The sequence below is a fragment of the Spea bombifrons genome, chromosome 1 (genome assembly GCF_027358695.1).
Source record: "Spea bombifrons isolate aSpeBom1 chromosome 1, aSpeBom1.2.pri, whole genome shotgun sequence".
Lineage (NCBI taxonomy): Eukaryota > Metazoa > Chordata > Amphibia > Anura > Pelobatidae > Spea > Spea bombifrons.
This window is the reverse complement of record NC_071087.1, coordinates 4,553,207-4,691,180: the sequence shown is the minus strand read 5'-3', so window position 1 is coordinate 4,691,180 and position 137,974 is coordinate 4,553,207. Positions and strand designations below refer to the sequence as shown.

The following is a 137,974-nucleotide window of genomic DNA, read 5'->3' as shown; positions in this document are numbered from 1 at the left end:
GACGGTTTGTCAGAAATTTACCCAAACGGCTCATCGTGGACCCCGGGATCACGATAACATATCTATTACGCGTCGAGAGCTTCCCACACGCCTCAAATAGAGACTCATGTGAAGTGCGCCATCATTAGTGTGATTATCCTCCCTCTCGGAGCGGGATTAGGAGCAACGTTTACTTGTTTTCTACAAAATTGCCTCTATTTCCTAATGCTATTATTGTACATTTCAACGACTCATGAAAACCTTTTTATTTATTTATTTTATTTTTTTTTTAAACGTCATTTCCTAGGAACAATTCTGGGAAATGTGGAAGAATTAAGTGAAAGCATGCATTTTATATATATTTATTTACAAAAAAAAATGTAAAAAAAAATATATATTTAACAATAAAATTAAATTGGAAATTATTTTTTTTTAGATTAAAAGGAAATATAATCTGCTGGGTTTATTTTAATCAGAAATGAAGCAAAGTATTATATAAAAATATATTAAAAAATTTTAGTCTTCGGTCTCAATACTGCGGTTTAGAAATCACAATTAATAAAGATTTTTAAGGAAATTTACGCACTTTTATGACCATTTTTTTTATGGTGTTCTATCATTAAACTGTTTTTGTATGTGATAACAAAAAAAGTTAAATAAACTAAGAATTTACACGCACACAGCATAGAAATATTAAATGTTTCAGTAAGAATATAAAACCATTTATTAGCAGAATTTTTAAATGGAATATTCGGCATCTAATTTTTTTTCCCCATTTAATTTAGCTTTTTAACCCTCTGTGCTGTTGAAATAAAAAAATAAAATAAAATAAATGTATTAAAAAAATTATAAAATTAATAAATAAATTCAACATACAGCCCTGGCTAAAGGAATCCATACCTGCCTTAACTTTACTTAATAAAACCAAAAAAAAAAAATTCAACTTACCAAAAATTTGGGAAACAGAACTTGCCTTCTTTTTGCTGGTCACAAATCTGTCATTTTTTTCAATGCAGTTTGACTCAATGCAAAGAATCCTTCTGCATTTTATAGAATAAAACTTGGCATGGTGTACACCCACAGCGAGCTGCCTCTAATGAATATTCAGAAGCATTTAAAAGAGGTAATCAATTAAGGCTAATACCCCCTCCCCCACCCCTTAGGTCCAATGAGTGTGCACTTTGCAGAATGCATGGGACTCTGTTATCACTTTGACTTGTCTTGTATACAGAAGGTTCTTAAAAGAAGTCTCAAATTTGGGATCTCAAATGTCTCCTTCCCCCCCTACCTTTCTTCCATTACCCTTAATCTACCCCCCCCCCCCCTTTTCCCTGGCCCTTTTCTTGTAGGAAGACTTTTGAAAAGGATTAGGAAACCAGTGAATTTTTTTTTTTTTTTTTTTTGGCTTTAGAAGGTGGGGGTAAAAAGGAGTTTATCAAATTACATTCTGTTACAAAGAGCTTAAGTGCATTTTCTTCTTGGCTTTGACAATTGGGGAATCTATCAAGGAGAGAGGGAGCGCAGGAGGAGGGGGAGAAGGAGAAGAAAAAGGAGAAGCTCCTTTCTCCTGAATGTCATTTTTTGCTTTTCTATTTGGCCAGGGTTTTCATTTCCATTTCATTCAGTTCAAAATTGGCATTTTTTTAAAAATTGATCTCGAATTTCTAATATTTAAATTTCAATGAATATCTATTTGCTAATATTTTATTAATATCTAATTATTTATCTCAATATCTCATTAATTTATTAGAATATTTGCCTGCATTGTCAGATTCCTGTATTATGGCTGAATGATGCTATTTTGTGGCTAGTATTTTAAGCAGAGAATGCCCTGTTGGTGCAGGTTACCAGCCTCTCTCATATTGCCCTTTGGGATCAGCATCCTGCCACCTGCGTTAGGAAGAAGCGCTCTGAGCGCGATTATGCGCCGTATTTACTGACCCAAGCGCAGTGCTTTGATCACTTCCAGCTGTGAGGGGTAAAAGTCATCCCCTGGTTAGTAAGAGGGGGCAGACAGGGATAACACCCCAATATTTGGGGGTGATTCTCTATAAATCCTGTTTGCTAATCTTTTTGGGGGGCAGGACTGGGGGCTTTTGAGAGATTTCACACCAAATTGACACTACTGTATTTATACCCCCAGGCACCTATAATAGGGGGGTATATAGCAGGGTGATGACCCACTAATCCCCCCCAACAGCTCAGGAATTAACACCAGTGAAATGTGATAGGGGGATTAACTGCCCTGGCCCCCCCCTAGACAAGTGTAACTAATGTACTAACCGAATGTGGCTAATTTATACATATTATATGTATTCTATATCTATTTTATATCTATACACACATTATATATTATATATAGGGCAGATATAGATATAGATATATATGTACATTATCTATATAGTTTTAGAGGGAGACAATGTATTTATTTGTTGCACTGGATTCATGTAAAAAGTTATCTTTTTATTTTAAATATTACTTTTGGTTAATTTAGATATTTTATTCCATGTGCCAAATGCACACACCGGGATTCCGATTCTTTGTAATTATACAGAATAATTTCGGCTCATTTTCGGTGGTTTTGGGTGAAAAGTAAAGAAGAGGATGCAGGGCTGAGTTCGGTGAAAGCACCGAATTCGGGATTTCTCTGACACCGAAAACCCTGGAATTCATAGAAAATAACCAAAAAACAATTATTTGTGCCATTTTGGTGTAATTTGTGGAGTTTTAATCATTATCAAACAAAAGCCAAGCCAAATCTAGATGTTAAGTATTTCTGTATTTAACCCATGGGTGACAGGACAATTTATTGGCATTTACAATAATGATTTTAATAAAACACACACACACAAAATAATTCGTTAAAAGAAATACAGAAAATAGGAATTCAAGAAAATTATTTAAACAAGAAGAAATATTTGCTTCGAGTTCACGAGTTTATTTTGTTGTTAAAAAAACGTGGTTCAAGATTTCGGATTTTTAAATGAACAAAAACTTAAAATGGCTCTAAATATTTCGTTTAATTAGAATTAATTTGTTAATATAAATGATAAGAATTTTCCCCACCTTAATCTCATTTTAATCTTGAGTATTGCTGCTCTCTAATTTGGGAGAAGAATATTCAAATATATCAAAAACGGGATTCTTGTAATTTTTTTTAATATTTCTAGACTAATGGACTAAATGTCCTTATTTTATAAAAGAAATGATTATCAAAACTCGCTTTTTTTAAATAATGGGTTCAATTATTAAAATCCTCCATCAATTCAACAATTTTACCAAATTAGGATTTTTTAAAAGCAAATCTATCATCTACTTTAAGCAGGTGCGCAGTGCTGTCATCATCCTCTCTATTAATATAGTTTAATCTTGCGTTTTACATTAAATTTACTAATAAATTGCTGGAATATTTTAAAATATATATATATATAAATAATAATTAGGACCTTGGCAATAAATTATTTTTCACTTTCTATATTTATGTTGACGTTATATAATAATAATAATAATAATGATAATATCTTAATTATTATTCATTAGTATTAGTCTTATTAGTAGTAGTATTATTCACGTTCATATTATTATTATTATTATTATTATTATTATTTTGGAGTATTTGCTATTTAATTAATACTTTCATTTAATGGGATATAATTGTGAATTGTAAATATTTGCTCCTATTTTTGAAATGTAACTGTGAATCATGTGATTATTGCTCTCTGTCTCCTTGAAGTGAGGTTGCTGCTTGTAATGTGGTGTGCTGGGTAATAATGAGTGATATTTGTCTGGGATGTTTCTGGAACAGTTTGGATATTTCTGTAGGGGACTGACAGCATTGGGGGGGTTTGTATAGTTCATAGAGCCATCCATCACAGCAGCACAGACTGTAGAGAGGATCCTGAGACCCTTCAGTGGGAAGGGGACCACCTGTGCTCATGCAGCTGCTTACAGACACAAGGGGAGCTTCTCCATTAATTACTGATCATTCACCCTGAAATACTGCATTAACACCCAGAATGATCAGCACTTAATTCAAATCATTACACAAACTGAAATATAAAGTTTTTTTAAATTTAGTTTTTTATTTAGTGCTATCTAAAAAAATGTAAAAAATGATTTATATATATATATACACACATCTAAAAATATATATCACGGGTTAACATGTTAAGCGGTATAGCAGGCTAAAGCAGGTGTGACTGTCCCTTTAACTGTTGACTCCCTAATTTTAAATAAATTCCAAATAAATCGCCAACAATTCTAGTTCTGAATGTGATGCAGTTGCCATGGCAACCAGTGGAATAGCCTACTGATCCTTCCAGAATGCAACGTTTATTTTTTCAATGGATGTTGGAAAAATGTATCTTTCTGTAGCTACCCAACCAGACGCTGTTGGGTTACAGATGCGCTGATGATGTCACCATGTGCCTCAGCCAATCAGCTGAAAGCGTACTCCGGTCTCTTACCGCTACTGTGGTGAGGAGTTTGTGTTTTGGATCCCAGGATGATAGAGGAGATCTTGATAAGATCCTTTCTACCAGTCTTGGTGGAGGTGTGATGGAGCGATGGAGGAGCGATGGAGGAGCGATGGAGGAGCGATGAGTGACAGTCGGCGACCGGATCGAGAAGCTTGTAACTTTTAAACTGTCAGCTGTTTTTTGGAGAGACTTGGGGGGAAAAAGCTTTGGCTACTTAAAAAAAAGCTCGTTATTGTTAAAGTATAACGATCCTTCAAAAATGAAAACGTACGTTAAGATGAGTCTGTGCGCATGTGTTTATATATCAATGGGCTCTATTCACTAAAGGGAGAGTCAGCAGGAGAGTTGTAGTTTGAACTTTCTCCCTTCTTTATTCAGGTTCCTCCTGCGAGAAGGGCTTAGCTGGCCCTATATAATGTATAATTCAATGGGTAAGGAGCTCTAGCTGACTTATCTATACATTTTACGGGGCCAGCGGAGCTGCTCCTGCAGCAGAAGCTCTCCATGGTTGGACCTTCCTAATGTAAAGTGAAGTCAATCCGCTAAAACAGAACTCTCTTATCTACTCTGCGTTTAGTGAATATATTTTAGCGTGCGTGTGCGTGATGTCAGCGCGTGTCTATGTACATACGTTACCTTTTGTACAGCCCTGCTGAATATGATGGCGCTATATAAAGAAATAAATAATAGTGTGGGTATGAATGCGTACGATTGTGTATCAGTGTGTGTCAGCATTTGTATAAGTGTTACAGAGTGACACAAACAGTGCTTGTCTCTGATTGGCTAGGTCAGCGCCAGCCTATGCTCATTGGACGGGCCCGGCGATTGCCTCGCACCGCAATATACATCATTGAGCTGCACGTCCACGCCATCTGCAGAGCTGCCTGTTGGCTAGGTCTGTGCTAGCTGTTGGATGACTACAATTCCCATGATCCTCCCTTGGCGCCCGTCAGCTATAGATTCCACGCAAGCACCGCTCCCATCCGCCGGCGACCAGGCTGATCAACGTACCAGCGGAGGGATTTTTCTTCTAGAATCGTTCCAGTATTGCACAAAATGTACAAAAGATCATCTTATAACTCAAAGAATGTCAGGATCTATTACTCTCTGAACCTTCCTAATAAATAAAGATTTGAAAGTGACAGCACCGGAATGCCAATAAAAATTAGCAAATAACACGAATTTTCTTTTAATTTGGCACAATTCTTGCAATGCTATTTTTTTATTTTTATTTTCATTTAAAGAAAAAATCTTATTAATAAAAATGATAACAATAATCAATAGTAGTAAAAAATAAAACAACATATTATATAATGTTATATTATCAGAACCGGCTAAAACCTGTCTCAATTTGTTTTTAATTTTAAAAAAGTGGGAAAAGTAACTAGTTTAATCAGGGAATTAAAATGTATTTTATTTGTATATTTCTGCCAGGCCCCAAGGACGCGCTGGGTTGGAAATGTGTTGGTTTTTAGTAAATTTATCAGCCGCTGATGATGGCGCATTGATTAACGATCGCTGGTTTTACCAGGCGGTAAAGTCAACAAATTGTAATACAACAAATTATATTTTTTACACAGAAACATAGAACCCGCCGGCACACCGGCCCTCTTCGGCCCCCGTCTAGCCCACCTGTTTCTCCTGCTGTGAAGACGTCTACCACTTCTGCTGGGAGGCTGTTCCACTTAGCTACCACCCTCTCAGTAAAGTATAAACCTCCGTACACTACCTGCAATCGATAAAGTCAATAAAAATACGGAAATAAATGAAAATGCTAATGATCGCATTGTATTTAGTAGATGCTCCCCTTTGCGTTATATCTTACCTGTCCAGGTATCTGCGCGACACCAGAGAAAGAAGGTATTGTTTCTGACCGCGGCTCTGGATCCAGTAACGGAGTAATACGGAGTAACTCGGGCTCCGGATCTTCAAAGCCCAGCTTCTTCTACGTTAATCATTTTTTTTACGTTTTATTAGGGAATTTGCTTGATAAAACCCATTGAAGTTTATTGAGTTTTTTGGGGTTTTTTTGGATTTTTTTTTTCCTACGCTTGTATAAATGTGCAAATAAAACGTAAAAAAAAAAAAAAAAAGCCTGGAAAGTCTGTATTACATAGCGAAGCCATCTGCTGACAATATGCATGCGCGGCTTGGAGCTTCTCGTCTGATGCGTTAGGTGAAAGATCGTGGAAACGTCGTTCTTTAGAACGTTCCGGAGGTGTCTTCCAAAGATGGGCGATAAGAATCTGTGACAAACGTTACTTAATGTCCAATGAGACGAATGGGCAGAGAACGCATCGCTCTGAGACATTTGGAGAGAAGACCTTGATGAGGTGCTCGGAGCTATTCATTAGTTGAGAAGGAGTACAGAACATCTATCATTGTTATTATTGTTTATTATCTATTTATTATCTGTAAGGATTTTGGTCTTTTTTTGTAGTTTTTCCCTTTATTCGCTAAATTGGGAATTTGCAGGGGAGCATCATGAAGGGCCGGCCATGGTGAGCTTGTACCTGCAGGTCGGGGTGAGTTGGCCCCTCTAGAATTCATGGTTCAAAATATATGGGGCCAGTGATCGGTAAGCACTTTAATTTACCCATGGTCCATGGTTTTAGTTCGTTGCAATGGCATATTGTGGCGTTGCCCTATGCCGAGGGTGACAGGTCCAGGGGGTGGCCAGTTTCAAGGGTGATCCTTCCCCATGGCAGCGCATTTACAACATGGAGGACTGCGTCGAGCGAGCAGAGCCTCCGTAGCGATGGACCCAACATTGCGCGTCCTTAAGAGACAGAGAGCTGAGATAGGATGTGGAAAAGGCTTATGCCAGTCTTAGCCCCACCCATGCTGAACCTTGGCTCCACCCATGCGGAACCACAATCATATTTTTTTTTTAATGCACGTATAAGCACAGCCCTGCAAGTATTCAGGATTGGTTCTAAAACGTATTTCGGTGCTAGTCCCTTTAACACACAGGCACACGAGTTCTACAATCTGGATTACATCTCAGTGTTTTATATTTATTTCCATTAATCGTTTCCATTTATTGGAAGCTCTAATTTTTTTTTTTTTCCAGCATTAAATTAGAAAAGGAAAATATTTCTTATGTTCTCTTTATTCATCTCTCCACATTCTTTGTTCTATTTTTCTTTCCTACTTTATAAATCGTGTGATTAATTTACTTCTTCCATTCTGCGGTTTGTTTCCCCTTTATGGCTGTTGATTTGTTTCCCTTTATTTTTAATGAACAGAAGAAGAAGAAGAAGAAGAAAAAAAACAGAGGTTTCCTACTTACCAAAAATATCAAAGCAGATGTGCTCCGCATTTCAAAATTTGGCAAAATAAAACAACAAATACATTTTTACAGCGGCAAAGACCCAAAGCTTCATAGAATTCCGTGAATTCAGCGGTGCCTTTGGTGTTTAGACTATAGCAGAGTCAGGCGGGTCAATGATACATTGTCTCACTATACCTGTGTCCAATTAGCACCTGTTATTCATACAAACGTTGAAACTGATGACAGATACAAACCACTCGGGGCTCAGTCTCAGAAAATCTTTATTATATTGGATTCGTTCGAATGTAACTCCTAACTTGCAACAGTTGGCTTTTTTTTAATAAATAAAAATAAACATTTTTGAAAATAAAAATATATAATAGCTTTTAGCCAGTGTGTCATTAATGAGGATAGTTATTTATCCGTCACCGTATACATGTATCTTGTTTCCTTACATTTTAGGGAAATAAGAAATAATAAGAAATAATAAAACCATAATAATAATAATAATAATTATTATTATTAATAGCTGAAATAATTTATTAAATATTTCACCTGGACAAAAATAAATGATAGAATAAAATACAGTGATAAATACATTTGGTTACTATTGAAAAATGAATATGGAACGATCAGTATGACGTTACATTAAAGTAAAAACCAAAGTGACATTGAGGTTAATGATGTCCACCACATACTGCCGTATGACCCCAAATCTGGATGTTTTGTGGATTTTTTCATATATATTTATGTTACTGATTATTCTATAGACGCAATATGAAGATCCATTGAAGATTCGATTCTGAAACTCTATAGCCGGTGGTGTTTTTGGGAAAGTCCTCCTTGACCTCTAAGTTTAGGGACTTGTTGGTATCGTCCATCACCTACCCTCACCTCCAAGGTGGAGTTTTGACTTTCACCTGAAGCCTATCCTGAAAACCAAAAATGTCCACATCTATAGACTTCTTCTAACCATCTTCTCAGCACTTTAAGTTTAAAATCTAGAAATCTAGACCAGAGAAGAGGCCGGCTTTGCGCAGACTCTCCAAGTCCTAACATCGACGAGCAGCACTCAACTATAGTGGGCAACGCCATCCACATAATCTCAAATAATAACTTTTTTGGGGGGGTCGTTTCTCATAACACGTGAAACGGACTTCCGCCATAAGCTCTTCATACCGTCCTCTAATCCTACGCTGGTTTTTCCGCCCCAAGATTTGCTCGGAGTCTCAAGGATTACCTGCAGGTTTTTCTGCTCTGTGTGATGTTCGGAGAATAAAAGCCTGGGTGCCTTTATTATCAGGAAATTTGAACCCAATGTGAGATCCCTACTAATATCCTACATCTAACCCCCCCCAAACAAAAAGCCCTGGCCCCGCAGATGGAAAGCCCCCCCCATCACATGGACCTATTTTGGAAGGAGTTCTGCCAAAGTTATCTATGTATTGTCCTGCGCAGCCAGATGGGAGCCATAACCTTTCTTAATACCCCCATCTTGTATCCATCTGGGCTGGAAAACCCACCCCGCGTTGGGAAATAAAGTTGTATTTCTCTCGAAGTTCAGAGTAAGAGCATCCAGCTGGGTCGTTGACCTGGATCTCCAGATAAAGTTTGCCCGGCGCGATTGGGACGGAGATTACTCAGGCTCTGCATCCCGCGTTATTTCGGATGAATTGTAGCAAATGCCAGCTTTGTCTTAGCCTCTCATATGAACCTGATTTTCCTTTATGGTGTGTTTTAAATCCACCCCCCCGCCGCCGCCGCCGCCTCCCCATCACCACCACCGCGTCGTATGATGGGATTCCAGAAGGGTCCTTGATCATGTTGATCAGCTGTTAATTGCTTTTGCGTCCTTCGGAATTTCCGTTGCTGTTGGTAAACTTCTTCTGCGGCTTCGTAATGAAAAAAATCCCCCCCCCCCGATAATTTTATGGACGTGAGAACTGGGAACGGTCCAAAGGGAGACGGCCCCATCGCCCAACAAAAGAACACAAACAGCGTGGCGTGTCTTCCCGCAATGTCATACAACGTTACTTACCAGCGAAGAACAGAGAACCAAACCCAAAGTAACGACTCGCCTGGGAAAAGAGTCTGCCGTTTAGTTTGTAGGTTTATGCGTTTCATTCACGTTCTTTATTTATTATTATTATTTTTCCAATGAATATTTTAGAACCCATTGTGCGTTTTTAACCCACGGTTGATCAGGCGGTTGGTAGAATGCTGTGTTTAGAATACCCGTATTTAGCAGAACCATTAGAATAAGTTTTTCTAAACGGGGCATTTCGACGAGGGGAGTCCTCGGAACGTCTTCTCATCCTTGTAGATCCCTTTTTTTTGCGAGCATCACTGGAGTAGGAATACCAGCCTCTATTCTCAGCTAGGGAACCCAAGCAGCTGCTTATTCTGATAGCGCCCCCTATAGAAGGATTGATAGAGAACCTAAAAACAAAACTCACCAAGTTCTCAGAAATAGCGCTCCGTTTTATTTTTTTACCCCATAATATAATGTTCCTGATCTACTAAACACCCCGCCTCCTTATCATACTGCCTGTGGGAACAATAGAATGGCTCAGGCCCAATAACCCAGCTGGACTCTCTGACTAATGAAAGCCTATGGAGAAATAGACTTCATTACAGCGCTGGGGGTTATTACTGTATACAGCGCTGGGGGTTATATTACTGTATACAGCGCTGGGGGTTATATTACTGTATACAGCGCTGGGAGTTATATTACTGTATACAGCGCTGGGGGGTTATATTACTGTATACAGTGCTGGGGGGTTATATTACGGTATACAGCGCTGGGGGGTTATATTACTGTATACAGCACTGGGGGTTATATTACTGTATACAGCGCTGGGGGTTATATTACTGTATACAGCGCTGGGGGTTATATTACTGTATACAGTGCTGGGGGGTTATATTACTGTATACAGTGCGGGGGGTTATATTACTGTATACAGTGCTGGGGGTTATATTACTGTATACAGCGCTGGGGGTTATATTACTGTATACAGCGCTAGGGGTTATATTACTGTATACAGTGCTGGGGGTTATATTACTGTATACAGTGCTGGGGGTTATATTACTGTATACAGTGCTGGGGGTTATATTACTGTATACAGCGCTGGGGGGTTATATTACTGTATACAGCGCTGGGGGTTATATTACTGTATACAGCGCTGGGGGTTATATTACTGTATACAGCGCTGGGGTTATATTACTGTATACAGCGCTGGGGGGTTATATTACTGTATACAGTGCTGGGGGTTATATTACTGTATACAGCGCTGGGGGTTATATTACTGTATACAGCGCTGGGTGTTATATTACTGTATACAGCGCTGGGGGTTATATTACTGTATACAGCGCTGGGTGTTATATTACTGTATACAGCGCTGGGGGGTTATATTACTGTATACAGCGCTGGGGGTTATATTACTGTATACAGCACTGGGGGTTATATTACTGTATACAGTGCTGGGGGGGTTATATTACTATATACAGCGCACGGGGTTATGTATATAACACTGGTATATGCTGCTGTTCGGCCGTTGAATTAAACAGCTCCACGGTATAAATACTTTGTAACTGGAATTTATTCTCTGTTGGACTCGCGGGGGGTTTCAGCGGGCGAGGAGTCCACCGCACACCATATTTATTTCGGTCACTTCATATAAATCCGGGCTTATTGAGCAAATCCTGGGATTTCCCGTTTGATGTTCTCAGTCGTGACCTTTAGTGGTTTTTGAAGCTCTGCCTAATGCACACAGTCTGCGGGAATTAGAAACACATGTTCCGGGGCCCGGATTTCTGTCAGGATATGAAACACAAAAAGCTTCCCGGCCTGAGAAGAGCTCGGATTCCCGGCCTACCGAGTCCCTCGTGTCTGTACGCCCTCGGCCAATCCCAGCGGCTCTGAGGCCTGCGCATCGGATTAGACTGTAAGCTCTGGTGGGCAGAGGACACCTGCTCCTTGTGTATCTGTTTAGTCGAAGGCGAGACCAACCAAGGTTTGAGTCTTTACAGCAGGAGAATCAGGAGACCAGACAGGGGCCACATGGGGCCGGCAGATTCTGTTTTTCCCAATAAAACTGTTTTGTGAGCATTTTCGGATGTTTTTTGGAATTTTTCGCCTTTTGTGTCTTTGTTGCGGTTACCAGTAATCTGTTTTTCCCCTTTTTTTGTTGAATTATTACCCCCGCATGCCGTTGGCGATCGTGTGACGTCTTCTGCCCCCCCCGTGTTTACAGCCATCTAAAATATTCTGGCACTTCATAAAAAATAAATAAAAAAAAAACAACACTAACAGCTGTTATTAAAAAGTTTCCCAATCTCCCGGTAAAATTGCATAAGAAATAAAGAAAGCTTTTTTGCTGCCTTCCGTCGGCGTTCCAGGCCAGTCTGAGCGTTATACTTCACAGCACTCTCAGCCGACTTGCAGAGGACGCCGGTAGCCGCACGGCATCTGGTGAGCCAGGGGGCTGCCCGTCAGAAAAAAAAAAAGATTTTATGCTAATAAAAAAAACAACGGGGTTTCTCCGTCTACTCACAAGTAACGAGCGTCCTGTTCTCTGGGCCTCAATGGCCCATTAGCCTGACCGGGTCCGGACCGGCCCCCCGGGACACAGATCAATAAGCCAAGCGCTTCAACACTTTTTGGCAGCGGGATTCTGCGAGGTTTCTCCCAGGCCCATCATGCGTAAGCCTTCCACTATCCTTCCAAGTAGATCACACATGCTCCTATTGACACCTACCAAGTTTATGTTACTGACCGACAAAAAAAATGGGCTGACTGGGCGGGCCGAACGGCTCTTATCTGCTTTATGTCTCAATTTTTTTTTGGGAGAGGGGGGATTTTTCCCCCGTTTCGGAAAGTTAATGTCATTTTCTCACCAGTACGACCTTTAATAAAATATTTATTTTCTAGCCAAAAAAAAATATATATATAAATAAAATAATAGATGTGGAGAGGAGGGATCGTCGGTCCGGCGGCCGGAGAATCCGAGGCCCCCCGATCCCCGTACGGAGGGACAGCTTGGGCGCAGCTCACCTCAAACATGACAAAGGCCTGTATTCTGTCCCCCGTCTTAGGAACACGGCTCCCTCCCCTGCACAACACGCTAAGGCTTTGTGCGTCTCGCCGGCGGAACAAGAGGCGTTCTGTGTCGGAATAAAGCACAATGGCCTCCCTCGGAACAGAAAGGGCAGTGTCTGCTGGAAGCCGCTCCCCGCTCGGTCCGCCCGGGCAATTGTCGTAATGAAGGCGATTACGGGGATCTGATTGCAATCAGTATCGCCGCTAAATGCCGTGTTATGTAAACAGCGGGCTCTGCCAGCTCTCGCTGACCCTCTTCCTCCCGTTTCCCGCCCAGAGCCGTGTTCTTCAGGGCTTCTCCCTTTTGAGTCTACTCTTTCTGCCGTGACATTTCCCATCTTCCCCGAGAAAGCTCTCGGGTCTCGGTTTCAGACAGCTCCTTATCTGGGTTTGCCGCTTTGTTCTCCCGTCACTCGGGAAATCTCATCCTCTTAGGTGTCCTCCGCGGCCGAGATGTTACATTTGTATTTGTGTGGGATGGAAGCCATGGTCCTGCCTGCCGTCTGAGGGCCATTGTCTCGCCGGCCGGTCCGGGGTATACGGTTCTACGCGTTGGGGAGGAGATGCGTGTCTGTCTGGGTCTCTTATCTCCTCGCTGTCTGCCACAAAGGGGGGACACTGAGACATTCCGTGCAAAATGGGTCTTGGAAATAGAATTTAGAACCTGCCGGCAGATCGGCCCCCATCTGGCCCCCGTCTAGTCGCCCATTTCTCCTGCTGTAACGACTCAAACCTTAATCAGCCGTTGGTCTCGTCTTAGATTCAGGAGCCGTATGTCTATCCCGTGCATGTTTAATCCCCTCGCTGTATTACCCTCTACCACCTCTGCTGGGAGGTTAAAACATATCGTGGTTGAAGGAAGCTTATAATCAGGGTAGGGGGTTAAAGGAACCCTTCCTTTAACTCACGTGAGTAAAACTACTGTTTGTGAGCCTCATAAACATCTAAGGCGATTCCAGATGACCCTGAGGGTCGGTGTCTACTTGTAAGAGGCTTCTAGGTAGATGTCCTCCTGGCCAGAATGACGTCAGAAAGAGGGGGGCTAGATTTAACCCTTCGCTGAAAACCCCATTATCTGCTAAATTCTAATAATATATATAACATTTTATGCAGAAGGTCACGAGATGATTGGAAAGCTGCGGGAATTATATAAATAATAATTATTAAATACATTCTATGATTTGTCCCCCACCCCCCACTGGAGGGTGAAACGTACGTGACCCTTATGTCGAGATTGCAAAGTTTTTGGCGAGCCAGCCCGTCTCCAGCACGCGGATTCTTGGGTCTCGATGCCCGGCATTCTGCGCGAGAATAATTTAACTACCCCGGTAAGAACAGGTGTGAAGGGGAAAAAACCACGTCTTTTGGACAAGTGATACCCCAGGGTTTAGAAAAAAAACAACAACAACAGCAGGGGCAGTTTATTAGTCTTGGGGCAGCTTCGCCTTGGGGGGTATTTGCGGAATGTTTTGTGAATTTGTGCCAGCCTCAGATTAAAGACCCCGGAGGGAGGGAGAAAAAAAATGTCTTGTATGAAGTTTTTCCAGCGCCGGCGTTACGCCCTGACACAAAAATGTATACGTTCGGCATTCGTTCCGCTCTTTGATGTGATCGCTTTGACACGATGATCTCTAGAATAACAACGCCTCGGAGGAGTTACCCTGGGTGTGCGAGGACCTCACCCAATACCCCAGAACCCCCCCCCCCTCCGGGTGCCCTGAAGGCATTCCTATCTTGGAGGAAGTTTTTCGGTATATTTTCAGACACCTATGGACGGTTTCTATTTCTTGACATTTACAACAAAAAAAAACTTTGTCTCTCTGTCTTTTGGACTTTTTTCAGTAACTTTCTCCAAACACACGGCTCCACCCACCCTATTGCTAAACGCCTGCTGCAAGTGATAAATGCATAAAAGCCAAGATCGGGGCAGCCCGTGGCAGAGCCAGCTTCATATAATCAATTTCCCGTCCCCCCCCCCACCCTTCCACCGGCTGCCTGAACCAATCCACAACATCCAGCAACTTTCTCAATGGGGAGGAATAATGACGATACTATAGATCTATAAATATATATATATATTGTTTTTTTTATTTTGTTTAACATAGATGTACTGCCCATTGTACAACGCTGCAGAATATGATGGCGCCATATAAACCAATAAATAGTAATAATTGCTTACATACAAGTCCAGTACACGGCATATCGTAGATATATTATATGTGTGACATCATACATTTTTTAGTACTGAATAGGTAAAAGGTACTTCAATTACATTTTTTTTTATATAATTTAGCTTTAGATTAGGAAATCAGAGGCTCGGGGGGGGGGGCATCTGGTCATTATATATCAGACCGAGGGTTGGCCGGGCTCCGTCACGTTATCAAGAAACCAAACGTATCAACTAAGCTCCAAATTCTTAGAAAGTAGAGAACGATTCATTTTTTAAGGAGCAAGAATTAAAAAAATCCGGCAATAAATCGGGAGTTTTAAAGATAGTTTTTCGGGGGGGTTGGCATGAGTTACAGAGCAACTTGGCCCGCACGTTTTGGTTATATTTTCTATGGACTGTTGAAGATCTCCAATCTCCTAATTCTCCGTCCATAACTTCCGTAACATTGTGAGCTGGAATCGTTAAAACGTTTAGTGAAAAGGATGTTGGGACTACGAGCAGCCCTTTTGTGGAATACTCAGGGGGGTTAATAATTCCGCATCTCCCCAACAGTATGGAGACATCTTGGATGGAGACATCTGTGCATTATGGAGGAACGGCTCAGGAACAGGAGACGTTTGGTGTCGCGGGAGAGGAAGCAGCCGCGGTCCCGTTACCGTCCTTGGATGACGATGAAGTGTGGCAAGAGGTCTCCGATACCTGCATGCATTCCATCAGCCGGCGGAATGCGCGGGACCTGCTGGAATCATCACCAGGGACCTCGCTATCTACAATCTCAAGAGCTTGGGAAACCAAGCCCCGATCAGCATTGCCCCCAGACCTTGGACAATTATCTGCTTAAAGTCCAAAGAAGGTTACAAAAAGCGGAGAATTCCCGTTGCCGCTTAGATTCCTCAAGCAAATTCCATGATTATTAAGAAGATAACATTTCATAACAAATTCAGTACAAAAAAAGGCATTTTCTAAAAAGGTTGATTTTTTTTAACTTCATTTACTTCATTACCGTTATTTTAATGGTTAATTTTTGGTGGCACGGCCAGCTATGAATCCGGTATCCAGTAAAAAAAAGTCCTGAAATATGTGTTTATAATAATAAAAGGTATTAATAATAATATGCTTTTTTGTTATTTTGTTACGTATAGTTTTGGTGCGATTCAGCGTTATCCCTGGAGGACAGAAGAACTCCTAGATCCTCCATCGATGGACGTCCTGTGTTGGCGACCAAAATAAAGGCGAGGGTTGAAGAGGAACGACAGGTATCAAGAAGGATAGGGAGACGAGGCGATGACAGCTGAGTGAGGGGCGAGCGAGAGGAATAAATACAGAACAGGATGGAGGAGGAACAGATAAGGAGATCATGGACTTGCACCGAGGGTCTCTTTTAAGTGATGGTTATCTGACCTGCATGAATGAGCCGAGGAGAGGAAGCCATGACAGCCCGAGGATGCAGGAATAGAAAAAAAAGAGAAAGAAGGAAGCGTTTGGAGGACGCGGCCGGGGGGCAGAGCCGAGTCACCCGTGACCACGCGGACACCTAACAATCACCCATGCATTGTGATAAAGGAGCCCGCGCCGTTGGCCGTTCACCTGCGATGTGAGACTCGGCGTCGGTGAATCGGAAAGAAATACTTTTTATTGGTTTTTAAAAATATATATACTTTTTTAAGTAGTATATTTTTAACCAAATAGTTGAAATTTTAATAAAGATTTTTTTTTTTGACACACCAAAACAAAAGAGCAAGCGCTCGTTCCTAAGAAAGATAAATATCAGATATTTAACTGCATTTAGAACATGATATCGTTAGTTTCTATCATTATTGGGTTTTTTGTTTGTTTGTTTTTTTTTTAGAGAATATACAAAAAAGTGAAGCTTTTATTAAAAAAAAATACATTCAGTGGATTTCGGCCCCAGCAATAATTTATTCTTCTAAGAATATTTGACACTGTCTGTCCCCGGATACCGTTTATCCACAGAAATCGCCCCTTATTGCTTTTACCCAACTTCTGTAAAAGCTCGGCCTAACTTAAGACTCCTGGGTGACTTCATTAACGCCCCCCCCCAGAACTTATGTTACCCATGTTCCTCCGGGTCTGGGTTCTCCTGTCCCTCGCCTACAGATAGGGAGACCACAATCAGCCCCTTTTTGCTCCAGGACACATATACGTTCTACAGGTTACTGCCCTGCACGTGTAAAGTGCTGCCCCCTGCAGTATGGGGGAGGTATAACAGAGTCTGAATTTATACCCCCCGCATACTAAAGGGGGCAGCACTTTACACGTGCCGCAGGGGGAAAATGCCTGATATGGGTGGCTCTTGGGAAAAGCGGAGAAAATTAGGCTTTTCCCCAAACCTAATGGAATATGGGATGAAATACGTTGTCTGAAAGAATGAAATTTACCTTCTGGAGTGAAGGCGCCGGGAGATCTCTCTCCATCTGCTCAGGGGTAATAACGGGCTCCGGCCGGCTCATCAACCACATTCCCAGAGACAGAGATATATAACGCAACCCCGTCGGATTAATGGCTGCCCGAGTCCCGCATTAATTACCTGCGCCATCGATGTAATTAGAAATATTAACGGATTTATTGACAGAAGAATCTTAACGATGGACGGATTTTAAGTTAAAAACTAAAAAATACAATTCTTTCATAATTGACATCTTTTATTCAAAATGGTCGCACTCGCTCGGAGAGGATCCCAGCACGCGACTGACCTCGCTAACACGTTAGAGCAACAACTAGCAGAGAACAATAGTCAGCAGCAGGCGGCTTAGTCGTGTGCCCAAAATGCCCACGGATTATTAGATGAGAGCTCGAGAGAGAGACTAAAGATTAATGGGAGTGAGGTCATTACTGCATTATGGTGACATCATAAAGAACTTATTATTTATTCTAATATTTTACATGAAATCTGGTGAATTCAGTGTCTCCATTTAATTAAAAAGAACTCTATCTGCCTTTATTTTTGACCCAATCCCAAATGACATCATAGGTGACTCTGGCTTGCATCATACGGTCTCCTCTGTATTGTTGTTGCACCCAGGAGGTATGGACGCTCTACTTCCACCCCAGTCTCTGTTTGTGTTTGGACCTGCGTTGTGCAAAGTTTCTCCTTTTGGCCAATCTGCTCCAGAACACAAAAGGATTTTTTTTAATTTTTTTTTTAGAATTTAGAACTCTGGCTCAGACTAGGTATAAAAAAACCCCATTTTTAGAACGTTTGCAGAGCGAGTAGCACATTTTCCTCATTTTTTTCTTCGATGTATGAAACCCGTTGAGATGGCTTCATCCAAACCACAGGAGAACAGAGAAAAATAATAGACCGAGAGAAACATGAGTCAGAAACCCAACAATTATTTGTCCGTCGGGCCCAATGACCTTGGAGGCGGCAGGAAGTAGAATTATGTCTCCGTTAGATCCACTTGAACATCTCATTAGTGAGGCTTTTTCCTTGAGGTGACCCCGTGATTGACCAGAAATCATCATTTGGGATGAGATTAAATGGAGAATTATGAAAAAGTTACGAAGCAGAAAGTTCACCGCGGAAAGAGACGAAGCGGGGTTTGGGGTGGAGAACGCGGGCTGAAGACTCTCGAGCTGAATCTGTAGAGTGCGGAGGAGTCACGAACACTCTCAGAAAACACGAGAGGAGGTCGGCTGGCCTATCGATCCGGTAAAGACATAAATAACCCGCGTCGTGACGACAATTAGTATTTATAGGGCAAGAATAACAAACTTTGAACCAATTATGGTTTTATGAAATATTTTGCTCTATTTGGGAGCGCTGAGTAAATAGACCCTTAGCAGATTCGTCTTTTTATTATTTCCTGTAAAAGTTTAATCGCATATAAACATAGAACATTTTCTGAGGTTCTGTGGCAGCCACCTATCAGTGCCTGCGTTTGTGTCACGTGGCAATGTAGCATTCCCTGAAAAAATAGCGATTGGGTATACAATTAATGGTTTCCATAAAGATCAGGAGAACAAGGACGCGGGGGAACGAGGACCCGGAACAAGGACCCTAGGAGAACACAAGGACCCAAAGAGAACGAGGGACAAACGAGGACTTGGGAGAACTAACGAGGACCCAGGGAGAACCAGGAGCCAGGGAGAACCAGGACCCGGGAGAACGAGGGACGAAGGACGTTTGCAGAATGTTTGCTGGGTATGAGGGTATTGCAGGGTTCTACAGCCCTAAAAGCCCCGATAATGTGTATAGAAACAGCAGGGAACGCAGGGCCGGCCATACAATGGAGCCGAGTGGGGCAATTGCCCCAGGCAGCACTTTTGAAGGGGCGGCACTTTGCCACCCCAAGCGTTTTTTTGTTTGTTTTGAAGCGGAGGAGAGAGAGGGGCACTGAGTGGTTTTCACTTACCCGCTCGGCGCCCCTCTCTCTCCTCTGCGAGCCCTCTAGCTCGGTCTCGGTGCCGGCTTGTAATGCTGAGCGCCGGAAGTGACGTCAATTTCCGGGGGGGGGGGTAAGATAATGGCGTCGGCAAAGTTTAAAATGCTGCCCCCCCCCCGCCAGGGGGGGGCGTCATTTTAAACTTCGCCCCAGGCAGCATTAAGTTTGGGGCCGACCCTGAGGGAACGGCTTTATAAATGAAATCCATTATTCCCTTTTTATGAAAACCTAAATGTTTTTCACACTGGCAGTGAAAGAATTCTTCACGATGCGGAAGAAGCTGATAACGAGCGAACGCAGTAAAGTCCACACAGGAGATCCGCCTGGTGATTAGTAAATGCATCAGAAGTCTTGGAAGAATAAGCGTCGTGATGACGAGCTTCGCAGCACTTATACCGCAGCTGGGGGCGTAATATGCCTGAGAAACTCGATAAGAGGAATAACGCGGCGCAGCACCCCCCCCCGCGCGCTAATCCGAGACAGGACAGGAACTCGAAACGAGCAGGCGGAATATCATCATCGCGTAAGGCTCATTATGTGAGGTTTTACTCCAATTATATCTCACGGAATGCTACAAAAAATTGGCTTTTTAAAGAAAAAATATAACATCCATGTCCGCATTTTTTTTATTATTTTGTTTTAATAATTAACTCATATTTTTCTTGCTATAAATTTTATTCATTGAGGGAAAGGTAAAGAAACGAGGTTTGCGGATGCCGTAACGCGCATGCCAATAGTTTTTGTTACGGGCATGAAATCCTCTATTTTAAAAGTATGTGGACGCCCCTCCTAATTATTGAGTTTGGGGGTTTCAGTCGCACTCAGCACTAACAGGTGTATAAAATCAGCCCATAGGCAGCCATCTCCGTAGACCGACATCGGCAGTAGAACGTACTGAAGAGCTCAGTGATTATAAACATGGCGGGCCCCCAAATGCTGCAGCGAATGGCGTGTAACAATCTCCTGTCCTCAGGTGTAACATCTCCCGCTACAGAGATCCAAACTGCCTCCGGAAGCAACATCAGCACAAGCCCTGTGTGCCGGGAGCTTCGTGAAACGCGTTTCCAAGCCGAAGATCACTATGTGCACAATGCCAGGCGTGGGCTGGAGTGGTGTAAAGCCACCTCCTCTGGGCTTCACTATCTGGACGTTTGATGGATGAATCTGGGTTTGGCGGATGCCAGGAGAACGTTAGCTACCGGAACGCATAGCACCGGCTGGAGGAGGGATAACAGGATCTGGGGCTGTTCTCCAGGGTTTGGGCCGCTTAGTTGTAGTGAAGGGTAATTCTAATGCTTCAGCACCAAGACATTTGGAGAAAGTCCTTTCCCGTCCCAGCCCGACTGCAACCCCACGAACACAGCGAGCTCCATAAACACATGGGTTGGATGACTCTGGGGTGGAAGAACTCGACCGGCCGCGCAGAGCCCCGACCTCCACCCCATCCAACACCTTTGGGATGAACTGGAAGACATTTATATATCTTATACTTTACTATGCATCGCATTATAGCGGCACGATGGAATAATCAGGAGTGCAATTCGAAGATTGTCCTCACCATCGCACCCTTCCTCTCTGGGCTATTGGTGGCCACCGGGGTTTGGATCTACCAGATGTAAAGCAGGGCATGAAGGGCAACCATAACATTATAAACACCCCATTAGCTGATTGATTTGTCCATCAGAGGTGGCGATCAGGGGGACGGCGTCATCTCCGGGTGTATTGGACTCACTGTGCAAGAGGAAGGTGGCTGGGGGAGCTGGGCTGAGCCTGGGGTCAGTGACCCCCCATAAATACACCACTAAATACTTGGATTCCGTTACTCAACCTTATCACGGAGTATTCCGTTTGGAGTTCATGAACTTAACTGTTTACTTGTTTTTATCTCTCTGAACCATATTATGGTGGATTGCATATTATTAACGTACTCCGATATATCATCTCACTGCTTTATCGCAGCCGGAATCCCTGCTTGAACAGAGGTGACTGCACTAAGAATATCGATAGCCCCTGACAAGTCATGGTTTCCGTTATTAAAGGATATTATATAGCGCCATCATATTCCGCAGCAGAGTACAATAACCCAGTATTCACAAAGGACAAGCACCTGACACAAAGTAACGCGGGAAGACAATGGCGCTGTCATTCTTTATTTTGTAATATTGTACAGCGGGGTGCGGACTACATTTTCGGTAGATTTCAAGTCAAGATAAAATTTCTGTACACGCCTGACAGTGTAACCTCGAGCTGCCGTTCTCGGGCTGTCGCTTTCCCACCCCCGGTCCTGGGCCGCCGTACAGTCACGTAGCGGAAAAGCTCCAAACGTTTGTCATCATAGCTTTATCCTGAAAAAAAACCCAGCGGGGGTTAACATCTTCCGTGCCGATGACCTCCGACCGGCAGCTGAGGAGTTAAAAGTGCAATCTCCGCAGGTTGTCTCCCCGAATTATTTCCCTTAACGTTCCCTTTTTTTAGTCTCCTGGTTGTCGACTTCTTGCGGTAAGCAGCGTTAGTTCTGTAAGATAAGCCTTGCTTCATACATGCGCGGCCCCGCCGTAAATCAATGAGTCTGCGATAGGAAAAGCAGCGCGTTGCGTGTAAACAGTATCCCCGGTGGTGAAGGGTTTGGAGTGTAGGCCTACAATGGCGTATGATGAAGCGCAGCGTTAAAGGACCTTCAATGACCTCCGAGGATTTAGTTTGAGTTAAAATAAAATCATTACTGATGGCGGCCAACGGCCTGGAATACACGACGGCTCCCGTCTTACCCCAGCGCACACGGGTAGATGATACAGACCGTGACGGGGTTAATACGTTACACGCTAAGCCTTTCACCCCTAAATCTCGAGCCCCGCGGGAGCTCGGCTGCAGCCGTTCCACAAAGAGACGAGCTTCTGATTATTGCTACGTAGACACCGGCGGGAACATCCTCCAACAGACCAAAAACACACGCGTGCCGTCATGTTATGGACACGGCGGCGAGAAACGCACGGCACGGTTTATCGGATGTCCCCGATTCGGAGGGATACACGGAGACGGCTCCACGAGATAATAAGACGTCACGGGTATGGCGGGAGGTCACGGCTTCTCCTGGGGTTGGGGGGCTCTAAGGGACAGATATTTGTGCGATTCAGTCCATGTGAGGAGGATAACATCTGACGCGAGGGCCACGAAGCCGTCCTCTGGCGCTCCAACACATGGCACACGGAGTCGGGACGTGGAATAGATGAGGACAGGCAATACCTCCAGGTCAGGAGAGATGACTTGGCACATACATGTGTTTATATGTTTGGTGAGGGCGACTGCGTGTTAATTGGCACTGAAATTAAACATGCTAAGAGGGGTAAAGGGACTGAATAAACTCAAACCGTCTGCCTGGACGCGTGGCAAGGCTGGATACGGGGGTATTTGCCAGTTATATGCGGGCACAAGCGACCTGGTGATACAGCTGAGAGGCAATTGGCTCCATTTGCATATCGAGAGGCGAGCAGGATGGTGCAGAAACGCGGTGAAGCCACGGCAGTCTCTTCTCATGAGAATAATCGTTAGGAAGGAGTTATTTAGAAGACTTCCATTTGGTGGCCGTCCATGAAACCAGCAAACATTGGGTTTTTGGACCGCGGACGCCCTTTGATGAAGCCGGTAACCGGCTGGCCTCCCGGTGGCGCGGAGGAAGTCAAACCCAAGCCGGGACTGATTATATAACGGCCCCCCCGATGCCGCTTCAGCCGCGCATACTCCGCAGAAACAAACCAGGATCAGAATACAATAACGCGGCGTCTCAACTCATTTTCTTTTTAGTTCTGAGGCTGCTAAAAACTTTCCCTTTGGGAATCAAAAAAACAAAAAAACCACGGAATTATTTCCCGCAAAAAGTTCAGTGTTATTTCTTTTTTAAATCAGTGTAAAAAAAAACCAAAAAAAAACGATCTCGATTCTCTACAATCTACCCGTGGAATCCGACACCGGAGCCGGTTCTGGATTCCTAGTATGTGAGTAATTGTAATAAAAATAAAAAAACAAAACAAAAAAAAACACCTTTTCCGAAGCTTCCTAATATTGTAAATTTTGCCAAAAGAAATGGCTGCATCAGCGCAATCCAACCCAAAACCTGGCGAGGAAAAGCCGGAGAGAAAAAGTCTCCCCCCCTTAGAAAGAAGAAATCCCCCCGGGCTACTGAAACCCCTTAGAAACGGTAACGCCTGCTACGCTGCGGAAGGTAAAGGTAATCCGCCGCCCAGGAGAGGAATAATATGGCGCCAGGGGGCGAGCGCCGATCCATTCAGCGTATGACGGCCTCCGAGTCGCCGCTCATGAATGGTGAGTGTTGATGAGGCTTCGGAGCTGCTTGGCCACGGTCTCGATCAGCTTCTGCTTGTCCCTCTCGTTCTTCCGGAACTGGGCAAAAACATTGTTCTTGCGGCTGGGGTCTTTCATCCTGAAGGTAAAAGACAGCGGAAAAGGGTGTTAAAAAACCTTAAAAACGGTCAAATTCCACAGAAGAACTTTCAACGAGGCAACGATAAAAAAAAACGGGACAATCGAGCTGTTACCTAGAACACCGGGGGGGACATTACGCGGGGTTAATATCGATTCAACATCCATGCACTGACCCCTGACAGATCATGCCAAATTCCTATATGTTTAGGAGGCTCTCCTGCCCCTCTCCGGGGTAGAACCAAACCCAGAACAATCGCATCTCGCTGGCAAAGAATCCAGAGATTAGTAAGAACATTCCAAAAAAAACCACAGATGGTCCATGAAGACCTCCAGCTACGTGACCGGCACACGCAGGAACACGAGAGCATCCGGAAGACGCGGCCACCAAACTCCAACGTGTTACGGTAACTACACGGAAGAAAAGGGGGCGCGCATGATTAAAGCATGAGGCTGGGGGCCACGCGTCTGATGCACAAGCCTCGCGCCGTCTGACTGCAACTCTCATCATCCAGCAAACAAGTGGAGCTTAAAGTATTTCCAACGTCACAGAGCGACACAGAGCGACGCGGGGTTTAGTAGGAACTCGAGATGGGGCGACATTAGCGTCGTTAATTCACACCATAGAGAACGCAACTGTACTTACATTCGATGTATCCTGAAAATAAAGGTAAATGAAATGAGTGGGGGGTAAAAAGTGCGACGAAGACGGAAGTTATGGACGGAGAGCCCGGATTTATTAGAAATAAAGTCATCCCCACGGAACGCCATAACATACAGTTTATTTGCCAAGAGCCCCCCCCCCCACTACCGGTAACACCCCTGTGGTCACATATAATGGTAGAAGGAAACATGGGTCGCGGGACATGTGACTTTGAAGCCCTTCACAGTTCAGGTAAATCTCACTTGGGTAACAAGGATGATGAAGTCGGGCATTTGAACGTTTGTCAAAACAACTCCATCACGCAATGTTTTATCGATGACACTATTATAAGCCAGCTGGTTTACGGTCAGATGATCGGCGGCCATGAATCTGGGGACACCCAATCTTATCCAAAGGAAGGAGGACGCGAGAACTGGAAACCAACAGAGCCCCGGCGGTGTCCACTCAGAACATAGAGATACAGTACAGCCGCCGGGTACAGAGAAGACACCCCGGCCTATTACACATCATCTATAAATATCAGGACGGATATTTTGGGCTTGCGAGTAGCCCATGGGAAGACCCTCGGTCGGTAGACGGCGTGGAAATGCGGGTATGGCGGGTGAACATTAAACGCGGCACGACGTCCGACTTACTTCTCGAGTAAGGTGAGCGCGGTGGTGGGGTTAACTCTCAGGTACTTGCACGTGGGCTGCCCGTAGTCGGCCAGGTAAGTGGACCAATCCCATTTAATGAAGAGATCTAAAAGCTGGAGAAAGAAAAAAAACATAAAAGGAATCGTTAGAAAGACCAACAACACAACAACACAACAATACATCACACACGTTCTATGGTTCCTCTACGGACAGAGCCCGGTGTAACTCAATGCCGAGGCGGACCAATGGGAACGTACGCCTTGTTCTAGAGAGATTTCGCTCCAGGTTCCAGAGCAGACTCTGTATTAGACACAGCTCGGAACCGGGCAATAATGGTGGCTCCGGCACCTCAGAGCATCCCAAGTTCATAACACCAAAACAGATTTATTTTCCATTAATTAGGGAGGCTTCCTCTTTAAATGACGAGGATTTCGTTATCCCGAATCCGTGACGCGGACGGCTGGTATTCTACGACACCGCGGGCGGCTCCCATCGAAAGAATCCACATCACTTCATATTTATGTTTTCAGACAACAAACCACACTTGGATTTACGAGCGCGCACGTTCGAGAGGATGATTTGTGGGCAGGGGACGTGAGTAACGCTTCGCACGGAACGCAGTCATCATCATCATCACACCCAGGTTAATTGGCGCTCGTTACATCGTCTCGGGTTCCCGACACCTCTACGAGTTCAACTTCGTTGGCCTTCGCTTAGCTTTGGGCGATTTTCAGAGCTAAATAGCAACGCTGAGACTCGCGCCTGCAGCCAGGGGCCAAAAACTACGGCTAACCCAGTGCGTGATCACCCAACAACAAGAGGACAAAGAAGCTTACACTCTAATACAAGTCAGCAATGGGATAAAGGAACACAAAGATACAGAAACTCACAACACGGAGAGTCAATGTTTAATGGTGATCTCCAAGGGGGAGGTTTAATAAGGGGGGGGTAATTATCAAGAGATGCCCCCCTTAACCTACCCCCCCAGCTCACTATTTACTGCCTGAAAGAGAGTTTTACATAAACGAGAAGGGATTTATATGGCATCGACCCGCAGAGAGCATCAGACCCGGAACCCGACCCGCAGAGAGCATCAGACCCGGAACCCGACCCACAGAGAGCGCCAGACCCGGAACCCGACCCGCAGAGAGCGTCAGACCCGGAACCCGACCCGCAGAGAGCGTCAGACCCGGAAACCGACCCGCAGAGAGCGTCAGACCCGGAACCCGACCCGCAGAAAGCGCCAGACCCGGAACCCGACCCGCAGAGAGCGCCAGACCCGGAACCCGACCCGCAGAGAGCGCCAGACCCGGAACCCGACCCGCAGAGAGCGTCAGACCCGGAACCCGACCCGCAGAGAGCGCCAGACCCGGAACCCGACCCGCAGAGAGCGCCAGACCCGGAACCCGACCCGCAGAGAGCGCCAGACCCGGAACCCAACCCGCAGAGAGCGTCAGACCCGGAACCCGACCCGCAGAGAGCGTCAGACCCGGAACCCGACCCGCAGAGAGCGTCAGACCTGGAACCCGACCCGCAGAGAGCGCCAGGCCCGGAACCCGACCCGCAGAACACGATCCACATGGAACCTTCATTAAAAGTTTATTATCTAGCTGTGAAGCCCCCACGAAAGGCAAGACCACCTCTCGTCCGAGGATTACTCTTAAACTCTTCACCTTCTCCCAGCTTCAGAATAAGTGAAGAAATGTAAAAGAAGAAGAAGAATGAGCTTCGAGTGCAGGAAGGCATCGGGGAGCCGCGGATTTCGGAGAGTTCAGTCTGCGCCTCCTGGGGGAGATTCCACGGGAAGGAAATATGCAAATACCATTAATTCTCTGCGACAGACGCCCCCCCCCATTCATCAAACGTGACGGGGACACAGCGGCAGCAAAATGTTATTTACCAAAACCCAAGATTAACACAGCAGGGCTGCAGCTTCCCCTGGGTGCGTTGGACGTCAGGTCGACCTCACCTGGAAATGTCAAAAGGCTGAATATATACACACATACACATATATATACACACACATATATACATACACACACACACACACACACATATATAGACACACACATACATATATACACACACACACATACACACACATACATATATACATACATACACACACATATATACATACATACACACACACACACACACACACACACACACAGCCCGTACAACAGAGTAACTTTACTGTCCCCTCAAAATAACCCAACACACAGCCATTAACCCCTCAAATATAACCCAACACACAGCCATTAACCCCTCAAATATAACCCAACACACAGCCATTAACCCCTCAAAATAACCCAACACACAGCCATTAACCCCTCAAAATAACCCAACACACAGCCATTAACCCCTCAAATATAACCCAACACACAGCCATTAACCCCTCAAATATAACCCAACACACAGCCATTAACCCCTCAAATATAACCCAACACACAGCCATTAACCCAACACACAGCCATTAACCTGTCAAATATAACCCAACACACAGCCATTAATGTCTAACACCTTAGTGACAAAAGTGAGTGTACCCCTAAGTGGAAATCTTCAAATTCGGCCCAAATAGCCATTTCCCCTCCCCGGTGTCATGTGACTCGTTAGCGTTACAAGGCCTCAGGTGTGGAAAGTCTCAGGTTGTGAAAGTTCAGCATGGCTCCTCATGGCAAAGAACTCTCTGAGGATCTGAAAAAACGAATTGTTGCTCTACATAAAGATGGCCGAGCAGGGGCGGGCTGGCCCGGGGGGCAATTGCCCCCCAGGCCGCCCGAAATCTAATCTAAACGGCCATGGGTGCTGATGCCGCCGGCCGGCGCTACTTTAATACTTTTTTTTTTTAAATTTAATATGGCAAGCCGGATCGGCTGTTAAATGGAAAAAAAATAGTATTAAAGCAGCGCCGGCCGGCAGCATCAGCACCCAGCGGCCGGATGCGATGGCCGCCAAGTGATGGGAGCAGCGTGAGGGGTGAAAGCTCCGTCCCCTCGCACTCACCTCGGTGGCATCAGCACCCAGCGGCCGTTTAGATCAGTTTTCCAGCAGTCTGATGGCCGCATAGTGATGGGAGCAGCGTGAGGGGTGAAAGGTGAGTGCGAGGGGGCGGAGCCACTTCACTTGACTTGTCCCCCAGGCCTTAGGCTGCCAGCCCTCCCCTGTGACCGAGGCAGTAAGAAGATCGCCAAGACCCCGAAACTGAGCTGCAGCACGGTGGGCAGAACCATCCAGCGGCTTCACAGGAGCGGTCGCACTCAGAGCAGGCCGTGTCGAGTTCTGTGCAGAATTCATCTCCTTGAGACAGGAACAGGAAATTTCACCTCATCCTCAGAGCCAAATGCAACAAAAGGCAGATTTTGCCAAACCTGAAAAAAATTCTAAATGATTTTGATTTCTGATGCAGTCAGAGTCTATCTGCCTGTCTGTAACAATTGTCTCAACAATAACAAAAGTAATTAACGAACGTTTTAACGATCCCCGTATAACAAAGTAACTCTGGGATTAGCGCGCCGGAGCCACCGTGTCATTGAAAGGGATACCTGGGCCGGGGAGCTCACACCTTCGGCCCCCGCCTGTCCGTGACCTCAATGTAGTCTCTAATCACCGAGCTGTCACTCAAACAGGAGTCACGGCATCGGATTAGAGAATAAAATACTTTAAGTGTAACAACTGGAAGCTAAACCTGTTTCTAGAAGTGTTTGAAACACGCCAGCAATGTCCCTGCTCCTTATCACATGCTGCCTCTTCCAGCCTCCTTCATCAGATTAAAAGGTCAGAAAGTCACTTAAAAAAAATATGTATTCTAATTATGTTCACTGTACAGCGCGGCGGAGTATGGCGGCCCTATATAAATCGATAAGTAATAAGGTATTCGAAGCATGCCCGCCACAAGACACCTGACTGGGGTGACCACCCTGTCCCCTGATTGAGATCTCTGCCCCCAGATTCCGTTTTCTCCGTAATCATTCCCCCGAAAGCCGCGGCATTCCTTATAACAACCTCCGACGACACACTACGTTATTAAATTCTACCACGAAAAATACCATTCATTATTATTATTTATTGTTTTATATAGCGCCATCATATTCCGTAGCGCTGTACAATGGGTAGACCGCACGTAACAGAAACAGCGGGTGAGAAGGACTCTGCTCAAATAACATCAAATGTCATTATTGATTTATTGATTATTTACATACAATATATTACTGATAGTATTTTATTTCTTTGTATTGAAATATTAACATAGTTATTATTAGATTTCTATCGGATTATAATTAATATTAATAAGATTTGCGTGTATTAAACTGAAATGATAAACTGCACAGCTGAAACAATAGCTCATGCTAGAGGCTCCTAAAACGATGTATGTTCCAAGAGCAAGTAAAGATAAATCCTAATAAAACTGATTAAAACAATAAAATAATAATAATAATATCGGGTCTGACAGCCCCCCCTTTAAATGATTTATTAAACTTATAACATTGGTGTGTCATCTATTTCATAACATGCTACAGATAATTCAGACCTATGGACTCAACACTGTAAATGGAAAACTGGATCATGGACATTGGACTTCCCTAAAAACAAAAGTACAGAAAACTGTAAAAAAATAAAATTAAAAAAATAAAATTAAAAAAAAATAAGAAATTTAAAATAAAATAAAAAAAGACTAAAAAGAATAAAATGAAATAAAAAATAATAATAATAAAAAAATAAAAAAAATAATATATATATACACACACACACACACTGTTTCTTTCTGAAACAGCAACGTCAGCTGGAGGAATATTTTGGATTCCGATGCTCTCGATTGGGCGCGCACCTGTTACAGATCGCAGGGTGGAGGAAACGTGTAAATGTGGCGCATGTTTTTGACAGTAAATTTACCTATGACTCAGACACGAGAGAGAAAAGCTAGAGCGTGTCTGCATAATCTGGTTCTGCCTTCACCTCTCCGTGAACTTTCAAATTCTGTTTGACAGGATTCACCCGGCGCTGAACCTGCGCGTCTGCCCCGGTGGAACATCCACACGGAGCGCAGATTAAACTTCACAGCGCTCCAAATTGTTAGGGGACTTCCGAAAAAAAAACAAAAATATAATTTACATAGGAGGAAGTCAGAGTGTTTAGAGAGAAGAAACTCCGTTTCCAAGGTAAGATGGAGCCATAGGGAAAAATGTAAAAAAAAAATAAAAAATAAAAAAAAATGTAAAAAAGAAATAAAAATTACAAAAAAATGTATATAAATATATTAAAAGAAAGGAAATTATTTAATAGTGATTTTACAGTTAGCTGCTTGATTTCAGGAGAAATTACTCCAAAACCCAGCCTATTTTCTGTTATAATGAAAAAAAGAAATATAAAAAAATATATGATATTGGTTAAAACAGATGGAAAATGTCTTTAATATTAGTAAAAAAAAAAAAAAAAGGAATATTAAAAAATAATCCCTGAAAAAAAAAATCTTCAAACGCTAGAATGTTGCAGTGGAGCAGGGTTATGTATAAAATATATCTAAAATATATATTCTGTAATTCAAGTTGTTGGGAGATGTGGGGTTTCTTTGGAATCACCCCGAAGCTTAAAAAGGGTGTAAAAAAATATTTAAAAGAAAATATTCCTAAATATAAACTGCAAAATGTATAATTCTGTCCTTTTGTAAATATTAAAAAAAAAAAAAAAAAAAGGACGTTAGCGCACAGTTAATAATTTGGCATTTAACCCTCGCTTGACCTTTGTGACTTAAAGTAGCAGAGAGGTCCAGCCAGACAGGACGATCGCCCGGAGACCTTGAGATTGAAGGCAGCCTCGGACCCCGAAAACAGGGGAGAAACCGCCTTTTTACCGTTAAAGCTTCAAAACAGAAGTGTCAAAAGTGTCATCTGAAACAATGCTCGGGGCAGCTACGCGATCCGTACCCCGGCAGGAATGTGGCCGGGCGCACACCTTGCGAAAAGGCTTACGAGTGATTGATCGGGGGGGGGGCACTAAATAGTCTTCACCTTTCACTTTTTTCTTTTGCGACAAAGTATCAGAGATGTCGGTCAGAGTAATCGCTCCGGGGCAGAAATAAACTGGCTACGTCTCAAAAGTATCAAGAACAAGAAGGACAATGGACGGGAAATTGTAAAAAAAAAATTAATAAAAAAAAATATCTATATATATATATAAAAAACAATACATTTAAAATATAATAAATTACATATATATATATATATATATATATATATATATAATTACGCTCTATACGGTGGTCTCTATCACATTTGGTGGTCTGAAATCCTCTAATTAGTGACAATGGGGAGAAGGGACCCCCCAATGGAGGAGAGATCGGACCCCCGTGCAAGACATAAGGAAATACACATTAAATGACACGTCGGAGCAGTTCTGGCTTCGCTCCCTCTCCGCAGCTATATTGAAGTATACGTTGGGGTTATTATATTATATCCCCCAGACGCTGTGTCGGCGAGCGGGGGCAGTTTCCCAGCACGTGCGCGGAGGGGTCGCTCCGGAGTAGTAAGGAGCTGGAAGGCGTCCCCGCGCCGTCAGGTTAAACTCTGGACGGCCTTTTTGGCAGAATAATAAATCCAAGAAAACGCCGAACGCTCTCATTCGCAAGTCTCGGCCCGAAGTCTGTGGAGCAGAGGCCAGCCGCGCTCCGGGATAAGACACCAAAGGGTTAAAAACAGGGAGATCTCCGACAGATGGAATCTGACAGCCATTTTTCTTTTCAGAGGAGATACGATGTGACCATGACAAGTAAAAAACATAAAAACGAGCCAAAAAAGAGAAAAATCCACAAATTCCACAACAGGATGCAGCCCGGCACCAGCAGGGTTAATAACTTTGCTTCCTGCCACGTAACATGGTTACTATATACTGTATGCTTTCTCAGGGATTTTGGAAGCGTTATCACTACTTCAGGCAAATTCCACGAGGCGGAAGTAGGAAACTAATTAGCCATTCCTCTGTTTTACTGGGAGTGTGGTAGATAAGTGGAACAGCCTCCCAGCAGAAGTGGTAGAGGGTAAAACAGTGAGGGTATTAAAAATGCATGGGATAGACATACGGCTCCTGAATCTAAAACGAGACCAACGACTGATTAAGGTTTGAGTCTTTACAGCAGGAGAAACGGGCGACTAGACGGGGGCCGGATGGGGGCCAGCAGGTTCTGTAATCCATCTCTGCCGCCGGTTAGTCTAAACAGTGCGGAAAACGTCCAATTTTTTTATAACACGCGGACGGGCCGTGGCGCAGAGCTGGGCATGCCGTGAAGCGGACTCGTCCCTCCAGTAAGACGGGGAGAAGCCCCTCGCACGACGGAGCTTTGTGCACCCGGGGGAAAAGGTGGTAGCGGGGAGCAGAGGTAACTTTCTTCCAGGGGTTATGAACTCGTAGAGGAAACAATGATGTCATCGGGACGAGAGATGGGGGAAAAGTGCGAGTGACGACTAATAGATTGGGCGTTAAGAAGCTCGAGTGCTGCGGTTTGTGGAGTGAGGGTCATTAACGAGCTCATTAATCATAATTACAACTAGGAATAGCCCTGTACGCTGCGTAGGTCAAACACAAGGGACTTCTCTTACTTTCCTTCTAGCCGGGGGGGCACCGTTATTATATTTTATATATACAATACGCGCACGCACCCTAACGGCCCCTTATTGGCAGTTAGGCGGATGGATTGACTGCGATACCCAACCGAATGGCTCAGTCTTAATTACAAAGCTTAACACGTTCCTTAACGAGAGTCTATGGAGGAGCGGACTTCATTAGCATCGCCATAAAGCGTCAGCTCAGTGTGGTGTTTGAGCCGGGAAAGTCACCCAAAATATCACATGATTGACAGCAACGGCGGCTCCAGATCTGCAGATAAAGGGAGTTTATTGGGAGAAAATGAGATAAAACCCGGGTTTTGTCACCGACATTATATGACTGACTGTTATATTACTCTATACAGCGCTGGGGTTGGGGTCGCTCAATGAGGGGTTCCCCAACTGGTAACTGCTCTCCTGGGGTCAGTTTAACCTTTAAAACAATGTCGTTGCAGGGGTAATAACCTCACGTCGTATCTCGATATATAATATAATATAATGTGTTCCACGTGAGCTTTAAGTCAATGACTTCATAACCCGTTCCCCGAGCCCCGCGGCCTGTAAATAATGTGGCTCATGCCGCGGCCACGCGTGGGATATTCGTATTCATTCCCTGTAGGAATCTTCTAGGTGGTTTCCGTTGGTGGCTTCCCTCGGGCTTAACAGTAAGAGAAATCAGGACTAGTTATTTGAAACGGGACACTTTCCAGGTAACGCGCACGATCCGGGGCCACCGGAGCCTGAAGACAAGCATCACAAAAACATAAGAGACGCGACAGCGGCCATCATACCGCCCCGAAGCGCCTGCGGAACGTCTCGCCGGAAGCTGCTGCCCTCGGTTATGGGCGCTCTGTACCTGCTGCCCCTCCCCCCATTACAGCCCCTCTTAACGCCCCGTGTAATCTCAGGCAGGGTAACTTCACACCCTTTGTAAAGTGACAGCAGCGACGGCCGGACCAGGACAAGGCGAGCGTGGGTTGGGTGCAGACAGAACCTGAGCGAGGAGCCATAAAACGCTCTGAAACTACAAAGACCTGAGCCGGAGGTTTCATTTCCAGCTGGAATCCGAACGCCGCGGCCCAGCTGTGACCCAGACCCGGGGGTTAGAGGAGGGGATCGGACCGCGGCGGAGCCCATCCCAACATCAACGGGGGAGGGGCGACAACAGGTAACATTAGAAATAGAAACAATAGAAAGCCTGCAAATGGATCTCCGCCACGAGCAAACGTCTTACCTGCGGATGTCCTGGACCTTGCGACATGTGTCACAGTTCATGCGACACGTGTAACAGTTCGTGCGACACGTGTAACAGTTCGTGCGACACGTGTAATATGTCAGTTTGCTTATTGCCTCGATGGGAAATATTCAAGCTTTTCAAAACATGTGATCAAAAAAAAAAAAAAAAAGTACATACCGTATCGAGAAAAACAATGCTATTGTTCTGAACAAAAACTTGCACACCGATTCTAATACACGCGTGATCACGATGCTCCAAAACCCCCCAAACTTCCATACTGAGGAGTCACGGCCCCAGGCGTCTGGAGCAGGTTTCATGGTGAATACGTCGCAATGACAGAGAGCGGAAAGTTTTAATTCTTGGGTTGAGTCTTCGGGCATCTTAGCGCAGGGACTTTAAAGCATGCAACGGGGAAGGGAGTAGGGATATAGTGCCCGGCCAGTATATATGGATCTACACATATAACTCGTATAACATAAATGGGGAAGAGGTTTGGGTATGTAGTAGGGTGTCTGGGTGGCCACCATATATTCTAATCAGGACTCGGGCTCTGGGCTATGACATCATAATCCACTGCCCCCCCCCAGTCCCAACCGACTCGTAAACCAGTGTGCAGGTAGAGAATGTAAAAAACTACACCAACAACAAAAGGATCCCAAGGGCCCAATACCAACTGGACCCAGGGCTGGTGTCCCAAAGAAACACGAGAGAGGCCACTGGGGACAGCGCCCAGCTCAATCAATGACACAGTGAGGCGCTGAATTAAATGAATGATGTCAGAAGAGACAGGTTTCCATTTTACTTGTATGTAAAGAGTAATGTGACCTCGTGGTGGTATGTTTTGTGACACGCCATTGGGCCTCGAGGGGCTCTGTAGCGAGATATCATAACAGGTCGTTCGTCTTCTAGAAGCTGATCGGAGACGCCGTAAAGTTTGTGACTCCTCCATGGAAACCAGACTGCCGTCTTAGGAAAAAGAACCTTGGAGTTTTTCCAACAATGACTATGTACCGGCGATGACATTTCGTGGGCAACGGACGAGTAAACGGCACCAGGCTTCAACTCGGCTTCAGCGCAAAGCCAGATAACTCAACTCTAAGGTCCATCGGGCCATCAAAAAGAGGTCCATCAGGCCATTTGTGGTCCTTGAAGACATTCAAAGGTAGTCTCCAGAATAATGTGAACGCGGAGGCGAGAAGGGTCTGTGTTTTTTTGGTGGGGCCAACACATTTATGAAGATGGCCCTCAGTGTAGGTCAACTCAACTTATGGCGTTCCATGCCTACACCGTGCCTCCACTTTAGACCTGATCTCGAGTTCCATCGGGTAATTCTGGCTTCCCGTCGTGTTATATTATGGACATGCTCTCTGAAGAACACTGCCCGTCGGGTTCTTATCGGACTGAACGTTGTATCTTGTTATTTTTAATCAGACGTAACATTTAATTTCCGAGCAACCCAGCGTCCGCTCGCGTCCTTTCGCCTGCACTCGGTGGAGTGATCATTGTATATAGAAGTCCATTAAGTCCTGGGATTCCACCTTAAGAAACAAAGTGTCGACCACAGAAAGGCAGCGACAGGAGCTTTCTGTCGGCACGCAAGTAACGGAACGATTACATAACAGGACCGAGCTGTTTATTTAATCTTCTGCGTTTTATTCGCAGAGAGGGCGATCCATCTGTGAGCTTAAAACGCCGCGTTACAACGAAACTAAACACAAAAGCAAACACGGGGGCCGCTCGGTCTCCTGGCCTCGGCGGCGCGTTGTGTCTCGCTGTCAGCGCTTCGGGAACTCTAAAAGAATCTTCCTGTGTTTATTATTTTTGGAGCCGTCTCTATATCGTCGAGTAATCGGGTGATTCACTCCCCCGGCTGCGGCTTATTTATTAAAGCCGCCGCGGGCCGGCCGGTAAGCGAGTCTTGCCCCCCCCCCGTGTCGGCTCAGTGATTGGCGGGAAACCCGCCGACGAATCGCTGGCAGCATCGCGTCAGACTCCCACCAATCATTCCATTTATTTATTCACCCTACCTTTCCGCGCTTAAAATTTAAAGCTGCTGTTCCATCTACTCTGCTGGATTTAAACCATCACTCCCAATACCGAAACATGTAAAAAGGGAGATGTACTATTTATCACGTCTCAGGCGGTCCGCTGTGTAATTTAGGCTAAGGCACCCCAAAGCAGGTGCTATAACCTGCCGGTTACTGCCCAAACCCGGCACGCGGGAATCTCTGCCATCAACAGAATCCTAAAACCATTGTCTATCCCGCCCTGGAACCTGCCCTGATTAATACCCTGTGACGATACCATAGTCTAACCATACATTATATATCACCGCATTCCTCTACATATACCATAGTCTAACCATACATTATATATCACCCCATTCCTCTACATATACCATAGTCTAACCATACATTATATATCACTGCATTCCTCTACATATACCATAGTCTAACCATACATTATATATCACTGCATTCCTCTACATATACCATAGTCTAACCATACATTATATATCACCGCATTCCTCTACATATACCATAGTCTAACCATACATTATATATCACCGCATTACTCTACATATACCATAGTCTAACCATACATTATATATCACCGCATTCCTCTACATATACCATAGTCTAACCATACATTATATATCACCGCATTCCTCTACATATACCATAGTCTAACCATACATTATATATCACCGCATTCCTCTACATATACCATAGTCTAACCATACATTATATATCACCCCATTCCTCTACATATACCATAGTCTAACCATACATTATATATCACCGCATTCCTCTACATATACCATAGTCTAACCATACATTATATATCACCCCATTCCTCTACATATACCATAGTCTAACCATACATTATATATATCACCGCATTCCTCTACATATACCATAGTCTAACCATACATTATATATCACCGCATTCCTCTACATATACCATAGTCTAACCATACATTATATATCACCGCATTCCTCTACATATACCATAGTCTAACCATACATTATATATCACCGCATTCCTCTACATATACCATAGTCTAACCATACATTATATATCACCGCATTCCTCTACATATACCATAGTCTAATACATTATATATCACTGCATTCCTCTACATATACCATAGTCTAACGATACATTATATATCACCGCATTCCTCTACATATACCATAGTCTAATACATTATATATCACCGCATTCCTCTACATATACCATAGTCTAACCATACATTATATATCACCCCATTCCTCTACATATACCATAGTCTAACCATACATTATATATCACCGCATTCCTCTACATATACCATAGTCTAACCATACATTATATATCACCGCATTCCTCTACATATACCATAGTCTAATACATTATATATCACTGCATTCCTCTACATATACCATAGTCTAACGATACATTATATATCACCGCATTCCTCTACATATACCATAGTCTAATACATTATATATCACCGCATTCCTCTACATATACCATAGTCTAACCATACATTATATATCACCGCATTCCTCTACATATACCATAGTCTAACCATACATTATATATCACCGCATTCCTCTACATATACCATAGTCTAACGATAGATTATATATCACCGCATTCCTCTACATATACCATAGTCTAATACATTATATATCACTGCATTCCTCTACATATACCATAGTCTAATACATTATATATCACTGCATTCCTCTACATATACCATAGTCTAACCATACATTATATATCACCGCATTCCTCTACATATACCATAGTCTAACCATACATTATATATCACCGCATTCCTCTACATATACCATAGTCTAATACATTATATATCACTGCATTCCTCTACATATACCATAGTCTAACCATACATTATATATCACCGCATTCCTCTACATATACCATAGTCTAACGATACATTATATATCACCGCATTCCTCTACATATACCATAGTCTAACCATACATTATATATCACTGCATTCCTCTACATATACCATAGTCTAACGATAGATTATATATCACCGCATTCCTCTACATATACCATAGTCTAATACATTATATATCACTGCATTCCTCTACATATACCATAGTCTGACGATACATTATATATCACCGCATTCCTCTACATATACCATAGTCTAACCATACATTATATATCACCGCATTCCTCTACATATACCATAGTCTAATACATTATATATCACTGCATTCCTCTACATATACCATAGTCTAACCATACATTATATATCACCGCATTCCTCTACATATACCATAGTCTAATACATTATATATCACTGCATTCCTCTACATATACCATAGTCTAACCATACATTATATATCACCGCATTCCTCTACATATACCATAGTCTAACGATACATTATATATCACCGCATTCCTCTACATATACCATAGTCTAACGATAGATTATATATCACCGCATTCCTCTACATATACCATAGTCTAACGATACATTATATATTACCGCATTCCTCTACATATACCATAGTCTAATACATTATATATCACCGCATTCCTCTACATATACCATAGTCTAACGATACATTATATATCACCGCATTCCTCTACATATACCATAGTCTAACCATACATTATATATCACCCCATTCCTCTACATATACCACAGTCTAACCATACATTATATATCACTGCATTCCTCTACATATACCATAGTCTAACCATACATTATATATATCACCGCATTCCTCTACATATACCATAGTCTAACCATACATTATATATCACCGCATTCCTCTACATATACCATAGTCTAACCATACATTATATATCACCCCATTCCTCTACATATACCATAGTCTAACCATACATTATATATCACCCCATTCCTCTACATATACCATAGTCTAACCATACATTATATATCACCGCATTCCTCTACATATACCATAGTCTAACGATACATTATATATCACCGCATTCCTCTACATATACCATAGTCTAACCATACATTATATATCACCCCATTCCTCTACATATACCATAGTCTAACCATACATTATATATCACCGCATTCCTCTACATATACCATAGTCTAACGATACATTATATATCACCGCATTCCTCTACATATACCATAGTCTAACCATACATTATATATCACCACATTCCTCTACATATACCATAGTCTAACCATACATTATATATTACCGCATTCCTCTACATATACCATAGTCTAACGATACATTATATATCACCGCATTCCTCTACATATACCATAGTCTAACCATACATTATATATCACCCCATTCCTCTACATATACCATAGTCTAACCATACATTATATATTACCGCATTCCTCTACATATACCATAGTCTAACGATACATTATATATCACCGCATTCCTCTACATATACTATAGTCTAACCATACATTATATATCACTGCATTCCTCTACATATACCATAGTCTAACCATACATTATATATCACCCCATTCCTCTACATATACCATAGTCTAACCATACATTATATATCACCACATTCCTCTACATATACCATAGTCTAACCATACATTATATATTACCGCATTCCTCTACATATACCATAGTCTAACCATACATTATATATCACCGCATTCCTCTACATATACCATAGTCTAACGATACATTATATATCACCCCATTCCTCTACATATACCATAGTCTAATACATTATATATCACCGCATTCGTCTACATATACCATAGTCTAACCATACATTATATATCACCGCATTCCTCTACATATACCATAGTCTAACCATACATTATATATCACCGCATTCCTCTACATATACCATAGTCTAACCATACATTATATATCACCCCATTCCTCTACATATACCATAGTCTAACGATACATTATATATCACCGCATTCCTCTACATATACCATAGTCTAACCATACATTATATATCACTGCATTCCTCTACATATACCATAGTCTAACCATACATTATATATCACCGCATTACTCTACATATACCATAGTCTAACCATACATTATATATCACCGCATTCCTCTACATATACCATAGTCTAACCATACATTATATATCACCGCATTCCTCTACATATACCATAGTCTAACCATACATTATATATCACCGCATTCGTCTACATATACCATAGTCTAACCATACATTATATATCACCGCATTCCTCTACATATACCATAGTCTAATACATTATATATTATCTGTAAAGCCGGATGGGGGGGGCTGTAGATATGATTAAACGCAGCGTACGGGGTGCTGTTTGAAACGTGCCGTATACACTACGTCTCATCATCCTCTCTGTTTGCCGTGACCCCGGCCGAGTTGTAAGCCCGGCTAATTTTAGGCTCTCGCCGAGCTCCTGTTTAGTCTGGCACCGGGGAGCCGGCTGACAGGTGGATTCCAGCGAGCAGTAAATCTCTCTCCGACAAGTCCCAGCGCCAACAATATGACATTTTTATGGACTTGTAAAACAAGTGTAATTAACCAGGGGTTGAACTCCGGGTGAGCGGAGGAAGCTGCACGCATAAAGCTCTGCAGGACGAGGACCTACAAGGGTAAGAACCTTCCAAGGCTCTTCGTGACGCCATCCCCGGCACCTGTATAAGAAAATCATTACCCGGGGCCGGGTGACTTTGGCGCCGGTGCCAATTTCCTGGACAGATAATGGCAGACGATCCCTGACGCACAGTTTAATAGTAACTTGTTACGATCGGGCGCTCCGAAGCGCATGAAGGATAAGAGCTCCTACTATTCTACATCAGGTTCCGTAACAAGGAGCACCAAACGGTATCACTCGCTCGCTCCACGTCCCACCGATCGCACTCCACGTCCCACCGATCGCACTCCACGTCCCACCGATCGCACTCCACGGACGGACATGGCTTGACCCCCCCTATAAACACGCGGGGGGATCCCGAAAACCTCCTCGCTCGATCTATAGCCTGAGAATGATTTTGAACGCAGGTTACGGGAGACAAGGGGTCTGCCAAGGAAGTCAGGGACGAGACCGCAGTATGACGCTTGTTATCTGGTGACCGCCGTGACCTTTGTATGATGATCGGCTCACAAACAGGACTTTGGACTGCGTATCGCATACAAGAACTGCATGAACCGCACGCCTAGCGTCTCCTACAGACCCTGCGAAGGCAGCATCGAGGGTCTCCGACCGCTATCACCCAGGAATTTACCCATTCACTGTACTCTAACGTTAAAAAACTCACCTGGGCAGGGAAGCTTACAATCTATCTTCCTAATATCCTCTAACCAACATTCTGAATATACCGTCCGTGCGCACTACCTTCCAGATCTCTGACCACCGACTTCTCCACATCAACCCCCTCCTGCACCTCTTAATAGATTGTAAGCTCACAAGAACACAGCCCCCCTTCACCGAGAGAGAGAGATATCCTGCACGTTGCCGACAGTGCCTGCGTTCCGGGCTATCTTCCCGGTATTGCGGTCTCTGCCCGGAACGCTCTCACATATCGTCTGGATGTCATTTGTTTTCTGTTCTCCACCAGGAAGATTTACGGCCCCTGAGCTCCCAGCGAGTCTCCGGCCCCCCATACATCACGCGCTGTTCGGTGACGCGGGATTAGCGCTGGAACAGAAACGATCGCCTGACATGATGGACGGCCGTCCGCGATATACAGCCGCGCACTTCATAAAGTAACATCAGGGTCCGCCGTGCCCCACAATGCACCGGGAAACCGTTATTATTATTTAAAGCAGAGCCGTCATGTCATTTATCGTTATGACACAAGAGAACCGCCTGTGGACTGCGTTCACGTTTATTCGTCCCAGAAGAGCGCGCGTTATAACGAGATTCTGATGGATAAACCGCTGAGAGTGCTGGGATCATCCGAGACAGGTGCAGCTGGCGCTGCTAAATATATAAATATATATTTTGGGGGGGAAAATTGCCTTTTTCTCCAACCTTAATCATTTGGCCTCGTCTTAGATTCAGGAGCCGTATGTCTATCCCATGCACTGTATTACCCTCTACCACTTCTGCTGGGAGGCAGTTTTGTTTACTAGTAGATATTCACCTCCTACCTGGTACCTGCTGCCAAAACACGGTTTAATGTTTAAAAATGAACTCGCAGATCACAGATTCTGCGAACGGGACCGCGGCCGGGGCTTGGACCGCTCCATGACCCCCGGGGCGTCTGAAGGTGTCCGGTGGGGAGACTCACCAAGGGCTGCAGAGAGACCTCAGCAATACACTCTTCGGGGAGGTCCCAAAACACAAGGTCAGGAACAAACAGGGGGTCCCGTTGGATCCCCGCTGCATGATGACAAACATTTCTCCTGCGAAGGAAAAAGTTGGGGGGGGGGATTCTGCAAGAGGGACCTCTCAGCCATTATATGCATTAACGTGCGTTAAGCACCAGAGCGGAACGTGACACAATGCGGGGAAGCACGAAGGCCGCGAAGACTTTCCTGAACTCCGGGTGCAATAAACGTACACGGATAAAAAAATAAAAAATAAAAATAAAGCCCGACAAGGAAGAGCGCAGAACCGAAACGGGCGCACAATCCGCCTGCCGCGCACAGGAGAAACCTTGTACCGACAAACAAAAACATCCCGTATCATCTGACGGGCATCTCAAAACACCTGCTTTTCAAAGCGCCTTTAAAAGCACAGTCGGGGAAAGTTAGCGGCAGGTCAAACTCTCCGCTTTTGGCCGGAGTCCAAGGTTACGGGGAGGTCAGAACAATTTGCTTCCTTTTTGTTTTTTGTTTTTCCACCCCGACTTGTGTACACACACTGATAGGGTTTATAACCTGACCGCAGCAGCAGCGCTGGTGTTATCAGCACTCGGTTCGCGGGGTCAGATGCAGGGCAGGACGCGGCCGGGGCCCCAGCGCGCTCTTATCGCGGGGCTGGAGAAAGTGATCCCACCTGGGCTGTCCCTGGCCGTTAAGTTGGGGAAGGTCGGCCAGGCTGCCAAGAGGCCACCGAGAGTTCGCCTTATCGCGTCCTCCTTATCTGCAGGATTAAGTTCAACAACTTTCTCCAAGTTTCCTGTTCTGTTTCTCTGCCTGCGCGGCTGACTTGGAAGGACAAGCCTTATTCCTCCCCGACGGGCGGCTCTTTTTGTTGTTTTTTTTAATTGAAGTTTATAACCTTCTGGATCGTGGCCCGTCCTAAACGACTGCGAGAGCGTCACGTAACCCACACGCAATAAGCCTCGCCGCGAATAGATATCATTCTGCGGACCCCCAGGCCATAACTTCTACTCTATTCTATGTCAGAGATTACAAAAAAATGAAGTGGTAGACGAGTGGAACAGCCTCCCGGCAGAGAACTTTTTTTGGAGTTCCTGCACCGGCCACAAAAATGAATAGAATTCATTTTCCTTTTGTGAGAAGTATTTGCCCGGGCTAAACATTACACGCGCTTGTGTGGAAAGAATAAAGCAGAGTTTATTGCTCTCCGCGCCAGCGTTAAACAGCGCTCTAATCCGCGGCAAGACACTCACTTCTTCAGGACACGTGCAGAAGAGGCGCCCCACCACGCTCAGGGGAGGAAAAAAACAAAACATGTTTTGGGTCTAAAAATTATTTTTTGGACATTATTAACACTTTATATAACTGGGGGCTTGATGGTTAAGAGAGACACTGTGACGTGTTAGGAATGCAGCCACCAGCGGCATATATATATATACACCCGTATATACCCATATATCATACACGCCCCGTATATATCATACACACCCCGTATACATCATACACACCCCGTATACATCATACACGCCCCGTATACATCATACACACCCCGTATATATCATATATATATAAAGTAATTCCGATCCGTTCACTAGGACTCAATGTATGACATCATTAAATAGGGGTATAATAACGTTGGCGGGTGAGGGGCGACGGCACAGACCGGGGGACCCCCTGTTAGGCGGTCCGTGCCCTAAACCCCAGATGACTCTGGCTGTTCAAAGGCGGCATATATAAAGCGCAGCGTGTGCAGTAAAGCCCGCGGGACGTAGCGCTCTATCCCGTTACACTTTACAGCTCACCTTATCAATGCCAAGAAGGCGTCAGTCTCTCGGCGGACATCTGCAGAGCAGACCCTGGGGGGACGCGGGTGATAAACACAAACGCTGAGAAAATAAGGCTTTTGTGCCGCGTCCGCGCTCTATCTGCCCGAGGAAACGTCTGCTGAAGTGATATCAGTATCCCCCCCCGCTTAGCAGTCCCGCCGCCCCACCTCGCGCACGGCCTCCCAGCAGAGAGGGTCCACGGCGACTCCATCGCTGATGCGGCCGTCCAGATTAAATTCTGTGCAAAATCTCACATTTTACGTGCAGGAGGTCATTTAGGGCAAAAACGGAGACCTCCATTTATTTTAACGGCTCCCCGGGGGCGGTCGCGGGAGATCAGAGGATCCCCCACATGCATAAGGATAGTGCCCTGAAATCAGAAGAACTTGGGGACGTGTTTAAAACACCACCTTTCAGCTCAGATGCGACGTAAGGAAGTTCTGCTATACCGAGAGGGATGTAGATACGGGGAACAGCCTCCTGGCAGAAGCGGTAGAGGAGATTTACACATGCATAGATGTTTCTACGGCCTCAGAGCGCTATCTAGGAGAGACGTTCTTCAGAGGAAGCCGAGAGGTTAAGCGCTTGTCACGCGACGCTCCTCCCCGCTGCACCTGTTGGGTCTGTGTCAGCGCAGGTTCACGCCGGGTGCCACGGGGACATTCAGAGTTCAGGGTAACACCTCGCCGCGGGTTAATTATAACTCCGTACGTAAACATGAAGCCTGCGCGCTTCGCTCAACTCCCGGTGACCCGGCCAGGCGCAGTCACATTTCAGCCTCGCGGGGAGGGAGGCTCCAACCAGCGGGGGCCACGCAGAGTTCAAAGAGATAGGAAACCTGGGACCCGGCCTCATCAAAGCCGCGCGGGGAGGGTCACGGTAACCCCCACGGGGCGCCATAAAAAAAAAATGCACCGCGGGCCGATTTCAAAATCATGACTCGTTTTACCTCCAGTTCCAGCTTTCCGAGATGCGGGCAGATCACGAGAGTTCAATTATTTAACGGATCAAACGGAGCCACGAGGTCTATTTTTAGAAGAAAAAAAAATAAAGCCCCGTTTGTGGAGCGGGACGAGGTCCCCAATTATAAAGCGGCCGGATGATGTTTCTCCAGCCTCTGTAGGGAGGGCTCCTTTTCAGCCGGGAACTCAGAAACGCCCCAAATATTAGTATTATAGTATTATTACCTACAAAGTGGAATTTCACCCCGAGAACCATGCGCAGGTGGGGCCAAAACTACAGGTAGGTCCCAGAAACAGCAACTGGATAACCAAACAGGTATGTGGAGTAATTGTAGCAGCTGGTGTAAGGGCAGGGAAGACCATGGAAAGTGAGGGGCAAACCAGACGCGAAGGAGAAGAAATGTTAGAGGCCAGAATCGGAATGAAAGGCTCTCTTGGTATTTACAGTAAAAGCAACTGGGAGCCGGGAAGCTTCACACCTCCTCCCGCTTCGTCTCACTTTCTCCTGTTGATTTAGCGACTGTTTTTATTTTTTTAAGGCGTATCTCTGGATTTTTGTCACCAGAAACCAAACAAACGCTACAGGACGGCTCTCTCCTCTCGTGACAGATGGGCTTTAACATGCTAAGTACACGCATAGGCGCAGGTATGTGTATGGGCAGAAGAGTTCAGCAGTTAACTTGTAGGATAACAGAGGTTGTGTCCTGTTGAGGTGCTAGGTTTTTTTTTTTGGGGGGGGGGCAGGATAGAACACCGTGGGCTCAGCAAAGCCAATCCCTTCATTTTTGGGGGATGTGGGGGGAGGGGGTAGTAATTTTCAAGCTGTGCCGATGACGGGACTGAACAGTCAATGATTTTAAGGGTACCTGCGAGGTCCAAACTTGTTCAGGGATCTTTCACACAATCAGGATCACCGCCTGCCATTCATAGCCGGTTGGGACCCCTCATCTCACCGGCATTCGCATGCAATGTATATAACATCAGTCTTACAGGGGGTCTCCATGACGACGAGCGAAGGACGGAGCCCCAGGGTAAAGTCACCTTGGGCTATACGAGGATACCGTAAGGAGCTCCTACGCAGAGTGTCAGACTTGCAGGGCTGTAATCACCCGCCACAGTCCGGCTAAAAGGTGTTTCTTTGATAAATTACACCGGGGGCAGCTCAAGGTATGCAGTGAAAACCCCGCAGGCGAGTAACCGGCAGCTCCGGTCATCACGCAACTTAATAAACCCCAAATCGCAGCCGCCTGAACAACGAGAAGGATCGGGGGAGAGCATGGCGTTCTACACCAACGGGGCATAAGTAACAGGGGTAATATTGGCGGTAAGTAACCTTAATGTACAGTAACTGAAGCATCTGAGCACAGGAGAACTGACAATCTATTTTATACCATAGCGCCGCTATTACCATCGATGAGCGGCCGTCGAGTAACATTAATGCGCCTGGAGAGTTTACACATTCGTCTGCCTGTCCTTTGAGGGGTTAAACCACATCAGCCTTCTGTGGTTTTGGCAAATAAAATAATTAAAAATATATATATATATATAAATTAAAAAAAGATAATAGCGGAAGAGAGTCAGGAGGAGGCTCGGAAAGTCACATTTCACGGAGAGGGTTGGCCTCGGCTCTAACTGCAGATTTTCATGGTTTCTTCGCAAATCGGCTTTTTTGGAGGCTGAATGGAAATATTAACATTTAAATCATAGGTGGTGTGGGAAGGGTTAACCCTTTGAAACGGGGCTGGCAGCGAGAGGGTATTGCCAGAAGGGCCAGCGGATCTGGCATGAGGGTCTCAGGTAGCCTGGCATTGCCTTCTCCCCACCGGGTCACACGAGCTCCTTAAACACCCCCCCCCAAAAAATGGAGACTGAGAGGGGCCTGGAGCCCAAGACACATTAACCGGACGACTAGACCTGTCTGTCAGTTCAGGAAGGTGTCTCGGTGACGAGACAGCTCATTAAACCATGAAGAGAACCATTCCGGGAGCAAAGAAAGCTTTCCAGAGCCGCGTCACTTTATCTTAAACAGCACTTAGTGACTACAGCCCCAAAACATGCGCTGGGCAGAGCCCCGCGGCACCAGCGCTTCACCAAGAAACACGGCCCCCCGAAGCCGGCCGTCCAAACGCTTCCCGCTTCGTTTAAGTATGGGATTAGGATAACTTGACGTATCAATCCTCTAGATTGTAAACTCTTGCGGGCAGGGCTCTCTCCACCTTCAAGGTAGGGACTGCAAGGAGCGCTGCGGACGTTGTTGGCCCCGTATAAATAGAATTATTTATCGAGCGGGGAAGTGGCCTTAACTGTCCAAACTGTTACATGTCGCACGCTGCCGGTTCCACCCTCTTCACCCGTTGTACAGCGCTGCGGTATATGACAGCGCTATAAACAGTACAGGGCTGTATATTTAGGGTCATTGTAATTTGGACATATACTGCGATGGGTAAGGGTCTCGCGTGAGTAACGGGTGTGTTTTTGGCCCCCGCGGACAGGCCAGATGGCACGAGGCCATTTCCGATGGTTACAGGAATCCTTCACAGTAAGGACGGTAGAGCCGCAGGGTGCGCGCCGAGGGTTACATATCTGTCAGAGGGGCAAATACAGATACCCCAGGACTACCGCTAAAGGAGGAGCGATGGCTTTCAGGATCCCCGCCGGATATCTGGACCCGAAGGAATCGGGAAAGCGGCCAAAGAATAAAAAATACTCGCCGCCCGCGCTTATTACCCCGCCGACTGTCAGGGCCTTGGCGATAAGCGATGATAACGCAGAATATGAGGAAACGGCTTGCGTCTTCTCTTTGGGGTCTGCTTTGGACCCGTCGCGGATTCTCGTCCGCCCCGCCAACGCCTCCCGGCCGCGTTCATGCTCCGTGCCGGCTGATAAACACCCCCCCCATCTCTTGGTGAGCCGCTAATAGCTAATATGCAGCCCTGGGCCGCGGAGGAGACAAAAAGCCGGTTGCCGAGAGACGGGACGAGCGGCGCCATATTCTTGGCAACAACAAACGTTGGCGGCGCGGACCTCCTCGATGCGACTTTTTTTTTTTATAGAAACCTAAAATAAAGGAGAAAAAAAAATCCCCGAAGCTCGAGGTCACATGCGCCGCTCGAATTTCCCGACGGCGTGCTAATGAAGCGCGGTGCCGCTCCCCTTCCCTGTCACGGATGACGGATAGCCCCCCATCAGTCTTCCGAGCGCCATCCATTACCCCGTGAAAGCCGTGAGTCCTGAGAGCTCGGGCGGGTTTCACGCGGGCGGGACGGACCCCGCGCGTCCTACATACCCCCCGAGCGTCAGGAAGCCCCCTGAATGCCGGCCCAGGGCACTGCATCATCGTGGCAGCCGGAACAAAGCGGCGGTTGTGTTTGTTGTTGTGTTTTTTGTTTACCGGGGAGACACATGGGAAGACAGGAAGATCAGTCAATGACTGCAGCGTAATTCACTTTCCACTCGAGCTCATCCATCTCCCCGGCCAAAGCGATGACAGCCGGCAATTCAACACCTCTCCTCCCCGTCCGTCCTCGGCATATCAATACCCAACATAAAAGCCGGCTCTGCCGCCGCTCGCCTCCCTTTCATCTCTCCGGCCATTGAGGGAGATGGCTTTTGGGGAGAAAAAGTTAATATTTTCTGGGACGGGACATTACATTTATGAAAGAGGCTTTGGGGTGGGGTGGGGGGGGGGCAGTGGACTCTTATGGACCGGGAGGGTAATATGTAACGTTCATCAAATATAAGGTGAATCCCTCATACGGCTTTCATCCATCAGGAGCATCTTGCGCAAGGAGAACCCCAACTCTCCCCCCAAGCACCCCGGAAACATCTATATGGAATTACCATGTAATCCGTATGAATGAGACAAGCCCGAGGGCCACAACATGTCCTAAAACCCAGTGATGTCATCCACACACATACATATATATACATACATGTACATACAGACACACACACACATATATATATACACATGTACATACAGACACGCTTATTCCAGGGCTTTGGTTTGAATGAATACAGACACACATATAACACACGTAATATACAAACCCAGCAGCACTTAATACAAAATGATCAGCTCAAAAACCTATACAAGTTAAAAACGTAACTTAAAAAATCTGCGTGGGTCCCCGTCCGGTAACCCCCGGCAACGATGCTCTTTTCGTTATTAGCGATGTGAAAACCGGGTGAAGTTCGGTATGGATGGCGCTGATAAAAACCAAACCCGGTGCATGTCCCGCAGCGTCGCCCGGCGGCCCACTAAAAAACGCATTATATTTATATTTATCACTAGGGTTTTTTAAAAATATTTTTCTGCCTTAAATTTGTTTTCTCGCTCTGATCTCCCTGCCTGCGAGAGGGGGGTCACCAGAGACCATGCAGGGAGGGGGGGGGGTCACCAGAGACCATGCAGGGGACAGATGCTTCCTGACATGCCAGCAGGGATCCCATGCGTTGTCTGAACCCGTGTTTGGGCTTTTAACCGCCTTCAGTGCGCTCAGTGCTTGTACGGGCAACGCTGGAGACCCGGCTGTCGGGCAGCCTTCTACCCACAATCCCCGGTGCCATTAACACGCGACTCACGAGCTACAAGATCAGCCTAATGAATCCCTGCATGTATACAAACTGCCCACCACACACACGGATCAAACTGCCCACCTACACAGAGCAGCCCTGGGCAGAGCGCCCCCGTGCCCACCCCCCACAGAGCACCCCCGCGCCCACCCCCCACAGGGAAGCCTCAGTAATTGCCCTTCTGCCCCGCTGTCCCAGCCAAACACACCAAAAATAGGACTCTCTGGCCATCTGGAAGCACGGGAGCTGCGCAGCGCATGTCGAAAAGCAAAGGCAAACCGCGCAGCGCCTACAAACAGCCCATACGTGCCCGGCGACAGATTTACACGTCCTGCCCCAAACACTGGGGTTAAACGCCTGCGCGTTACACGCCCCCCCCCACTCACACTGTGCCTCGCTGGTTAGCACTCGCACTCCGGCTTCGTGGTGTGCGGGTGGTTAAGACCCCCGCCATAAAGTAAAATAAATAAAGCGTTATAAATGGGCTCGTTGCGGGGTCTGATCGCTCTCAGCTGTTTCTCTACACGCTCCGGCGTGTGGCTGTCCGTCAAACGCGAAACCGTCGGGGGCGTCGCGGCCCAGGGGCTTATAAAGTAAAAGCCACGCATGGCCGCTTTACAAATCCCTGACCGGACCTCGAGTATCGGGGACGGTTCTGGAGGATTTAGGGAAATTCCTTAAGAAGCAGGGAAGAATTTAATAGAACCTCAACAGTCTCTCTCCCGATTTGTAATCCGATCTCTATAGCAAACCCCTTCTAAGACTTCTTTATTCTATTATCCCGAGTTAATATCGTTAATTCCCGCCTTTATTCTATTTTTATCCCGAGTTACTATGAAATTAACTGGAAATGGCTGTTTTGTTACAAAATTACAAAAATGGTTTTCTAACAGCTGGAAACGTCCTGGTCTGTGGCCACTTTTCATCCGTGGTGGATCCATTTATATCGATATTTATTTATATATTGATCGATCTATATTATATTATATATATATTTGGTAAAGGAAATGCGGGCTGAGGACCATTTTAGAGGGATAAAAATGTCTGTAAGCCCAATCAGGCCAATCCGTCGTTATCCGGCGATGTGTTTTGGCCGTTCTCCGGCCCGCCGCTGTATCTGCCGAACCCCCCCCCCCAGCGCCTACTTGGCCAGCGTCCTGCCTGAACCGCCGATGCCGTGCGGAGCTGGCAGGGCTCTCTCTCTGCACGACGTGGCTACGCGGGCCGCTTCTCTACAAGCCTTTCCCTCTCTTGGTTCGGAGCCTCTAGAGCTTGCCCTGCTAAAAGTCATATGTACGTTACACGGCGCAGGGCTCACCGCTCTATGCCAAGGGGAAACGCCGCGGCGTCGCCTTCCCTCCCCGTCCGTCACGGCTCAAGCCGGAGAAGCGACCTGACAGCCGAGGGGGTCCGCGGCGATTAATCCCTATCCCTCTAATCTGAGCGCCTCGTCTCCCGCCGGACCCCCCCCTCCTCCTCCTCGTCGTCGTTGTCTTCTCTCCCCTCTCTCTCTCTCCTTAAGTCCTCATGGGTCCTCAGTCACACATCTTAAAAGGGAAACAAAAACACAAAACAACAAAGGCTTACTTGTCTTAAGTCGATGAAGGCCAACTGCAGCGTGTCCCCCTGGAAGCCCGGCACAGGTCCGGATTTGGCAAACCCTGTGGGAAAGAGAGGAGCATGAAAAGCACCTTTAAATAACCATGGCCGGGGAGATTGGCAGACGGATGACAGCCGAGACAAGGGAGGCCGGGGCCGAGGAGGAACGGGGCTTCTAAGGATTCACGGCCTTTCTGCCGTCATCCTCTTTGTCCGCCCTTCAAAATTTGTGTCATCAAAACGCCATTAATTCCGCCGTCCTGACAGCGAGGAAACTGTACCGGGGCAGCCCGAAGACCATTCCCATGGGCCACGCCGAGCGATTCTTTGGTCAATGGACAAATAACTAAGCCAAAAGGGAGATGCTTGGATGGCGGGGGCGTCATTGTCAGTGGGGGAAAAAAAAAAGGGTGGGGGGGGATAAAGAAAAGAACATTTTTTGTGGTTTTTTTTTGCCCCTTTTATTTTTCTTTCCCATCTTTACACAATAAAATCTTCAGCCGCGTGAAGGTCTTTCAGTTCTGGAAGCTTTGTAGATTCCAGGTCGCTGAAAGAATTTTGCGATTTCACGCCTGTCGCCTCATCCCCTGCGTATTTATCAATAATAAATAATATCCCCCCCCCCCCGCCGCCCGGTGTGCTCGTCTCCTCGCATATCTCCATTATCTGTTATGGCGCGTTATTTTTTTTTCCTGGAGAAAGCGTCCCCCCGTTTAGTTAGCGATTACACGGTAATATTATCCCCGAGTGAAACTCGTTCACAGGCGGCCATGAAAGGCAGGTTTTATATATGGGGGGGCGTACAGTGCGGCCGGCGGAGAACGTCCTCTCCGGAGGGGAAAACACGTTTCGGTGCCTCCGACCCAGCGAGGGGTTTTCAGCTAAAACATGTCGTTTGTCGGCTCGTTGGATGGCGGCGGCGGCCGCGGGCACAGAGGCAATTCATCCCGCGATGCCATTGGCTCTCGGCTCCGAGATACGACAGCCGTGTCCGCCGGCGCTGCCAAGATCCAAAATTCCAACGCAGCACGGAACCAAGAACGTACGCTGATTTATGACAAGGAACCCGCCGTGTCCTCCAGAGTTCCGTTTCCAAGCAGAAGTCTAGAACGTGTAGACCCCGAGAGGCCAAGATCCGGAGTTTCATTACCTGGAACCCCAAAGCAGTTCTAGAGTAACCATAGAAACGTAGGATTTGGGGGCAGATAACCCCGTAGCCCCAGCTAGTCCGTCCGTGTTTTCCGGTGAGCAGACCGGTCGATACGGAACGTGGTTTTTTTTAATCGGGAGCAATCTGAAAAGAATACACAAAAATAATAAACACGAGAATACGAAGGGGCTTTCGGCACGCGAGCCCCCCGCGGACTCGTTAATACCCCGCGTTACAGGGTGCGCGACGTCGCCTTTGGATGAACCCGAGACTCCGTAGCAGGAATTCGCTCGGTGGTCCGTCGGGGAACGCTCCATGCTGAAACTTCTCCCGAACTAACAGAATTTAGGTGATTGATTGCATTTCTGGGAAAATCAGAATTCACATTTTTCAACGAGTCCGAGGCACGCCTGCCCGAGACGGAGTTCAAGAACAAAACAGAAAATACGCTTCTTTTTTTTGCTTCATTTTTTAAAAAGCAAAAAAAAAATTAAAAAAAATTTACCTTTTTTTTTGAATAAGATATAATTTCCTGCTGACTTGAAAGCTCTCTCTATATAAATATATATATATATAAATAAGGATATATATATATATAAGGATTCATTTGCCAAAAAATGAGGATAATTGCCCCAAAATCTCATATTAAAAACCCTGCATTTATCTTGGAGCTGAGGATGTGTTTTAATGGGCTTTTAAATATAGGTCGACCCCCCCGCTTTGCCCTTAGCCCCCCCCTTTGCCCTTACCCCCCCAGCAGGGCTGCAAGTCTGTAAATCTTTAAACAACTAGATTACAAGACACAATCTGCCAGATTACAAAAACTCCGCTTCCCAAAGGAAAAGGAATCGGCACTTTATCTGCGGCCCCCATTCACGGCTCCTTTCCAGGGGTCTGACAGTGATGTATTGGCAGCTGTCAGGGGCCACATCTGTCTTCATCACCCTGCCGGGGCTGGGACCGGGGGTCTTGGCGGGGCGGGAGAGGTCAGGGACCCTGCTGGTCAGGTTGACAGCACCTGCTCCTGTAACGTCCGGCGCCGCGGGGTCCTGCTACCGGGGGCATTTCATTAGCCAAAGGGTCCCGTCACCCCCAACATCAATTTAACCCTTTCAGGGGTGTTAAAGCTCGCGTTACCAGATGCTCTGGTGGTCTGGAGCTCATCAGTCCCCCATATTGTGCACCTCGCTGAGCGTTCTTTCACAAACAGGGCACGGATTCTGAGTATCAATCCTTGAAAACAATATTTAATTATTTTTTTTATTGGGGGTCTGTGGCCCCCCGGGGGACTGGAGTTGTGAAGCCCTTTTTTCTAGAGCCCCTGTTATTAAATTCTTTCTAGAATGTCCTTTATAGAGTCTCGTCCGGCTCGTGATCTTTTCAGAACAAGTCAGGTTTGTAGACAAAGACCCTTGGAAGAAAAATAGTAAAGACTTGCTGAGCAGGGGGTGCGAGCGTTACGATCAGTCCTCAGAAAGCCCACCTCGGGGAGCGTGCACTCCAAGCTCAGACGTCACTTGAGTTACGGGGCGATGATACAGACGGCCTGGAGTCTGGCGGTATTCCCCCCGGCTCCTCTGTGAATATATATATACATGACGCGGGTGGGCCCGGCTGCCGGGGCCAACGTGGACTCGGTGGGCCGGCTGCATCCGATGGAGGCAGAAGCCGAGCACTTCGTATAAACGCAGAGGACTTCTGTCCTCCTCTCTGCTTCCATAAAGTTGCTTGTTGTTGGTCTTAGTAGAACGCGTCCATCGGCAAACGTCACAAAGGGCCGGGTGGACTAAAACGAGCGCAGCGCGGTCTAGCGGCCCATCGGCTGCTGTTGGTTTAGGGTCCTTCACATAAAGTCCGGTATCAGAAGAGTAAAGACAGAACGCTCAATCACATCTCTCTCAGCTCCACCGCAGCTCCCCGTGACCCACGGCGTTTAACGCGGGGGTGACAATACAGCGTCGGGGGGGGGGGGGTATTAGAGTGTTTGGGGCAAACCGTGGCCGGGCCTTACCGGGTCCATCACCAGATCAGCACAAGGGGGAATATCGTTATCAGGAGGCGCAGAACCATGTGCTCTGGAACACAATGTTTCCAGTTTGTTTGATAATATAGAATTATTCGAACGTGTTACATGTTACATGTTACATTTGTTACATGTTACACGTAAGAGTCGGGGACCAGATCGGGAGAATTTCAAGGCACGGAGAACGTGGAAACCGCAGGCAGATTGCAGTCAACGGGGCCCTTTTTGTAGAATGTCTCAGGAAAACGACGAGTATGAATAATAATATTAACCGGAGCGATGAAGGGATGAGCAGACCCTGTATAATAGATGAGGGGAATGACTTTAAAGCGCTCTCCGTATTAAGCATACATTATACAGGGCTGGGCTCTCACGCCCCGGACGATGTGTAGACGCGTTGGCGGATGCCACATTGTAAGCAGTCTCTTACCTTCGCACTCTTTGACGTCCAGGTTAAACTGCTGCAGAGCCCCCATGGTGATCTGCTTCACCTCGGCCTCCAGCAGTAGCTGCGTGAGGGACGTGGAGAGATGTTTGCAGGCAGACATGCAGGCCGTCTGGGCCACCTTCCCCTGGGGGAGAGAGAGGAGACGGGACGGGTTAGCGAGGGCTTCTCCCGCGGGGCATGCGCAGGTCATGCAGAGAGGACGGGAAAGATATAAGGACCATTTGGAAAAACAAAGTGTTAATTATTAAAGACAAGCCTTTTTAGTTAAAAAAAAAAACCCACAACTGTAATATATGACATTTGACATTAAACGTTTTTGCTACAACCTTGAGGTCCAAGAGGTTCGCACCTCAAGGACGTTTGGAGGATACTCATGACCTACAGAAAGGTTGGGATCCTTGATTAAAGAGTCATTAAAACATAATGTCATCGCAACCATTCCCCGACGAGCCCGATGAATACGCAATCTGTAAGACGATGACGTGTCCTCCATGATCTATAGGTGCCTCCAAATGCAGCCCTTCCTACCAACCGGGTACTTTACGAATGATGAGGTCACTGGGAGCGCTGCTATATGTTAACATCCTAATATCGAATACTGCCACGGCAACCAATGGAAAGTCCGGGTGAAAGGACCGTTCCGTTGCTTGCTATGGAGATGAGATCGCTTTGGAAACCTTGCACCACCGTCACGTTGTGCACCCCCCATTAAGGGCTTTTGGTTTCATCCAGCACGTCCCCATACCAACCGCGAGTCGCGCATCAACTGCGAATCCACCGCGTTCCGACGGAATTCAAACTGTGGCAAACCCGGCATCCCAATTCATTCCCTTTGGGCGTGAAGCGGACATATTTTGGGCCATACCATCCTTACAAGGGCAGCTTAATCCAGACCCTCATCCGAAGCCGGGGTCAACAGACTGAACGATTATGGGGCGATGCGGCTGTTTATGATCCGTTCCACATGGACAAGTCTACTGAGCATTCTAAGAAGTACTTATTTCCCTTAAATACAGATCAGATGGGGGGGGGTCTTTAGAGAGAACCTCAAGACGCGGAAATGTTCTCAGTCAACCCCTTGGTTAAAGCGTCCGTAGGGTGCAATCTATCAGATACAGAAAGGTCTTCACGCCCAGAGGAGCCACAAGCCCAAAACCCAACATACAAGTCACAGGAATCGATATCTAAACCGTAGGATGTAACTGAAGTGTCTCCAGAATGCTGGGAACCGGCCGGAGAAAGGTCCTTCCCAAACCAGAACACATTAAATCCAGGAAAACTATAGAGAGGAAAGTATGACATCAGCTCGGTGTGACCGCGGACATTCTTTGTTCCATGCAAACAATGGTACCTGGAACCACGAGACCCTGCATTTCTAGTTTATGTAACAGAATTCCGGAAGGGGGTATGAGGAACAGGTCAGGTTTGTCTAGAACAACAAGGATTTAGGGGTAAAATCCCCATGAAATTATAGTGTTTTTCTCATGTGTCCTCCATAAAAAGAGCGATGACCCTACAAGGTCTAAGTCAGAAGATGCCGATGGACCCGTTCAAGAGCAGAACTTTGGAGAAAAGCCAACGATGACCCCGCTTCAGAAGCAGAGACTGGCACCTCGTAGGTCCCCCGGGAGGGGGGGTGGGTGGCATTTGAGGTCACAAAGGGTTGCGCAACATCAGCCCAATTAAAAAAAAAAAAAACAAAATAAAACACCTATGACTTCAGACGCCACCTTTTCTTGTTAAAGCCACTGTGTTAACCCTTCCGTGTCTGATGGCTAATTGCAGGCACCAAGGGAAACGAGTGAACCGAGAGCCTCAAAGGGTTAAGTAGATACATTTTTTTTGGTTTGTTTTTTTTTTTTTAAGTTTTCTATCAAGTAGAAAGTTTTCAGCAGCAGCCCAGGGCCCCCCGTAGACCCCCCGGTAGCGGTTATGCGTTAAGAAGGGGGGGGAAATATGTCATCAATCAGGCAAATTAGCGAACGTTAAAGGCATCTTTGTTCCAAAAGACCCGGCTATCAAAGAAGCCATTAAAAAACACTTCGACTCCATGACACGGAAAATAAACACTCATTAATCTGCACGCCGAGGGCCGCGCTCATCTACAAGCTTTGCCGGCTATCGGAAATATTCTTTATTCTTTGCTTTTAATTACCGGCCGAAAACCACCATTTGGGAGCGGCCGTTTTTAACGTCCTGTTTTTGCGTGATTATTCCTCCCCAATTACTTCTCTCTCTCCCGTATTGTTATGCCAGGCGGGCTGTGTAAGAGTTGAGGGCATTGCAGGTATTGCCAGGTCAAAGAATTTATCATTTGGCTGGTTTCGCCCCTTTTAGCCACAGACCTTGGTTACCCCAAAGTTAAAATAAATAAATAAATAATAGAACCTGTGACTGCAACATCCCCCCCCCGGCTCCTTTAAACCTGAAGATGGACCCCGACAGCTCACGGGCAAAAAACAATGTAATTTTGGGGGCCGACGGGGGCCGACGTCTTCACGCAGTGAAACTTAGCTGCAAATACCTAATATAAAAACTACGATTTCTTTTTTTTTTTATGAGTTAATGGCCGTTTCCAGAACGACTCTTTAATATTCCCGGAGAGCTCTCCAAGGGGATCATTACCGACTACGAGAGAATTATTCCTCATTTGCTGACGAGCACTTAATTACCGCCCCCTCCCCCTCCCTTCCTGCCAATTTAGAATAAAACATCAGCCCCTTTTTAGTTTATTTTTTCTTGGAAAAACCCACCGCGGTCGCTTTCCTCGCTTCACGTTCCTCTACAACACGGGGTTTCCAGAGCCAGCTGGGAGATTCTATACAGCGTGAACAGCGTGGAGAATGTGTCGGTGATCTATGAATCAATAATGTATAATTTACAGGTATAAAGTCCCGTACACCGATATAACCGAAGCAATCATTACACGGAAAAAAAGTTCCCAGAGGGTCTCATGGGGTACTGCGATCAGCAAAGCCGGGCACGGAGCAGCAGTGATCAGCAGCGATCAGTGTGAAAAAAAAAAAAAAAAAAGTGGTTCTCCCTTTTCAAAATGATTATATAGATATAAAAAAATCAAAAAACTGGTTAAAAAAAAAAAAAAAGTTTAAAATAATAAATAAAAATAATACCGTTCTCAAAGGGACATCCAGTCAAAAAAATGTTTTTTGTTTTTTAAATGAAAAACAAAAAATAGGTGTCCCCCCACTAGAAATATACATAAAAAATGTCAAAAAAAAAAATAAAAAATGTCTTGCTCCCAATCAAAATACAGAAACAGCAGCGTAGAATGTAAGGGAGCCTTTATAATAATAATAAAAAAAATATTCACAAACCCGTGCATTTGGAGAACTTGTCTGGAGGATTCGTTGGATGTATCAAGTTTTTTTTTTTTTATCAGTGGAATCTCATATGCGGGAAGAAAAATATATATATTTTTTTCCTTTTTTATAAAATTTTATTCATAATAAATGACAAAAAAAATGATATTAAAAGGAAGGCTCATCAAAACCATTCATTTGTTGGGGTCACTAAACATGGAAAAGCAGAATGATGACAGAAAAGATATGAGGAAAAAGTCTAAAAAGCTCCGGTCCCTTGTGGGGGTTAAATCCTGTGTCACAAAGGGGTTAAAAGTATAACTCGTATAAGCGTAGATCAGTGGTATCTGCCCGATTTACTGTCCCGAAGTTCTCTCTCTTCTGCAACAGCAATCAGCAGCTTAACACAGGAGTGAAAACCTAATGGGGAGGAATAATCATGCAGATCCTGAGGACAGGAGTTAATCTGACCTTACTTTGTGTTTTAAATGTTAAAACAGCATTTGGGGTAAGTGACGGACCCTCGTTCGTGGCAAACGGCGAGTCGGGGGGTGTAACGCGGGGGCCGGCAGTCCTCGGGGGTCCTTTGAAGGCGGCACCAATACTCATGACTCTCGCAATCATTTATTAGCAGGACCGCGCAGGGGCCGTCTCCGGGGTTACCCTAAGCGATCCGTTCATTTTTTGAGCAAACAGTACGGTAAAACCATTTACAGAGCGCTTAGAATTAGGAGTAACCGGAATTTATTTGTGTTACCCCCCTCCCCCCCCCACGCCAATCCAACTCCCACTAAGCGCACTCCCCGGCTGCGCCCTCGCTGGCCGCAAACTCCATGCAGAAAACCAGAAAACCATGATTAGGGAACTACCGTCACACCATGCGCCACACAGACTTAACGTATTCGGGTGCAAGCTGGGCCGGTACTCGGGTTTAAACAGTTGAGACACACCGGGCCACGTGCCGAGCAGTGAGTGGACTGCGCACACGCTTACTCACCGGCATCCTGGAGTGCGTGTCAGACGGTGCCTATGGGCAAAAAATGCAAAAGCCATGACGTGAAAACCACTGGAGGGACCCTTTCTATTCAAACCGATAACGTGGGACAGACAATGTGCCGGCCGACAGGCCCTTCCCACGGCTGCACTGCCGGCCGACGGCTCCATCCCACACCTGCACTGCCGGCCGACAGCCCCATCCCACACCTGCACTGCCGGCCGACGGGCCCTTCCCACACCTGCACTGCTGTCCAGCGCCCCATGCACTGCCAGCAATAAGACCCCCTATAGAGTATAATATAAGTCCCCTCTGACTACGGTGTATCCTGACGTGACCCTTTGGAGAGTCGCTTGGAACAGACCGGTGTCAGGAAGTTCAGAGAGGTTTTATGGAGCAGAGTTCCATTAATGAAGCCGTCAGGACAGCTCATTATTTTCTGCTTCAGATATCTCAGAACATGAAGCAGGACTTCCCTTTCCACAACGCCTTGACCCCCGCATCCCTCCGGAGAGATTTCAAGATACAAGACTAAGACGACTGAAAGGAAACGCGCCGGTATTCAGGACACTGAATGTACGGGACTATAACAGCTTCCGGTGCAAACCATAAGAGAAGAATATCTCCAGCCCGACGCCTTTAGTCCGTAGGATTCCACAGCTGTTCTGGAACAGGCGCGTTCCGGAATGCTCCAGAACCTCCGGGGCAAATAGACCGGACCTGCCACACGGGACACGTTACAAACAAACCCAGACTCCGCTGGAAAACACCGAAACATTCATGAGAGGAAACCAAAGCCCCAGAGAAACGGCCCGGAGAGAATGTTCCTGCGACATGGCTTCCCCCTCGATGGACCAAGAGTAATGGCGGCGGCACGAGACACGGACAACGGAACGCAACAGAGTAACTTACAGGCAGATGGGTGAAGACGGCGAACGTGCTGTTCAGGAAGGCAACGAGGTCCACCAGATAGTCGCTGGCCTGATTGCCGGACTCCGAGGCCATCCAGTCGTAATCTGCCAGCTGCAGGAACTGGTCGATCTTCTGGTTCAGGTTGGTGTAGATCTCCTCCTCCGCAGCCTGGCGGGCGTCCTGCACATAAAGGGGTAAAAAGAACAATTAGGATCTTCAAGCTAAATCCGGTGAGATTCCCCCAACCGAAATAATAAAACGTCTCTGTAGGATCGCTCCCAGCTATGGACGGGGGGGTTGCTGAATAAAAAAAAAAAAAACTCATTCCGGATTCCAACGGGATTTCTCAGTAAGGTTAGAATTCATCGCGAGGCAAGATGGAGCCACCCAAAACCACGAGGACTTTACAACATCGAATTGTGGACTTTACTCAAAGTAAAAGCATGTGGCCTACCAAGGGTAATCAGGAGAGCGATAGGACAGCCTCACCTTGAACGTGGTCAGGCCGTAGAGTTTGGTGGTGTGCACGGTGTCTGGAAGCACGTTGGTTATGTTGGTGATAAACTCTTCCAGGAATTTACATGAAATTTCCAGGTGCGTGGTGTTTATAATGATCTGCACGAGCTGCGGAGACGGAGAGAGACACGCGGTCAAGCGGGGGAGAGAGACGGCCCCCCGTGAGCAAGCGGGGGCCTGAGAGACAGTTATACAGGTGTACGCGTTTTATGGAGTTGTGTCGACCAACGAGCCCCAGGTCTAGGTTCACTCCGTTGGACTGGACCTCTGTAGGCCCTCGCCTGAAGCCAAGTCATTTAAGAAGTTTTAGGGTTGAGTTTCATATCATTGGAGGTTGAGGTCACTAAAGTCTGCTGGCTTAGATGGAGCAACCTAAGGGACAGCCTCGGCTTGAGTTCCTTGAAGCTACCAGGATACTACAGAGTAAAATCAGACACAGCCTGGTTGGAGGCTTAGATAGAATGTAATGAAGTTTTACTTTACCGAGAGGATGGTAGATAAGTGGAACAGCCTCCCAGCAGAGGTGGTAGAGGGTAATACAGTGAGGGTATTAAACACGCATGGGATAGACATACGGCTCCTGAATCTAGGACGAGACCAACGACTGATTAAGGTTTGAGTCTTTACAGCAGGAGAAACGGCCGACTAGACGGGGGCCGGATGGGTCCGAGCTGCCGGCATGTTCTGGGTTAAACCGAATTAACCCTTTCGTTGCCAGATGCAACATTCCTATATTTAAATCAAGCTACCCTTAGTTCAGCGTTGGCACCCAGTAGGCTCTGAGGTCTTCTTACCGAGCACAAAGCAGCACGCGCCATTACAGATGACAGGCCACGTCACTCGGGCCACGACAGGAATGTGTGCGTGAATATAACACACGCGCGTGTAACAACACACAACAAGCCGAGGCAGCACCCAAAAGGGTTCATCGCCTGCCTGGGAGTCAGCAAGCGTCTCGGCAGCCGCCTGCGCAGCACAGTCTGGGCATTTGGCAGAACAGCAAACGGCAAGCAGAGACGACCCGTGACTGACGGCGCGACCAACCTCTGATTGGCTGGGACTCCGGCATCCCGGGTTTGGTGTTGTAATCACAAATGTATGAATGAATGGATCTGGTGCGATGTTGTGGTCTGGCAAAGCCAGATAAAAATCGCTGACGCTAATCACGGCTTATCAAATACGCACCATTTACCCCCCCCACCCCCCCCATCTGTCAGACACATAAAGCAGCTTCTCCAAGTTCTGTGGAATTCGCTGAACGATCCGAAGAAAATTTTACTACTTAGAACTTTAAAAAACTCATCGGAATTCCACTGAAAACATAAGAGGTAATAGTACGGCAGGACCGGCCGTGGGGGTTACGTTTTATCCAGCGCCACGTTATAATCCAGCACCCGGCGGTGGATAACACGAGCAAGATTACCGTGTAAAGTCAGGGAAGGGTTAACAGTTAAAGGGACAGATGTTTCCAGAGGTCCCCCCTCCCCCAGGCTGTTTTGCTGGCATCCTTAGGGTATTTTTCCCCCCCATGGGCAGGGTTTGGGCCTGTCCTGTATCCATTATGCAGAGTGTTTCTAAGCACATTGCAGGGGAGCTCCGGTGCGTTCAACCGGCGCTTATCCTCTCAACGCCTGGGCGAGAGCGACGCGCGAGAAAGCTCGGTGGCCTCCAGGCTGCGGAATAAACATACAAACGCTTTTGTGACGGCGGCCGGAGAACAAAATGGAGGAGTTCCTTCACCTGCCCCCCACACGCTATCCTACTCTCCTTCAGCTTCTTGTAGCCCCCAAGGGGTACTATGTGGCCACCAGCGTTCCTGAGACACAGATACCTTATAACTTTAATCAGAGCTGGGCCACCGGCATAAGAATCCTTGACAGTTAAGGTTCTAGATCAGAAGAACATCAAGAAGCGCCTCCACCATAAAAGAATCACACGGAACCCAAAGGTTGGGACGGCCATCGTGCAATAGCGGGCGTCGGGAGCGGAAGCGGGGCCCTCACCTCCGTCAGCCCCACGTTCTTCCTCTTTATGACGTTCTGCAGGCAGTTGCTCAGCGTCCGGGTCAGGAGCAGGTTGGTGGACTTTCGGATCATGTCATCTATCTCTGTGGAGCTGAAACGGAAACGGAAGATGATTATGATGATGATGATGATGATGATGATCGTTCTCTCGGCTCCGGGGTGAGATTAACCCTTCACGGTACCCAATCCCGGCAATTTAGTACCAATTGAATATGGAACAACCCAATGGAACGTAATGCACCAAAATAACCCCATCTACTCTACTTTAAAACAGAGATACTTTTTCTTGGAATCATATGAACCCCCCCAAGCTGAAGGCATAACTGGGGGGCCACACTGTATAAAGGGTAATCAGTCTTCTTGCCCCGTGGGTTGAATATAATTTCACATCTAGGGGAAATGAGCGCCTGCGGAATAACAAAAAAGGGCAGTAAGAACAAACCTAAGCCTCGGCTTTCAAACCGGCCCGGAGAGCCGAGCCGTCAGAACGAAAAGCCGACGACTCCACGAAAAGGTCAGATGACCCCAGAGATTATCCCCAAAAGCTTCTCTTTTGTCTTTCCAGACGCGAGGTCCTGGCGCGAGGGAGTCATAACAGCTGGGAAGCGCGGGCACTGGGGTGTAATTAGGGGCCGGGGCGACGGCGTGGAATCCGGGTTAATTCTCCTGCGCCGCGCCTGGTAAGTGTAATGTCACCGGGCTCTGAAAGCCTCGGAGTTGGAAGCGTCTTTGATCTGTCAGCAGCCGCCTAGAAGGTCGGAAAGGACAAGTGGCGTTATCTCCCCGGGGCAGGGGGAGAGATGGATGCGGGTCGGACCTGGGAAGGTTCAAAAGCACTAATATCACCAGCAGAGCGCCTGGGGTCAAACAGCTTCGCTGACCTTTTCACTCCTTATCCTCTCCTACCTGACAAACGCAAGAGATTACGGGGGCCGAACACGGCTAGGTAAACAAAAGAAAGCCCTCGGCTCTCACCCCGATCCACTTAACGCCTAAAAGGAAGCCTTGTCCACTCGCTGTGACGCGTGACAGGTCTGCAAGGAAACAAGCAGGGCCGTCGGGAGGCAGCCGCTGCCCCCACCGGCACACAATGAAGCTGGCGGCATGCACAGCTCGGAGAGGAACCGGCCGGCACATGCCCTACGGGGCCACGTTTAAACGGGGGACGGGGGGGACAATCATTTTTGGGAACGCGAGTTGGTCGAGTCTGTAATCCAGATACAGAAACGTTTCTACTTCTACTCGAGCAATAACGGATCCAGTACGGCTGCACTGCGGAATAAAGAAGGGGCGCAGTTTTATTTTTAAGGTGAAAGAATGTGGATTTGGCAACTGCAAACAGGTTATAATGTATATATTTACATGGACCCAAAACGAGCGAGACTTTAAGCTAAAAAAAAAAAAAATGGAAATAAAAAATTAAAAATGTAAAAAAAAAAAAAAAAAATCTCAAAAAAAGTTTTTTTTCTTCTTTTTTTAAATTCCAATTAAATTTTTAAGGAAATGTCGGTTGCGGAGTTTACCAAGTTGCTGCAGAACCATTTGGACACGCCGGCCGGCAGCGAAGCTGAGGACCCCCGCAGACGAAGGGCTCACCTTAAATGCAGGTCTTCAGAAAACTTCAGGCAGGCGTAGATGAACTCCTTGATCTGGTTGTATACTTTGGGCACGAATTCGGAAAACGGGAACTTTTTGGGAAAAGGTTGCTGCGGACAGCAAGAGACACGGGAGGGGTGAGAGAGGAAAGGAAATAAAATACCCCCCCCCCCATTCACCACGTCAGCGGGATCTCTTTACCTTCTCCAAGTCGGCGTCGTGGAAGGGGAACTGCCCCACTACCTTCCGGAAGGCATCTTCGTCACCGACCGGGATCGGGCTGTAGTTATCAGCATCTAGAATGTTCCTGAATGCAAAGACACGACATGAACCAGATGCTGATTAAAGCGCACGCTTCGTGTACATTTCACGTTATTCTGCCTTCTGATAGCCGCGTGGCACCGATCGGCCGCCATGATAGCCAAAGCTCCTCATACAAAACACATGGGGGGGGCAGCAGGTTTTAGCTCATAAAACGATACATTATAACTAAAAGCTGGCAGGTTCTGCAGATAACAATGTGTTTATTGAGAGAGCCAGAGTCAGAGAGAGCCAGAGTCAGAGAGAGTCAGAGTGAGTCAGAGAGAGTCAGAGAGAGTCAGAGACATGAACATCTGAACTCTTAAACTTCCCCGGCATTATGGAGGGTAACCCCGGCCAGCGTCTCTCGCACGCCGTGTAAAGCCGGAGTGAGCGATTCCCGCGAATCTTTTTATTTGGTGATGTCGATTGTGTGACAGAGGAACTTGTGTGAAATCCCTGCGCTGAGGCCCGTATCTAATGACCAGAGACTTCGCTTCATAGAAATCCATTGTTTTTGTACAAAGTGGTAAGAGTGGGTCTGGAACATGATATTTAATTATTTACCCCCCCCCCGTCTCAAAGCCGGCAAACGGCACCCACCGGAACACCTGCGCCCACTTCTTCAGCAGAATCTCCCCGTACTGATCGCGGATCTCCAGCAGCATGTCGAAGAGCTGGTTGACGGGGAAGCCATAACCCTGCGGAGCGAGCGTGGAGACCGTGAGATATAGTAATTGGGGTGGAATAAGTCAGTATTAAGGGGTAACTGAGGGACAGAGCGTATAAAGGGGAAGGCGGCAGCATTTTACCTACAGAAACCTTACCTGGAGCGTGTCTGCAAAATGGACAATGAGATTCTTCAGGTGTAACACCAGGTTGGGGTCCGAGCAATACGACTAGAAACAAAACAAATAAAAAAAACAATAAAAAAAACATGCCGACGTCATCTACGGAACTTACCGCAGGTTCCATTAAAACGCCATTGGTTTGTAATATGGTTTTTTATCGGAGCAAAACGGGGGGGGGGCACTTCAGACACCCCTCTTGCACAAAAATGGTTAAACCCGACTTAATAAGCAAATTAATAATAGTGATCAGAGAACTTATACTGGGGAGGAATAAGCATGCAGATCCTGGGAATAGGTGAAGGGCGTAACACGAGGAAGATTGGATTGACTTACTGAATGCGTCCTCAGAGCTGCCATGGTTTTGGAGAGCGCCAAGTCCCACAGCTCATCGATGTAGGCTCTATTAACCAAGCCAAAGGCGGTATGCAGGATGTGATCTTCCACCACGAAAAAGCTGCCAACAAACCAGAAGACGATTAAAGTCAGGAAGCCGAAGGGGGTTGGGTAGCTTCTAGGACCAGAGGGAAATTGGTGTGGAGTCCACCGGGGCAGGAGGAGCAGAGGGTATAACAGATGAAGAACAAAGCATTGAGAAGGTAGGTTTGGCTTCCATTAGGCTTGAGGGGTCGAGGAGCACAAAGGGGGAAACGTCTCGGTTGGAAGTATTTTGGTAATGGAAGCACCGGCCACTCGTAGTCCGGCTAATTAGTTATACAACAGCCGGGCCCTAGAATGCCAACAATACGGGAGACCTGCGAGGGAAGAGGACTTCACAAGCCAACGTCAAGAATTTCATGAAACGCTAAATAATACAAATATTAGCAGCGAGACTCGTGTGGCCGCGACATTGACCTCCCCCACCGGGCCTGGACACGCTGGATTCCCTGGAAGCCACCCACCCCGGAGAGTTCCCCCAGAAGACAAGCCCCCGGAGGGTTCCCCGGTCAACCCTTTCTGGGAATGATAAAATGAAGACACTTTTAGGAGCTTTGCACGGCCCCCGCGCTGTCTGCAATGGGCCGAATGCTTTGGCTGAGTGACGAGACGCAGGAAGGTCTCGGAGCGGCTCTGTGGTCTCCTCAGATCTGCCTTCAACGCCTCAACTCAAAGGGCAAATAGCGGGACGTCAATGGAGAGGAACGTAAACACGACGCCGAGCTTCATGGGGCTTGACTAACGGCAAAACATTTCACACCTACGGTTAGAAACATGCAGGGCGCCGCGGAGTCAATACAGATACGGCACAGCGCGCTCTCCCAGCACCCCCTGCTTACACGCCAGGTGCCCGCCGGCCAAAGCATACGACACACGCCATGAAACATTTGGACCGGGGGCATCCGGCATGTCTCCAGCTGGAAGGCTGAGGCTCAATGGAGTATAACTTAGAACCAGACTTAGTCTTAGAGGGACAAAGTCAGACCTTTAGGTGTCCGGACTACAAAGCCCATCATGTCCCCCGTGCACACAGCACACACTCCCATCACCCGGCAGATGGGTAAAACACCCCGCTGCACGCTTAGTCTATAGCGGGAGATAATAACGAAGGAGACGGACTTACCCTACTATCTGGTGGAAGTATTTCCGGTATCCGGCTAACGTTTCATGCTGGAAAGAAGGGGAGGTTTTAGAATCAAACATGTTAAGAGACAGACGCGAAGAAGTCTATCGCCGGTCACTGAGTGGGGTCCGCCGGCAGAGAGACCGACGTGGCAGCCCAAGTTACTGGAGAAGCCCCGACGGCCGTCAGCTGTGGGATCGCACAAAAGCCACCGCATGCTAGGTCTGCTAAAAAAGCAAACGGCTTCACCTGGCAGCTCGCTATGACGTATATATACGTATCAGGGAGAGCCACGGCCATCAATTGTGGGCAAATAGGGCAAATAACGGAGGACAATAAACCACAGGAAAGGACAGCGTGGTTACCAGCGACAGAGACCCAACCGTTCTAAACCTTCTTCTGCTCTACAGGCCGGTGTAACAATCTGAGTACCGGACTGTAAACTGGAACATCGATCCCGGTCCGTCTACAGGCCCATGGAGTCCGGTGGGATGGGTACCTACCATATTGGACGGTGGTTGCAGCACGAGTCTGGCCTGCTTTCTTCTCTGCTTTCTGTAGTAATTCTCAAATATCTCCCTCGAACCCTGAAACAGAAAACAAGAAGCCGTTTACTACACGCCAGGCTTGTGCATTCGGACTCGACTCTTTCTCCGCAAATCAGTGCAGTGTTCTGGCTTCCTGGAGCGCTTTCGAACCTCGGCGCCCACCCTCACCGGCTTTCATCCAATCGGGGGAGAGGATAGGCGCCGGAGGCTCTGCTCTTTTGCAGAAGCGCTCCTGGAGGCCTGTTTTACCGGAGACGATAGCGGGGAGAAGCAAGAGAAGAAGCGGAGCTGAGCAGAAGGGGGACACACAATCGGTCGGCGGAGAAGGTGACACTGACAGAGAGCGTGAGAGAGAGAGCGAGTGACAGCTAATTTATTTCCAAATGGAAAAAGCCCTCCGAGACCCAGGGTCTCCAGAACTAGACACGGCCTTCTATATAAAGTCTAGAACGCGGTATTAGTACGTCCTTTTGTGCTTGCTAAGCCCTTCCCTATACTGGCTTTTCCCGCTGCATCATGGGAGTGTACAGCGCTCTGGAATATGATGGCGCTACATAAAATAGTCATAATAGTCCCGTGACACGGGAAAGTGCAGAGCTCCGCGAACTACCATTACGCCCGGGTGTTTATTCCTCCTAAATGCGTTACTTTACACTTGGCCGCGTTAAACTCTACCACCCAAGCATTAGTCCGTAGAGTCTCCATAACCCTTTACAGACAGGGCAGTAAAGGTATGGAATCCACGGGGGGGGGGTCCATCAGATACAACGGATGCCTTCAAAAAGGGGCAAAAGCAAAACACGAAGGTTAATGACGGAATAAACGGCCATGTTTTATAGTTTCTCGATCCGAGGAGAAATCTGATCGGCTTTTGGAGTCAAGAAGGATCCCCCCCCCACCAAGGGGGGTTCTGCCTTCTTTTGTGATTTCAACCCCATGTGACATCTTTGGGGACCCTCGACATGTTACTAAAGCAGGGGTGTATTAGGCAGTGAGCATACGGAGCAATGCCCCGCGCCCCTGCACCTTTAATAGGCCACGGCCGCGATACAGTTATAAGCTAGATCGTAAGCTTTTGGGCACAGGCCTCATTACCTTCTGCAAGTTATGTGATGCAGTGATTGTACGGCGCTGTGGCATATGCCAGCGATATATAAAGCAATAAGTATTAATACTCGCTGGCAAAGACCAAAGACTCACACAGCCACGAATGGAGCACAGGTCCCACCATGCTCTGAGTGCACAGCGCCCCCTACTGGTTAGGGTTGGGGGGGGCGTTCAAAAGAAATATATTCGATTACATTGAATATTCACCAATTTTCACATTATTTCTCATTTGGCGGGAATAAATATATATATCCAGGCACTGGAATCCACGCGTGTTCTCTCTGGGCAGCTAGGGGGTCATTAATGGAGCGCAGAACCTGTGAAGGCGCACGACGAGAACCATCTCTATCCCCATAGTTCTCACTCCATATGTATCTAGCCCCGAATACCCTCCTTTACTCTGCCCCAGGACAGCCAAGCTTCACTCCCTACCTCCACCTTCCCCAAACCTGGCTCCTACTCCCTGTTTGTGACAAGTCTTCCAGAATAAGGTCAGAGGTTTAGATGCTAACTTTACTAAGAGGGTGGCAGATAGAAGGAACAGCCTCTCAGCAGACGTGGTAGAGGGTAATACAGTGAGGGTATTAAACATGCATGGGATAGACATACGGCTCCTGAATCTAAGACGAGACCAACGACTGATTAAGGTTTGAGTCTTTACAGCAGGAGAAACAGGCGACTAGACGGGGGCCGGATGGGGCCGATCTGCCGGCAGGTTTTGTGTTTAAAGAGGAAGGATCTGGACCACCAAGGTCAGGCAGTAAATAGTAAAAATCCAGGAATGGGTTAAAGATTGTTTTATCCATTAACCCTCTGGCAGGGAGCGCAGCAGTGTGCGGGGATTAAAGAGGGCAGTTAACAGAAGCCCCCCGGCTTTATCCTGGGGGTCTCGGGGTCAGCGAGCTGTGACAGTGTAACGCGCTGGCGCCGTGGCCTCAGGAGACCGGGAAGCAGTATCGGGGCTGTCGGCACGTTGCGGCCGCGTTATCGCTCACCACTATCCAGCTAATGTTATTTTCCTGAGTCCTTATCAAGCCGGAGCACAAAGTGTCCGAGCCGGCCGGCCCCCGGTGATCTGACGGGCCGGCGGGGGCAGCAGATGGTCAGATAACCCTCAGAGGGCCCGGCGCATGCTGTAACCCGCCGGTGCGCAAAGAGTTAACATAATGCTGGGGTCAGACAGAAACAACGTAACAAACTATCAGAACACAAACACAACGTTACAAGCGGGGGCCGAAGGGGCAAAAGCGGGGGCCGAAGGGGGCAAAGGCGGCACGCCGGCCGTTCCACGCACTTTAACTAATGATGGGGGGGGGTCGCTGCAGACCACAGAGGGGGCAGGAAGCTGCAGCTTCCCAAACCGTCCCTTTAAGACATGGCTGAAAACAGATCTGTCTGACGAGGAGCCCGCCGAGATCTCTGCCACCTGACACGGTTCCAGGAGATGGTACGATCGGCTTCCCGGTGGGGTTGTCGCGTCTGCCGGGGGGCTCGGTATGACCCTGCACGGCCCGGGCTTCGCGCTCTGCTTTCGTGCCAGGCCGGGGGACGCTGTCCGCGTGTGCTGGGAGGCTCTGGAACGCATCAGCACCACGGACAGCGCCTGCGCGACTGCACAGGACTCGGCGACCCCTCAGAGACGCAAAACACAACACAGAGCAACCCAGCATTTGGCCCATCTTTATTAGCCAGGCACTGGTATTTGCCACTACCAATTCTGCTGGGAGGCTACTCCACTTATCCACCACTCTCCCGGTGAATGTATAATGTTCATAAGTCAAATCAGAACATTGCAGACAAGGAGTCCATTACATCATTAATACATCACGATGGTGATTGTGTGCATCATGACATCAGCAAGCGGGTATTAACCATTTCTGCACCACTTTTGTAGGTGTCAGCATTTCTGAGAAGGGGGCAATAACTCTTATGTCTGCCCACCCATGGACCTCTCAAAGTCAGATCAGGGATTACTGGCTGTACTGTGGTAGATCAACGGAACAGCCTTCCAGCAGAAGTGGTAGAGGGTAATACAGTGAGGGTATTAAACATGCATGGGATAGACATACGGCTCCTGAATCTAAGACGAGACCAACGACTGATTAAGGTTTGAGTCGTTGCAGCAGGAGAAACGGGCGAGGGGACCGTCGGGTCTGATCTGCCGGTGGGTTGCTGCCGGTTCCCGCGCACCGGCTGCCGCGGTCGTCTTCTATCTCCAAGCTTGGGAAAGCGCTGCTCCATTAACCCCGCTCTGACCTCCTCCTTCACTTTCCTTTCCCTTCCTGGGGAAGTCCTGGGCTGGCGGTGGGACAATCCGCACCCCCCCCCATCTTACTTACAGGTGCCTGGCCCAAAGCTGCCGGGAGTCTGACCGACGGCTGACCCCCCACTTTTTTTTTCTCCTACAATACTTGAACTTCTGCCCCGCTGATAAGCCAGATAGGAGCTGGGGGGGGGGGAACGATTCCTTGGGGAATTTATCATACAAATCGAGGTGACGGCGGGGTCGATATCTTCGGGGGGGGCAAAGAATAATAAATACAGTAGTGTTTATGCTTAAAGAGCCTTTTTATCCTCAGGGCAAAAGTTCAAATGACAGCATTCGGAAGCGGCGTCCTGATTATTATTATGAGGACTGCGTGTCCGGGGGGGCCGGGGTATCGCTCGCACCCCCCCCTTCCTACACAAAACAAAGGAGGCCGTTTCCTTCACCCGGCAAACAGGATCTGGACAATCTCTCAACGCGCGCCTTATCAGGTCACGGCTGGGGCTGCGCAGGAGACCCCGCAGGAGGAGCGTCGGGGCTCATCTCGTTCTGGGAGGGGGGGTGCGAGAAAAAAACAATGGCGGACGGGGGGCCGTGACCTGCCGCATGCGGGCCGCAGAGGGCAACCGGAGGGCAGGGTACAATGGGTGAACTTCCTAAACTTTCCTCGGAAATGCCATCGTCCGGTAAACAGAGACATTAACGTGCAGGATCGACGTGCGCGGCAAACACCCCCCCCCCGGGGGGTCGCTGGGGGGTCCGGCGACTTCACAAAGAACATTAAGCAGCGCATGGGGTGCCAGCAGCAAGGGGTTAATCCGCACCCCCAAAAGCAAGAAAAAATGGTGTTTACTGTCTTAAATGGTTACATAAAAGCCAACATTTGGGCCATAAACAGCCCCTCGTTTTCCATCTCATTCCCCTTCAACATCCAGATAGATTGTAAGCTCACAGGGACAGTCTGCTGGGGGTCTGTAAACGAATGCAGCGTAACAGGAAACAACAATACATACAGGCTACATACGGGAACTGCTGAAAGGGTTAAAGCGGTAGCCAATCAGGCCCCTGACAGCGCCCCCCACGATGGTGATAGTCTGCGTCCCGCACAGCGGCCCCCGTCAGTCGCTCCCGTTTATTTATAGAAGCCATCTGCGCAGGGAAGCTGACAATCTATCCCAATCCCCACAGCCTGCATCCCGAAGCAAAGTATCTGTTCCTGCAGCCGTCCGTATCTCCGCATCACGCTCGCTGCGATCAAACTACCCGCGTCTGGCAGCCCCCATCACCCGTCTCTTATCCCCCACTTCCTAATAGAGTGTAAGCTTATAAGACCAGTTCCTCCTCCCCACAGCCGCTGTAAAGACTCAAACCTTAATCAGTCGTTGGTCTCGCCTTAGATCCGGGAGCCGTATGCCTATCCCATGCATGTTTAATACCCTCACTGTGTTACCCTCTACCACTTCTGATGGGAGGCTGCTCCACTTATCCACCACCCTCCCAGTAAAGAAAAACTTCCTTACATCCCACCAAAACATCTGACCCTCTAGTGTTAGATTCTGGCCTCTCCTTGTAACGCTGAACCCCCTCTGGTACGTGGATATCATTCTGAAATACTTCCCGACAGCGCTCCCGACAGCTGGGAAAAAGCCCCAAAGCCGTGGGTTTAAGAACATCGTGACGGCAGAAAAAACATTCGTGAAAAAGTGAAAAGGAGGCAATCGCTTTCTGCAGACTCCGGCGGCCCCGTTCCTGGAAGACAGGAGGACAAAAGGCTGCTTCCGAGAAGAGGCGACCGAATGAAAAGGAGCGCCGGAGCCGCGCAGGGGCCACCAGCTCGACGTGCGAGCAAACATCGGCAACCCAAACAGAAAGCGGCTGCCGACGGGCGCCAACACGCACCGGCGACCGCTCGCTGATCCCGGCAGAGAAAACAAGCGGGAGATCCCGGCTGCCGTTCTGAACTTGCGCCGTTTACTTACGCTGAGCTGAAGTCCAAATTCCAGCCGTGCCGCCCCCCCCAACGCGCTTTACACCCCTGACTGGATCCCAGCTGCCCCGACCTATCCCTGACATGCTTTACACCCCTGACTGGATCCCAGCCGCGCTCAAGTAACCACGGCCGCCAAAAAGGCCACCTTTTATGTTATGGAGTATTGGGCGCGTCCTACAACATTCTACACTGACCAGTCCAGCCAAGGAAATGACGAACCACCAAGGTCACCGGGCGCCGCTAACGTGGTCTTCCAATTCAGATCGGCCAATAGACTTGTGCGTTCAGATCGGCCAATAGGCTTGTGCGTTCAGATCGGCCAATAGGCTTGTGCGTTCAGATTCATACAAAAGTTGCCAATTTCATTGATTCGGACAAATGTTCGAACCGAGGAGGGAATTCAGTGAAACGAATGAAACCAAACAGAATTGTTTCTTCTCACTCTCTCTCAAATTCTCCACCGACCGCTTCCATGTCTCTCGTTCCTTTTCCACTTCTCCCGGGATCAGCTCTGTTAACCAGGCCTCCAGAGAGCGAATGAGTGCACGACAGAGCGAATGAGTGCACGACAGAGCGAATGAGTGCACGACAGAGCGAATGAGTGCACGACAGAGCGAATGAGTGCACGACAGAGCGAATGAGTGCACGACAGAGCGAATGAGTGCACGACAGAGCGAATGAGTGCACGACAGAGCGAATGAGTGCACGACAGAGCGAATGAGTGCACGACAGAGCGAATGAGTGCACGACAGAGCGAATGAGTGCACGACAGAGCGAATGAGTGCACGACAGAGCGAATGAGTGCACGACAGAGCGAATGAGTGCACGACAGAGCGAATGAGTGCACGACAGAGAATAACAACAAATTCTGTTTCCAAATGGAAAAACCCCTCTGAAGACGTACGTACCAGCACCGAGTAGATGTGTAAGCAGCGATACACGGGTGAGAAGTCTACCAAATCCTGAGCGCCCGGTGCCTGCAAGACAATAACGGGGAGATCAGCCAACGGAATCCTCAGACATCTCCAACCAGAAAGTCCCCGATACATTGTATCATCAGACACGGGGGGGGTTGCGGGGGTACTCAATAAAATATCTAACTGGATATATGCAAACACTTAGAGACATAACACTCGCAGGAAGTGTGGCATTAAGAGATCACTCAGTGAGTGACTCCTGTACAGGTGAAGAACACCCCCCTCGGATGCCTTCACCCAACGCCCCGTGACGGTCTACACCTTACCTCCTCATCCTCTTCCTCCTCGTCCTCCACGTCCAGGATGCCAGAATCCTGCTCCGACATGGGGCTGGTGCCGTTCACCTCCGGGCTCGGGCACTTGTCCCTCTTATACCGCTTGCCGATGCCGCACTTGGTTTGAAGAGACAGAACATTGTCCATACTCCTCTGCTGCTGAGCCTGGAAGGAACGAGGCCACACGTCAATACTTCACATAGCAAACACGCTACGTACACGCACCAGACACGGGGAGAGTCTCATTAAGAGCTTGTGATATTCTAGCGGGTCGTACACGTCTGTCTCGCCACGTTCTCACATACAGGTATTCCGCGCCGCCACACGGATTGAGAACTCCATGATGGAAAGATGAAGGCGCTTATGGAAAATTATACATACTCCAGGAGACCATAATCTAACAGTAGAGGGTCAGATGGAATGAAAGGAAGAGTTGTAGATAAGTGGAAGAGCCTCCCAGCAGAGGTGGTAGCGGGTAATACAGTGAGGGTATTAAACATGCATGGGATAGACATACGGCTCCTGAATCTAAGACGAGACCAACGACTGATTAAGGAGTCTTTATTGCCCACCGTTGGCTTTAGATCTCATTATCGGTTTGAAGTGCCGGTGATCAGGATAAGGGCCGGTGATCAGGATAAGGGCCGGTGATCAGGATAAGGGCCGGTGATCAGGATAAGGGCCGGTGTAACTAAACGGTGTTTTGGAAGGAGGGAGTCTGGCGTACGTTAAGTATTTTAAGCCTCCTCGTTTAACCCGAACAAAGGGCAAATGTGTCGGCACGAGGCTCGCGACTCCAAAGGGGGAGAAAGAGATGGATGAAAAGAATTACAGGAGAGAAGGTCCAGGTGAGGGGTCTGGAGGAAGAGGAGAGCGCGGAGCAGATCAAAGGCGGGGGGAAAGCAGAGCGACCCCCCCTCCAGCCAGACACCGGCTGCCTCCTGTTCTTTGGTTTATTTAGGTTTTTTTTTGTCCCGATCAGCTACATAAACCAGAACAGGGCATGGGGGGGGGGCCTGCGACAGGCTAGACACCTCTTTCAAATTAAAAGGTGATTTCCCTGCGTTCCCTGAATCTGCCACCGACCACCACACCGGGGTCTCTCCGAATTGGTAGCCCCCCGAGGCTAGTGACGTGATCCTCCTAGCAATCAGCCACCGTCCGCATCCCCTCCAACTTGTATGGGGGGGGGGTGACATAAGGCACAGTATGGGTTCATCAGTCAGGCTGGGATGTAACAAGGCACAGTATGGGTTAATAGTCCACTTGGGGGGCTTTTTTAACCTATGGGGCAGCAATTGGAGGTCAAAATATACACAGAAAATCCTGCTGCTTAAAGCCAAGACTGATTAGGGGTAACCAACAGTGATGAATGAAGTATTAAGTACATGGCCTGGGTGTCCCAGGGGAGGTGGGAATTATGCCCCCCCCCATAGACTTTCACTTTTATTAACCCTGAAAGCCCCAGCGCAGTGAGCAGCGGCTGAAAAGCCCGGGGCTAATGGGTGAGGGATGATCTGCCTCCTCCGGCTGGTGATCTGCCGCATGTGGGTTTAAGCAGCTCTTTATTGAAATAAATGAGCGGCCCCCGTAACCCCTGCGCGGGGCCGTCATCTGTCTTACGCTCTCATTAACCCCGCGCGGGGCAGTCATCTGTCTTTCGCCCTCTAACTCCCTGCCTGTGCTGCAGGACTTTGCTTAAGCAGCAGCACCCCCTGCAGGACAGAAGTGAAATGACACCCCGAAGCAGGAGCTCATCGCAGGGAGAGCTCATCGCAGGGAGAGCTCATCGCAGGGAGAGCTCATCGCAGGGAGAGCTCATCGCAGGGAGAGCTCATCGCAGGGAGAGCTCATCGCAGGGAGAGCTCATCGCAGGGAGAGCTCATCGCAGGGAGAGCTCATCGCAGGGAGAGCTCATCGCAGGGAGAACTATCCAGAAGCCCCCGCTACAGGGGAACATCCCGTATACACCTCCCGATATTACCCCGGCCGGTGGCAGACACGCCGTACTCTCCTGCTGGGTACATGCCGGGGACGTTCGTATTAAATCACTCAATCCGCAGCCGCCTGATAAACGGAAACTCGACCGCCGACGGATTCCCACTCTGCTCACTCTTAGCCATCCACAATCACATCACGCTCCGCCATCCCCTCCAGCAGCGGCTCTGTGGCCCTTGATGAAACAATTTCCATGAGCCAATAGCCAGAAGCTGGCTGAGAGTGATAGGTGCTCTCCAAGAGCTGGGAAGGGGGGGGGTGCAGGCGGCCCCGTGCTATTTCACACCCGGGCCTGGACTGGGCATCTGCCCCCCCAGAGACACATCGCCGACTTATTCTCTAATCAATGATTTGGTGTCAGCCAGAGAATAACGGGGGCATTAATCCAACTTTTACCCCCAACCCAGCCGCCTCTGCCCATTTCTGGCAACTAGGAGCAGCCTCTGAATCCTCAAACCTCCGTACCGGTACAGAGACCCCCCCACACACGCGGGCGCCCCCCCAGTGGCGACAGCGTAACATACATACATATATATATATATACACACATGCATGAAAGTGGAACACGTGAGGGCCGAACTTAAAAGCCATTCACTCCAATTAACTCCCGGAATCCTGGAATCGCTTCCGCGGAATTCTACGGCTACGTCCCGAGCGTCTGAAAGGAATCTCGCGTAGAATATAAAGGCTCGTTTTCGGTTAAACTTTTCATAGAGGTTCTGCCAATTATTTAAAATATACAGCCCTAAAAAAAATGTAAAAAAATATACATATAATTAAAATAAAAGATAAAAGGAGTGGAATGTTTGAGATTCTCTCTTCAGCAATCGGGTCTCCGTCCGCCGGTTTCCCGCCGATACTCTGTACAGCCGGTGTTGGCGTTATTCGCATGATTTTAGCGTAATCCGGAAATGAAGAGGTTAATGTCCGTCCGTTAATTCTGTTTATTGGACACGGACTGTAAATGAAGAATGTGTTTGCAATTTGCGGGCTTTTAATGTTTCCTATTAGGAGGAATCGCTCGCAGGAACACCGAGAAGGGTCACAAAGGCTGGGGGGCCCTAAAACGTGGCCCCCTCTTCTCTCTCCCAAGACCCCGTCGCCGAGTCGCTGGGAAATCAAAACAATGCGGCCGGCAAAAATATTCCAGGCATCCGCGGCAAGTGAAACTGGATGTGGAAGGTGGGGGAGGGGAGGGCAGTATTTACCCCTGTTTGGGGGGCCAAACGAGAAGCATATGGAGTGGAGATGGAGCCCGAGTGAACGCTCCGCACGCGGCGTTATACGCGCTCCACTCCGCACACACTCCGGTTCAGTGTCAAGCCTCACTCAACGCGGATGTCACTCACCCGCTAACACACACTCGCGATTAAAACGTCGGTGACCTCAACTCAACTTCTCACGCCTCTAAATGTATTTTAGACAGGGTCTGTAAAAGGGTTTCTAACGACTAATCAGCCTTTTAAACTTAAACTTGGATCAGCGAACACAATGTGCCATTGGAACGCAGGAGTGATGGGAGTAATAAAGGGCCACTGGAAGACAGGAGTGATGGGAGTAATAAAGGGCCATTGGAAGACAGGAGTGATGGGAGTGATAAAGGGCCATTGGAACGCAGGAGTGATGGGAGTGATAAAGGGCCATTGAAACACAGGAGTGATAGGAGTGATGGGAGTGATAAAGGGCCGTTGGAACACAGGAGTGATGGGAGTGATAAAGAGCCTCTGTACGCCTATGAAGAGATTCCATTAAAAATCAACCGTTTCCAGCTACAATAGTCATTTACAACATTAACCCCGTCTGTGTTGAATTTCTGATCCGTTTCATGATATTTTAATGGGGAAAATCTGATTTTCTTTCAAAATCAAGGACATTTCTAAGTGACCCCAAACTTTTGAACGGTAGCGTGTGTGTATACTGTAATAAATATATATATATATATATATATATATGTCACAGACTGCAGCAATTTGACCCCGCGTGAACCGGCTGCATTATGTTAATCTCCCCCAGTTCCGGGATGTGGTCTCGATGGACGCGCAGTCGTGTTCTCCCGGCTACACGCGCGATTCATTCTTCCCGTACACGCGTGTTTACATAAAAGGGGTAAGCGAGGGGTAACAGCGCCGAGCCACCCACAGCGGGGTCATATCAGATTGCTTCCTCAAATCAAGCAGCCAGGAAGGCAGCGGCCGGTCACGCTCAACTCCATCACCTGAAAGATGGGGGTCTCCATGTTCCAAAACCATCCCCCCCCCGGTCACCTCTGAGATACCCCGACATCCTCGCATATTAAAACATAATTAGATGGAAAGGATTGGAAGTAAAACATTTGCCGCGACCGGTTTATTAGATACACATGCATCGCACGGAGTGTTGTAGAATTAGAATGCTGCGGAATTGAAGCCCCCCCAAAGGGTGGCTAAAGGGTTAAATGCCTTAAATTTGGACAAACTAAAAATCTGAAGATAATTGTTCGAGTTCCGGCGCCGGTCAGGTTCAAGGCAGCACACACAGGGCCTTATTCACTAAGGCGGGAGTTACGGTCCCAAGTCCCTCCATGAAGGGTCATCCCTGGCAGGTGTGTCCAGAGCCGGCCCTGTATAATGTATGATGCAATCCGTGTGCAAGCAAGAGGAGGACGCGCTAGCAGAGGGTCCCATTTAAAAGGTCACGGGGCCCCCTTGTAAATGCATGGGGGGGGGACAATAAAACAAAGGCTGCGTCTGGTTAGCTGTCCGGGTGAGGACGCCCGGAACAAACAGGTGCGCGGCACATGGGCGACATCCGCACATTATGGTTTTGGGGAATTTGAAAGGAATTATTCGCTTCTTGAAGTTCGCAGCGAGAGAAACTGTGCAGACCCAACGGGAAGCGCTCCGCCGGGCGACATGGTTCCAATTAAACGATTCACGGAAGGAAAATAAAAGTGGCCGGGAACACGCGATCCGAGCAGCGTAAACAGGGGCTAACCCGGGTGAGCGGGGGCCGATAGCCCCCTTATGGTGGGGGAAGTCTCCAAGCTCAATCCACAGCCCACCCAAAAGGTCCCCACGTTCCCACCTCTGCGCATTGATGGAAAGTATTTCTGCTGCGCTTATGGTTCCGATACCGGCTCAAACCTGGAGATATTCCATCTCGGTTATCTGGTAATAAAGATCATGGGAGTAGAGACAGGACCACCAGCCTCACCTGGAAGGTCTCCGTGATACCTCCATAGGTCGATGGCTCTGATGGTTCAACCGGCTCTAGTCTGGGACTTCAAGGGTCCACCACGAAGGTCGAAGAACTCATTGGAACCCAACGCAGAATCACAAAGTCTGACGATCGCTCCGTCTGCCTTGGTTTCCAGTTTTGAGTCATCTCCTCAGCACCCAGCGTCCTCCATGAGACGGGGAACCAGGTTTAGGAGTTCCCTCTATTCTCCGTCTGTATGGAACGCCGCTCTCTCCTCTCCTAGAGTCTTCTTACCGTCTGACCGAGCAAAACACATCAACGTACCTTGAAGTGCTTCATGGCACAAGCGCGATGCGCGTCCAGAAAGACGGGAAACACCGACATTCTACTAAAAACACGGGGGTCTTCTAAACTCCGCGGAGTTCAACAAAGCTCTTCGGTTCCTATAATAAATAGAGGGCGCCATCCGGCAGCGATGTGCACCCCAGGACTTTCGGGGGGCACCGTGTGCTCGGACGCCCTCGGCAGACACCTGCTTGACCTCGCCGGGGCCGGTGATGCTCTCCGTGAAGGCTGGCGGGAGCCGAGCACACTATGGGTGACCTTTCCCTCTACACGGCAGCTCCGTCATGTGGCGGCCACACGGGACGCGCGGAGCATGTTGTGTGTTTCCGAGGCTCCGTAATCGAGTCTGACGGGCACGCCAGGCCAGCTGTCTGCGTATTCATTAAAGCAGATTCCCGCCAGCTGTGGAACAAACGCCCGACTCCAGAGCCGAAGAACGTGAAGCAGGAATTAGCATGTAAACGGTTCCGGCCCCCTGCCCTCACTATACATTATGCAGGGGTAACGGGTCAGGGGCTCCGTCGCTAAAGCCCTCGGCGCTGTCTTTACCTCATTCATCTACACAAAAAACCCTAACGGGGAGAATTCCTTTTTGGGTGAAATTATTATTTTATTATTTTTGGGGGATATAAAAGCGGCGTTTCTTCTTATAATCTGTTTTATAAAACATTCCTGTAATGTTTCGCAGACGCTTCGCGATTAAACGCGGTCTCGTCGGCTTCGGTACGGATCATATGCCGCGTTTAAGCAAACAGTAAATTCCGCATAGAGCAAACAATACCACCCAACACCCCCGGGGTCTAAATTGGATTCCTCAATCCCCTAATCCCAACTTCCAGCAAAAAGGCGCGCTCCCCTCTACGGGCACTCGGCACAGGGGCGCCCCGCTCGCTCCCTCTATGGACACCCTGCACAGCATCGCCCCGCGCGCTCCAGAATAAAACCATAAAGGCTGATCTACTAAATACATGATGGGATTCAGAGAACGTTTTTAGGAGCCAAGAAGGGGCACGTCGGGGAGGACCAGCGCAGAGTTTACGGTAAGGGAGCCCTGGTACGCCCCCCCCCCCCCGGACCGCCATCACCCGTCCTACCTGCTTCATGGCCATCTCCCCGATCCTCTCCGAGTGCTTCCGGATGCTTTCCAAGAAGTCTTTGAGGTCCGACATGGAGACTTCTCTGATCTCCTCGCGGAGTTTGGGGATGTTGTCCACCATCGCCTGGCAGAAGCGGTAATGGCTGACCTGGGGCAGATATCTGAGCTCCAGCTGCTCCAGCGTCTTCAGGGCCGGGTAATGTCTGCGGAGAGAGGAGAGCGTTAGACGCCGGCACACGTGGCGGTACAGAGCCCCCCCCCCTACCGGCAGTACAGACTCCCCCCCCCCCCCACGGCAGACGCCATGCCTTCCGGGTAATGTCTGCGGAGAGAGGAGAGCGTTAGACGCCGGCACACGTGGCGGTACAGAGCACCCCCCCACCGGCAGTACAGACACCCCCCCCCCCCACTGGCAGACGCCATGCCTTACGGGTAATGTCTGCGGAGACGAGGAGAGCCTCAGACGCCGGCAAACATGGGGGTACAGACACCCCCCCACCGGCGGTACAGACCCCCCCCACCGGCGGTACAGACCCCCCCCCACCGGCAGACGCCATGTCTTCCGGGAACAGCTGTGTCCTCTACAACCATTTACATGGCCAACCGTGACATTTCACCAGAAGTCAAGGCTCGGAAGACGGTCTGACGGGAAGCTACGCTCATTCCTCCGAATTGTCTTCTGTTCCAAGAACCCCTAACTATTAACCCTTCAATGGCCCGTCACATCATAGCGACTGACAGGGGGCTTTGCTTGGTTTTGGTGGCTGTGAGCGGACATCACACAGATTATATTGTAGCGACTCAAAGGTTTCTGTTAGAAACCGCGGCTCGTCAGGGAAGTAAAGATACTCAGCTGATACGAGGTGACCTGTATTCAAGCAGGGATTTCAGCTCTAATTGTGACGCTCTGATATCATTTGGCGTTACGGTTTCTATTCACACCGGACCGGCCCGTAGACCAAAGTGCTGGAAGAGAAAGAGTTAACCAACCCCAGCGCTTATCTTCCATGCGCGGCTCACGCTTCCCCCGAAGGAGGAAAAAATTGGCCAAATGCACAAAAAATAAAATGAATTCTCTGCGTTTGCACCAAAGCCGTCCGGCCAATAGGAACGCTTACACTTCACGGATCACAGAGCGGTCGGAGCCCCCCGCGGGGGGATTTCTGGATGGAGGGGGGAGCCCCGAGCTGTGTGAGGAGCAGCGTTGAGTCAATAAGCCCCCGCCGGTGCTGAAAGAAGCCCGCCGCGCGCTGAATGGGAGCCCTGGCAGGGTCGGCCCCCTTACAGTAGCCTAAAACCATTTGGAATGTAAACATCGCGGCGAGCGGCCGACGGGCAGATTAGGTGCGATCTGATTACACAGGTTTTAGTGCGCGTCGGGGGCTCCTCGCCGCCAGCTCCACTGTTTGACTTGGCACGGCGACCGCTTGCTGAAGGATTTCTACGGACAAAAGGAACCGAAGTCTGGAACGCGAATCCACCAGAGGAGCGTGTTCTGAATATCAAATAGATCACGCTTCTATGGGGGCCCAAAACAACAGCTCCTGGGGGGGGGACCTGTCACGTCTTTACGTATACTTTACTGAGAGGGGGTAGATATGTGGAACAGCCTCCCAGCAGAGGTGGTAGAGGCATGGGATACAGTGGGATAGGCATGGGATAGGGCCACTGGAACACAGCAGTGATGGGAGTGATAAAGGGCCATTGGAACACAGGAGTGATGGGAGTGATAAAGGGCCATTGGAACCCAGGAGTGATGGGAGTGATAAAGGGCCATTGGAACACAGGAGTGATGGGAGTGATAAAGGGCCATTGGAACACAGGAGTGATGGGAGTGATAAAGGGCCATCGGAACACAGGAGTGATGGGAGTGATAAAGGGCCATTGGAACACAGCAGTGATGGGAGTGATAAAGGCCATTGGAACACAGGAGTGATGGGAGTGATAAAGGGCCATTGGGACACAGGAGTGATGGGAGTGATAAAGGGCCATTGGGACACAGGAGTGATGGGAGTGATAAAGGGCCATTGGAACACAGGAGTGATGGGAGTGATAAAGGGCCTCTGTACGTCTATGAAGAGATTCCATAAAAAATCAGCCGTTTCCAGCTACTATATAGTCATTTACAGCATTAACCCCGTCTGCGCTGGATTTCTGATCCGTTTCATGTTTTTTTAATGAACAACATTTGATTTTCTTTCAAAACTGAATGACTGGTTCCTCGGGCACAGGGGTTGCACTCTACTAATCTGTTCACGAAGAACCACGTGCCGGTTACACGCGTGAGGCACGTAAGGATAATCTGCTGATGTCGGGGCATCTGGCCAGCAAGTTACAGCTGCCGGTGTACATTTTGGGGTGAAAAAATGATCTTTGAAGGCTGAGGTTAAAAGGTGCTGTTCCACTGAGACAGAACAATAACCGCGTTAACGATGTAAAGCAAACAAACGTTGGCCGATCTGTCACTTTACTCCTCAGAAGGTTTAATTTAAACATTCCCGGAAAAAACGGAGGGAAAGATTCACCCGATGAAAGAATTACTGGGGGGGGGGGGCACGGAAATTATTTGTATAAAGAGAGATTTAATTACAATAGTGTTAAATTCTGCAGGTTTGATGGAACAGCAGCTTTAATATACAATTTACTTAAACGTGGCCCTCTTAACCCCTTAACTGCTGGGGGTTGGTGCACTTTTTTGGGGGGTAAATTTTCGTTGTTTTGTTATACAGATTTAGGCGACAATCATATAAATAGTTTACATTTTACCAAAATAATTTTTTTTTATTCATATATTTAGTTTATGATCATCTGATTATTTGATATGGGGGTTAAAATATATATCTATATATACACACACACAGACGAATATATATATATACACGAATATATATGTCTGGCTCCTGAGGCTCGCTGTGCCAATCACGTTGTGCCCTTGATCTACACACCCCCCTTAACAACTCCGCACCCCGTATATCTCTACCCTAACCAGATACCCCCTAAACACCCTCTCTCTGATCCTCTCACGATCTGCATCTCTCTTATTGCCTCTTCTTCCCATATTCAGGATTTGCCCCGGCCCGTACATTTTTGAGACGTGTACAACCCTTCCTCCGAACACTCTCAGCCATCGTCCTAATCGATCCATCTGAACCTCAAACAACCCCTACAGATCATCTGCACCCCATCCACTGACTAGATTGTAAGCTCCCAGGGACAGAGCCCTCTTCTCGTTTTGTATCAGTTTGTCGTTGTAAGTTATAACACTGATTGTAACAGCGCTATGGAACGTGCTGGCGCTATATAAATGCACTGTAATTGGCAGAGAAAGGGTTAAAGCAACAATCTTGTCCCCAAAATCATATGACTTTCTAACTAAAGAACGCCTGCCCCGATTTACATGCCGTAAAGTGCGCTGGAGTCTGCGCAAAACAGACCCCGATATGCAATTATCCTGAAACCGGGACTGGAGCGGAGTGAAGTTCTGTATAAGAGGCAGACTCCTGAATATGGAGTCACAGAAAGGCACCTCTCACTCCCAAGAGCCGAGCACGTCATCACCAACTCCGTAACTATCCAAAGCAACCGAAGACACCACCGGGTGTTTTATTTCCCCAAAGAGATCGATCCCCCGTCTAATATATATATATATTACCGACCTTTCGCACCCTTTGGGGGGACGCAACATATAAACTGAAGCAAGCGTTTCTCGTACGCACCTTTTAGTCTTCATCTGCACTCGCAGCTTGCTGTACATTTCCAACACTGCGGAGAAAAGAGGAAAATTACACATAAATCAGTTTTTTGGGGGGGTTCCCCAATCGGGAACTCCTGACAGAAACGCGAGGGCCAAAGCAAAGGCTTCTTACTGAGCAGGGGAGGCCAGGAGCCTCCGTCAGCCATGTTTTGGAAGGTCTCCTCCTCGTGGTGGCGGATTTCATGTCTTTTATGTGAATTTTCACTGCGTGTAATAATGGTGTCCACTTTAATGTAATGTAAGGAAGATTTACTTTACTGAGAGGGTGGTGGATTAGTGGAACAGCCTCCCAGCAGAAGTGGTAGAGGGTAATACAGTGAGGGGATTAAACATGCATGGGATGCAGAGACCGGTCGTCGCTTTCCTTCGACAGCATCGCTTACCCGGCAAGCACATGTTCAGCTTGTCCACGGTGGCCGCGATGTTCCGCTGCTGGACCCGACATTGCTGCAGCTCCTTCATCGAGGACAATAACTAAAAAAATAAACGGCAAGGAGACGTTACACCCGGCGAACGAGGCGGCTTTATGCATAGCGAGCATAACCCTTTTGGGACCTCGGAGGTCTCCTCTCCGCATATTAAGGGTGGGCATGGGGTGAGTGGGACCCCGGCTGCCTTTGCACCTCCAGCTGGAGAAGATCTTAGCGACCCCCCCAGGTACAGAAAGTTTGCCCCTCACAGGCATCCTGAGCTTCCGGCAGGGACAGTAACTAAAGCCGGAGCCAGAGGATACTTTATTGCAAATGCATCCACAGAGCTCTATGCACACACCAGCCGGGGAGGAATAAATATCCCGGTCTGTTACTACGAAAGGACACCAGTTACAATTTATTACAAAGAGGCGGCCGGTCGGGATCTTTACCTCGGAGCCGTCCAGCTGCAGCCTCCGGTTGGTGTCGGTCACTTGGTTCTGTATAGAGAAAAAAGAAAAGGTTTTGAAAACAGGAGAAAAAACTCAGTTTTTGAGCAATCCGATCTCGGTATAAATCACACGGGCCGGTACTTAGCAGCTGACGCCGCGCCTTCATTTGATGCCCTAAAGAGGGTTAGGGGTTAAAAGGTTGGAAAGAAAAGGGTTAAATCGCTTCTTGCCCAAACCGGCGGCAGAAAACACACCTACTGGTTTAAAAGGCCGTTACCTGTAACAACTACTCTACTAATCCGCAATCACTCCTCAGCTGCTTAGAAGTGAATGCCTCCGTCAGTCAGCGTCTGGAGCGGGGCCACGAACCCTCCGCACGCCGCTAATCCCGTTAAACCCAACACGCTCCGCTTCATTTGAATATGACATCTGCCGATGACATCACAGAACATGATTTTGGCCTCCGCTCTGAACGCGCCGCCGTTTGTGGTCGCCGGGAAGCTCCGTGGCAGAAGCGCTCAGATCAGGCAGACGGTGGCAGAGGGCCAGCCCGCAATCCTCTCCACCCAACGAGGCGCTCCACGCTATTCTAACCATACAGAGCGACCCCGCTGGGTGGAAACCGCCACGAAACCACCCGCTACGCCAACACCGCCGCGAGGACGGGGGGGCCACAGGGCGCTCGGGATCGAAGAAGCCCCAGACGTTTGACCCGGGCCATGTTATCGAACATCATCCCACCGACAACAACCAAGAGGGGCGACTGATCTCCCCGAGGGGAACATACAGAGCTTTCTCCATACATTACCAGAAGACCTCCAGAAAATGACATAACGAGAAAATATGTCAAAGGCTCGTTCCAGGCCGATACAGACTACTAAAGGAAACGAGGGCCAGCCGGGCCATATAGTCAGCGCATTTATTTTTTAGAAATATATATTTTTGTATGTATTTTAAAGCTCAAAATCCAGATCGGGTGCCCCCGGAGCGGTGGGCGTCCCCGGGGCGTTGGGCGCCCATGGGCTGTATTATACAGGGTGCCCAGATCTAGTCACCTGTGTTGGGGCAGAGGGGCTAAAAAGACCGCGAGGAGCAGGTTAGGGAAAGAGCGGGCAGAAAAACCCACCTTACCCGATGCAGAGCATCACGAGGCGGCGGCAGCACAGACCTCCGCCAGTCTTACATCCCCACTGGCCACAAAAGCAGGGACTCTTCATCCAATCACAGAGCACCGCGGAGCTTTATAAATAACAGATTTACCTTGAGCTTCTCCGCCTCGCCTCTGACCTTCAGCAGCTCGGTGATGGAGTCCACGAAGCCCTGGTAATGGAAGTTACACATCTTCTCGATCTCGCGGTCGTGATTCCTAATCCGCGCCTCCAGCTTCTCCATGAAGTGGCCGTGCTCTTCGCCATCGTAGACGGACCTGGACGGGGGAGAAGAGGACGAGGACCGGTCAGCATTGCCACGAGCACAAGGGGTCTATCCCAGCGCGAAGAGACCCCCCCAGCGTGAGGAGACCCCCCCAACGCGAGGAGATCCCAGCCCAATGCGAGGAGACCCCCCCCAACGCGAGGAGACCCCCGCCCAAGCGAGGAGATCCCAGCCCAATGCGAGGAGACCCCAAGCAGGACTGACAGAGGATCATCTACTTAACTATGTAAATAGACGACAACAAGTCCATGAAACGGATCTACATTGTAACGGCACATACGGGTGAATAACATACAGAAGGAGAGGTTTTCACGCATTGAAGACATTCACGGTGGCATCACAGAGGGAAATCGTTAAAATGGGATATACTGCATGTTAAACTGCTTTTAGGAAAGGGTTAAGTCTAAGGTGAGAGGTTAAACAATCAGACTTAGGACTCTTTAAAGGTCACTGAAATCTAAGCAGCATCACAGTGAGACGAGAGCGCCACCTGCTGGAGAAAACTACAACCCAAGGACTAAGACGTAGAGGGGGCCCGGCTCACAAGAGCTTACAATCTAGACGGAATGGGTATGAAGGAGTATCAGGTGTAGCGAGACAAACAAATAAATCTGCAGAAAGCTACAGACGGCAAAAATACCCCCTCCGTGCCGTCATAGTACGGGGGTAAAACGAATAGAAATCCTAAAACCTTCGGCCCCCTTCGGCCCCCTGGAATCCTGGCAGGTCCTATACGTTTAATTTCTAGCACATGTAGGACTTACGTGTGACTCTCGGTGTCAAAGACATCGAGAGTCATGTACCTTTTGCAGTGTCATTTAATGCAGATCTCCCCCAATTTGTTCCTCGGATTCAAATGCAGTTTTTGCCCCATAATATAAAGTTTTCAGGCAGCTGCATATCAGCCGTTGGTATGATTTCTCCCTCTGTTACCTGAGCCCCGATCTACTAAACCCCGGGGCCGTAACACTCGGGCTGACCGCGTTTAGATGGGGCAATCCGCGCAGCCTGCGGATTCTCTCATTAATACCAGTCCAGAGCTGGCGGACGGCCAGATCAGCAGCAAAGCATCTATATCATTCCTGCCGGAGCGCTTCATTTGCATACGAGGCCGCGCTCCCACGTGACGCAGAATCTTATGAATTGTTAACGTCATTTAATAAAAGCAAACACTGTGACATCACAAGAAAAAAAACAACGATTTTAAACTCACATTGGCCTGAAATTCTATATATAGCTACGGAAAGACCAATCGGGTCCTCAGACTCGCGTTACGGGGTCCGGACAGACGGACGAGAGATTTTTTTCACATTCCCATCAGTTTTACGTTAGGAGAGTCACGGAACGTGTAACCGAATTAGAATTAAAAGGAGTCTCCGTGTTAGAATACAGAACATTGCTCAACAAAACACGGAATGTTCTCATAAACCCAACAGCGTGCGGGGCGCTTCTGCCTTATTACACGGGGGGGGCAGGGCACACGCTTCATGCGATACATGTTGCATGAATCTGCTGATCGTCGCGGCGGGGTCTGCTCGTAGAGAGACGCAGGAGAGTCTCGTCTCAGCTCCCGCTCTTCACCATTCATTATGAAGGGCAGCGCTGGCAGGTTCCTCCAGCAAAAAAAAACTGAGTTGGCCCTGGATAATGCATAATTCAATGGGTAAAGCCACCAAATAGATGTCACTGATTTAGCTATACATTATACAGGGCCAGCCAAGCGCTTCCTGCAGCAGAAGCTCACTGGACTGGTCAGAACTTTTAATGTATAGCGAAGTCAAGGAGCAGAAACATAACCCACCTGACTACTCTCCCTTTAGTGAATACCACTCAGTGGCCCTCAACACCCCAGCATATCTTCACAAATGCCCAGGTGCCTCCTCCATACAGGAGGCTCCACCAGGGGGCAAACACGGCCAAAGCGTGAACTCCGGGGTCCGTGGCATTGGGTTCAGCATACCGGAGAGTATACTGACAGAGGACAATCAGTGCCATGGGGGGCATCTAAGGAGTCGACTCTGTCCCCAGAGACGCAATTAAATGGAACCTTCCGTCCGCAAATTTGTGGAGGACAACGACCAGATTTATGCTAGAAAAACCATGCAGATAACGGGCGAAAGCCCTCCTTCCTCTCCACCGCGCTCCTCACGCAGCCCCCCGGCCGGCCGCACGATCCTTACGCCATCATATCATCTGATCTGCTAGAAAACTGGCTAAACCAATATAGACGTGAGAACAGCGAGTTATTCACCAACCAGAGAAGGTGAACCGCTTGTAGCGCTCGAGAACGAGGACTCGCTCCAGACCAGCAAGGTCCATCTTCGCCCCGGTCAACTGGATAAATCAGAACGTTCTGAATTCCATTAATAAAAGCAACACGTCTGGTCTCCAGAAAGCACATCGTGTGCCGTAAGGTTTATTCTGCGGTTTCATCTCCCCTTCTCTGGGGCCGTTACCTGTAGACGCCACCTTTGGGTCTACTCAATGCATCATGGTTGGAAATCCGAGGAAACGCTCACCATTTACAACCAGAAGAACCTACTCGCCGGCCACCCGGACCAGTTCAATCAGGAGAACTTCCGGTGCAAACCTCGAATGTCTACCAGATTCAGAAGAAAGAACCCACCAAGCTCTTCAAAGGATCTCCACCAAAGAAACGTCAGCCAGTTTCATTTATATTTTATTTTATCTTTTTTATTATTATTTAAAGCTTAATATTGATTAAATTTTAATTAGGACCACGGCTGAGACAGCTCGGAGTCCCAAAGACCAGGCCATTCCACAATTCCACATGGCGTCTGTATCCGCGACTCTTCCCCCCCTGGTGCTCGGTGACGTTAGTACATTGTGTGGCCTGTTAGGAGTTCACGGTTTGAACGTGAAAGCACCAACTCGGGCCACGTAGCTGCTTTGTACCGGCAACAATATTCCTATTCAGTGTCCAACTCCAGAAAAACAAGGTAATAAAAACAAATAGAAAACAGGAAAAAGCTCCACGGGCTGGCGGTGGTGTCCACGCCGAGAGACCTCCCGTCTGGCACACGGAGCAGCATCTAATTCTACGAGTCTCCTCGGCTTCGTGGAAATGTTTAGTCTTGATCAAAACAGAATGAGAATGGAGTGACCGGGGTAAAGAAGTTCTAGCTCCGCGTGCCAAACCGCCGAAGCTATTAGGACCCCCGTGAAAAAAAACAAAAAAACAAAAAAAAAAACTATTTAGCAGCAGAACTCAATCCAAAATACTAAATAAAATAAATCTACTGGAACAGTACAAGGTAACGAAACAAAAGGTCCTTGTATGTTTGTTTTCAATTATCCAAGCCGTTGGTTTCAATTAAAGAGAAACTGGTGGGGGGGGGGTCGCGGGGGTTAACGCTTAAAAATAACGGGGAACAACTCGAGTCACGATGAGGGTTTCTGGTGAGCGAAGCCATCTTCCTCTCATTAAGAGACGCGACTTTAATCCTGTTTACTCCGAAAGCTCAAAAATAAACAAGCAGCAGATGAAAAGCCGGGATTGATTGCGAAATGTGGGAAGACTTGCCCCCCCCCCCGTCACTGGAGGGCATTATCGGCTCTACCACATTTCGACACGTGGGCGGCGGGGGTACAGCTGGCACACGAGCCGGAGACCGGCAACGATGGCGTTACGGTGAGGTTGCTCGGAATTATCGCTGTCCGCTCGGGCCGCGCTCGCTGCCATCGGGCGGAGGTGATGGTCTTCTTCTAAAAAGGTTCTTCCAAAACGTGATGCATCCATGACTAGAGCGTTCCAAAGAGTGATTCACTAATAGCTAAGCCACGAAGGCCAGATCCTTCTTATAAATCACCAGCACCAGTCAGATCCTTCTTATAAATCACCAGCACCAGTCAGATCATTCTTATAAAAGTTCGCTGTCCACCGGGTCAACTGGTGGCCAACTTTATGCTTCTAGATAACGTACGCCATGTCGATGGATATAAGAGAAGCCGGTTAATCCGAGGTCGGGACATTCTGAAAGACTGGAGCTCTAATCGAGGAGGACCTTCGATGGGTACTTCCAACCCTATCAGAAGATATTTGCCAGTAAGGAAGGAGAGCAACAACTTTTTGACCCCTTACGTTCTCCTGGAGCACAGTATTTTCTTTGTGGTTTGGATAGCAGGGTCCTGGACTTTTAATTTTAAGTCTGTTGGGTGAAAAGTGTGATTTTGCCCCTTTGTGATACCACTAAAGACTTTTTCAGTAGCTCCCGCGGGGAACCCGGGCGCCGGTGGGCAGTAACTAGGAATGGCTGCGAGTTGGCCTCATAAGGCGCATAAAGTTTTAGTGGGGAGGAAAGTGCTTTCTCGTCCGTTTGGAGGACAGGGATGGAAGGGCTTTTGTCCGGCACTACAAAGGAGGACTGACCGCGCAGGATGGGCTTTAAATCCGTATAGACAGGGGGGCTTGTAGCACAAGACCTGATTATAGAAACACCGCAGAGACAATGGAAAGGCTCTGTTTTAATCACTCAGCCGGACTCTCTGACTAATGAAAGTCTATGGAGGAACGGAATTCATTAGCATTTCCATAAAGCACCAGCTCAGTGCGGTGTTTGAGCCGGGAAAATCACCCAAAAAATGTTGACTGATAACAATGGTCTGCAGATAAAGGGAGTTTATTGGAACAAAATGAGATAAAAACAGTTTTTTTTCCCCGCTGGGGGGTTATATTACCGTACACAGCGCTGGGGGGTTATATTACTGTATACAGTGCTGGGGGTTATATTACCGTACACAGCGCTGGGGGTTATATTACCGTATACAGTGCTGGGGGTTATATTACCGTACACAGCGCTGGGGGGGTTATATTACTGTATACAGCGCTGGGGGTTATATTACTGTATACAGCGCTGGGGGTTATATTACTGTATACAGCGCCGGGGGGGGGTTATATTACTGTATACAGTGCAGGGGGGGTTATATTACTGTATACAGCGCAGGGGGGGTTATATTACTGTATACAGCGCTGGGGGGTTATATTACTGTATACAGCGCCGGGGGGGGGTTATATTACTGTATACAGCGCTGGGGGTTATATTACTGTATACAGCGCTGGGGGGGTTATATTACTGTATACAGCGCAGGGGGGTTATATTACTGTATACAGCGCTGGGGGGTTATATTACTGGGGGTTATATTACTGTATACAGCGCTGGGGGTTATATTACTGTATACAGCGCTGGGGGGGTTATATTACTGTATACAGCGCAGGGGGGTTATATTACTGTATACAGCGCTGGGGGTGATAATAGTGCCCCATCTGTTCCTGTTCAATCACCATCAATTATCATTCAATCTGCCCGCTCGCCCCACACAGTAACGGACTCTGTAATCAGAGGTAATTAACACTCGATATAATCAGCAGTAACGATGGAACATTTTATTATTCGCGGAATTCCGCGGTGATTCAGAAATTCCAAGCACCCAAAAACCACAACATCCATTCAGTGCCACCGGGCCAAAAATGGGGGGGGGGAAAGATATTTTATATAGTGTTTTGAATTCCATTCTTTATTTTCACTGAGCCTCATTGTAACAGCGCTACGGAATCTGCTGGCGCTATATTAAAAAAAACGTCACACTCCGTGTTTTATACCAGACGGCTTAAGGAGGCGGGGCTGGAGAAACGCGTATAAAAGTTAGTAGCCAGAAAGATAAATCCAGGAGCCCGCTTTATATCTGTAGGAACCGGAAAGAGATTCAGACACAGAGATCAGGATAAAGCGAAGTCACGGCTCCCGGGGGATCTGTCCGGCACTTCGCTTTTACAAAAAAGGGGAGAAAGTGCCGTGTACCCGCCGGCTGAGGGCTATGGGAGTTAGAATTGACGTAACAGCCCATGGGGGCAGATCTTGGCAGCGGCTGATACCCCCTAACAGGAAACGGCAGGGTCCAGCAGAGACCCCTAACCAAGATCATGGACCACCCAGGACAGACCCCTAACCAAGATCCCGCCACGTACAGCCCGGGAGAGACCCCTAACCAAGATCCCGCCACGTACAGCCCGGGAGAGACCCCTAACCAAGGCAACAGATCCGTAACGTGATGTAGACCCCAGCAGCCTCGTCTCCGTGGGATCACAGCGCGGCCGCCATCTTCCCGCCATCACCGAAAGGTTACTCTGTTTTCCTGCAGCCGGCTTCAATAGAATTTCTATATAAAGATTAATAAAGAACGTTAAAATCTGTTTCTTTTTCCCGAATCAGCAGCATTCCTGCCCCTCGAAGCTTCCCGTTCATCAGCAGAGATTCTCAGCAGACGTCTCGCTGAGCAGCGTCACGGTGTCTGCAGGCGCTGCGCTCCGTCCATCTGCGGGAGGCATGGGGCGGCCCCCGGGAGGCATGGAGCGGACCTGACACTTCTTATTAGGAACCCACATTCAGCGCTGAAAAGGTCTAAACATCAAAGATGTCTTCCCAGGGCAGGGGGCAAAGTTACACCCCCATATTTCCGCCCCCCCCGTACATAACTGGGGGAGAAGATGTTTCATGCGTCTTTTTAATTAATGGCTTCCTCGTGCGGTTGCTCCGTTAGGTTAAACCGTTCCGTGTGGGACCAGAATGTATCCTGGACGGGCTTCTATCTGCTGATGAAGTTCGCATAACCTGATGATCTAAAAGGAGTCCTATTTCCAGGTTTTACTTTACTGAGAGGGTGGTGGATAAGTAGGACAGACATACGGCTCCTGAAACTAAAACGAGATTAGGAATAAAGTAAGGTCTGACGTGCGGAACGCGTTGGCTTCGCTCTGCTGGCCCCAGACTTGCGTCTCTCCGGCCATTTTTTGTACCAGCTGCTCTCCAGTGATTGGTCCGTACTGAACCAATCACACGTCATTTCACTGCAGCCACACCCGGACACTCGGAATCACGCACGGTGCTCATGCATTGCTGTATTCAGGTACACGTCACATGTATGTTTCCTTCATGTATGATGGCATACTGAGTTACGTTGGAAAAGAGGGGATTCCTCCTCTGGTGGAGCCCCCGGCGGCCGCCTCGGGATGGAAGCAGGAGCGTTGGGGGCACCCGGTCACCGGACAGATAACCCGCCATTACCCGTCATCACAGCGCCAAAAACAGTACTCCCCCCCCCCCAACATCCTAAACGGACTGGCGCAGAGTTGGGAAAGTGGTTTATCGCCTTAGCAACCTGGACCATTCCATTGGTCGCTATGGTGACAAGTCAATGTTTCCCGTTTTGAGTTGTGCGACTCCATACAAGCCCCCTCCGGCACGCAAAGGTTTAATAGGAGGTCAGGAAAGGGACACGCGTGTAGAGGAGCACATCCAAGGAGTGATGTATGAAGCAAGAGCTCCCCCTGCCAAGACCGAGCCGCTGAAGAAGACACGCGGGGGGGGTGCGTGTGAGGTCACTTCAGTTTCTGCTCCACAACAATGGAATCAATTACTATAAAAGAATAGAATCTGACGGTTTGATTATCTGTCCTCGCAGCAAACAACTGTTTCTAATCCAGGCTGTAACATTAACAATGTACTTAGTCCTCCCCGCTCCTCGCCCGCCCGCTTTAAAGTGTACAGTGAGGTTGTTAACACAATGTGCCATTCCACTGCGGGGGTCCTAAATTGTTAAAAAAGTGTAATAATAGCCAGTGGAAATTAATTATTAGATGCGGAATAACGCTAAGCAGATGACGGTCGTTAAATATCCTTTTTTCACTTTTTCCACGGGTTTCCGGCACGCCGAGTCCGTCTGTTCGCGCAAAGAGCCTCCATTCACTGGGGGGGGGGCGCTAATCAAGCGCTCAAAGCTAAATACCAGCCCTGCCTATGCGCCGCGCATGGTGAGAGAACGGCACAGGCTCCTGCTCCGCGGGGGCCAGTGTGCGGACGCACAGAGCCAACCAATGGTCCTGTCCAAGTTTTCTGTAATACAAGTGATAAAGCCCCCTCTACGGACTACAGGACACGAGGCAACACGGATGGACCACGTAACAGGACTTCCTGCAGGGGAAGGAATCCAGTAGATTCACGGCTCAGGAAGCTTGTCCATATGTTGGCCTTCTCAAGGCTTCAGTGATCACGTCCTCCAGTGACAAGAGGAACCAAGAGAACCACGTAAAAACACGCATGCCCCCCCCACACACGTGTAATACGCCACCCTTCCCCCAGCACCGTGGGCACATGCAGCGTTAGCATGATCACTATGGTCAGAATTTGTTACATGGAGGACAAACACAGAAGGCCCAAGAAATCTCAAGACGTCACAATGTAACACCCGCGCCGGCCGAGGACACGGGAGATACACGCACGGATACATACAATTTAAAAAAAAGACATTCGCCCATTTTTTCTTCCTGTAGAGACTCTTAATCAGTCGTTGGTCTCGTCTTAGAGTCAGGATCTGGATGTCTACCCCATGCGTGTTTACATTCCCTCGCTGTATTACCCTCTACCACTTCTGCTGGGTGGTAGAGAACAGTCTGACTGTTTGAAAGTAACAGAACACATCTGGAAAGCAAAAGCAACATGGAAGCAGCGAGTGGAGTGCGTGCTTCTCCAAGTATCTCTCTCCTTAACCTCGCAGATTGCCATGAGCTTGGTCCTCATCCAGCTAAAAGATATACCTGGCATTAAGGGTTAATGTGCTCGCTAGCTTACGTACTATTCCCTACTCCTTGCGTTGCCAAGCTGTCTCCACCAGAGGGCAGTAGTTGCTGGTAGGAAAGTAAGAACGTGGAAGGGTCCGACGTGAGATGAGCGAACGCGGGTCCGGGACGCTCTGAATCGGATTATTTAAATAAATGAATAATATAGCGGATACGGAGCGGACACTCACACTCCTGTCGTTCCTTTTCAATCGATTATAGCGACCGCTAAAGACAAGAACCGCACGAAACCCCGTGACGCGTTCCCCAGCTCTGACGAGCGCTGGTTTTATGGAAAGCCTCCGCAGGGGCAAAAAAAAATATCACTACGTTAAAAGGGACGCGGGGGGTACCAGACGGCCCCCTGGAAACAAGAATGCATATTAACGTAAAGCACTTAAAACATGCAAACTAAAGTGAAAAAACACAGTACTTAGGAGGAAGCTGCAGCTCCAGAGCTGCACCGCACCTGCCCCATAAACTGCCGTAGCATGAAGCAGCCAATCAGTGTCAGGAAACACTCCCATTACAATAAACGTGAGCTTTCTGAGCATGCGCATTGATGGACCCCCAAAAGGGAGCACTTGTTAAGCCGAGTGCTGGAGCTGCTGGGCGATAAGTGCCGTATATCACATGGCAGGATATCTCCGGCACGGCAAATAGCTGGCGGGGGGGGCAATAAATACATACAGGGTATTCTGTCACCTAATGAAAATGTAAAAGGCCCACGCAGCTATTACACGTAAAGTTTGTGCAGAGTCCTAAACTCCAACCAGCGGACTCCCGATAATCTCTGCATCTAAAATCAAAATAAATGTAAGATACGTAAAAAACGGGCAGGGCTGCCCAGACGTTTCACTTATGGAGCAGTGAACAAAACTGTTAGATTCACCAGAGACGAAAGCAGCAGCTCCACGGGCGCGCAAACACGCGCGCAGGCACGCAAACACGCGCGCGGGCACGCAAACACGCTTACTCCAGTGGTAGTAAATAAAAGATGCTGCAGTTACAAGGGACTAACGGCTGGTCTAAGCCTGCTGAAGCCTGCATTAATTGCGTTTGCACAGAATCCCCAGCAGAGGGCAGCAGGACTCGTCACTGCAGTTTGTGGCGGCAGGCACACGGTGGGGAACCCAGTCTTATACACGCCACAGACAACGCAAGCGGGTGGGAGCGGGCACTGCGTGTGGAAAGCACGCTTCTCATCTTATTTAACGTATAACATTCAGTGACCTGGATCCATTTACATTTAACCAGCAGGCACAGGGGTGCCCGTGAGCCAAAACACAGAGGGGCCCCGAGAACCCACAAAATACCCTGAAAGCCGGTAAAAGAAAGCTGTGGTGATTTAACATTATGGCGGGCTTCTTAAAAACAAAGCAGATGATCGCACGGCGGCATAAACCCCCACGTATCGCACGGCCCCCATCGTTACTCCGTTTAAAGGGACAGCACCATCGAGAAATGAAATATTAATCTGCTCGTTACATTTACCTTCACAACATTCTATTACGCAATCAACTTATTCACTGAATACATGAGCTGCATGCAATGCGCGTTGCCATTTTGGAATATTTAGGCGCATTACCTGCCCCCCCCAATATGACAGCACAGCACTCCCAATGCACATTGTGCCCCTGGGTAGCCGAGTCCGAATAACGGGGCTAAATGGGTCAGAACCACGGATTTACGGGGTAAGTCAGGGTTAGAAATCCAGTGAGATCCAGCAGACTCCTAACGTCACTGAATTAGAGGTCACTGAATTAGAGGTCACTCGTCACGCTCTCTGGACCTAATTAATCCTACTTCCAAATACTCAGACTCCGTGTAAGAGATACTATTTGTATCGTTACTATACCCGCGCCGTCACTTTACGTCCAAAGACAACACATCGTCTTCTCAGTGCTCCGACAGTCAGCCCGGCAGGTGGAACACCCGTCACACTGTTTGGGAGGACCAAGACGGAGGTGACCCCGCAGGGAGGACCAAGACGGAGGTGACCCCGCAGGGAGGACCAAGATGGCCGCTTCATGAGTCATGGGCTCGCGAATGCAGCATCACGGCGAAAAAAATCAATTATAATTCAATAGAGAAGCACGACGACAGACGACAGACGACAGACGACAGACGACAGACTGAACCCTCGTAAAGCCGGACTCTGGTCTTACAGCGATGACAGCGAATGAACCACACGGCGCAGGATTTATACTACGTGACGGTATATGTGGGTGAGAGACAGCCGTAAATAAGGAGCGTGATATCTGACGAGCTCCAGCCACCGCCTGCGCAGGAAACAATAGCGATCACTGCTTTCCTGCACAGAGAGGACAGAAAAACATCGAGCCTCGCTGTCCAGAGGAACACGGGATGTCACAAAAACAGAAAACACGCGGGTGGCGGGACACTGACGGCGCATGGAGCGCTACCCGTATATAAACATACACAGCACACGTATAACAAATAACGTATACAAGTGTGCACGTTAATACAGGGCTGCATAAATCTTTTTCCGGCGGCCCTGCTTAGGAAGTGTATTTATTACATATAATTTGTAAGATCTTCATCCTTGGAATAGTCCGTGTTTTTTTATTATGATGTTTATTTATATATTATGGGAACGTATGATGGAGAATCACCTCAGAAAGGAGAGGGGAGATAATGACTCCGTGTAATGAAGGCTCGTCATTTCTTCCATCATGCTTACCTGCCATGCAAAGTGAAAAACTCTCTATGGCTGGCTAAGCATCATGGGAGCTGCGGTCTTACATGTCTTCATACACGCAGCGTCCTAGTGGCTCACGTGAATTTAACGCGTCCCCGCAGCCAATGGAAACATCCAATTCAGCCACGTCCTTCCAAATCAGATGAGGGCCAAGTTTGGACAGTATGTGTATCCTTCATAAGAAAAATGGATGACGTCATATCCAGCGCAAGAGGAAGGGGAATGTTTGTTGAAGCTGGTCCTGCCCCAAAACCATTCATGTAACATAGAAGAAAACATGTAAGGTTGCGTAAGCTTTTAGGACCTCAGATGTCTCCTCCTCATATGATTCCTGCAGACAGGGGAGACCCCAGGTGGTCTAAGGACACCTTGATCTTCGGTATATCATAGGACGTACTATTGTGTCCTTGGACATCTATGGTCTGTTTATAGGACGTACAGGAACGTCTCAAGGCTGCAAAGTGGTTAAAGCTCGCATCGGAATGTAACGCGTTTAGACCATGCAGCCAAACCCAATGAACGGCAGGGAACCGGACTACAGAATCACAGATTGACACGGCAAACAACGCATGCAGCATCTCCCCCCAACACACTGTGTGCTGCGCAGGTTCACACCTCACCAATATTAAAGGGGACGCCCCACTGGAGAAAATAAATCTCCTTCAGCAAGACCCCCAGGACTGTATACAGTAATATCACTCCTCCCCCAGCGCTGTATACAGTAATATCACCCCTCCCCCAGCGCTGTATACAGTAATATCACCCCATCCCCAGCACTGTATACAGTAATATCACCCCTCCCCCAGCGCTGTATACCGTAATATCACCCCCTCCCCCAGGCATGTATACAGTAATATCGCCCCTCCCCCAGCACTGTATACAGTAATATCGCCCCTCCCCCAGGCATGTATACAGTAATATCGCCCCTCCCCCAGGCATGTATACAGTAATATCGACCCTCCCCCAGGCATGTATACAGTAATATCGCCCCTCCCCCAGGCATGTATACAGTAATGTTGGTCGGTGGCAAAAACCTGGTTTTATCTCATTTTGTTCCAATAAACTCCCTTTATCTGCAGACCTGGAGCCGCCGTTGCTGTCAGTCATGTGATATTTGGGGTGACTTCACTTATCAAACACCACACTGAGCTGATGCTTTATGGCGATGCTCATGAAGTCCGTTCCTCCCTAGACTTTCATTAGTCACAGAGTCCAGCTGGGTGATTAAGACCGAGCCATTCTATTGTTCCCCACAGGCGTACGAATGGCTAATATGCAGCTGCCTGAAAACATTATTTTGTGTGGCAAAAACTACAACTGGGCTAAAAAAGAAAACAGGCAATATTTTGGAATAATTTTTAATCTGATAATTGGAAAAATTACAGTTATTTTGCTTTCATTTGGGGGGCCGAGGGGTGGTTTATGACAGGTGCTGATTTTAAGGTGGAGCAGTGACTGGGGGATGGGGGTATCGGTGATAAAGGCTCACACAGTTATATGAGAGCCGTGGCTGAGCTTCCTCATCGGTCACGTCAGGGTGGAAATTTCCAGCCTCGTCTGTGATATTTTGGGACAGCCGGTGACTAAGCAGCTGGGCAGACGCGGCAGAGAGAGCTGGACTTCAACGTGCCAACCCCACACCCCTCATATGTGCCCTTTGAGGGGCAGGTCTACCCCCCCGATTCAAGTTTAACCAGCTGGCTGTTTAAGGACTCAACCCTATACCAACGTCAAAGGCCATGACTTCACCCACCAGCCAGCATGCCTATCGGCCCCTGACTCACCTAGGGGGCCACAGTAAAGCAGTGAGTGTCTCACCGTTGATGCCGGACCTTCCTCCCTTAGATCACCAGCCTCCCATTCTACTCCATTTCTATCCGCCATCCTTGCAGGGATACAAAGATAAGTCGATGCGCACAGACAAAAAGTGATGCAGTCTCCATGGCAACCAATATAATGTTCCTTTTGTTGCTACACTTTTACCACGGAAGTCATCTTTCTGTATAATTACCCTCACACGGTATCATCTCCTTCCTACCATCTGTTGAGATCATATTTGCCCCCTCTGTGTCCCACGGGCCCCCCCCATCAAGCACAGCCCAAGGGTTTCTAATACCCCAGAACTGTTCCCGTCCATACAGGCCATATCGCCATCCCATACCAGCTCAGAGTCTCGACTTTGCAGGCCCGGCCCCCGAACCCTTGTGTAAGTTAAGATGGCGCACAATCACTTCAGACAGGTTAATGACGCGAGATGATTTTGGAGGATTATTCCTTTAAATTCACTCATTCTCCACGAACGGAACCCAAACTTCTCTTTGTTGGGCGAAAAAAGCTGTCTAAAAATAAAAAACTGGAATTTTATTTTTCTCTCTGATATCGAAACAAAGTTAGTGGATAAAAAGGGTCGGAAAAAAAAGCGCTCTAAGGAAACGCGAAAACAATATCTGCTATAAACGCGCGGCTGGCCGGCAGGAAACGCCACTTATTGTTACAGGAAGTGGAATCCCAGGAGAGGACAGAGGCCGGCAGGAGATAAATGATTACTTTACGTAATAATAAAAGGGCAAAAGACTTCACGGTATTAATAGAACTTAACTCAAGGTAAAGGGGCAGCCATTGCTGACCGGCGGCTTATTCCCTGATGGAAAGCAGACGCCCGGCCAATGCATTCTGTGGCACTGAGCATGCGCATGTCAGGACCAATCAACAGCCTGCACAACCAGATCACAATACACACAGGACCAATCCACAGCCTGCGCAACCAGATCACAATACACACAGGACCAATCCACAGCCTGCGCGACCAGATCACAATACACACAGGACCAGTCAGAATACACTATAATACAGGACCAATCAAGAGCCTGCGTGACCAGATCACAATACACACAGGACCAATCCACAGTCTGCGCGACCAGATCACAATACACACAGGACCAATCCACAGCCTGCGCGACCAGATCACAATACACACGGGACCAATCCACAGCCTGCGCGACCAGATCACAATACACACAGCACCAGTCAGAATACACTATAATACAGGACCAATCAAGAGCCTGCGTGACCAGATCACAATACACACAGGACCAATCAACAGCCAGAATATACTATAATACAGGACCAATCAAGAGCCTGCATGACCAGATCACAATACACACAGGACCAATCCACATCAAGGACACGCTGTAATACAGAACCAATCCACAGCCTACGAAGCCAGATCACAGTAGTCACAGCACCAATCAACAACCAGGACACGCTGTAATAAAGGACCAATCCAATGCCTGGGTGGCCAGGACACGCAGTATACAGGGCACCCCACACGGCTACAATCCTCTGTGTGTCTCTTTCTACCTCTCACGGGACACGCCAGCAGCTCCCTCCTGATTCCCCCATGTGACTCCAAAAATATATCCTCAGGCCAACGCGTCCCTGTCTCGGGTTACACGCACCGGGTTACACGCACCGGCCCCCCGAACATCCAAACAAAACCGGCCCATTCACCCAGTAAAGGTCGAGTGGCGGCGAGGTCGCTGTCAAGCCGAGTTCAGCGAGCAAAACCTGCGCAAAGGTGGCTGAAGAACTCGCAACGCTAACAGAAACTTGGCAACAGCTTGAAGAAGAGCGCTCGACATTAAAGGGTTAAGAAAACTTGGAGGGGGGAGCAATAACATACAGGTATCCATTGCTGGCAAACCGAAACTACAAGGTAGAGCAGTTCATCTCTCCTCCGTCTCGGCATGAAAATAATTTAGCGTTAAATACACAAAATATACATGAATAAAATGCATAAATATAAACACAAATCCGTCATATATACAAACAGGAAGAACGGGGCTCCCAAGGAAGGCCTTTGAACTAGAGGAAAGCACCCAGGGATATGAATGGTTAATATAACGAGGAGTGCCCGGGGACACGCCATTCCTTCCAACGCCCTGCCTGCGATGAGACAGAAGAACCTGCGGCAGCCGCTTTGTCTCGGCGCCCACCTATGCCGAATAAACACCAACAGGTCCTCCACAGGCCAGGTGCTTTCCTGCCTGCGCATTCTGCTTGCCTGGTGCTTTCCTGTCCCAACATTCCACTGTCTTGGCGATTGCTTGCCCTGTCCCTCAGCTGGCTCAGTGGCTGCCTGACCTGATATTCGCCTGCCCTGGTGCTTGTCTACTTCAGCACTCCATTTGCCTACCACAAGCCTGACTTGACATCCCCCTGGCTTTGTGTTTGCCTGCCCTGTACTGTGCAGTAGCCGTCTGCCCCAATGTTCTCTTGGACCGCTGCTTGCCTTTCCAGACCTTGTCTTGACATGCTGCTTGCCTGGACTCGCCGCTGGCCTGCCCAGACCTGCCACTGGCCCACTGCTTGCCTGCCCTGACCCGCTGCCTGCCTGCCCAGACCTGCCGCTGGCCCGCTGCCTGCCTGCCCAGACCCGCCGCTGGCCCGCTGCCTGCCTGCCCAGACCCGCCGCCTGCCTGCCCAGACCCGCCGCTGGCCCGCTGCCTACCTGCCCAGACCCGCCGCTGGCCCCGTCTGTCTGCCCAGACCCGCCTCTGGCCCCCTGCCTGCCTACCCAGGCCCGCCACAGGCTCGCTGCTTGCCTGTCCAGACCCGCCACTGGCTCGCTGCTTGCCTGCCCAGACCCGCCACTGGCTCGCTGCTTGCCTGCCCAGACCCGCCACTGGCTCGCTGCTTGCCTGCCCAGACCCGCCACTGGCTCGCTGCTTGCCTGCCCAGACCCGCCACTGGCTCGCTGCTTGCCTGCCCAGACCCGCCACTGGCTCGCTGCTTGCCTGCCCAAACCTGCCGCTGGCTCGCTGCTTGCCTGCCCAAACCTGCCGCTGTCCGAGGGCCTGCCTTCCCTATCCCTCTGCATATTCTTGCATGACTCAGTCCTTTCTCCTCGTTGCTCCTCATAGCTGTCTCACCCCTCTGTTTATGTGTCTCTCCCCTGTCTTCTCCTTGTCTGTCTCACCCATTACCTCAACAGTCTTATACCCTTCCCTGTCTGTCTTACGTCTGTACCCGGGTGTCTCGCTCCAGTTGTCTGGCTCTCACTCCTTGCACTCACCGCAGTGTAGGCCCAATGCAGGCCGTTTCTGTGCTCTCAATCTCCCGTAAAATCCGTTCATGTTCTGCCGCTGTCTCCAGCTCCGCCATGTCTGCACGACTCCCTTCCAAAACCCCGCCCGCCGACGTCACTCCGTAATGTGCGTATTCACAGAGCGCTGTCTCTGACGCGCGTTGCCTCTCGGGAACTGTAGTCTTTTGTTAGAAGTAGCTGAGCAGTAACATCTCCATCTAGCGCCCGCAGTGTGAACTACAACACTGCTCAGGGTCTTTTAAACAGGTCTGGGGTAAAGGGGTCCCCGCCTGATAACTGGGGCACAAATATCCATTAAAAGCCCGTAACCTGTGATTGTAGCCGTCTGCTTGCTGTATGGATGAGCTAGTTAGTATCTCTCACACTGTCAGTGGTTTTACCCCAGTCTCAGGGCCTTGGGGTAAATGGGCAGATTCTCAGGGTCACACAATCCAGAGCCAACTACTTCATATTCTACTCTGATTTAAAAGGACATTGCAGCCGTTATATACGAATGCGTATGATAGCTGAGCCGTACCTTTAAATGTTTGTGGCGACCCCCTTACAAATGCTTGTGGGGGCATTCTGCAGAATCTCATCCGTTCCCCTAACCACCATGTGATGTACTTACTGCCAATCAGCTAGCTCCTGAGGTGGGGGTGTAATAAGACCCCCATCGTGCCCACGAGCATAAAGCACTCCTACTGACTTCGATGAGAGCACCTCCTGCGACTGGTCAATGATGTAAACGTTGGACCGCGGAGAAGGCTTTTCTGCTGCAGCTTCTCCTAAACGTCACTCACTTTGCTGAAGATCCTGCCTGGGACGCTGCCAAGTCCCTTTAGATAGTCTATACTCCATCAGGACCTGCTTTAGCGTCACATTACAATGAAGTGTTCCCAACATAAATTATGAATGAGACTAAAGTTTGGAATGATTCATTCATTTAGCGGAAGGGTTTATGAATTCAGCAGTACCCGGAACGACGTTTCAAATGCGGCAAGTGGTGAAAGGGATGGATAGGGAGGGAAAGGGATGGATAGGGAGGGAAAGGGATGGATAGGGAGGGAACGTTTTAGGTGGGTGGGAAAACATGCTATAAAGTAAGGATTGTTCAAAAATAGACATTAATAGTTTATTTTTATCATTGTTAAACGAATATTTGGTGTGACCGCAGCATGAGTTCTAGGTTCACTCACACGCAGTATTTTAAGAAGCCCGGCAGTTCTTCGCAGAGGATTTATGCGACTCTGTTGCTTCTCACTCTTCATGTAATCCCAGACCTGATGATGTTAAGATCGGGGTTCCATGGAGGCCATACCACCTCCCCCAGGACTCCTTGTCCTTCTTTACGCTGAATGGCTGTGGCTGTATGTTTGGGGTCATCGTGCTCCAGAAAAAATGTGCGGCCAATCGGATGCCTCCCTGATGGTACCGCACGATGGGTAAGTATCTGCCTGAACACATCAGCACTGAGATTATCTCACCAAATATCCTACTTCATTTGCAGAAATGCAGCCCCAAACTAGCAAGGAACCTTCACTGTTGCCTACACTCATCTTTGTACCGCTCTCCAGCCCTCCGGTGATAAAACTGCCTTCTGCGGCAGCCTCATATTATAATGTTTGGCTCATCAGCCCAGAGCACCTGCTGCCATTTTGTCTGCACTCCAGTTCTTGTGTTTTCGTGAATTTTTGAGTCAGTTGGCCTTTTTTCCATGATGGAGATCTGGCTTTTTGACCACTAGTCTTCCAGGAAGACCACTTCTGACCAGACTTTTCAGACAGTAGATGGGTGTAACGGGGTCCCACGGTTTCCTGCTGTGTAATTTCTGCCTGGGAGATACCTTGCTGAGATGGTGTAGCTACCTTGTGGGTTGTTGCTGTTCTCAGTCCTGCCATGGTGGACGTCTTCAGCGACCTCACCTTGTTAGTGAGCTTGGCTGTTACCCAGTTTTATTCCTCCTCCACAGCTGTTTCTGTTTCAGTTTATGATTTTGTTTCAACCTACATATTAAATCGTTGATGATCAGCACCTGTTTGGTGTAATTCTTTAATCATACGCGTAGCTATATGCCTACAAAATCCCTGACTGTATGTAAGTGCGCCAAGCAGAACCGATGCTGCTGTCACAGCAAATAGTGATTTGATTTAGATTTTTCTTCTATTCACTCAGTTTGCCTTTTGTTGAATGATAAAAATTAGACTTGTGCATTCGTATTCGGGCGAACATTTGTTCAGCCTGAATACCAAAGAAACAGACATGGTGGCGACATAACGTATAAGACGCACAATACGAAGAATCTTCATATTCGTCTTCGTTTACTAATCTCCCTGGTCCCTTCCCCATCTAGCCTACCGTTCTCTACGCAGCATCACAGGGGTTAACGGGAGCGGAAATCCGTAGGTACTCAGTTAGGAGTTAAGGTCCATAGGAGCAACTCATTGGTTGATGGCAGAGGAGGCCCATGCCGGCGACCAATAGAGTTGCTCGTACAGACCATTAAAACCCTGGCACCAAAGCTGCTGCATAGTGCGTACTGTGTTAACCCCGTATTAACCCCTTCGACAAAAAAAACAGCAAAAAAAGAAAAAAACACGAAGAATGTACGTGAATATCCGCCCGAACCGAACACAGGAATGGCCGAATATTCGTGGAATACGAAGATTTTTTTCCCCATAAAGAAGAACACGAAGAAAAGTCTAATAAAAACAAACTATTAACATGTTAACCATGAAAGCATTCTTACTTTATCGCATTTTGCCCACCTGCCCATAACATCCGCACAGCGATGCATACACCAGTATTCCTGGGAACTTCCTAAATGAGACTCAAAGCCCTTTATAAGCCCATTGTGAAGATTCTATGAAGTGACCCAAAAGGCTCTAAATACCAGTCCTCATGGAAACCTAGGATTGTCACTATTTAAAAACATACTTAATTGAGCCAAACAATTTACTGGTAGCAAAAGCACCGGCTGGGAGTCTTCTACATGATCCCAGCAATATGGTCAGCTCCATACTGTGTGGCCCTAAGAATCTGCCCCCTCACTCTGAGATTGGGGTCAAGACCCTGATAGTTCCCAGGTATTATACAGGACGTACAGCTACTTCTTACTCATCTTTAATGTTTAATTCAAACCATTTCGAAAAATGAATATTTGTAAAGTCGGCACCATTTCCTTCCACTAGGTGGCGCTATACACGCATACGGTATTCCAAACCTGTTACAGGCTACAAATAATGAATATTAAAGTGCTTTCTAAGTACCTTAATATGTTCTTCAACCAAAAAAAAAATTACACCGCTATTACCTTTAGATGTTGCGGCCCCAGAGAATGTTTAAAATTTTCATTAAACACCCTGACATTGTATCCCGGCAGGTCAGTATTTGAGTGTCTATCATTGTAGCAGCCTTAAGTTTGCACCCAATGGGTTACCAGCAAAGTGCGGCCCGCGTGAGCAAGGGCGGACCGGCCCACCGGGAAATTTCAGTGTGTCAGTGTGTGTATTTGGGTGTCTGTGTGGCAGAGCCTGTCCTCGTGTGTGTGAGTGTGTGTGTGTGTGTGTCGGTGTGGAAAAGACTGTCCTTGTGTATTTGGTCATCTGTTTTCTGGCACTTTACTTACTGTAGGAATAAATTTACCTATTTTTACTTATCCTGAGATAAAACACCCTCCTGAATTTGTAGTCACTTCAGAGGACAAAACTTTGTAGAAATCAGTGAGAGGAAAAGTAAAGGTTTTGTGTTATTTACTGTTTCATCCCGCGTATGATGCCTCCAGTGTGCGTCAGCCAGATTAAACCCAGCTTCTACAGTTTTATTTGGCTAAACTTGTTTTAAATGGTTTGTGGACTGACTGTTTTACGGTTTAAGTAACTTGGTATTGATAGAACGACAAAGTTTATCAAAAAACTGTACTCTGCTGTCTTAAATTAATCCTGCATTAATATGCATTATAAAGCTAAAAGGCCATATTTTCTCCCCGTGAAAAAAGTGTCCCACTGCAGAAAAAACTGGGACACCCCTGGTCTCGTACATATCCTTTGCGTTACAGGGTTCCATGTTACAAATTATTACTAATTACAAAAAACAAACTGTAAAATATTTTATACAAATTCCCAAGGGATGACAGTTAATAAAACCGTCTCCTCCATGCAAATTCCATCTCTTCTGTAACAAAAGGCTCTTAGATTTCCTTTAGCTTGGAATGTGATCAGACATAATATATTTTTAATAAAACCTGCCGCTCTGATATACATTCATTTAGGGAGAACCCTTGGCACCTATAAACTGTCGCATCTTGTCTTCTGCGCTCTGTGGCCAAGATGATGACACCATGGCGAAGAAACCAAACTTTTTACTTTATTACATCCTTTTGAGTTTGTCTCGGGTTTTCCGGCCTTCCTTATTCTCACAGGGCAGTCCCTACGTTAGCAGCCGATGTTCTGTACAGACAAAAGCAGTTGATTGCAGAGCAACCAATCCAGAGCACTACTGACCTGACACGAGCAGCTGATCACAGAGCAGGCAAATAAGATCACTATTAAACAGACAAGAGCACCTGAACCTAGATCATTCGATTGAGTTTTCGGTGAATCAGACACGAGCAGCTGATCACCGAGCAGACAACCCTGTGCATAGGTGTATATTGTTTCATCATGCAATAAAGGAATATAAAGGCAGAAAGTCACTCGTATTTAGAAACAGTTCTAACTTTAATTTTTGCAGAATTTTGCAAAAAAAAAACAAAAAAAAAAAACAAAACTTTATACAAAAGAAGTCACCTTAAAGACGCACAGGTCTGAGGAAACAAGTCGTAAATCAAACTTTTGTGGGTGAAGAACATGAAGGCCGGGTAATTTATCTTCAGTCTCACAATTTAGAGCAATATCACAGAACTCCCACTAACCCACGCGGCAGGGTGCTTCATAAGCCTTACCCCGTAGAAACTGAAGCTTAATAAATTACCCCTCGAAAACAAAAAGCGCAAAATAAAATATTAAAATGCTTTCTTAATTAAAAAAAAAAAAGTTTTCCAACAAAATAAAGGCAACATTTCAAAATTACACGTGGAACATTGATATATACAGAGAAAGAAAAATCTAAGCCGATATCTCAGCGTGATCATAAAGGATTAACCCTTACAAGTCTATTAACATTATGCCACCTTCGAGGAGAGAAAGTAAAACACACCCTGTATTAGAAAAGGCTGCCCCGTCTTATAAAAGGTTATTTGTTTTACTTTCACTCGCCCCGGAGGCTGCAGCTTGACAGATTTCGCGGTATTAACAGTGAAAACACGAGTGCCGCGGACAGCTTAAGCAGAAGGACAGTGTGAGTCAGTGAATACACGACATATACTCCAGCGGGAAATCGAGCGCAGGGTATGTGCGACTAACTCAACTGCTTTCAAACTGTAAAGCAGGAGTAATTATTAAAGCAATGTGAAGATCTGCAAGCAGGAGAAACTGGAAACAAAAACTAGCAAATTATATTTTTTCAGCTACTTTCTTTCTACATCGAGATCACTTTTTACAAAATAAACTGTTCTGGAAACGCGACTGAGAGAAATTAAAATTAAATACACAATGGACCCTAAAGATTCAGAGTAGGTTTGATTCTTCCTTCTGCTTGAGCGGCGTTGCAGCCTTTACTCCGTCGCGCCGTCTTTCTTTTCCGGTGCGTCCGCTTCCTTGGCCATGTGTTTCTGGAAGACGTAGAGCAGGGAGAGGCGTGAGAAAAGACGCGCATTACACGTGAAGCACATTCGGTGTATCCCGTTATCATTAGTCTGATACTTATCAAATACCAGATCCAGGCTCTGACGTGTTATAGCCGCCTCTCTCCCTTTTAACGATGACCCAGGTAAAGGGGTTATGTTTTCCCTTTACATTCTGGAGATAGCAGGTAAAATAAACGAAGCTGGCCGCGGGGACTGCAGGTAATAGAGGGACACCTCCGGCACACGGCACCGAGATAATAAACATATAGTAATGTAGCCACCTCTAGCTGGCGCCCACTTCCCAACGAGTAAAGATCGCTTTGGCGATATCCGGTTTAAGGAAATGGACATCGGTCAGAGACAGAACTTGTATCTTAAGCTGGGCCCTGGCACGAGCTCCTTCTCATCGTTGCTGTGCGGGGCCAGTGTGATTCCACCATAACGGGGAGAAATGCAGACGCCAAGGAGAGCCATTACAGGACGCCCCGGCCGTCGCTCGCACATAAACACATTCGATAATCACAAAGAACTTTAATATGCATGACGTGTTTGCGGGGCTGCATCGTGCCCACCTGTGTCCTTCATCTTTGTTTTATTAACAGCAGAAAATGCCCCACTACAGTTACCTTAAACGGGGAAGAGATTTACCAAACATTCATAACTCTATTATATATATATATGCGCCTGTCAATGGGAGCTCTACATTATATATATATATAGGTGCTGTAGAACAGACATGACTAGGAAGATGTTGAGTGACAGTGTGACCCTCACCTCTACAGACTGGTAATGCCGCAGACTCTTGCAATGCTTCAGCTTGGAAGCTTCATCCATGTAGAAAAGCGAGCAGAGTTCACAGAAATAGCCGGTTTTCGGTACCAGAAACTCCAATCCTGCAAAATAAAACAGCAAAAAGCGGGGCTCCTTTATAAAATGATTACCGGGGTTAAGGAAGCTTTGGCGATGGCCGCCAGACAAAGTCTCAGTCTTCAAACCATTGGAAATTTAACGACAGGACGGAACTGTACGGTGAATATCACATTTCAGGGATTTATGCTGAAATACTTAACGTCTGTTTATAAAGAATTACGTACGTTTTCATTTTCTACAAAGAAACGAGTGCTCTAAATAAATTAAACCCTAAAATCAGAAGGCGTCACACAGATGCCGACCGTTCACACAATGCGGGGGGCACATCGCACATGCGCTTACCTATGGGGACACTGGCGTTAAAAGGCGGCAGCTTGGCGTCTTTTGCCGGCGATTCCAGTTTACTTTTCTTTGCTGGAGTTTCAGAGTCTTTTGGGCAAGAATCAACCGCTACAAAAAAATAAAAGCAGCCATTAGTGTTTGAAATCCCCCCGTTGCCAACAATATAGACCTATACGCAAATATAACAATTTCTGCACATACCAATCTACCCAAATCTGCAAAATAATCACCGATTTCAAACGATTTCCAATTCTATTGGATGCCCCTCAGGTGAGAGAAACCACAGAAAGCGTACTACGGCGCGGAGCAACTATTACTATTTTTACTTCTTATGCTTCTTATAGATGGGAAGTATTGTGTTGCGGGAATGAATTAGTACCCGGAACCAAATTAAATTGCTCTATCGCAACGAGGGGAGCACGACGACTAGCAGTCTCTTTGTACGTATAATATATATATCATACACACATACACACACACACATACACACACACACACACACACACAGCAGAGCTGGCAAAACATTAACACGCGCGGACACCACGTCTTACTGGAATCGGCGTCTTTAGTTGGTGTGCCGGCCGCTGACCCCCCCTCCTTCGAGTCCTTTTCATTCCGTTTCTCCTGTGCAGCGCTGTCCGCGTTCTCTTTCTCCGGGGCAGGCTGCTGCAGGGGATCCTTGGGTTCGGCGTCTGCCTGGGTTGGGGTGGAGGCTTCGGGAAGCGGCCTCTTTCTCGGCCGGCCTCTTCTGGGGGTAACTGCTTTAAAATAAAATTCCTCCGTCAATCACAGAACACAAGTGGTCAGGCAGAAGCGAGAGAGAAGAGCGCATTCCCTGCAGTTTCTAGAGTAATCACTCAGACTGTGGGCGACTCAACAGTGTGTTTTCTGCAAGGGTTAAAAGGTACATTTGGTGCCAATGCCATGACTTTTCTGGAAAGCGACACTAATTCCTCCCCTGGCTGCTTCTACTGAAACCAGGAAGCCTCTGTATCTAAATGCCTTGCGCATGTTCAGTAGGAGCTCCATTAAAGTGAGTGAAGCAGCAGCCAATCACATGCAAATTAGCAAAATATCCATTTTCAGATAGCAAACATGTCATTGGCTGCTGCTACTCCCACTGATTGTAATGAGAGCTCAGTTCCCATTGACCAAAATTACATTTTCCAGGCATATAATATGTAATGAAATCTTATTGCAATACTCCGACAGAATCAGACATTATAAAACATTTCTTTGAAAATACCTGGTGACTTTTCTGCAGCCTGGGGCTTAGGGGCAGCTTTACTTGCACTTGGCCCAGACTTCCTGGGGGTCTTGGCTCTCCCTCTTCCAGCAGCCTTTTTTACGGGTTCAGATTTAATCTGCGACTCGTCCTCTTCCTCGCCCACTTCATCAACGGTGAAAAACTGGTTCCCTTCGCTAAAGCCAACAATGTCTGCTATGGACTCCACATCATCATCTCCTTTGACTTCATCCAAGGTTAAGAGAGGCTGTTCTGTGGGGTCAACAGACGGATTGTCTTCTGTGATGTTGGAAGCTTCTTTAGCTGTGGGAACTTCGGTCTCTTTCTCATCTTTGTGTTCGCCGTCCGCGGCAGGAGGAACCTCTACTTTAGAGGATTCAGCGTTTGAGGCTGGGTCCTCCTCTTCCCCAACAACTTCATCCAGCGTTAGGAGGACCTGTTCTTTGGATAAGTCCTCTGGGATTTCCGAAGAAACAAGGCCCGCCGTGGAAACCTGCATCGCGTCGTCCTCGTCGCTGATCTCATCTAAGGTCATAAGTTCTTGCGAGCCCTTTACGAACGGTGAATGTTCATCATCCGCATGGACTTCGTCAACCGTTAGAAGGGCCTGTGGTTCTTGTACAAGGGTGGACTCCGGCCCCGGAGAGCCCTCTTCCTCATCCCCCACCTCATCTAACGTTACGAAGGACGGCTCTTGGGTCGAGGCGCCTGTGGTGGTTGTCTTCCCTTTAGACTTCTCGTGCTCCTTTCTTTTCCCCTTTCGGGCACTGTTGGCACTCTGAGTTTCTTTCGGCTGTTCCTCTTCACACTTTTCATCCGTCTGATCTTCTACAATCTCATCGACGGTAACAAATTCGTCCAAGTCGAACGGGAAGTTATCCTCCATCGGTTCCTAACCAGGCACAGGAGAAATAAATTAGCCAAGAGAAGTAAAATAGAAGAACGAGCACTCGGGGTCCGCAGCCACCCAGAGCGGCAGCCATCGAGGTAAGGGCAGTTATATACAGATTATCTAGCAATGCATGCGCAACACGCCATACTCTCCAGGAGTAAATCTTATGAACTAGTGACGACCACTTCACTTATTAACCTTATTAACACCGTATTAACGCCGATTCTGCAAGCGCCAGTGAAAAAATAAGTGTAGGAAACCCCACCGGACATTTAAAAACATTATTTATCAAATACTAGATTACCATTTTTTTTCTTCATTTAATGAAGTTACCTAAACATTTTACCATTGCCAATGCCATTAAAGATACGCAAGTCTTACCTCTTTAGATTTCACCCCCCGGTTGTTGCCCCTAGAACTGCGAGTGTATCTTCCGTGAGAGCTCTGTGGAAGAGAGATTTGATACTTTTAAAAAGCACGCGGCGGCTTCCGTTCTCTTTCCAAACGCTGTTCAGCGGTAACACGATGGGTAAGAAGTCACAACGGAAGCCACTGGTTAAACAGACTCGCAAATGCTTTGTTTTTGCCGCATGGCACCGCTGTGTTATGGAAATTTACGAGCACCAGCCTGACGCGGTTCCCAGTAACATTACCGAGAACTTAGAACGGGGGGACAAGGACTACCTGGGTGGGAATACTCGGGTGGGCTCACAGAGCTAGCCCTTAGCCCCTGGATGCACAGGTCTTGGGGAACAAGCAAACAAGGACTAAACCCAAATGGGGAGGCGATGCTTTATCCTACTTGGATAAGGTTCCTTCCATCCCGAACATCCAGTCGGAGCTGAGCTTTGGAGGATGAGCTCATTATCAGCAAAAATCTACCTTGAAATTGTCCCACAGACAAAAAGGTTAGCCGTTAAAGGTTCTGTTCCACTTACTCAGCTGAATTACACTTTTATAACCAAATGCAGCGTTAGTAACACCATTCCCAGTACCGCTGAATGGTGAAACCCATCACAGGTTGTTTAATTATACATATTCTGCCCCATTTAGAATTCTTGTATAACTCATGCGACACGGATGGGTTGTTGCTCTATTTTTGTGCGATCAAACCATCAAAACGAAAATAAAGACAGCTCTGCGAAGGTTTATTAGCTTACAATCCTAAGCCAATGTCGATGTATGGTTTTACACCAGGAAGAAAAGCATCTTTAAATCAAGCCTTCGCCGGACCAAAGGAGGAACTCTTACTTCCTATATCTGTATCAGAAGACGTTTGTCCCTCGTCTTACTGCTATAAAGAAAGCTCCTAATTAGCCGACTATATCCGCCTATATAAACTCACAGCTGGCGGGCATTCTGTCTGCCTCTAACGTTCACTCACCTTCGACCGATCGTCCTTTCTGTTACTTGATCTGCTTTCCCTTTCCCAAGGTTTTGGAGTCGCCTTTAACTCTTTATCGTCTTTACTCGAAGCGTTCTTTCCGCTGCCTTTCTTCAGCGACGCGCTCGCGCCCGATTTGGAATTGCTTTTGGGCGTCTCGGCCGGGCTCGAGCGGCTGCTGCTCGACTTCGGGGTGCTGCTCTCTCTTCCGGAAGACCTCTCCGAGGAGACTCTCTTCCGTGTGTCTGGCTTCGAGGAGGGTTTCTGGCCGTCGAGGGTTACCGTTACAGAGATATCGCCTTTCTGAGGGTTGTATTTTGCAGTCCTACTGAATGATGTAGAAGACGACGAGCCCGCGTGATCTTTGGATTCCTTCACAGACCCTTCGCTAGGTTTTGAGGGAGCGGCGTCTTTTTCAGCGGGACGACTTCCCAAATCACCTTCGGTTCTCGACACAGTGGAGTCTTTATTTTTTTCACTGCCCAATTCGCTATCTTTTAAGGGAGTTGCGTCTTTAACTTTTTCAATTTGACTACTGCCCAAATCATCCTCAGTTTTCGACACCGAGTCCTTTTCCGTTTCGACCGTACCGCTGCTCGAATCGCCTTCAGTTTTTTCCGGCATTGAGGTTTTATTTTTTTCAGCGGTGCTACCGCCTGAATCATCTTCGGTTTTTACGTCAGTGACGCCATTATCCTCGACTCTGTCCGTTTGGTTGAAGGTGTCGGTGTTGCTCGCGCCGCAGACCAGTTCTTCTTTTAGGTCAGTGCTGCGTGAATCGGCGAGAGGCGGCTCAGCCGGCTGTGGTTCTGAAACATCCATAACCAAACTCTCCTCTGGGTTGGCATTTTCTGGTTCCTCCCGTCGCTCATCGGAAGTCTGCTCGGGTTTTTGTTCCACACTCGGCTCCTCTGGCGGTTTCGGGTCTTCCGATACTCCGCACGTGTCTCTATCAGCGACGTCAGCAGATTCTGTAAGTGGTTCAGATGGGTCTGCAGATTCTTCGTCCAGGGCGGCCGGGTCCAAACACGGCTCGGCGATGACACAGACACCCTCGAGCTCTTCTATTTCATCCGATGCGGCAACACCAATGGCATCCAACGTTCTGGCGCCTGCCGCCACAGACTCGAGGTTGGCGGGACTGCTTTGGTCCATGGCCTCTTCATCCTCTTCCTCAGATTCTACAGACACAAGAACCTCCAAATCATCGCTCACAAGAAGCTTGGATTGGGTGTATGGAGCGCTTTCCTCAATGGGCACCATGGACTCTGGATGAACAAACTCTGGTGCCCCTTGTTCAGGGGCTTCGGGCGCTTCAGCTGCTTCCTCTTCATCGTAGTCCTCCTCACCTGTCATTGCGTGGACACCAAAGGCTGATAGCACAGGGTTAGATGGAGCACGTTCTACTGCAGCCCTAGGGGTTGGTTCAGTGGCCTCCTCAGCAGGTTCGGTGGTCTTTGTCTCTTGCTGTAGATCTGTATTCTGGTCTGTCGCAGAACGATTTGTTGCCTTCACATCACCAGAGCTGCCGACGGGCGAGGGAGTCTGAACATCCGCTCCTTTTTTACCGTTAGCCGGTGCTGGTTTGGTCGGTTTGGTTGGCACGGTGTGGCCTTTCACGGTATCTTCATCAGCAGTCTGTGCAGTCTCCGTTTCGTCCGCGTTTGTCTCCGCTTCGGCACTATTGAAAGTTTAGGTAAGGGGCATTAGGAGAGAACTTACTGGTGTCAATACAGAGAATTCACACTCTACGATCTCTCCAATATTCTCATTCCAGAAACAAAAAGGATTAAGTGGGAATTAGCATCGAGAAAACAAATATATTAAATATAACGTGAGCTGTCAACAAATGTTAGAGTAGCCAACCCACACTTCCATTTGTCTGACACCAAAAGAAGACTTAGAAAAGTACGACCATAAGTTCAGCAAGTAAAAGAAAAACTGTGCTCACACCATATATTATATATCCATCTATATTTACACCGGTATGCTGCCATTCTTTTTTAGCTAACTGGCAGAAAACGTATACTTTGGCCAATTTTGTGTCTTAAATCATTTAACCCTTCTGGCAACTGCATTCTTTCCTATTTTGCACAAAGTCATTATCGAAGGGTTTACTTTGTTTAAGAAACCACGCTCTACACCCCACAGGTCATTAGGCAGCTCTGCACATAACTCCGTACACAGCACTCTGTACACAGATAGCGTTACCATAACGTTACAGACCCCAGAAAGAGCCAACATACACACTTACCTCTTTTTCTCTTCTTCTAGTACCGTCATATATTCATCCTGTAAAAAGCAACGTATGAATTACGCTCGGCGCTGACACGTAAACCCACTCCTAAGCCGGATAACGCGTGTAATGTGTCTGTTCGCTAGACATGTTTAACCCTACCTGCTCCAACGCTGTTTTGGAGGGCAGAGAGCAGCTCAGGATGCTGTCCCCGACGCTGCAGGGATATTGAGAGAGGAATCGATGCATGGCGTTGGCGGCTTTCGCGGAGCACATGTGCAGAATCGCCTGGTAAAACGTACAGGACAAATAAGAATAGATGTGAGGGATCTTTACGCGGCCCCCCCTACAATTACTGCAGACAAGTAACACCGTCCAGTACCGGGTCACGTGTGACAATATTCAAAAATGTACAAACCGCCACAAACCGTGTACAAATTTCAACCAAGAACTAAAATCACAAAGTAAAGCTGATTTTTTTTTTTCTAATCGGATTTAAATAAAGAATAAAAATATACGCAAACAGTATCTCTACACAATATGAAGCGTGGCAAGGAACTAGCCTCACGTCACGGCGTGCTGTGAGTGAGAGTCCTGGTCAAGTTTTCATACTTTTGCCATAGTTGGGTTTAGGTTACAATCTTGATGAAGAAATTGACATATATATATATATTTTTTGGAGCTGCTGTAATACCGATGATATTTTGAGAAATGCAAACAGACGTAAGCGTAAGAGAAAAGCCCTTGAACGGGCATGAAGATAACCCTTCGCATGCCAATAGTTAAAACATCCGGCGCTCCTATCTGTACCTTTCTCTTGTTGGGAAAGACGACGTAATGCTCGACCTTTCCAAAGCGCAGCCCGATGCAGACGATCTCAAATTCCGTGTATCCCTTTTCAGGGAGGTTGCCGAGATGCACAAACTTCTCATAGATGTTTGGGGTGATCTGCGCATAAAATGTTCACAAAATATATACGGCGATATCGACCAGGACACAGGCAAGCAATGAATACATTAGCAAAAAATATAAAATGTGTGGATATATTCTATAGTATGCAATATATTACATAGGACTAATACTCCATTTGTAGTATGGATGGGGGGGGCAAAAGAAAAAAGGGGAAATTATAAACAGCGCACAGATTTTATCTACAGACTATATCCTATAAAACTGCTCTGTGGTTTCCATGGATGCTTAAAATACTTGGTCATAAAGGGGTTAAAGTTTGCTGCGGCCAGTGATGTTGCAATATATATGAGCTTTATTTTTGAGGTTAGCAGGAAGATGGCGTCAGCTGGTTCATGCGGTACGGCAATGAGTTAGCAAGTCCGTCCCGACAGCAGTAACATAAAAGAAAAATAGGGGCTGCTGCAAGGCCTCTGGCGCTAGAATAACTAACAAGGGGGTCTCAGTAGGTCAATAGATGGCTCTGGGGGTCTAGCATGGAGACCGCAGGTGAATTAGAAATAGCTGTTAACACCTTTAGTCCTTTTCAGCTTGTCAGGAGCCGCTAATCTGTTTCTAAACATTACAAATCGCACTCGGCACACGACATGTTAATAGAGCGCCAGCAGATTCCGTACAAAATGAAAGCGGCGGGAAAGAAATCGTGAAGCAATTACCTCGTACAGAGCCTCCTCAATTAACTCGGCGAAAACACGATCCTGAGAAGACAGAAATTTGGGTTAAAAAATAACTATAAAGCACAAGCGTCTGAAGAGACAAACGTCTTCTTCGGAAACGCCCGCTTCGAGTGTTTTTATCTCAATTTGTAAGGCCAGGCTAAAATAAACTTTACCTGAACCAGAACACGATGTTTTGAGAAACTTTTAAAAATTTACGCAATTCTAACAAAATACACGTTTTCTATCACTGCAGCAGGGGTCTCGTTTGTCTTGCACTTTTAAGCAAATGACATAATGCTGGTTTTGCAACAAGTTACTCAAGACGGATAAAACCAGATTCAAAACCCACCTCGTCTTTTATATCTTTGAATTTGGGATTCATGGAGATGGATAAGGCGTTTCCAGAAATATATGTTGGAAAGACATCGTAGAACTTCAACATGGAGTCCACCGAGTTTTTACTGGTCAGTTGTAAATAAGCCTTTAAGACAAAAAAATAAAGTGAAGAGGAATTCTGCATCTTATCTTTGCCTGAATACACTCACACAGATACCATTTTTTGACAATAAACAAGCGACGCGGAACCCCTACCTTTCGGTACGTCGAGATGAAGAGGATGTCCGTTATTCCGCCAAACGGTTTAGCCAGGTTTGAAATCTCCTCCACGCTGGACTGTGCTTCAGGAAGGTTAGAAATCATAACCACGCATTTCTCCGAATCCTGAATACAAAACAAAGCTTTAGAAAAAAGTGTCCGTCAGCCACACGGGCTCCAGGATAACGTCTGCCAGCGCGGTCCTGCCGCCAGGAACAGGCGCTCCGCAGCCCCGCAGCCATCTGTCGCAGCTATCTGAAAGGCTATGGGATGTCGTCCGGGGCAGAGGTCGCCTTATCGCACGTGCATGGCTGGAAAACAGCAAACCAGAGACCGATGGAGAAGCCACATAATATAGAAACAAACCTTCAGTTTGGGGGCCGCAAGCTTGTAGCGTTTCACAAAGCCAGGGGGGATAACTGAAAAGAAAAATATAAAACCCGTTACACAGGTCAAAGAACCAAAGTCTTTACATGCCGTCCCATTCCCGCTCAATAGGCTGCGTGTATAGAAGCAGGAGGATAGGTCACGAAGTAGCATGTTACATGGAAACCCTTGGGGCAGATAGGTGAAGTGTAATCGTTATGACATACTGGACACAAATAGGAACGCCGTTTAGGAGATAAGCAGAAATAATTTGGACCAGAAACTTACCCTCCTCCGGAGTCGGCTTTTTGCTGCAAAAACAGAAACACGTTGAGGGCGTTAGTTTAGCAGATACCTTTAAATATCACAAAAAATAAAAAAAACTGCTACAACCCCCGTCCCAATGTCACGGGGGGAACACCGGCACAACCAGTGACATTATACGCCAGCGTTCAAACATTCGGGGTCAGTCTGAAATGCCTTTTTCAAAGGAAAGCCATTTGTGTCCATTGGAATATCATTAAATGGATCAGAAATCCAGCTCCTTGAGCCTTAAAAACCCCTCACTATACGCAGTAAATCAGGACAGCATCGGCAACACCTGGTTTTATCTTATTTTGTTCCAATAAATAAAGGCCGCCATTGTTGCCAGTCATGTGATATTTGGGGAAAAGTCTGCTCAAAAACCAGACTCCTTCGTAGGCTTTGAGGGCCATTCTGAGCCATTCTATTGTTTCCCACGCGCAGTACGATAAGGAGGCAGGTTGTTTGTCTGGTACAAAGTGAAAATAAAAATAAAAAAACGTACCTGGTTTCTTTAGCCTCAGCCTTCTCTTTAACCTCAGCCTTCTTTTCAGGAGCCTGAAGAAAAATAAGTAAAATAAAAACAATGAACCTATTATAAGCCACCAGACAGCATCATGAATCTATACACACAAAAAAAAAACGCTCGACGCTTACCTTCTCTCCGGCCAAACGCAGCGTAACTCGTGTGTTGTTCACCATCATTGGTACGGTCTCACTAAATTTCACGGCCGCTGCGGCCGCCTCCTTAAAATTGGTTTCTAAGTATGCCTGAAAGAATGAAGTAAAGCATGGATGGAGACTTCTGGTGAGGAACGGAACACGCAGGAAGAAATGTCATACTACCCGATGTCAACCCGCTCACAAAAATGTCTAAGCGGGACAATACGAATGCAACTACGGCCAGCAGACATCGGATGAGAGTACCAAAAACATACAAATTACCGGTGCCAAAAGGCGTACTCTGTGTGTACCAGAGACAGACGGGTTATTCTGCTGTGAGAGCTATGGTGTAATGTGGACGGAACCCTACAATAAATCGCACATTTCCTTCACATACCTCGTTCTTAGAACGAATGATGAGGATGTCACAGACTTTGCCGAAGGGCTGCACGATTTTCAGAATATCTTGATCTGTATAGCCCGAATCGGGCAGGTTGCTCACATGAATAACGGTGCCTGGATTACTCTTGTTTTTAAACTGAAAGAAACAAAAATCAGAATTAACTGAATATCTTTGGATTTAAAAGCACCCCCCCAAATAAACAGTACCTTAAAAGGCGGCATGCTGATCCACTCCCCCGAAAAACAAATACACAAACTATGCCCAAAGCTATGATCTTGAGTATGAAACGGTCCTCACTAACTAAACTGCTCACCTCAGCTACAAATCATAAGCATTAAACCCCCAACAGCTGCCCTCTGCCAACGTCCGGCAAGCAGAGTATCACCAGCTTTATAAAGAGCTAACCTTGTGGAGAGGGTTGAAAGCTTCTGTGGCTGAGGGGTTTTTCTTTTTATTCCCGGCGGAAGGTTTGTTCGGAGGAGGCTTCTTGACCCCCGACTTCTTGTCGGACAAAGAGCTGCCGGAGGATTTATCCGTAGCCGAGGAGCTCGAGGGAGATTTCTTTGCTGGCGCAGAGCTGGGTTTCGTAACGACTCGCTTGGCCACGGCCCCGGACGCTTTGCCGTCTGTAGATTTTTTGGGTGAGGTGGCATCGCTGCCGCTGGGTTTCTTGGCAGGGTTACCGCTGCTGCTGCTCTTCTTTGAAGAGCTGGCACTGGAGACGCTGCTGGTCCTCTTGGCTGTGCCGCTACTGGTTATTTTTGTTCCGCCGCCGGCAGGTTTCTTTGCTTTCGCCGTCGATCCGGGAGACTTTGGAGATGCCCTCTTGCCGTTGCTGGATGGCCTCGCAGGCTTTGTTTTGTCTGCGGAATTTCGTTGTTTAGTAGATTCAATAAAATTCTGTACAGCAGCATCCACTGCTTTCTTGTCTAAAACACACACAAAAAAAATTGCTAATTTGTCTATTCATTATGTATACAAACAGCAAACAAGTCCGTTAAAGGGCAGTCTTCTAGAAAAATATGATTCTCATTGAACATAACCCTCAGCGCTGTATACAGCAACAACTGACAAAGACAAGGCTAATCTCATTTTGCTCCAATAAACTCCCTTTACCTGCAGACATGGAGGCCGCCATATTTATTTATTTTTTTTTAAGTCACCACATTGAGTTGATTCTTTAGCCTTGGAATATGGATTCTTTAATGAAGTGCGTTCCTCCATTAGACTTATTTCTGGCTGGGTGTTAAAGAGCGTTTACCCTACACAGTATGATAAGGAGTCAGGGTGTGTGTAGTAGATCTACGTGGTCCTGTTGGTTTACCTGGAGAAGAGCTGTGTGTCCGGGAAGAGTGCGCACGCCTAGGTCTTCTCGGTGAGTAAGAACGACGGGGAGACCTGGACCGGCGTCTAGGACTGCGCGAGCGCCTGGGGCGAGATCTTCTCGGGCTCCGGCTTCTTGATCTTGCTCGTCCCGAATGTCTTGGGCTTCTGGAACGCGATCGCCGGGCCCTGTGTCTGGAGCCTGATCTTTTGGATCGCCGTTGACTTGGGCTATTAGATTTAGATCTTTTAGAGGGTACACTGTCACTTTTCTTGTCTTCATTTCTTTAAATAAAAAAAAAGTGCAACGGTTCTGTTAATATTCACTAAAAACGCTGAAATTATATACCACACCTGGGAACAGGAGACCCAAAAACAGTATTTTCATTAAATGCTGTTGGAACCACAAAAGTTTATTTTTTTTCATGAATTTACCTTAAACTTGATAGAACCTGCGGGTTCCAGTCTGGGTACCTGTTCGGGGAGAAAAAAAAAAAAAGTCTTGCTGTCAATGTAAAAAAACATCAAGATGAGCACAACCCGACACACAGTTTTATCGGATCATTATGCCCCCTTTAGCAAGTTTTATGTCTAACCGAATCTTTCATCGTTGGTCGTTTACCCAACCGTACAAATACATCGCCCCCCCCCGGCATTGTAGAATATAACCAATAATAGCTAAAAACTCACCAATCTTAACACAATTGTATACACATGCATAAATAAAGGATGATCTTACTGTAGCCGCAACTGCCGACAGCTTTCAATGTGAGCTGGGGTGTTCTGGTGCTTAATCCAGTCCTGTTAGAGAACGGGTGGGAAGCGGATTGTTAGAAAGCATTACTGGATGATCCGATCATATCGGACGTTTACTCAAACCGGTGGCTGTTTAAACAATAGATTAAAAAAAGTCCCTGTTGCCACAAAACCGCTTGGGTGATTATGTGGCATCCCCCCCGGAAAGCCACATTAACAGGTTTCACCGCAGCATATAACTAGTTAATATAATTATACTGCAACAACAGGGACCACTGAGTGAACCGAAACCAATTAAAAAACACACATTAACGTAATACAATGCATCATCGACAACAGGAGGGAAATAATGTATTAGACCCCCCCCCAATATGCACAATTGTGCATAATCAGAAAAATAATTAAGTCCAAGTATCCAAGTGTTGTTTTTGCACAGATTGTATTTGGATCAATTCTGTAAGAACAGAGAAATCCCTACAGACTAGAAGCTGTAACTGGCGAAGGAGACCAAACCTCATCGTGCGTTTCACGCCTGCACGCCGTGAAACCTTCCGCTGCTTATCCGCAGAACTTACCTTGTAATACCTGAGCGCGTCTTACGCCAGAGTACGAATGAACTGGTATGTAACGGTTATATTATGGGTTCTTTCGGGAGTCTTAAAAGTTCTCTCAAAGGCTGCCGTTGTGAAAAACACGAGGTCCGGCACCGGCAGTCACTCCTCCGACTCGTTCTTCACCTTCTGCCTTCGTTTCTTGGATGCAGCCGCTCGCTTTCCTTCCGTCTTGCTTGCACCGGTAAAGATGCCGTTCCAATATAGGGCCTCCCTCCATAAGGCTAAAGATCACTTTGTGGAAAGATGCCCCCCCCTCATCTTAACTTCCCTCGCAGGCAATTTCATCTGGCTGCTTTTTTTGTAAAATGTAACATTTATGTAAAAATGTTGCAGACCTTTTCCTATTAATACTTATTTTTCTGCGGTGTGCAGAAGTGTTCCCCTGACCCTCATCGCTTCCCCCCCAGTTTACAGAAGGCGCTCATTCTCCTTCCTCATTGTTTTATGTGAATACTTAAATATTTTTAAATTAAAGGCCGATCAGCAGCCATCATATCAAATGGTCGTAGTTGGAGAAGCGGTCGTGGAAATTCCCTACTTGTTGCACGTCACGCCATAGAGCGAGTAAAGCCCTACTTTACTTGGTGTACTGCTTAGATTTTATTTAAATGGTGATACGGGGGCAGCTGAGTTTCTGAAGGACATGCGCATCTAAACATCTAAAAAACAATTCAGGCTTAAAACAGAAGCTGAAACACAATACAGAGACACTCACCTTCAAATGTCTACATTCTATGTTACACAGTGAACAGATATGAGGAAAGATTCTCGGTGAAGCCGCGTAGTAATCGTTCATCATCGAAGGAGTCGGAGTTCTCATTTTCTTCAAGGCGTCCGCATGGTGGGGCAAAGCTGGCGGCCAGTTCCCCTTTGTGATGTTAGACGGATCGGCCGGTGAAGTCTCTGGGGGGCCCTGGTAAGTTACCGGGCTGGTCAGAGTTCCCGCCTGGACGTCTGGCTTAGCGTCGGGGTGGCTTGCGCTCTGAAAGTCACGTTGGGCCATGGCCGGAGCATCAGGCTGAGCCATGACTTTGACAGACTGATCAGGGGTTGACACGCCGACAGACTTCTCCGGTTGTTCGCCAAAAACAGTTTTGTTGTGGGACCTGTCAACCTTTGACCACGCAGGCTGGTTCTTCCGAGTAACAGATATCGTCGGTATTTTATTATCCATCAACTTATCAGCAGGTTTTTGGGACTTGATGTTTGCTGGCGTTGCAGGTTCTTTTGAGACGTTTATCTTTTTTGGCTCCACGTTTGGTTGGCCAGGTTTGAAATCTTTAGCTTGTGCTCTTGAAGAATCAAAAGGGCGAACAGAATCCCCGCCGAATTGGTACTTGCTTGAGTGTCCATAATCTATGACTTTACTTGGTAAGACTTCGCCTCCGGATCTTCTCGCACCACTCTGGTCAGACGGGTTTCCAGAGCGCCCCATTTTACGTAACCGTATGTCTCTCAATATGACGGGCATGTTTGCAGGAGTCAGCTGATCGTCCGGATAACGACTCAGTTCCTCTAAGTCTTCATTAGACAGCCCGAAGCTTTCCAAAATACTTGAAGCACTTTCATTTGTGTAGCGATTCTGCTGATCTGGCAGAAGTTGAGCTTGTTGATTGGAAAGAGGTTTCATTGACATGTCTTGAGACAGCTTTTTAAATGAACCTGGTCCCTCCCACGGCCTCTCTTTCCCCATGTGTGCCGAGTCTTGTAACGGGAGCGAGCCCTTTCCCATCATGATGTCCGACGAGGACTGTTTTGCCATCATGTTCAGTAATGTTGAAAGTTCTTGGTTCTGAGGCTGTACTCTAGGCTGCACTGGTCGTGGTGATGGGTTGGAACCAACAAATCTCTTCTGGAAAGACTGCGGATTTATGCCTCTTTCCAGTGGCGCTCTGATCGGCATTCCTTTCATTCCCATTGAATCAGATCCACCGAAGGATCCTTGAGGTTCCATTCCGTGTGGTCTCAAGCCGCCGCCAGGATTCCTCATTTCAGAGGGAAAGCCGCCACCACCGCCGCCGCCACCTTTATTCATCCCAGGATGGTTCATCCGATTTAAGTTCATTCCAGCTTGACTCATGCCAGGATTGCCTATGCCTGAGTGACCGATACCAACATTGGGATGGTTCATACCAGGGCTGCTAATGCCTTGGCGGTTCATGCCAGAAAGACCCATCCCTTGTTGGTTCATGCCAGGAAGACCCATGCCTTGTTGGTTCATGCCAGGAAGACCCATGCCCTGTTGGTTCATGCCAGAAAGACCCATGCCCTGTTGGTTCATGCCAGGAACATTCATTCCCGTGAGGTTCATCCCAGGCTGGTTCATTCGGGGATTCATCATGTTTCTGGGTCCTTGAGCAGGGAAACCTCCTCGAGGAGTAAACATGGTGTATGCAGTGCTTATTTTCAATAATGCCTGATTTAACAAAGCATGTACCGGGGTAGGACTGTTCGAAGTTACAGAGCTCAAATGATGAAGTGCCAACTGAGTCTTAATCTGAGCGAGCTGTAAATGAGGAGGGCTCAACAGGACTGGGCTAGAAATGCCAAAGTTCAGGGGATTCACAATCGGTGCACAATTTTCCAAGAATAACACAAAGCTGAAATTTAAAACACAAATATTAGATTTTTATCTTTTCAATCCACAGACAGTGGGCCAGAGATGGTAAAAGAAAATAATAGCCCATACACAAAACAAGTTTAGTTGTTTTTTTCCTTTCTTTCTATGAGAGTTACGTTGCATGTAGCTGGGCGGCGCTCGCTTAGTCAAACATTCAAGACTGGTACAACCTACCACATTTATAAACATTTCTGGAATTTTTTTTTATTATTATTTACGGTTTTAATCCCGTTTAACAAGTGGAATTGTTTCTGTACATCACAGGTATTAGAAAAGGCGGCCATAGCAAATACGTTATCCAACAGGGATTATTGTGAGCAACATTCCGATATAGAAGCATCGTTGTGTAAGAAGGTAGGGCCTTCGGCCTATTTTGGTTTTTAGCCCACTCTACCAACATGACAAGCAGACGTAATCAGGTAACATTTTATATTGAAACTCGGCTAACGATGAAAGCCTTGGCCCTCTCGCTAGCAGACGTTACAATAAGCGTGCCGCTGAACAGATTTCCAGAAGAATTATTACAAATAAAGTTAAACATAATAGCTAAGAATAATCTGAATGATATGTATGCTCTTCTAACACTTGGAAAAATCATCCCGGGTTTTACATGCATAACCATCAGAAGTCGAGAGGCACACATGGAAAATATAACAGAGGATCCGTTCTGCTTTTATTATAGTTTGAAAAAACAAACCCTGTTGCGTTAAGAGAAAGGAAGTTAGCAGACAGACAAACTTCTCCGACGGGCCACCGTGGTCCTTCATAACGCTAGCTTCTGGTCAGGACCACCTTTTTCCCGGTGAAACTCGCCTCGCAGATTAGATCAAACTCACGGCTCATAAAATGTGTCCAAAGCAGTTGCTGCTCCCCAGAAAATGGCAGATTTAGTTATATATGAAGCGCATATTTACACTGCTACCTCCGAAAAAGTCTTATTGTCAGATTCAGCAGTTATACCGGGATAGCTACACGGCATTGTATAATTCTACAGAAAAAAATATTCGGAACGAGATTGTTACATCTATTCAGGTTTAGAACGTGGAATCACGACATCTAATCAGGTTTAGAATGTGGAATCATGACATAAAATGCCGACAGCCTCCATTCATGGGGTTCTACATCTTAATTACTCTCCATTTCTTCACCTGACCCTCCTGTTCTCCCAAATGCTGTTCAGTATATTACCAAAACTCTTTACCCACTTATAACTCGTGTCTGGTGCGCTGGTACGGTCTTGGACCCCCCCATGAAATGTCAATATATAAAAGTGTATATATATATATATATATATATATATATATATATATATATATATATATATATATATATATATATATAATCCCTGGCATACACAAGTCCGAGAGCATGACACGGTTTATCTGACATAGCATGGAAATAGTGTCCGTTATACGACAGAGGGGTAACCAGCTATCGTGCAAATGGCGAGTCCTATGCGACAAAAGGTAGAATCATGCTGGTCGGTCATCCTACAACTTACGTTACCTCACAGGCTGCCTGTTGGCCGTCTCAATAGAAGACGTTTAACCACTTGGGAGATAGACCTTCCGTGTGTCTTCATTCATTACAAAAAAAAGACTTTGATCCGTAGCGGACATCACCTACTGACACAGCATGTTCGGTAGCAGCTAGGTCTGAATGTCTATACATTACCCTGGGCTTTAAGACTACAAGCCTTTACAGAGTAAGTTGTAGGCACTATATAACGAATAATAAATAATAATAGGGCTGATAGCTAATAAGAGGAATACATGTGCCCGCTTCCACAAAGTATTCCCTCCCCTGTCAACATATTAAGTAAAAAAACATGTCTAGAGGTTCTGTAAAAGAACCAGCAGTTACCTTTACGCCACCCGTAAATAAAGTCTGGTAATAAGGAGAGCTTATGGGACAAAGTTATATTTTTAAAATAAAACCAGAAAGTATTTTCCAGAAAGAACTCTCCTAAGATATGGAAAGAGAACTGAAACGAAAATTTAAGCCACAAAACACTATTAAAGAGTTGCTTGTTTAGCTTGTGAACACATTATGCAAAATCAGGAAATGTATGTAAAAGAAAATAAAAACACTGTCTCAAGCGCAATGATTGGCTGATGGGGCTATTTGTATACCAATTCTACCATGGGGAGCACATACATTTAACATCCTAATGAACCATTCGACCGCCTAGGAAACCTCAAACCTCTGCCCGTATGTTGAAATCCCCCCCCCGCGTTAATTTCTAACGGGAAAAGTATCCGGGAGAGGCGATGACAGAAAACGTTTAAAAAAAAAAAAAAAAAAAAAACACCCCAAATCAGGTCTACATGGTGTCTATATCCCAAAAATGCCACGATTGGGTACAAGAAAATAAATAAAAGATTCAGGATGCAGGGTATTCATAAAAAGCAAACATTAGCTTATCAACTGACGGGTTGGGCAGAAAATTCAAAAGGCAATATAAATGCCTGGAAGGCAGCAAACGCATCCATGACGGTAAAGAATCATTTTCGGATCATATTCAGTGAATAGATGGGCTATCGAGCGATGGATGAGGGTCCTCGAGGTGAGCAGAGTGCGCTGCGTTTATACCGTGACAAAAAGCACATTCTACAGCGAGGGTTAAATATCTGCGCAGAGATCACACGCCGCCATAGAAAGCTTCAAAACATCACAATCCAAGTAAAATTTGGAAATAATCGCATTTCAGAAGGTATAACGTGGTAATTCCCCACAAACTGAAGCTTTAACGGAATATTACCAAATGAAGGTGAAAGTCTTACCCCCCCTTCACCATATAACTTCCCTTTATCTAAAAACAGAGGTTCCTCCGGCTCCCCCGCAGAAGTTTCTACGGCCCCTTGGCTGCCCCTATTTCATTTACCGGCATGTTAACCATGAGCGCGCCAAACGCGGCTAATCATAAACCAAACCGCTGCAGCAGAATGAACGGGGGGGCGCTATACACACGTGTGCCGACCACACGCATCACGCTGCCGGGAAACCAAGCATCCATCATCACGGTAACGGGGCTCATCTAACCGAAACCGTTTCCATGACTAAACGTTAAAAACGATCCAAGAGTAACAGTTGACAACGGGTAACCAAAACCTGGAGCTTTTAGGAAAAACAGCTTTCCTTAATAATAATCATTTATATAGCACCAGTTTACCCAGCGCTCCTTACATTTATTCAAGGAGTCAGACAAGACTAGAATTCACAGACCAAGAAACCGATACATTCACATCGTAAGCGTCAAAAATGACATTTTTAACATATTTCCAAAACTGAGAAGATAATTTTACATTCACATTTCCAAACAGCCCCACGAACCCCCCTCCCACCTTTAAAAAATACATGATGACCAAACAGATACATTATATCAAGAAAAAATAAAACAAATTGGCTACTTTACCGAAAAAGTATATAGTGAATTTTCTTAGTTTTTTTTTTTTTTTCTGATGTTCCAAATCCGGCTGGAATGTAGAGACAGCGACGTACATCACACAATACCGTACAGAAATAAGAACTTCAAGGGTTTAATATTTCTTTGAACATTTTTTAATATTTTATCAAGACAAACTTGAAGAAACCAGGTATTTTTTCATGTAAATATTAACTATTTTCTCATTGCATTTTTTCCCCCTGCATAGCAATAAAGTAACGTTTCACCACGATGTATGTTGGCGATACCATCCCCCGGGGAGCGATCACCGGCAGTCACTTTACACCGACCTCTATGAATATATTCATTCCTAGCCGCTGATATACACTCGGGCTTCCGTATCGTACGGCTCCTATAAGGCTGGCGCTCGCGGCCCCAATAAAAAAGGGTCACGGCATATCGATAATTGTAATTGTACAGCACCATAGAACATGACGGCGCTATATAAACCCAATAAATATTAGTAAATTGGATGACATAAAAAAAAAACTGTATATCGTGTAATAATAAATCCTCAGCCCAGGAGGATACGACAGGTATAATGGGGGGGGGTCATGTGGTACCTATCAGCATATACTCGGTGCTTAGCAACGCGACCTATCTGCACCCTCACTAGATGGATCAGGGGGCTGTATGCATTACCCCCCACGACGGTTAACCCAGTGTGTCAGGTGTCTTCGGTCCGGCGCGGTCCTCCTCTTCGCCCTGCAGAGCCTGGGCTGCAGCTTCCCGGTGCCCTAGCGCTCCCTCACACATTAACTCCCCTCCCCCTCCTTCCCGCCGCCATTTTAGCGCAGGCCGTATTCGCGCAGTAGTTCGCCGAGATGGATGTTTACCTGTGCCTGACCGCCCGCCGGCCCTCGCCTCCCTCCGCGCCGCTCTCTGTTTCAGAACGCCGTATTCGGGCCGGTTTCGCCGCCTCTTTCAGCAGCGGCCTCCTCCGACAGCACCGTCTACTCGCTTCGCTCTCGTCTGCCCTAGAAGCTTGCGTGCGCGTCACCGACACAGAGTCGAGCGTGCTCGCTCCCACACCAAAGCCTCTGTCATCGAAGTCCCACCCACTTCCTAGAGCGGGAAGCGAGTGCGCGCTCCCCCTCACAGAGCGACCCTGGGTTTAGTCATGATTGTGCTTCCAGTGTGATTGTGAGAAGGGACACAAACTGCTAACTGTCCCTCTCTTAGAGGTCCAGTCCCTTTCTCTTCCACTGATATCCCTGTTTTCTTGGAGCAGAGAATGTTTACAGCCTTAAAGCCACTCCTCAGCGTGAGGAAACTGAGTTTGTGATGGATATCTCTGTAAATTCACCCGGAAAAGCCATGTTACAGCTTCTGCCTACAATCCAGAGCAATGTAGAGTACTACCTGCGTTGCCCTTCCTGCCTTGGGGGCATGTAGGCTAACGTAGCCCCTCCAAAATCCTCATGGCTGTGTCCATTGAGTGGGAGCCTTAGACGGGTGTCTTTGATCATGAATTTATGCCTCGTTATTATTATTTATTGTTTTATATAGCATCATCGTATTATGTTGCGCTGTGCAATGGGTATGAAATAGTGACGTACCGATGCAGGTCTAGCGTTGAGTCCCCATGGTCGCTGTGACCGAGTATCTAAGGATCGAGCAGTGTGGCCGCGTGAGCCTCAACCAATCTACATTGAAGTGACCCCTCACACACACCCTAAATCCACTCCGCGGGTAGAAAAGACTGCGACTACAGAAAGGAGAGAAAACCCTGCGGGGAGAGTGGTAGTTGTGGCATTTCTGTTCTCAGAGGTGTCTCTTTGGAGGGGGGTCTGGTGTCTTCCTGGAGCTACATCTCACAGAGACACGTTGTAACCCCTTAACGACAAGACCGTTTCTTACTCGTAGTACACTTTGGGACAATGGCTGTTTTAACATTTTTCAGTGTTGCTGTTTAGCTGTAATTTTCTTCTTTACATGTACGGGCTTGCAATGCAATGCAATAACGACAAAGCCCGTACATTTACGTGCTTTGTCATTAAGGGACAAAGCTTTAGGAAGCCACATAGGATGGCAAGTTATTATTTATTGTTTTATATAGCACCATCATATTCCATAGCTCTATACAATGGGTAGACACGACCTAACAAGTTGTATATAAAATAATAATCTTACAGAAACAACAGGTGGGGGGCAGGGCCGGACTGGCCCACCGGGATACCGGGAAATTTCCCGGTGGGCCGGAAGGTCCGTGGGCTGGGCGGCCAGCAGACTCACCCTGAAGACAGCCGCTGAGCGGCTGCAAATGGCATTCAACGCCTCCCTCGGTGCCAGGGGCGGGCTGGGCAGGGGGGCAATTGCTCCCCAGGCTGCCCGAAATCTAATCAAAGCGGCCGCTGGGTGCTGATGCGGCCGGCCGGCCGGCATCAGCACCCAGCAGCCGTGTGCGGTGGCCGCCTAGTGATGGGAGCAGTGTGAGGGGTGAAAGCTCCGCCCCCTCGCACTGACCTTTCACCCCTCACGCTGCTCCCATCACTATGCGGCCATCAGATTGCTGGGAATGTAATCTGAACGGCCGATGCGTGCTGATGCCGCCGGCTGCTTTAATACTTTTTTTTTACTTTATATGGCGAGCCGATCCAGCTTACCATATAAATAAAAAAAAAAGTGTTAAAGTAGCTCCGGCCGGCGGCATCAGCACGCACCGGCCGTTTAGATTACATTCCCAGCAGTCTGATAGCTGCATAGTGATGGGAGCAGTGTGAGGTGGAAGCTCCGCCCCCTCGCGCTCAGACTGCTTCAGCACCGGATGTCAGGTCAGTGGCATCCTGGCTGTCAGCATAGAGGAGAACAGTGTGCAGCTACCAGGAAGTCAAGAGAAGTAGAAGGTGAGTAAAATAATGTATTTTTTGTACTGTATTATGTGTTTTGTATTTGTTAAAAACAAAAAAAATCGGCGTGTGTGTATGTAAGTGTGTCCCCCTATATGCCACTCTGCCTCCAGAAATGCCTTATACCCCCTATATGCCACTCTGTCCCATGATATGCCTTTTAACCCCCTATATGTCAGAGTTGCATATAGGGGTATAAGGCATTTCTGGATGCAGAGTGACATATAGGGGGTCAAAAGGCATATCTGGAGGCAGAGTGGCATAAAGGGGGTTAAAAGGTATATCATGGCGCAGAGGAGCATATAGGAGGGTATAAAGCATATCGGGGAGGCAGAGTGGCATATAGGGGGCATAAGGCTTTTCTGGAGGCAGAGTGCCCCATGATATGCCTTTTAACCCCCTTCATGCCACTCTGCCTCCAGAAATGCCTTATACCCCCCTATATGCCACTCTGTCCCATGATATGCCTTTTAACCCCCTATATGGCAGAGTGGCATATAGGAGGTTAGAAGGCATATCATGGGACAGAGTGGCATATAGGGGGTATAAGGCATTTCTGGAGGCGGAGTGGCATATAGGGGGTTAGAAGGCGTATCAGGGGGGCAGAGTGGCAAGCCTGGGGGCAGAGGTGCATAACTCGGGGGTAGGTTGTCAAATGAAAGGAAATAAAAACCAAACATGTCTCAATCATAGCTTTTATTAAATATGGAAAAAAATAGTCTACATGAATTAATAAAGAAATAAAAGAAGAATAATGTGATCAGTGTTTTGTTCCACTGAATAAAATGGAACTCTTTCATCTAAAAATGTTCGCAGTAGTAAATGTTTTGATCCCACTATGTGTAATGTATTTCATTTATTAGGGCCTTTTAACACTTTTGCTTTCTGGCATTTTAATACAAATAATGAGATAAAAAGAATGGCACATAGTGTGACTCGGGTGTGTATAAGGGGTGCGTGTGGGTATAAGAGCTTCACCGTGAGATAAACTATATGGGGCTGCTCTCCAAATTTTTCCAGGGCTGCTTTTCAGTCCCAGTCCGGCCCTGGTGGGGGGGGACCCCCGCTCAAAAGAGCTTACAATCTGGAGTTGGGTTGGGGACTAATGATCTGTCACGTAAGGAGGTTGGTGGCAGATGTTTCCAGTAAACTAGGTGAGGATGTGCAGCAGGTTGGGAAGTTCCACCCGTGTAGTAGAGGCAGGATGGTAAAATGCCGTAAATCACAGATTTTCGTTTATGACTGGGAAATGGTACCAGGAATGGAAGGATTTGGTTTTATTTCCCGTACTAGTTTTTTGTGTAATAAGGAGTTTGACAGTTTTATTAATAGGCATTAACACTAGGAGATGAGGGCAATGGGATGCTACGGGGTAACACCACTTGCCCCAATACCTGGGAACTCTATGGGTTTCACCCAGAGACTACGGAAGGAGCAAAGATTCTCCGGGTTACGGGTAAGCGGTCCCGCGATGTCGGTGGTAGCGGGTAGACTTGGCCACGTGCCGCACATGTAGGTTTCGGGTAGCTGCAGCCCAAAAGTTCCCAGGTATGCTTGTCCCCTCACCCCATTGCACAGATTAATTAAGACAAGGCATGTCTGCGAGACATAGGTTGAAAAACAAATGATTCGTACAAATGCCCACAGTTTAGGAAATAAGATGCTGGTTACGAGAGAGAATGTGGATTCAATGGCAGTTACTGAGACCTGGTACGATGATCAAAATGATTGAGGTCCTGTCATACCAGGATACAGAAAGTATAGAAACGAAGAAGGGTTTGCCCTTTATGTGAGAAATATCTTAAAGATTAATCTGATACACCTACTCCTCATTTAATAATCAGGCCCTTTATATACCGGAGCGCCTCCCAACTACCCCTTCCAGAGCAGTGTTCTCCTGGCACTTCCTTGCTGGTTCCTTGTCTGAGATTTACGCCTCTGGATTCTGACCCTTGATTTGGGGCTTCTTTATTTTTTGTTCTTTTTCTTGTACCCTGTTGAACTTTGACCTCATTCTTCTTTGCTCCTTAAATCTGAGATTATCTGACTATTGACCCTGGACTGCGTTTTATTTATATAAGCCTCTGCTTTGTCCTCGGGTACCATGTTTTTGCCTGAACGTGTATGACCTTGGGTAGCCTGGCTTTGTTTGTGACTGCCGGTTACAGACATAGTTGTGCCTGCAAATGGTGCCCAAAATGAAGTTCAAGGCTACAGCAGACTGCCTGCCCTATGCAGGGTCCTTAGCAAGCCACTCTCCCTACGCTGAGACTCCCTCCTAACCCAGTATACGCAGTTGTGAACCTGCCCCACTTATCTATCACCCACTGGATAAAGTGAAACTTATTTACATTACAGCTAGTGTTAACTTCCCTCTTATACTGTGTTAAATCCCTTATGTACTATGAGATGCACCAAAACATTATTTCAGTGGGAATACTTTCCTGCCACTGGTTGGCTGCCCCAAGTACCCAATCAATGGTGCAAAACAACAAAAGTGGTGATTTTCTTATTACAATTTAGGTTTTTGTTGAGGATTCTGCCTGGGACACTCGAGTGTCCATTTAATGATTTGTATCACATGTAAAAACCCTTGAGGGCATTGACCTGGACAGCCATCTTTATTCCCACCCCCCCATGCTCTAGTTAAACAAATCCCTCTATGTTTCCAGAAAATTAAATGATTAACATTGCTTTTAAATATTAACTGGGAATTCAGAGTTAATTTTTACTGCAAAATAAAAACATGAAGTGGAGAAAAAATGTTAGCAATGTCATAAAATAGATAAAGACTGGGCAAGCATTTACTGACTTCCACTAGTTCGCCATAAACAAAAGTGTGCCAATAAGTGCTTAATAAACCTTTTTGGGACTCAAACCTAATTTATTAAGGGCATGTCCCATGGGTATTAAATGCAGCGCTGTATACAGTTATATAACCCCGGGTGCATAATACTGTAATAACCCCCAGCACTGTATACAGTAACATAACCCCCAGCGCTGTATATAGTAACATAAGCCCCAGCGCTGTATAAAGTAATATAACCCCGAATGCATAATAATGTAATAACCCCCAGCACTGTATACAGTAACATAACCCCCAGCGCTGTATATAGTAACATAAGCCCCAGCGCTGTATAAAGTAATATAACCCCGAATGCATAATAATGTAATAACCCCCAGCGCTGGATACAGTAATATAACCCCAGATGCAAATACTGTAACGACCCCCAGCGCTATATACAGTAATGACCCCCAGCGCTATATACAGTAATGACCCCCAGCGCTATATAGAGTAATAAAACCCCAGATGCATAATACTGTAATAACCCCCAGTGCTGTATACAGTAATAACCCCCAGCGCTGTATACAGTAACATAACCCCAAGCACTGTATACAGTAATATAACCCCCCAGCGCTGTATACAGTAATATAACCCCCCAGCGCTGTATACAGTAATATAACCCCCCAGCGCTGTATACAGTAATGTTGGTCGGTGATGAAAACCTGGTTTGATCTCATTTTGTTCCAATAAACTCCCTTTTTCTGCAGACCTGGAGGCGCCATTGTTTTCGGTCATGTGCTATTTTGGGGACTTGCACTGTTCCACACTGAGCTGATGCTTTATGGCAAACTTAATAAATTGTTCTCCTAATAAATTTTCATTAGCCAGAGTGTCCAGCTGGGTAATTAAGACTGAGCCATTCTACTGTTTCCCACAGGCGGTATGATAAGCAGTTATGTTTGTCAGTTTGTCTTGTAGACTGAGCTCAGACAACAGGGAGAGAACTCAATATGCAGCTTCCTAAAACATTATAAAACAGCACATTTTTAAAAACAGAAAATTGGTGGGCGTTCCACTTCAAGCTTCAATCACGTGCTGTATGCATTTACTTGTTTATTATTATCCAGCAGGTGGAAGATTGCATTTGGGTCACATGTGAACATGCAGAAGCCTGGCGGAGACACCCGGCTGATGCCCAGAGGCAGCCAACGAGAGAATAAACAGTGTAGTTTCTACATAACAAGAACACAAATGCAGACATTTTCTGATTCGCTAATCCCTGAATAACAAAACAATAACTCTACTGCTCCTTTAAAAGACTGTTTGCATTAATCTCCCCGTGACCGCGGTGTGTAGTTACGAGCAGAGGGCTACGTTTATTTAGGCATTGTCCGAAATTCAGATCTTGTGCACTTGTAAAACTTTGAAAAAGAGCGTTCACCAGGACCCGGGATTCCGTTCCAGTAACTGCTATTGTATGGTTTTCTTCTGATAAGTATAATTTTTGCCTATCCGAAAAGAATAACCCAGAAGAAAATGACTTCACTTCACGAGTGTCTGCGTGATTGCCTGGCATTATCACCATCTTGCTTCTGGGCCTTCTCTGATAAGCCGGATGGGGTTTCTGAAACATTTAGATAAGGAATTGTCGCTCAAACTAGTTTGAGGAGGTCGGAAGATTCTATTTAGAGAACAATAATTTAACCCACCAACATCAGCAAAACTCTATGCATAACTTCTTATGTAGAGTTGCTTGTTTCATACGGCCTCTTTGCCTTCTTTGCTTATTTAAATACAATGAAAGAATATATTGTGATATTGTGCTTGGTCTGCATGATATTTTGGTGATCTGCATGATCACCCCCCAAGCTTTGGGGTCTCTGATGGCCCATCTGGCACATACACGGTGCTCTAGTGGACAGTGCTGCAGAGATGTGAGAATTATCACAGATCATACCTGCACCGCTCGCTTGTCCCTAGTCACATGTAACATGATGCCTCATCTGCCTGTGTGCCCCCCACCCCGCCTGTGTGCCCCCACCCCATCTGTGATGGCAGCGGGAAACACCCCCATTTAAAGGGAAAATGGGGGGTGTCAAGACCCCTCGACCCGGAGGATTGGGGTCTTGACCCGGAGAAGCAATGCTTACCCGGAGAGTTCCCAGGTATTAAAAAATATATAACATGGAGTAAAATGTAACGCGTGGCCCTCTTGAACACGTAATGTTGTGGAGTATGATCGTAATCAAGAGATGTTGCTGAACGTAATTTTTTTTTTATCTATTATGACTAATAATTATTTTGTTTTATGTATTTCTATTGTTTTTAAAAAAGGCCCTACTTCTCCTGAACAAAATGGCGAATAATTTGTGAAGGTTCGTCAAATATGGAAAGGGGAATCATGGTTTAGCAAACATATGGTAAAAATGTCATTTGTGGTTATAAGTGGCTTCCCTATTTTTGAATGTAGCCCCTGTTTACGAGCTGCAGTAAGGAGAGGCTTCCATGTAAAACAGGGATATCTGTTCAGCTGCAATGCATGCATGAATGAGAGTATGTGTGTGTAAGTGTATTGCGTTAGAGAGTATATGTGTGTGTTACTGTATGACTGTAGAGTGTGCATATGTCAGTATGTGGCGTTAGCATTTGAGTGTATGGTGTTAGCGTGTGTGTGAACATATAGTGTTAGCATGTGTAGGTACAAGCTACTGTATGGTATACTATGTTTTAGTGAATGATGTTAGCATGAGTGTGTATGTAACCATATAATGTTAGAGCATGTGTATGTTAGTGTTTGGTGTTAGTATGATTGTGTGTTAGCGTTTGGTGTCAGTGTGTGTGTGGTGATGTGTATAGTGGTAGTGTGAGTAAGACCCTAGGTCTTAGCATGTCAAGGTGTCAGGCTAGGGTTAGCAGTGCAAGGGAGAGGAGAGAATATGTATGTATGTGGAAGATTATGGTGTAAGAATGAGTGAGTGTTAGTAAGTTTGCCTCCTAGTATGTGCGTGTGTTTTAGTGCGTTTATGGGGTGAGGGGCATGCTGAAATAATACTGCACCCAGGCACCAGTAACCCAGACTCACCCCTGTGTATCTACAAGCGATAAAAACACATTCTATGATAGTTTACAAATGGAAATATTTAATGATTTCAACACTTTTCATACCGGCCAAACCTGAATGTGCATGAATTTTGCCTACAGGTAAGACATGGGAACCTTTACACCATTTAACATCGCATTATTATCCAGGGAGGGGACGCCAACAAGGAAATCATGTATATCTAAATCTATCTATCTATCTATCTATCTATCTATCTATCTATCTATCTATCTATCTATCTATCTATCTATCTATCATAGTGGAACAAGAAACACATCGCTGTATACAATATACAGTGATAAGAAAAAGTTAATTAACCCTTTGGAATTACCTGGGGGTTTTTTTTGCATTCATTGTTCATAAAATGTGATCTGATCTATATCTAAGTCACAAATATAGACAAACACTTATGCTAATAACACGCAAACAACGATACGGTAATCTTTCCTGTTTTTATTGAAAACACCCATTAAACATTCACAGTGCTGGCGAAAACAGTAAGTGAACCCTTGGATTTAATAACCGGTTAGATCTCCTTTGGCAGCAATAACCCCAAACAAGTGCTTCCGGTAGCTGCGGATGAGACCTACCTTAGAGGAACCTTAGACCATTAGGAGGAACCTTAGGAGGAACCTTAGACCGTTCTTCCTCACA

General features: G+C 47.2%; 2 protein-coding genes across 3 annotated transcripts; both read right to left on the bottom strand.

Moving 5' to 3' along the window:
• Positions 1–23,424: 23,424 nt before the first annotated feature.
• Positions 23,425–103,286, bottom strand: EXOC6B (exocyst complex component 6B). Of its 2 annotated transcripts, XM_053458092.1 has the most exons (23): positions 103,165–103,286; positions 86,563–86,728; positions 85,303–85,350; positions 84,824–84,914; positions 84,403–84,448; positions 80,685–80,889; positions 74,062–74,235; positions 73,727–73,795; positions 67,411–67,494; positions 66,908–66,954; positions 65,683–65,803; positions 65,326–65,397; positions 65,102–65,199; positions 64,400–64,505; positions 64,199–64,308; positions 62,582–62,693; positions 60,552–60,686; positions 60,063–60,242; positions 59,154–59,183; positions 54,819–54,960; positions 51,204–51,277; positions 25,142–25,254; positions 23,425–23,843 (listed from the first exon to the last, which is right to left on the bottom strand). In XM_053458092.1, the coding sequence occupies exons 1-23, from the start codon at positions 103,251–103,253 to the stop codon at positions 23,717–23,719; spliced, it is 2,439 nt and encodes an 812-aa protein (XP_053314067.1). In that variant the 5' UTR covers positions 103,254–103,286; the 3' UTR covers positions 23,425–23,716. The 2 variants fall into 2 exon arrangements, with proteins under 2 accessions (XP_053314067.1, XP_053314068.1); XM_053458093.1 differs by lacking the exon at positions 59,154–59,183 and having other exon boundaries at positions 23,583–23,843.
• Positions 103,287–108,536: 5,250 nt separating this feature from the next.
• ZNF638 (zinc finger protein 638) lies at positions 108,537–125,980 on the bottom strand. Its single transcript, XM_053465827.1, has 23 exons — positions 123,237–125,980; positions 121,891–121,952; positions 121,587–121,625; positions 121,153–121,436; positions 120,234–120,757; positions 119,823–119,963; positions 119,420–119,533; positions 119,096–119,320; positions 118,748–118,814; positions 118,460–118,647; positions 118,091–118,219; positions 117,849–117,980; positions 117,497–117,538; positions 116,682–116,819; positions 116,034–116,159; positions 115,890–115,927; positions 113,636–115,316; positions 112,633–112,695; positions 111,360–112,251; positions 110,665–110,874; positions 110,114–110,221; positions 109,676–109,794; positions 108,537–108,886 (listed from the first exon to the last, which is right to left on the bottom strand). The coding sequence occupies exons 1-23, from the start codon at positions 124,905–124,907 to the stop codon at positions 108,830–108,832; spliced, it is 7,050 nt and encodes a 2,349-aa protein (XP_053321802.1). The 5' UTR covers positions 124,908–125,980; the 3' UTR covers positions 108,537–108,829.
• Between the last annotated feature and the right edge of the window lie 11,994 nt (positions 125,981–137,974).

Excerpts from the sequence above, each read along its gene's own strand:
- EXOC6B (XM_053458092.1), bottom strand. The coding sequence starts at position 103,253 with ATGGCGGAGCTGGAGACAGCGGCAGAACATGAACGGATTTTACGGGAG. Across the intron at positions 84,449-84,823 it reads GCTGAACATGTGCTTGCCGG|TGTTGGAAATGTACAGCAAG; the intron begins GTAAGCGATGCT and ends TTTTCTCCGCAG. Across the intron at positions 73,796-74,061 it reads AGGAGGAAGAGGATGAGGAG|GCACCGGGCGCTCAGGATTT; the intron begins GTAAGGTGTAGA and ends ATTGTCTTGCAG.
- ZNF638 (XM_053465827.1), bottom strand. The coding sequence starts at position 124,907 with ATGTTTACTCCTCGAGGAGGTTTCCCTGCTCAAGGACCCAGAAACATG. Across the intron at positions 112,252-112,632 it reads GGGGGGTGAAATCTAAAGAG|GAACCGATGGAGGATAACTT; the intron begins GTAAGACTTGCG and ends GTGCCTGGTTAG. Across the intron at positions 110,875-111,359 it reads GGCTGCAGAAAAGTCACCAG|CAGTTACCCCCAGAAGAGGC; the intron begins GTATTTTCAAAG and ends TTTATTTTAAAG.